The 143,712-nt window shown below is 33.0% G+C and overlaps 5 protein-coding genes and 1 long non-coding RNA gene across 10 annotated transcripts; 5 read left to right on the plus strand and 1 right to left on the minus strand.

Annotated features, from left to right (window-relative positions):
• Positions 1 to 22,185: 22,185 nt before the first annotated feature.
• On the plus strand, positions 22,186 to 24,965 carry EIL3 (ETHYLENE-INSENSITIVE3-like 3). Of its 2 annotated transcripts, XM_086446221.1 has the most exons (3): positions 22,186 to 22,346; positions 22,934 to 24,650; positions 24,757 to 24,965. In XM_086446221.1, the coding sequence occupies exons 1-2, from the start codon at positions 22,315 to 22,317 to the stop codon at positions 24,645 to 24,647; spliced, it is 1,746 nt and encodes a 581-aa protein (XP_086302347.1). In that variant the 5' UTR covers positions 22,186 to 22,314; the 3' UTR covers positions 24,648 to 24,650; positions 24,757 to 24,965. The 2 variants fall into 2 exon arrangements, with proteins under 2 accessions (XP_086302347.1, XP_086302346.1); XM_086446220.1 differs by lacking the exon at positions 22,186 to 22,346 and having other exon boundaries at positions 22,393 to 24,650.
• A 30,401-nt stretch (positions 24,966 to 55,366) lies between these two features.
• On the plus strand, positions 55,367 to 60,752 carry LOC147400530 (uncharacterized). The gene is made up of 3 exons (XM_086446223.1): positions 55,367 to 55,893; positions 56,024 to 56,747; positions 59,441 to 60,752. Exons 1-3 carry the CDS (start codon positions 55,541 to 55,543, stop codon positions 60,542 to 60,544), a joined length of 2,181 nt encoding a protein of 726 aa, XP_086302349.1. The 5' UTR covers positions 55,367 to 55,540; the 3' UTR covers positions 60,545 to 60,752.
• Positions 60,753 to 70,652: 9,900 nt separating this feature from the next.
• LOC147400531 (non-structural maintenance of chromosomes element 4 homolog A-like) lies at positions 70,653 to 75,572 on the plus strand. Of its 3 annotated transcripts, none has more exons than XM_086444527.1 (9): positions 70,653 to 70,931; positions 71,787 to 71,883; positions 73,621 to 73,819; positions 73,913 to 73,990; positions 74,073 to 74,313; positions 74,395 to 74,485; positions 74,577 to 74,789; positions 74,884 to 74,975; positions 75,057 to 75,572. In XM_086444527.1, exons 3-9 carry the CDS (start codon positions 73,666 to 73,668, stop codon positions 75,058 to 75,060), a joined length of 873 nt encoding a protein of 290 aa, XP_086300653.1. In that variant the 5' UTR covers positions 70,653 to 70,931; positions 71,787 to 71,883; positions 73,621 to 73,665; the 3' UTR covers positions 75,061 to 75,572. The 3 variants fall into 3 exon arrangements, with proteins under 3 accessions (XP_086300653.1, XP_086300651.1, XP_086300652.1); XM_086444525.1 differs by having other exon boundaries at positions 70,656 to 70,931; positions 74,577 to 74,793; positions 75,057 to 75,564; XM_086444526.1 differs by having other exon boundaries at positions 70,656 to 70,931; positions 71,792 to 71,883; positions 74,577 to 74,793; positions 75,057 to 75,564.
• Positions 75,573 to 92,510: 16,938 nt separating this feature from the next.
• On the plus strand, positions 92,511 to 106,469 carry LOC147400532 (alpha/beta-Hydrolases superfamily protein). Its single transcript, XM_086446225.1, has 2 exons — positions 92,511 to 92,901; positions 105,953 to 106,469. The coding sequence occupies exons 1-2, from the start codon at positions 92,568 to 92,570 to the stop codon at positions 106,273 to 106,275; spliced, it is 657 nt and encodes a 218-aa protein (XP_086302351.1). The 5' UTR covers positions 92,511 to 92,567; the 3' UTR covers positions 106,276 to 106,469.
• Positions 106,470 to 106,632: 163 nt separating this feature from the next.
• Positions 106,633 to 116,155, minus strand: LOC147400533 (protein EMSY-LIKE 3-like). Of its 2 annotated transcripts, none has more exons than XM_086446224.1 (10): positions 115,772 to 116,154; positions 113,700 to 113,905; positions 113,489 to 113,598; positions 113,119 to 113,371; positions 112,336 to 112,563; positions 112,198 to 112,266; positions 108,021 to 108,266; positions 107,868 to 107,936; positions 107,722 to 107,785; positions 106,633 to 107,069 (listed from the first exon to the last, which is right to left on the minus strand). In XM_086446224.1, exons 1-10 carry the CDS (start codon positions 115,797 to 115,799, stop codon positions 106,870 to 106,872), a joined length of 1,473 nt encoding a protein of 490 aa, XP_086302350.1. In that variant the 5' UTR covers positions 115,800 to 116,154; the 3' UTR covers positions 106,633 to 106,869. The 2 variants fall into 2 exon arrangements, 1 of the variants encoding a protein (XP_086302350.1); XR_015179396.1 differs by having other exon boundaries at positions 106,992 to 107,069; positions 107,868 to 107,932; positions 115,772 to 116,155.
• Positions 116,156 to 124,913: 8,758 nt separating this feature from the next.
• On the plus strand, positions 124,914 to 126,857 carry LOC147400534 (uncharacterized). Its single transcript, XR_015179230.1, has 2 exons — positions 124,914 to 125,211; positions 126,584 to 126,857. It is a non-coding gene; the product is annotated as an uncharacterized LOC147400534 (long non-coding RNA).
• Positions 126,858 to 143,712: the final 16,855 nt, after the last annotated feature.

A 143,712-nucleotide genomic window follows, 5' to 3' on the forward strand; every position in this document is an offset into this window, starting at 1 on the left:
TAGAACTCTTATACATGAGTCTGGATCCATAGATTTATGGAAAGGAAACGTGCATGTGTTCGTTCTCAATCTCAACCATGTAACACAAGATCCAATGGATAGGATAACAAATGTATCCCGATAATACATCATATATCTCTAAAATTTATTCAAATCATTGGATTTCGTATTTACACATTTGAGATTGTGAGTAAACATTTGAGTTTATTTTCTATGAGTCTACAGATCCCAAGAGTCTATACATAGAGTTTGGTATAAATTTTATAGATAATTGATTAAATAACTTTATTTTATGTTGTTTTTAACCTAGGTGGTATTTGATTTCATGTAGTTTTAATTTTTTACAATTATTAATTTTATTTTTATATAGGGTGGTACTAGATTTGGTCCACTATTTTTGTTTTTATTTTTGTTTTTTTAATTTTTAATCAAAGATAAGAGACTGAATTTAATGTGAAGGCTTTGCATTATAGGAAGTCATGTGCACACTACATTAGTCACTACCTCATTTTTCTCTTATATCTAATTTTAAATGAAGGTGGCTTTTCCTTCGTTTGTTGGGCTTGGGCCTCTATTTCTTTATAGTGTAATTCCGTCAAGTACCGTCACCGTCTGACCATGATTTATAAGATGGGGCACTTTCTATGAGTAGCTCAAGTGAGCTAGGTTTGATCTTATCTTCAACCATTGAAATAAAAAATTGTTGTTCTCAAAATCAATAACTTCAACCTTCTCAACGTCCATTTATATTTTTTTTTTAATTTATTCAATTTATTTTTAATTTTAATCCAAATCTTATAAAAAATCTTAGATTTTTTTTACACAAAATTCCATCTTTATTATTTTTCTAGCAATCCTATCTTGTATTGAATGTTGTAGTAGATAGCATCTTAAGATTGAGGATAAATGATTTTGAAGGAGAAAAGTCAAGGATTGAAAAGAAAGAAAAAACAAAATTTGTTTCTACATATTGAAGAAGTGGGTATTCCAATCATGTTTTTTTATTATTTTTCTAGCAATCCTATCTTGTATTGAATGTTGTAGTAGATAGCATCTTAAGATTGAGGATAAATGATTTTGAAGGAGAAAAGTCAAGGATTGAAAAGAAAGAAAAAACAAAATTTGTTTCTACATATTGAAGAAGTGGGTATTCCAATCATGTTTTTTTAGAGTATCTCATGTATTCTCCAAAACATGGATGGATGGTATCAAAGGATTGTATGGCTCCCCAAACCTCGATGTATGAAACCTTCCTATCAAATTTGAGCTTTGAATTAAGTGTAAACAAAGAAAATTAAGTGCTTAGTCACATAACGTTTTTCGGCCAAGAAAAGGTACTACATGAAGCTATAGAAGATTCACTTCCTATATAGAAATACCTATCTACCATGTTTTGATAAATATTTAAGATATAATTAGGATTGTCAATGGATACCCTATGTAATCTAAATTGGAATCGTTAGGATGGTTATGGATCCCTTTTTAATGGAGCTAATTAGAGTCGGTACTCTCTGAACTGAATCAATTGAGAATCAAAACCAATAGGAACTAATGAGAATCGAAAATTGGAATTGTTTAAAGAGAAAATCTTTGACGGTTTCGATTTTAGTTCCATCAATCTTGAGTATTAGAACCATGACCAAGAGGAATTATAATCCAGGAAATTTTATGATTTTGATCCCTTTAGAAAAGTGAATCGAAATTGACCCATTGACACCATTAGATATAACTTGTAATCCATTATTTAAGATAAAATAAAAAAGGATACGACCTTAGTTGCTCCAACCCTCAAAGTTAAAAATCAACTCTCCTTTTGACATTTTCTCAGGTGTAATCAAATAGACACTGAATTTTTTTTTCAAAGAAAGTTATTTTTTATGAACATTCTTCTAAATAATATATTTTCTCTATAGTTAAAACAACCCTCAATGTATATTTAACCAACTACTTACTGAACCAAAATTGAAGGTATTCTTTTATTTCAAAATTAATACTTGTCATATTAAATTCTTCAATTTTCATATAAACTATAGCTTGTAACTTAAAATGAGCCATCTCTTCTAAAAATTTATTAATTTTAAAAAAGATAATTTTTTTTAATTAATAAATTTTTATTTTTGAAAAAAAAAATCATTAACTTATATTTTTAGTATAACAAATTTTAGCTAAGTTTATAATTTTATAAATGATATGTTATTTTTTTAAAGGGAAAAAATATATAATGATTTAAAATACTTTATTTCTCATTCGATTCTTGATAATTGAAATATATGGGTACCTGTGTTTTTTGGCAGTTCCGATTCCATTTATTTTGGAATCAAAACTAGAATCGACAAGAACCATAACTGCAAAAAAATATAAGGGTCATGATTTTAAGTGCCTTAAGAACCGAATCGGAACAAAACCATTGACACCCCTAATAATATCGTCCAACTTTTATTGGCTTTGCTCTTTTCCACATTTTTTTTATTGTCTTTGCTATGTTCCCCATTTTTTAATAGTGCTCCTCCAACTTTATATATTTCCATTTCTCCTCCTTAACCCCAAAAAGGATACCCATGCCACCATGCCAGTTGGCACGCACAAGCTCTAATAATCAAAAGGCACAATGAGAGTATTCTATTGTCAATTGGTGTATACATCTGCTCACCATATCCCTAATTCATAAAGTTCAATCTCTTAAAAAATTTGATCAAGTCAACTAATTTCAATAAGTTGTCATGTTTGATATGTGTAATTACTACAAAATAAAATTTTGTAATTAAAACATTTATTTAATACATTTTATAATTTGAAATGTGTATATGAGTACCGTTGACTGAGGAAAATGACTTTATATGATACATGATTCCCAATAAGTAAGTGCAAAACCCAATGATCATGACCTATTCTTGAGATAAATATCATCGATTGAGATTTATAGTATTTTTCTTGAGTCATTTTTCTTATAGTCAACAAAGTTTATCTAGGTTGGACTCAAGAAAGAATAACGTGTATGCGTGAAATCTTACTAATAGATATCACACTATTAGTTATTTAAAGGATAAGTTTTGATCGTTTGATTTCACACTTGCACAATTTGGATGATGTATTTTTTCTTAAATCAATTACTCATATATGTATGATTGAATTATATTGACTCAAAAAAAAAACACACACACACACACACGATTCCAATTATAAACATGCAAAATTCAACAATCAAGATTTTTACATATTACGATAATATATATCTCTTTAACATTTATCCTGAGAATAAGTTCCAATATTTGGAATTTGTTCTTTTAGAGGATCATGAATTTTTGTGTGAATTATTTTCGTATGACTTGGATTCGATTGACTCATAAAAAATGACTCGAGAAAAAACACATGATCACATACAATTTCGATTATTAGATTTTGAGTGTACATGATTCTGTTGGAAATCGAACATAGAACTTGATTTTGTTGTAAGAAACAAATAAAGAATAATAAATGTTATGAACATTGATCCATACACCTATGTCTATTAATTTGGGTTCACGATCTTAGGTTTAGAAATACAATGACCTTTAATTCATTTCTTCAAACTATACATCCTCTTTGAAAAAAATTTAAAAATTCATTTAATGATTTTATAAATCAAAATCAACAAAACTCCACTTGATTTTTTAAAAAAATAATGTTAGGATGGACATCTAAGAAAGTCATGAGCATAAATGAAAGTATCTTAAGGACTTAAACTTCCATATAGTGCAAACTAATCAAAGTCTATCTGAGAATGTAGTGTACATATACCTTGAACTATCAAATCCAAAAGGGCAAACCAGACTTTGTTGTTCATTCTTTTCAAATGTATTTATAAATAAAATTCTATATTTTTTAGTATGTGCTAAATCCCAATATATTGTGCGCTCTAGAGATTGTTTATATTCTTATAGGAAGTAATTAGTTTCCACACACAAAAATGTAAGCTATCAAAAATATCTTTTAAAAAATTTTGACTTGAATAAGTTTATGCACTTATTAAAAGAATTACTTAAATTATTAATATTAATAGAACACAAGAGATTATTTGTATGATAAACATCTATATGAAATCACACGACTACATCATAGGAATTGACTTATCTCATATCATTAATCAAATATAGTGTATACACAAAAGTTAAACCTTATTTTATTTTTCCCATTTAATTTAAGAAAATTTATCAAGTATGGTTTACCATTATGTTTAACGTCATCACAAGCTCTTCAGTCTTATTCTTCTCGATAAAATTGGACCTATTTGGTTTGGATTTGGATTCGACCCGTTTAACCTCTTTGTAACCCTAAGTATATAAAGGGTAAGCGATGAAACCCTAAAGGGTGTGAGAGAAATACGAGAGGCAGAGAGAAATTGTAACCCAATTCTTTTTTGATTAATATAGTGAAATTGTCGTTTTCGTCAGTGGACGTAGCTCGATGCTTTGACTGAATCACATATATCTTGTGTCTTGTGAGATTCTTGTGTTCTTATTGATTTATACTTCTAATCTTAGGGTTCTTTTAAACAAAAGTTCTTGTAAATTTTGCATGTATAACAAACTAGACACTTCTCTTAGTATTTAAATCTATAATTTGATATTAAATACCGATTACCATATATTTAATCATGTTACGATTTATATATCACAATCTATCAGGTCAAAGATCACAAGACTTCGAAATATAAATAAAAATATTAAGTTTGAACATATTTAACATAATATAATCCTAACCAACAAACATACCATTTTTTGCCTAAACAAACTTGTTTTACTCAAATATTAACATAAAATCATATTTATTTAAAACAACACCAGAGATAAGATTCTTCATATGTCATAGACATATAAGATTTTCTTGAAAGTTAATAACATCCTCGATATAAAACAAGAACTCAACAATGCTCTCACACATGATCTTGGATGAGAAGGAATTTTCCATAAATATACTTATCCCATCTTCCACTAGTTTCATAAGAGGTGAATGTATTTGTAACACAACAGACGTAACGAGTCATACCGGTATCAATATATTAGTCAACATCTCTTCCAATCATATTGATTTCAGAGATAACGACGATCAAATTGTCGTTTACGTCTTCTTCATTCTTATCTCTTTTATTTTTAGTACATTTTTCATCATACCCATAACGACAGAATTTGACTATGTGTCTAGGTTTCCACAAGTAAAGCGAACAGGTGATTGTCTGTCATTGCCTCGTCTTCAGTTCATTTTTTAATCTATTTTTTTTACTCTTTATTTCTTAATCTTATTCTCTTTTGTTCAAACGATTTTCTTCTTGGTCATTACTCCCATGATGTGAATTGTGACTATGGGTTAATCATATTTCTTATCTCTAAGACAAGCTTTTTCATCAATCCTCAGATTGCACATTCAATTTCTCAAATGATGATATTTCTTTATGTGAACCTGCTTTGTACAGTACTCCTTTCACGAGGGTAATAATTTCTAAACAATTGCCCCAATATAAATTTTTTATCAAGGGCCATCCCAACAGAAGTAATAGAGTCCGCGATCTTTTGAATTTATTGAATTTGAAAAAAAAATGAATTTTTATTCTTCCATCTTGAAGTCTATGTAATTTCCAACAAGGAAATTCTTGATTTTAGATTCTCCTGACATGTAAAACTTCTTCATAGTATCGTATAATTTCTTGATGTTCTTATTCTTCTTAAGAAATTGATTATATAATTGATTAAAGAGAGAATTCAAAATGTTGTAATGGCATATATAATCGCCATCTATCCATTTTTCAGTCTTAAAAGTAATAACAATCTTCTCTTCTTCCATTCATTTATGAGATATACTAAATATGGTTCAGACAAAACATAGACAATCTTAAGTTGTTTAAGGAAAAATTGTATTTGTTCTTTATAATGATTAAAATTTGTACCATTAAAACAATCATCAAAATTGTTGATATTAACAAGAACCAGATCGAGTAGAAATACAATTGAAAAAAAGAGTTAACCTATTTTTAAAGTGTTAGAAATCAAACATAGAATTTGGTTTCGTTGTAAGAAACAAATAAATAATAATAATTTTTTATCAAATTAACTTGGCTAAGAGGCACGTAAACACTTTTTAAAAATAGTTGAAACTTCCCATGTGTGCAAGGAAACACAACAATAACATCTACGGGATTCAACTTAGCCTAGACTTCATATGTGCCTCTACAAGTTTGCATTACTTGGCAAGATCTTATACATTTTCTCTTTAGGATGCCTATGAAAATTACTGAAGAAAATAAGTCACACAAGAATGAAAAGAAAATTAAAAGATTTAGAAAATGTGTGAGATTTTCTTATGAGATTTGTATGATGCCAAAGCCAATGAGATTATGAAATTTATATAGTAGTGAAGATGTATTTAGTGCAATGAAATACCATTAATTGATACATGTCCCACAAATTCTTTTGACTTAAGTGCATTATACATGTATTTAATATATATATATCTTAAAAGATTTTTCAACTTTAAGTTCATCTCTTCTAATTAAATTCATTCATTTAGAATTAATTAATGAACATCGATCTATAAATCAACATAAATGTCATGAACTTTAATCAATGCACTTATGTCTATTAATTTGGATTCATGAACTTAAGTTTGGACTAGATACAATGAATCTTTTTGGTTCATTTCTTCAAATCATATATACATCTCTTTTAGAAAAAATTTAAAAACTTATTTAATGATTTAATAAAAAAATTATGTAATTTTTTTTATTTAAATCAAAACCTATAGATTCATGGGAAAATTCTCTGATTTAAAAAAAAAAAATACTACTAAAATTCTCTGAATTAAGAGTTAACGAATAATGGAAAATTGGCGAATAAATCTATAATTTTCTCAATTAATCGTGTAACATATATGATAATAATTTTACCCTTCATATTCAAAATTTTATTTTTATTTTTTTTAATATTCAAATATCAAGAAGAATATAGAATTTTTAAAGAGGTTGACAATATTGAATTTAACATAGTCACAAAATTCTCTAAATTTTTTAAAAAATACTTAAAATTCTTCGAATTAGGAGTTAGTCAATTAATTTGATGAATTGATAAATTAATAGATGATCCCTCAAATAATCATGAAATATAATAATATTTTTATCCCTCATATCCAAGATTTTAGTTTTTTTCAACATTTAAACATCAAGAAAAATATAGGATTTAGAAAGAGGTTGAAGATGATAGGTTTTTATAAGAAATTCAATAAAATATTTTATATAATTGAAATCACATCGACCAAGCCGTCCACTAAATAACGAATAAGGGTCCGATTACACCAATCGATGATTTTTAAAAAATAGGGAGTCGCTACCTAGTTTAGGTCTAGGTACCATAGATAACTCTAAAATAGATCAGGTTGGTCCACGAATAACGGGTAAGGGATTAGATTACGAATTTTGAAAGGTGTTAGTCACTGAATCCTCCTGATTAAGATAATCAATTTCTAGTACGATCCATAAATATCTTACGATCAACATTTAAATACTAATGGTCAAACTAGGGTCAATCATTATCAATTTGTATCGAATTTACTAAAAAAATCTTACGGCTAAGATAATTATATGGATTCTCGAATTTCACATAGTGGATTATTTTTATGATAATTTTTGATCGGTAGGGCAAAATCTGTAACCAATTGAAATATTTTTGAAATATTCATCTTCTTCTTCTTGTCTTGTACCACCAACACCTTCAACAATGACCTTCGAATCAACTTTCATCATTAATTGAAAATTAAAAATTGAAATTGAGAAATAAATAAAGAGAATACGGAACTTGGACAAATAATTCGGGAAGTTGTTTTTTAGTACTAATCGACAAAGGATGAAGTAAAGTTGAATATGAGTTAGAGAAGGATTGAGTAACCTCAATGATAGTATAATCATACTCGAATTCATCAAGTCGGAGTAAGATTACAATTCTTGACTTCGTTTGACAATGCTTTCAACACTGTGCTGGCGTGATAGGTTTGAGAGAATCGTAGATTTTTTTCCTTAGTATCTCGAGGTAAACAAAGTTGAGTTTAAAAGGACTCAATAAGAGACGTGGTGGAACGACTCAATAAGAGTCCTGTTTATTATAAATTGATAATTCAGTCGAATTTAAAATAAGAGAAGTTCTATTGGCACATCAACTTTTATTAACGCCACACCAACTATATGTAATTCTTTGGTTATTTACATAGGAATTGGTGTGGCAATAACATATGCATAAGATAATTGGCTTTGCATTGGGCAAGAAATTCTATACTAATCTCTCGAGATTACATTATATATTATTTTTTTCTAATTTTTTTATTTATTAAAATGGATATTTTATATTTATGTCTGAATAATAAAAGAAAATGAGTAGATATAATATAATATGAATATGAAATAAGATTTTTAAAAAAAATTACCTGATAAATTTAAAAAAAAAAAACTACCTAGTATTTTTTATAATTGTATTCACTAATCTGTATCAATTAATGGATACCCTCTAATTTGGATAAAATGATGTCGATCAAACCATATGTTAATAATTCTTAACTAGATTACAACAGTAAAAACCTAAGCTAATACCTTCTACATTCACACCAATCTTTAATATATTATATTGTAAAACAGATAAATATTAAAATCTAAGACTAAGTCAGTGACAATTTGATCATAAAATGATGTCGATCAAACATGACTTAGTTTTAGATGTTGGGCCTCCAACATGGATTTAAAATCCTTTTTTTTTCCTTTTTTCAATTTGTGAATCCCACGATAATGAAAAAATTGTCACTAACTTGCTCTACGAAATCAATTTTCATCAAATAGCAACACAAGTAAAATACATCATCTTTCATAACAATTTTCAAAAATATCAAACCAAGTTGAACTAAAACGGTGTGACACCTTCCCAAACTTTCTTTGTGGGAAATTATGTTTACGAGGTTAACATAAGCCTTTTTGTAAGTACGTTTTTTAGATTTCATCTTGATCACATAAGAATTAAAAGATGTAGAAAATGAGTGAGATTTTCTTATGAGATTTGTATGATGCCAAAACCAATGAGATTATGAAATTTATATAGTAGTGAAGATGTACTTAGTGCAATAAAATACCATTAATTGATACATGTCCCACAAATTCTTTTGACTTAAGTACATTATACATGTATTTATTATATACATATCTTAAAATATTTTTCAACCTTAGGTTCATCTCTTCTGATTAAATTCATTCATCTAGAATTAATTAATGAACATCGATCTATAAATCAACATAAATATCATGAACTTTAATCAATGCACTAATGTCTATTAATTTGGATTCATGAACTTAAGTTTGGACTAGATACAATGAACCTCTTTGGTTCATTTCTTCAAATCATATATCATCTCTTTTAGAAAAAATTTAAAAACTTATTTAATGATTTAATATAAAAAATTATATAATTTTTTTATTTAAATCAAAACCTATAGATTCATGGGCAAATTCTCTAATTTTAAAAAAAAAAATACTACTAAAATTCTCTGAATTAGGATTTAATGGATAATGGAAAATTGGCGAATATGTAACACCCCGTGTTTCAACTCGTATCTCGAAGAAATCAGATAGTGTTAATTCAAGGAATATTCTGAAAAGATAACTTAGAGTAAACTACCCGGATTAGGCTATGTTCGTTTTTGTTGAAAACTGACTTCGTCATTAGTTTTAAAATGATCAAAATATACACTTTAACCTGTAAGCAAGTTTGAATTTAAGTTCGGGTGGAAAAGTTAACCAACCCTCGAATTTCGTGTTGAGCGGGACCCAAAATAGAGAATTTTCGTTAGAAGGAGAATCAGAAAGATTCAACCACACCATTAGGACTATAATGAAAAATTATTCGAAATGGTATATTCGTTTGTCATTTTTCGAGTCCGAATAGTTAAGTTACGGTTGAAACTAGAAATGATGGAAAAATTACAAGTATGCCATCAGCTTTCTTTTATTCTCATTTGTTTCCCTTTTTCTCTAAAGAACCCAAAACTCAGATTTTTCCAAACCTAGGTTCTCCTATCTTCTCCTCAAAATTCGTTGAAAACGAAGGACCGTTGAACCCCGACGAAGAAGACAAAGTTGTCGGTTACGACGATAGCTACAACGTCACCCTCTTTGTTAACCCATTCACATCCATTTCCTCACCGTCCACCAAAAATCAACAAATAAGTTAGGGTATCATCAAACTCAGAGCTTCACTATGTTAGTAGAGGCTCGTCTTCTAGGGTAGAAATGAAGGAGAGTGCCGTCGTCGAAGGAGTTGCAAACCCTCGCTTACTTTGCATCAAACTCAACTCAACATTGACTCTCTTGCCACCAACTTTGATCCTTGTACGAGTTCATCACCTTTGGCGTTCACAAACCAAGTAAGGGACTTTCAATTCCTATTGGTAACTTTAGATTTTAAAATATGCATTTATGTTATTTTTAACAAAACTTATTGTTTGTTTTAAATCATAGGAATCTTTGTTTAAATTGAAACTCATGCTAGAAATAAAGATTTGATGTGTTTTATCTATGTTTTAAGTATTGAATTCATGGGTGGGTTGAAGGGTTTGAAGAACGGAACAAAGATCCAAAGAAGGGATTGAAAAATCCAAAAATCGCGAGGAAGTTCAGTGCTGTGGCAGAACTGTCGGTCCCACCGACAGAATGAACCTTCTACCGCCAATAAATTCCTTCTGTCGGTAGGAACCGTCGGTTCCACCGACAGAACAAAGTTCTGCTACCGATAGCATTATTCTGAGTCAGAAACAGACTCTGACTCTTGGCTTGACTTCCCCATTGCCTATACTTGATTTTCCACCCTTCATTTCATTAAAAACAGTTAAGTAAATGTATTTTAAGTTCTTTAATGAAATTAAGATTTTACCCCAAATTTCGAAATAATGAGAATGGTTTCGAGATCCGAATCTCAAAGGATCAAAATTCAAATTTTGGTTTCAAGAACAAAACGTAGATTTCGACGTTTTCGACAAATTTTCAAAATGTAATAACTTTCGCATTACTTTGAATTAGATTTCAAAAATTATATAGTGTCGAATCTCATGATCGAGACTTTCATTTCGAAAAACCCGTTTTCAATTTTGAGAACTTTGAAAATTTGAGTTTCCGACACTTAGCCAAATTTTCACCAGTTTTCCTTGTTTTTAACAGCTTTGGTTTCGTGTATCGTCGAGACCTTGTTTTGAATATACTTTGATGGTTTTCGATGGAAAGACCAAGAATGACTTTGAAAGATTGAAAATGAATGATTTGATTTGAAAAGACGAAAAGTGAAAATGGAAAAGGGATGAATCGGTAAAATGTCAGAATCACACCCGAGGGGTGATGTCTGCATTTTACATTGTATGTTGTATGTAGGTGGTGAAAGGATATCCAAGTTATTAATGAAAGGGTTGCATATTTATTTACGATTATGTTAGCGCGTGCGCTGAGTACTGTTATTTATTTTAAGCGGAGTGGCCACAGTTGCATGGTAGGAACTGGATATCCATTCTCAACCCTATTCTGTTAATTTTCTCTTTTGATTTAAATGAAAAATCATATATATACGTAGCTATTTTGTGAGCTGTTAAAGGGTTTGTGAATGCCTGAAGGGATAGTGCGTCACATCATCCGGAGGGGTGCACTATCCTGGGATGTACGGTAGGGACCACCAAGCTCATACGTGGTATGGGACGCATATGAGAGTGGAGTCACAACTGGAATCCGGGTCTATTCATTTCTTATCTTTACTAGTGAACGTGTATTGTAAAGGTGGTCGTATACGAGTGGAGTGTTATTTTGGAAATCACATGCACGCCTGATAGGCATAGACGAAGATGATTGGTCAGTGATCACTAACAATCTAGTAGTAGTCGAACATTCTTACATATCGAAAAGAGATCCATTGCTTACGGTCACGTCAAACGGCCCGCCTGAACCGGATAAAGGGTCACCAGTGTGGTAAGCGCAGCGATTGACCACAAAATCAAGAATTAAAAGCCAGATTTATATTGTAACATCATGTCCCGACTGGGAGGGATCCAGTCATGAATCCCAACGCTCAAATTTCATTACTCCACCACTTGTACTATGTATTTGTGCTATATTTCGAATTATAAACTGAAAAGCATGTCTACTATTTCAGTGTTGTCAACTATATTTGCATAACTGAAAAATGTATAATGAGTATGGATGATTGATGCTATGTGTAATTTTTAAACTGTTTAGTTGCTCATCCCTGGCTATATGTATTAGTTAATTGTAGCTTCAATTGTAAAACTTGCATGTTTTGAAATGATGCAGTATGATTATTCGATCACGTTAAGTTAGGTTATTAGTGAGAATTGTTTGTGGACCTACTGGGTAACCATTGTTACTCACCCTTTCCTTCCATTTTTTTTTAGTTGCAGAACCTTTGCTTTGGGAGGCGAGTGTTGAGCCATCCGTCGAGGAGCATCTGATTAGTCAGATCGACGACCAGTGTCCATTACCCGGTGAGCATTGGGATTATTTCTCTTAGGAGTTAGTTCGTCCTAAGAGGTGTACATAATGTTTTGGGCCGAGTGACAGGGCTATGTTAGAGTGAGGATAAATTTTTGTAATCCTGTATATTTTATCATTTTGCGCCACTCTGATCTCACCTTATGCCATTCGTCACTCATTCTCTTCCATACCTTGTATGTTTTTGTCACATGTCATATGCATGATTTGTTTGGTTATTGTTTTATCAGGTTTGAGTTCCGTGTAACGCTAACATAAACAGAGGAAACCATACCGAAATTTTGAGGCGGCCTTGGGATTGGTGTTAGCGTTTGGCGGAACGCCACAGAATAAATCTATAATTTTCCCAATTAATCATGTAACATATATGATAATAATTTTACCCTTCATATTCAAAATTTTATTTTTATTTTTTTCAACATTCAAATATCAAGAAGAATATAGGATTTTTAAAGAGGTTGACAATAATGAATTTGACATAGTCACAAAATTCTCTAATTTTTTTTTAAATGCCTAAAATTCTTCGAATTAGGAGTTAGTCAATTAATTTGATGAATTGATAAATTAATAGATGATCCATCAAATAATCATGAAATATAATAATATTTTTATCCCTCATATCCAAGATTTTAGTTTTTTTCAACATTTAAACATCAAGAAAAAGATAGGATTTAGAAAGAGGTTGAAGATGATAGGTTTTTGTAAAAAATTCAATAAAATATTTTATATAATTGAAATCGCATCGACCAAGCCGTCCACTAAATAACGAATAAGGGTCCGATTACACCAATCAGGATTTTTAAAGAATAGGAAGTTGCTACCTAGTTTAGGTCTAGATACCATAGATAATTCTAAAATAGATCAGGTTGGTCCACGAATAACGAATAAAGGATTAGATTACGGGTTTCCGAAGGTGTTAGGCACTGAACCCGCCTGATTAAGATGATCAATCTCTAGTACGATCCAAAAATATTTTACGGTCAACATTTAAATACTAAAGGTCAATCATTATCAAATTGCATCGGATTTACTAAACAAATCTTGCGACTAAGATAATTACATAAATTTTTGAATTTCGCATAGTGGAATCTCACAATTGATAAGGCTTACGTGGCACCAAAATTTAATGAATCGATTCAATCACATTAGGAAGAATGTGAAATCAATTTTTAATGACACGTGTACAAAAATCAGTAAGTCGATTCACATGCCCATTTCATAGAAAATTTCTATTTTTAACTTTCAATGTACACAAAATCAATGAGTTGACTCACGTATCCATTTCATAGAAAATTTCTATTTTTAACTTCCAATGTACACAAAATCAATGACTTGACTCACGTATCCATTTCATAGAAAATTTCTATTTGAAATTTTCCACGTACACAAAATCAGTGAGTCGACTCAAGAATTTTAATCAATGAAACTTGATTTTTTTAAATCATCACGTGCATCAAAATCAGTAAATTAACCCATGCATTTTTTAATCAACGAAATTTGATTAATATCAACAATCAATGAGTTGATCACAAAGTGAGTGAGTCAATCCTATAATGTTAATAATCAATGGGTTGATCCATTAATATCACAAAATCAGTAAGTCAATCCGATTAAAAATCAATGAGTCAGCTCTCTAATTTTGTATAAAAATTAACTCGATCGATTTACCAACATTAAAATCAATGAATCGATCCACTAATATTTCGAAAACTCAAATATTGCTATTAACGTCACGTATACCCCAAAAATCAGTAAATCAATTTGAATGTAAAAAAAATTTAAGTAATCAAAAATAAATAAATAAAAATTACCTTCAACAAATAATTGCTTGGATTCCTTCAAAAAAGAATCTCGAAATAACGTGTGACGCCAAATAACGTAGAAAAAAGATTATGTTCGCTATGAAATGTCCAATAAATCAAAGAGAGAATATTTTTAACGAGTAGAGGACGTCAAAAAGAGATAGAGAAGTTGTTGTTATTCTTTATGGAAAGAAAGAGTGTTGGAGAGAAGACATGAGAGAGAAGAGAGGACATCAAAAATGGGGGTTGTGATGGACTGTAAAATGTGGGAAAGATGCCGTGATAAGGTCTATGTCTGAGAGAGGAATGAAATGGGGCTATTGAGAACATTAATGGTTAGAACTAGGGACTTTTTTTGGGGGGGGATGTTTAAATGGTTGAAAAAAGGATGTAATGAAGAAGAACAACAACAAAGAAAATGAATGAAAGAAGATGGTTGGGGGGGTATCTTCTATTCTTGATTTCTTTTTTTTTTTTGTTTAAAGAGGGCAAAAAAAATTTAATGGTTGAAGGTGAGTGAGATGCTAATTTTAATGATAAAGAAAAGTAGAGTTGCTGGGAGAGTTGAGGACGATGGAGAAGAAAATTTGGCTATTGAGAATGTGATGAGTGTGGTTGTTGGAGAAGAAGGTTAATGATTTTTAATAGTAAAAAAATGGGGACTTGGGAACGATGGAGAATGGTATGAGATTAGTATTTTTTTAATGGACAAGGTATGGATTGCTATGAGGTTGTTATAAATATTGATGAAGGTGAGGCTGCTGTTCTTTAATGGTGAAGAAAGTGAGACTTGAGGACAATGGAGAATGGTGTGAGGTTGTTGGTTTTATCGACAAAGTATGGGTTGTTCTATATACGTTAATGAAGATGGGTTGTTGTGGTGGTTCTATAAATGAAACGTGAGAGAGGGAAAGAAGGGAAAGATGGGAGAAATGGGAGCAGTTATGGATAGATGAGAGAGATGGGAGAGAAGACGTGGGTTATTATTATTATTATTATTTTTTTTTTTTTGAATTTTTCTTTTAAGAGAATGGGAGAGGGATCCCACGCTACTCACTTCATTAATGGGTCCTTGTCGATGAATTGTCATTGGTCGATAATTTGATTTTGATTCCAATTGGTTGATTTCGATTAATTAATTTTTTTATATTCAAGTCGACATTTTGATTTGAATTTGAATTTGATGTTTTAAATTTAATTTAAATTTATATTTTATTTTAAATTTTGAATTTCGATTGTTCAATTAAAATTTTATTATTGGTTGTTGGTCGATTTGATTTTATTTTGATTAGTTGACCGATTCGATTTTAATTCTATTTTTACATTTTAATTGGTTGAGTGATTTTTAATTTAATTTTGATTTTTAGCTTGACTTTGATTTTTAATTTGGATTTGATTTGTATTAGATTTTTAATTTGATTTTCGATTTGAATTTGATTTGAATTTTAAATTGGTTTTTTGGTTAAATTTTAGTTTGATTTTCGATTTGAAATTGATTTCAAATTTTGAATTTTAATTGGATCTTAATTTTTAATTGACTTTGATTTTTCTTAGATTTTTAATTATATTTTGATTTTATTTTATTTTTTATCATGTTTTTCTAAGAATCAAGTTTTTAAGTCAAAGTTAGACATTGAAGGGTATTTCGATCATTTTTATGATTTTTTCTAAATTTCTTTGTTTTTATCGATTTGGGTCTCGTTAGACTCGAAATCACATTTTAAGTGCAATGGAGGTACTTTCGAGATTTTTCGGTGGTCCAAAATTTATGAGGGGTATTTTCGTTATTTTGGTGATTTTTATAGATTTTTACGAATTTTAGCGTGAGGTTTCTTTCAACCCTTATGTGATTATTGCTAAGTCTCAAAGTCATATTTTCCTGTCGTAGCTAAGTCTCTCAATTATCAAATTGTGTATCAAAAATAAGCGTACATACTTGCTAAGTCGGACGTAAGATGTAGCAATCTTACGTGTGCATAAATTTCTATGTCGAGTCGTGATGACTAGGGGAGATTCAAAGACTAGAAAAAGAAGGAATTAAGAACAATACTCACAAGCCTTTGAGTTCTTTATGCTCATCATTAAGAATCCACAACAACCGGATGACGAATTGTCGAATTAGGCAGATGCAAAAATGGAGTGTATACAATAATCACTTAAATTTTCTCATTTTTTTACGAAATTTTCTAGATATGATCCAAATTAATCGAATTCAACCTTCACTAAATAATTACAAAATCCAAACTTAGATTTATCAAATGGATTATGTTATAATTTCTTATTTACAATTGAGTCACTTTAAATAATGCATATTCAGGTATTTGATTCCATGGTTCTACTTCTATTTGTGTTAAATAAATTATTTTTATATTTTCTTATAATTTTTCAAAAATAAAATCAGATAAAATATGTTTTGATAAAACTTTTGAAAAAAATTCGAGAGAAAATTTTGAAAAATGCAAGTTTCGCCCTTCAGATCGTTATTTTAATATTTGGAAATCGCTATAGTGGTCTGATCACTGCAATATCGATTTCAAAATCGTTATTTTCTCAATATCTCTATTTATTTGTGTCAAAATCATTATTTTTTTATGGCAGACATTTTTTTATGTCGAACACATTTTCAACACTATGTTAGACATCTAACATTTTCATTTACTTTGAGGTATTTAATAAAAATAAGAGAATATCTCCTATTTAGAAATAATGAAAATGGTTTAAAAATCAAAATTTCAAAGGATCAAAATCTAATTTTTGAATTCAAGAATAAAATGCGAACTTCAGTGTTTTTGTCAGATTTTCAAATTTCATTTTCTTTTATCACTTTTTGAATTATGTTATAAAATTATATGAAGTCAAATATCGTGATTAAGACTTTCATTTCTAAAAACTCATTTTTCATTTGAAGAATTTTGAAAAATCACATTTTAAATACTTAGTTAAATTTTTACAATTTTCTGCAATTATAATTATTTATTATCTTATCCCATTTTTAAGTCTTTTCTACTTAACTATGACCATCATATAAATTTTGTTGATATTATAGAATTTCAAATATTTTTAAAAAGGATGTACTTTGATAGATACTTAAAAAAAATGAATGATTGATTGATAGATAGATAGAGAAAATATATGTTATATACTATTTGAAGGCTAATAATCTAACATTCTCAATAGCTAGGTCATGTGAGATTGATAGATGAATGAAAATAATATCTAACATTTCAAGACCATATAAGATGCGACTGATTGAAGAATGGATGAATGGATGTACATAATTTAACATTAACTAGAAATCATTACCATTATTTGTAATTTGAAAGAAAAAAATTATATATATGCACTTAAATAAAATTATTTTATTTATCAAAAAATGCTCATAAAAAATCTAGAGAAAGAGTGATGCGTTGCTATATTTCTGAAAGTGGTAGGTCAATCTAGGATAACACTTGTGATTCTATATTCCTTAGTAGTATGAGATACTTTGGATAGTAATACGATTTATGAAATCTAAGAGTTTCTCTTCTTTTTTTCTAATGAACTTTTATATGTAAAGACGATTTTTGTATAATGTAGAGATAGTCAAGGTTTACATGTATTATTTCTTGATAGACTTAGACTAGTTAAAGATCACTAAAAATTTATAGTCGTCAAATGGTCGACTTCACAATTAGTTGAACTTAATATTGGGTTCTTGTTCAACAGTCAATCTTAATTGGATAAATAGTCACCCAACTATGATATGTTAAACTAGCCACAAAATCAGATAAAAACGATGTCATTTCACACCAAATATTAAGTATTGGAATATTGTTTTACCATAGTCAAGGTAATTATATCAACGCATTCCTTAACTCTCTTATTGACTACACTGTTGTGTTTGTATTGTGTATGTTTATTTATTTTGTGATGTTATGTTGATAGATATTTTTCTTTAAAAATTTTGAAGCATGATAGAATATTTTGATGATAAAATTGATAGATTGATGACTATTACAAATGTTTCTTCTTTGCATTTAGTTTATATTTAAATGTTATGTTATAATAAAACTTATATTTATTTAAATGTTCAACATGATTTTAAATTGGATGTTGTAACTAGATGTTAGGACAATATATTTTCTACTTAAAAACTCCTAGCTACTGATCCTTCCATTTACCATTTTAGATTACTTGACCGTGGAAGAGTTGTTTTATAAGAAAGTCTCTAAGAATGAGCATATTGATGAGTACCAACCACTTTCAGCCTGTGAAATATTAGAGTACATGATATTATTTTTATCGTTCAAGAAACTTATGTTAAGGCACTATGTGTCATTATATTCAATACTAGAAATTGTTATATCCTTATGTAGTTTGGAATGTTTAAGTCTTTTGAGATTTATTTTATAGATCTGGATTATGATTGATATTAATTTCTGCAACTTTAATTGTTGGTTATTAGTTTTATTTTCGTTGCGATATAACTGTTGAATAAATTATTGTCTATTATTATATATTATCATGATTTATGATTGATAATCATACCTTGAAATTTAGTAGAAGAATCTTTAGGATTCGTGTTGGATTTAGACGTGTAACACTTCCCACAAGTAAATCATACATGTGGTCATTTATCCTTGCCTTGTCTTCAGTACTTTTTAGCCTTCTTCTTTACTCTTTATTTCTTGATCTTATTCTCAAAATTTAAAGAATTTTGGGATTATGCTAACATTCATCATTTTCAACATCTCTAAAAATCCTATCTTCTTCTTGATATTTAAATGTAGAAAAAATAAAAAATAAAATTTTGGAGGTAAAGTGTAAGATTGTTATCATATATGTTATATGATCAGTTGAGGAATTGTAGATTAGTTCGTCAATTCACCTATTAATTATTAACTCTTAATTTTAAAAATTTTACTATTTTTTTTTTAAAATTCAGAGAATTTTATGACTATGCCCCTGAATTTATTTTTTATTTTTGTTTTGACAAATCGCACGTATTAACCACAATACATATGTAGGTAGTTAAATATAGTCACTTTTATGTGAAAAGACATATAAAAAAATTTATATAAAAGATTTTATTAAATTATTAAATGAATTTTTAAATTTCTTCCAAAGATGATATATATAGGATTTGAAGAAATGAATTAAAGAGGTTCATTGTATCTAGTCTAAATTTAAGCTCATGAATCCAAATTAATAGACTTAAGTGCATTGATCAGGGTTCATGGCATTTATATGGTTCATAGATCAATGTTCATTCATTAATTCTACATAAATGAATTTAGTTAGAAGAGATAAACCTAAGGTTGGAAAACTTTTTTAGACATATATATATATATATGCACTTAAATCGAAAGAATTTGTGGGACATATATCAATTAATGGTGTTTCATTGCATTAGGTACACCTTCACTACTATATAAACCCCCTTAATCCCATTGGTTTTGGCATCATACAAATCTCATAAAAAAATCTCACACATCTCCTACATCTTTTAATTTTCTCTTCATTCTTTTGTGAGACTTATTTTCTTCATAATTTTCATAGGCATACTAAAGAAACAATGTACATGATCCTACCAAGTAGTGCAAACTTATAGAGGAATGGATCAAGTCCAGGCTAGGTTGAATCCTGTAGATATTGTTGTCATGTTCCTTTGCACAAACAGGGAGTTCCAACTATCTTCAAAAAACGTTTATGCGCCTCTGAGCCAAGTTGATTTAATAAAAAGATTATCATTATTTATTTATTTCTTACAACAAAACTAAGTTCTGTGTTCAATTTCCAATCATTTAAAGATAAGTCAACTCTTCTGTCAATTATATCTCCACTCTATCTAATTCCTGTTAATACCAATAATTTGATGGTCATTTTAATGATACAAATTTTAATCGTTATGAAGAACAAATATATTTTTTCCTTTAACAACTTGAGATTGTCTCTTTTTTCTTTGAACCATACCCTAGTATAACTCCTGAAGGAATTGATAAAGATAATACTATTGTTACTTCTAAAGCCCAAAAATGGATAGATGATGACTATATATGTCGTTGCAATACTGTGAATCTCTCATTGATCAACTCTACAATCATTTTTCTAATAAGAATAAGAGCGTCAAGGAACCATAGGATACTTTGAAGACTGTTTACATGGCAAGAGAATTTAATATCAACAATTTCTTTGTTGAAAATTATGTGGACTTCAAGATCGAACATTGAAAATCTATTGTTTCTCAAATTCAAGAAATCCAAAAGACACTCTATTGTTTCTACTAGAATGGCCCTTGATAAAAAAAAATTATGTTGAGACAATTGTCTAGAAATTGCCATCCCGTGGAAGGAATACCGCACCAAGCATATTCACATAAAAAAGATCAATCATTTAAAAAACTAGATGTATCATTTGAGGATTGATGGAAAAGCTCACTTTAAAGATAAGAAGCATAATAAACCATAATCACAACTCACATCATGGAGGCAATGACTAAGAAAAGATCATTTGAACACCAAAATTCTTTGAATTAGGAGTTAGTCGATTAATTTGACAAATTGACAAATTAATGGATGATCCCTCAATTAATCATGAAATATGATGACATTTTTACCCTTCACATCCAAAATTTTAGTTTTTTTCAACATTCAAACATCAAGAAAAAGAAAGGATTTATAAAGAGGTTGAATATGATAGGTTTTGGTAAGAAATCTAATAAAATATTTTATATAATCTCTGAAAATTTCTTAATTTTTTTCATGAAACTTTCTGAATCCAAATTCAACCTTCATTGAATAATTACAGAATATGAACTTTGTTCCTACGGATTTTGGTAAGAAACCGAAAAACATATTTTGTATAATTTTCAAAATTTTGCGAATTTAATTTATCAGAATTAATAAAATTGAACGCCCTCTGAATAATTATCAAATATGAACTTTGTTACTATGTTCATGGGATAAACTACTGTGTTAATTGATGTTGAATCGGTTAGAGGGGATTTTGGACCAATCGGTTTTAACTGGATATGTGTTTACTCCAAATTTTTTATTCGGGTCCAAATCCGAATCTGAATCAGATCCTACTAGTTCAAACCATATCCGATTTTTTTTTTAACTCAGATCCTACTAGCTCAAACCATATCCGAATTTTTTTTTTAACTCAGATCCTACTAGCTCAAATCATATCCGAATTTTTTTTACTTTCATTAAACCCATATTCAGATCCGATCCGATTCGATTCAATCCGTCTGAATTAATTGATTTGGGTTGGTCGATCGAATAATTTCAAATCATTTCAAAATAATTTATTAAAAATTGTGATTTGAACTTAAGACCACTCCTCTTTTGAAGAGAAGCATTGACCACTTTACCTAATACTCATTTGTTAATGAATGATAAACTAAAATATAGCATACAATATACAAATAATTTATCATTTGGATATAGGGATGGATTTGTATTTGACCCATATCCGACTTGGGTCAAGGGACATCAACTCATATACGACTCATATTTTAATTCGGATATACTAGAAAGAACCAAACCCGCTAAAAATCATATTCGATTCCCTTGGATTTCAAATAAAATTCGACTCATTTTAAGCCCTAGGATAAAAGTATACAGTTGTTATTACCTCATATTTAGCTATCTAGTGACCATTCTAATAGGAAAAAGTAGCTTTAAATATTTAAAGAAAGTTGTTCTTGCCACACCATTTTTTTACTAATGCCTCATCAATTGTGTGCAGGAATTGGTTTGCATTAGTAATATTTGGTGTGGCAATAGTATCTATATATTTAAATGGTGTGAGAAGCCATTTAATTTGCCTGGTCATATTAAAAGTGACCTCCACTTATCGTTTGTTTTCTTCTTCTTAAAAAGCTATCTTTGGCTTTGGCGAGGAAGTAGAGGTAGAGAAAAAAAAAAAGTCCCGTTTGTTTAGGGTTAGAAGGTTGCGTCTGAGAATCAAACGCTTCATCATCTCATGGAGTTCGAAGAAATTGGAGCTGAAATTTGGTATACAATTTTTTATCTTTTTTTTCAATTCCCCAAAAAATATTCATCTGATTTGTCTCTGTAGATTTCCATTTTTGTTTAATCTGTTGTTGAGGTGATTAGATCATCGTTCTGGGATTTGGTTTTTATAATTTCTTTGATCGTAGAATGCTTATGCAATTTTCGTTAAATTGGGTTTGTCTCTGAAAAACACAAAAAGGGTTCTTTGTATATGTGAACCATTGTTGTGTTTGTATGGTAATTTTGATAACCTTCTGAGGAATCCTATAGAAGAGATTTTTTTTTTCTTTTTTTTTTGGGATATTTTGGAAGATGGGTTTTGTTTAAAATAAAGAAAGGGAAATTGGGTCTTATGGAGAAGTCAAAGAAATATGTTCTGAACTGCTCAGATACCTGAGAAACCCAAAACAGGGATTTTTTTTTGTTTTCCTCAATCTTAGAAAGAAGGGTTTTCTTTAAAAAAGAAATGTGTAAATAGTTGGGGACTTTGCTTTTTTGTTGTTGTTTTTTTTTCCCATTTTAAATAAATTATCATTTTTTAATCGAATGGAACATCTTCTGATGATTGCGAATGTGATGGGAGACAGTTCGGATCTTGAAGGGGATGGCATTAGGTGTGAGAATTTAGCAGAGAAAGATGTTAGTGATGAAGAGATTGAGCCTGAAGAATTGGAGAGACGAATGTGGAGGGACCGTATTAAACTCAATAGGATCAAGGAAAGGCAGAAACTAGCAGCTCTACAAGCCATAGAGAAGCCAAAGCCCAAGCAGACCATTGACCAGGCACGGAGGAAGAAAATGTCCAGAGCACAAGACGGGATCCTTAAGTACATGTTAAAGTTGATGGAAGTTTGCAAAGTACGCGGATTTGTCTATGGGATCATACCTGAGAAGGGGAAGCCCGTGAGTGGTGCCTCTGATAATATTCGGGCTTGGTGGAAGGAGAAAGTGAAGTTCGATAAGAATGGACCTGCGGCCATAATGAAGTATGAAGCAGAATGTTTTGCGATCGGGGAGGCGGAGAACAAGCATGATGGGAACCCCCAGAGTAACCTTCAAGACCTTCAAGATGCCACTTTGGGGTCTCTTTTGTCAGCGTTGATGCAACACTGTGAGCCTCCTCAACGGAAATACCCATTAGAGAAGGCGATCCCACCACCTTGGTGGCCTTCGGGGAATGAAGATTGGTGGATAAAAATGGGATTACCAAAAGGCCAAGTTCCTCCTTACAAGAAACCCCATGATTTGAAGAAGATGTGGAAGGTTGGAGTGTTGACGGCTGTGATCAAACACATGTCACCTGACATTGCAAAGATAAAACGACACGTGCGGCAATCTAAGTGTTTACAAGACAAGATGACTGCTAAGGAGAGCTTAATTTGGTTGGGAGTGTTGAGCCGAGAGGAATCCCTCATCATGCAGCCTAGCAGCGATAATGGAGCTTCAGGCATAACCGAGATGCCTCCAAGGGGTAGTGGAAGAAGGAAGGAATCTACGTGTAGTAGTGATAGTGATTATGATGTCGATGGTGTGGGTTCGGTTTCATCGAAAGATGACACCAATCGACGTGCCCACGATAAAGAGCAAGTTGAAGAGCAACCTAGGAAAAGACTGCGCGGAAGGTCGACCCATGTTAACCAGCCAGAAGCATTACATCTGCATGAAGAACCAAGAAATAATCTTCCAGATATGAACCTTTCGGATTTGCCGTTGGTTGGAGACCAAATGCACATCGCCCAAGTTGAAAATAGTCCAAATCCAGCTTTGATGCCTTTAGAAAAAGATTTAGGGGGCCCAACCGAGTTGCAAGAACCCGGTTTTCTCAATTTTTCTGCTCTTCCTCCCATACATGTAGAAACCACACAAAGCATGTATGTTGGTGGAAGGCCGTTATTGTATCCCGTCGGGAGAAACGCAGAATTGGATCATGGAACTACATACGATTTCCATAACCCATCAGCAGGATATGGGCTTCTTCAAGATAAACAACAACCACAGATGAGAATCGGTGATCCCCAGATCAGATCAGAGGAAAATGGAGTTCATGCGCAAGTGTTGCAAGGAAACACAAATGAGATTACTGCAGAAGAAATGCAACATTATTTTAAGGATACACTTGATAGCGTGCGAGATAAACCCCACCTAGAAACTCAATTTGTGTCTCCGCTTGATGGCCTTTCGTTAGATTTCGGAGGATTTGATAGTCCGTTTCATTTTGGAATCGATGGTACTAGTTCATTAGATGCTGCTGACTTGGACTTTTCGCTGGATGAGGATTTGATCCAATACTTTGGAGCATAATATGTGAGTAGATATTTTCTTCAAGAACCAACTATTTGATCTCTTTGTTACAGTTAATTGTTATCACATGAAGCTTATATTGATAATTTTTCCCTTTTATGGATTGCAGAAGCTGATCTCAAGTTATGATTTTACTGATCTCAAGGTTGTAAGTAGATAGCTCCTCATATAATTTGAATGTAAATCGATTTATGTTTCCAACCCAAACATTTGGAATAAGGCATGTGTGATGTTGATGAAGTTTGTAAGTAAATACAAGAGGTCATTTTTTCTTGTAACTTTGTCTTCTTCAAGGTATTCAATTTCGATTTCAATATCTATTTCAGTCATCTTGGAAATATTTCGACCAATGTGGAAATCAATAGAATTTTCAAGGAAATGATGGGAATAGTATGAAATGATAGAAATGTTAGGGAAATTTTCATTAAAAGTGTAGGAAATAATAAAACATAAATGAAAACACACCCAGAAGTCATCAAACTATAATAAACTGTGTATAAAAAATAAATATAGTAAACAACAATGTGAATTTTAGAAATGAAGATTAGTAAAATTTCGCTACACGTTGGCGTGAGCATCTAAGATCCTGATACCTAAAACTATATGCTTATTGGAAATAAGAATAATAATATCACATAATTACAAATACTTTAATATGTGTCACTTTCTTAAACATATTATTATAATCAATAAAAAAAAATACATTTTAACTTTATCATACCTATTTTTTATTTTTTAAATATGTACGAATAAGTTAATAATATGTCTAACTAATTAGAAGATAAATGATTGATTGCATGTGTGTACTACAATATTTCAATCGAAGTTTACTATAAGTCGAAATGTTTCCACCAAAATCTTGCATTTTTATACCTAATATTTGATTATTAATTATTTCGATCGAAATTCACTATTCACCAAAATATTTCGCAAAATGAATAGTGATTTCCATCGAAATACATACATAAAGAAACTGTCTGTTAAATTTTGTATTGGACCTTGGGGAAATGGAAATATTTCAAAATTTAATACTATGATCTTCTTGATTAGAGGAATGGAAGCATAACATTTTTATGTATCACTTCAATCCCACCTTTCCCAACAATGATGAAAACCAAGAAGTCCATGTAGTTGGTGAATTAAACTGTCTAAAACTCATGAATTTTTGTTTTTTAAACATTTTCCTTGGATTTTGTATATGTATTGATTAGACTGTGGATTGAGGTAGTGGGAATAGATATAAGCATACTAGGATTACCAAAAGTCATGGCTTTAGAAAGTATTGAATGGACAAACAAGATTTGTTCAGATGGCCCCCAAGGTTTTGGATTAAGGCTTTGATGATGATATTGATTGATTGGATTATATTACTTATCAAAAAGAAAAAAATGATAGTTTATATATACTTGTCCATCTATTTGCTTGTATATCTAAATTAAGTCTATAGGTTGTAAAGAATCGATGCTAATACATCTTGTGTATGCATCTTGTTAGTTGGTCATCGATTAAGCATTCGTTGAACTTTCTCCGACTCAAGCAAAGTCTAGATAACTCTCATGATACATGGATGATTTCCGTTTTTTTTTTTTTTTTGGGGAGTTATTTAGAATTGTAAGTTTCGGGTTGTATAATTCAAGTTTTCTAGTGATTATGTCGAAACTTGATGCATTTTGGTTTCTCAAACCTGTTTAGTTAATCTAAATAACTCAGATGACCACTCAAGAACAAGTCAATCCTTCATGGTAGGTAGCTAGTTTGTTTGTTTGTTTCTGCATCAATGTCTTGCCTCCTGTGTGTGTTTCAATGGGTTAAAGGATTGGTTCCTTTAATCCCTGAGGCCAACAAATGCATGGCAAGCATTCCATGTGTTTTTTTATTTTTTTATCTGTTTAATGGTCTGGAATTTTGGACTTTTGAGTGACTTCCAAGAATCTTATCTGTCAATCTATAATATTCTGTTTAAATATTGGCATCAAAATTGCAGGTATTCAAATCAACATCATCTACACAAGCTGTTGATTTGCAAATTTACAATGAAAATACTCATCTTCCTATGAAGATTTCCTTTTACAGCTGTTCACTCTAAGAGAACCGGCTCAATCTCGTTCATGAACACAATCTTGAGATGACTCGTCCAAGTTATCTTGTCTTGGAGGAGATGACTTAACTTTTTTTTTTCTTCCAGATCTTTGAACCAGAAAGAACTGTAGAAGTAGAGGAAAACTGGGTATATCAGTCTATTGGTCTTGTCTTGTTCACGAACGATACTGAGATGACTTGGGGTTAGTTATCTTGGTCTTGGATTATTTTTAAAACCATCACCACCCTTCAGCAAACCTTTGTGGTGGCCGAATTTGGTGCACTCTAGTAGTAAGTCACCTTCTCACTCAAGCTCAAGATGTGACGTAGCTTTGATATCGTTTACTGCGAATACATAGAAGTGCTTAGGTGATAATGGTGAGAAAAGTTAAGCCCTTATCTCTTGAGAGTGTCACAAAGTCATAACATCCTCGAGGTTAAAGTTATGTTACGTGCCTAAATGGTTAAGGCATTCAAACAAGTTTAGGCCTTTTGGAGCATTTGTTTATGTTCTACATTTGTTATCAGAGTCAATCTCACATCTTGAGTTTTGAGACATAGAAAAGACTATCTAGGAGGATTACTAGCGACGGGAAAAAATATCGAGAAGTGCATAGGGCTATGGGAAAAGCCCCAAGAAAAGTCCCAAGAAGTGCCACGCCCAAATTGAAAACCTCAGTGGATGTCGGTTGCTGCGGAGTGTGGTGTTTTGTTAATGTGCCTAAGTGGTTAAAGGCTTAAATTTGACGCATTAAAACGAGTCTATACCTTTTGGAGTATTGGTTTAGCTTTTTAAAAAGTTATTGAGGTCAATAACTTTGAAGGTATTATTGTATTGATTTGTGATATTTTCATAATTTGAAGATAACATCTTGACAAGTTGTATTTTGATTATCATATTTAAAAATTAATCACCATAAAATTCTTTAAAATAGATAATCATGTCATTTAAAAAAAAGAAGAAATCATTACTTTATTTTGTTGATATGACATTTTAAAGAGGGAATAGTAATTCTTTAAATTTAAAGAATTTTAAGTCAAACTCATCTTGACTAACTGTTGGAGAGTCTTCTCACTTCGTATACAACAATATGAAGAGGCATTGGAGATGCTCTAACTGAACCAGAAATTTATTTCCAACCATTATTGTTGTGGTTCCTTGAATAGAAAACATGATCGAAAGGCTTAGAATCATATACAATTAATTTTGCAACAGTTGACTAAAGGATGCTTAAAGAGAGAATATTATGGAAGAAGCTTGAAATATGACTATGATCCCATAGTTTCTGGTTGGACTAAATGTGTCTTGAGTAAAAAAACTCGGACGGGAAAAACTTTGTCCAAGAAAATATGTTTTTATTATAGTGTTATTTATTCGGGAAAATATGGGGGTGAGGGTGATCTTGGAGAATAACATTTAGAGTGGAAAATCATTTTGCTGGAGTTCTCAGCTTCAACAAAAAATCTCTTTAAGAGATGATGAATTCTAGGGAAAATGTATAAAAATTGCATTTTTAATGGTACGTTTTTTCTTGTAAGTTAGATTAGTAAATATTCAATCATAGTTATTTTATATATAGAGAATAAATATTTAAATTATTAAAAATTAATTATTTATAAAAATAAACCTAAATCAATCCACTCAAAACCCGGTTACGCATGAGATGACTCGTCCATGAATCATTGATCTTAGACGAGATTTAAAAACCCAAGCCCAACCACTTTTCTAATGGGCTTTAATGTCCAATAATTAACCTAGGCTCATGGTACATGGCCTATGAGCCTTTCAAGAAAGAGGGGTTCATTAACATTTCCAAAGCATGTAGCACAGTATCATCAGCTCTTACTTTCCAATTCTTGAGAGATTACCAATCTTAGGTGTGAATGGGTACCATGTAACCGAAATCAAACCGGAATCGAAACTGAATATTCTGATTTCAGATTCCAGATCCCTTTTTATTGAGCCGATTAGAGTTGGGTCTAAAATGAAGTCGAACTGGTCGGATCGGAACCGTTAGGTTCTATGCAATGGGTACCCCCGGAACCAATTTATTTTGTCATTTCTTTCTATCAAAAATAAATGCATGTTGTATAAAATTCTTCAATTTTTCATATAAATTATCGATTCAAACTTAAAATGAGTTACTCTTCTAAAAATATATTACTTTTAACAAAAAATTAATTAATTTGTATTTTAAGTATAATAAATTATAACTAATCTAACAATGTTGTTGATAATATGTTTAAGTTTTTTAAAGGATTTTTTTTACATAATGATTTGAAATGTTTTTTTTTTTTTTTTTTGTCATTCGATTCTTGAGAATCGGAATCGATGGGTACCTGTGATTTTTGGTGGTTTCAGTTCTGGTATCATTTATTTTGAAACTGGAACCGGAACCGACAAGAAACTAATCAAACTTATATAATGGCTATGGTTCTAAATTCCTTAGGAATTGACCCATTGACACCCCTATACCAATCTACTAATCGAATCTTTAGTACTAATAAATCACATTTAATTTCAGTCTGAGGTGGTATTAACAGTGTACACCTGGACGAGACTGAAATCTCGGGATCATAACATTCAATGGTCAAGATTTTTCAAGATCATATTTTCTTGTGATGAATGCACACGATCTTGGTACGTGGCTGACATGGCAAGGGAATAGAACTGCACATCTTTTTCTTTTGTATCCCAATAAAAACATTCTACGGTTCTGCCTCGTTGCCACGTCAGCCGTGTACCAAGACCGCGTGCATTCATCACGACTCTTTTAAGGTTTATTCTAGATAGTTACTATTGCCACACCAATTTTTACTAACACCTCACCAACTGTATACAATTATTTGGTGATTTACATAGGAATTGGTGTGGCATTAGTAAAAGTTGGTGTGGCAATAGCAACTCTCTTGTTCTATCTTGTTGATTATTAGGGATCATTAAGAAACAGGTACATTTCTAATGTAGAACTTACCTTTTTTTTTTAGATAAATAAAAAGCTCCTTAAATAAATAATTTTAGGGTTAGATTGGTTGTCACACAGGATCAAATCATGTTGATGCAGAATATATAGCATAGAGTTTACATTTATCTTTGTTCAAAACAATGCCCATTTTGTAGATAATGACCAAACTGTTTGATTCAGGTCTGATTTAGTGAATCATTAGGCTTTGTTTTTTTGCCTTTTCTACTCCTATTTTACAATTATTAGATCCCTTTAATTTTATAAGAACCCATGTTATAAAAATGTAGTATAAAAGGATATTTTGAGAAATCTAATAATCCAATTTTGAAAGCAATAAATTATTCGGATCCAAGGTATTGATTTATCAAACTCGATTAGAGTTGGCTCAAGTGACGTAAAACCATATTTGACTCATTTTTTATTATTTGAATCTACTCCAAGGATCCAAACCCATTAAATTTGATTTTTAGATCACTTGGATTTTGCATCAAGTTCGACCCATTTTGTTTCCTAGGAATTGATATTATGTTAATGAGATGCCATTGTGTTAGTCAAGATCTTCGTGACCAGAATGTGGAGCGGGAGCAGGTACGACAGTAGGATTGGGAAAGTGGGAGCGTCAAGTTAAAAAATATCTTAGGGTATAGAGCACCTCTAGAGCATGTATTGTGGCTCAAAAGATTTGATCCCACTTTCTTGAGTTGTTTGGAGTCTAGAGGTAATATCCTTTTAAGAATAAGGGCATACTTGTCCATACTAAAAAAAACGAAGGGCATACTTGTCAGTGTCGAAAAAAGTGAAGTGCTTACCGCTTCAGCACCTTTTTTCAGCATCAAAATAGTGCTGAATTTTTTTCACTTATTTCCAACAATAAACGCTGAAAATATAAAGTAAACAAAGACGCTATTTTAACAAAAAGTGCTGAATTTAATGTTTTTTAGCAATAAGCGCTGAAAAATAGTGCAAACAAACACTGCCTTATTCTATGACCACTTATTCTTTGTTGAAAAATATAAAAAACCTCTTTTACAATTTAGAGTTGACAATGTAAAATAATAAACATATTTTATTGAAAACTACAACAATAAGTTCACTATTGTCTATATCTATTAGTTAGTTACAACAACAAGATATTGATCAACACTAATCCAGTAGTAATTCAATACTCACTTCACCAAAAATCGCCATTAAGAACTGTTATTAAACAATTTTCACGTATCGATGGAAAAGCTCGAATCATTGTGCTAAAATCAATTTAATTTTTTTTTTAAATATAGATTTAAAACTAAAATGATATATATTTTTTTCTTTCTTGTAAGTTAGATTAATATATATTCAATCATAATTTTTTATATCGACAATAAATATATAAATTGTTAAAACAAATATTTATTTTGTAAAATAAACCAAAATCAATCAACTCAAAACTCAGCTACCGACTTGTATATGTATTATCAATCTAGATGAGATTTATACCCAAGCCCAAGTTCCCAACTACCTTTTCAAATGGGCTTTTAAAGCCCATGAATTCTCGGGAAAACGAATTATCATGCATTTTCAAATTACATTTTTCATGAGAACTCATATTTCCTCTCTTTTTTCATGCCTAACCATACAAACGCTTAGGGAGGGAATAAAGAGAAAACACAAGGAAGCAACTACTTGCAGTTCACAAGATGCCCCTTGCACTCCAATCTTAGATAAAATCTATTATTTAGATTTTTTTTAAATTCCAACCAGTTGAATCTTAGTCTCTCTTTCTCTCTCTTTTTGTTGAATATCTCTTTTTTTTTCCTTGTTGAAGGGAAAGAGTGTAATTTTTTTTTCTTTTTCTTTGAGAGTACAATCATACCAATAGAGTACAATAGAGATTTTTAAGTATTAGGGTGCAATCACTTCTAGGTGGTGTGCAAGTAGTCACTCCAAAATATAATTATAGGATAATTCGTAAATTATAAAACTATTATAAATAATAGCATAAATGTATAATTATGAGTTAAAACTTCATTTATGGTGTATTTTCTTTGTCTTAGCCGACATCTTTAACCCATTGTCCAATCATGACCCGATCCATCTTTTAGGTCGGATATTTTACTCCATTTCCCAAATATTTTAAGCCCTATTATTTGTGAATGTTAGTAGGCCCACTACCCCATATGAGCCCACCCACCAAAAAAAAATCCTAACTAGTTATTTCTACCCATTATATTGCTCTTGCCTCCCATGGGTTTGGAATCTTTTGGGATCAGATGATCCAACTACTTTGATCAATCATCCATCTTCTTTGTACACCAGATGGAACACATTTTCGGGCCCACGAATAGTTGTTTTAGTGAAATATAAAAAATAGCTTAATAAGTAATTTCAAACTCTTTGATGAAAGCTTTTTTTTTTTCTTTTTTCATGGGCTCGGACCCACCAATGGGTATGTCCTTGAAGCGCATAATGGCAAAAGTTAAAAAAGTCAACGTCTGACAATCGGTATGTAAGTACCAATAATGGTGGATTGAAGTTTCATCCGTCACTGGGTTCAAAAAAATTGCCACGTGGAGGACTCATTATAGAAAAATGGTGAGTTGGACATACCCCTTCACGTTTTGATGAATATTTGAGATACCTCCTAGGTTTTGAAACTTGTAGCATGGCCCTTGACCTCAACCTTCTCTAATGGATTAATAAATGACTCAAATGCCCTCAGATTTTAACTTATAGCCAAAAACTCTTGAACTCTCTTTCTAAAACTAGTCATCTTCAACTTCTTGGGTAAATGTTTTTACTCTCATCTTTAACTTTAAGATTCTATTCACTTCAAGCATCAAGGCAAGATAGGTGGTACGGGGATATGGCTATGTGCAATCTCTTCCCCCATCTCTTCAATCTTTCCTCAAAGAAAAATCAATCTTGTGTAGACTTTCTAAATCTTGAAGGAAACAAGCTTGTGTGAGATTTGGGATTCAAGAGAGGTTTTAATGATTGAGAAATCTAAGACCACCTTGATTTAATAATCAATCTTGACGAAGTCCACTAAAATTTCACAAAAGAAGATAGGATGTTATGGACTTGCATCAAAAGAGCAAACTTATCTATAAATTCATTCGCAAAGGAACTCATGGAGCTTAACAATGTTCCTAATCAATTCCCTTTGGCTACTATTTGGGGTTCTAAAGTTCCATCGAAGGTTCATTTTTTTCATTTGGTTAGCTACTGTGTATAGATTATCCACACTTGACCATCTTATCTTTTGGGATTTTGTGATACCCAATTATTGTGCTCTTTGTCTAGCTGGTGGTGAATCCGTTGATCACATCTTGTGAGGTGTCCTCCACCCTTTTGGAGACACTTCTTTGGCCTTCTAGGATTTCTTGGGTTCTTCTGAATACTACTTTCTATTTTTCTTTTTAGACTTGGTTTTTTTTTTTTTTTTTGTGGAGGTTTCTTCCTTTTTGTCATTTGTTGGGAAATTTGGTTGGAAAGTAACGGAAGAATTTTTAGAGGGGTAACCTCTAATTTCCATGAGATTACCCTCAACATTTTGGGAATTATATTTTATTGGTGTAAATTATACCATGGCTTCAAGGAGGTCTTCTATGAAGACTTTGCCTTTAGATGGGAAGCTTTGTTTGAGTGTTTGAAGTTTTTGGGTTGGTCACCTCGACCGCCTTGTATGTCTTTTTTGTAATTTTTGGTCTGCGTGGATGAATTTATACTTATAAAATTAAAATTAAAAAAAAAAGATAGGATTTTTTTTGGAAAGTAGAAAATGATGGAATTTTTTATAGAAAGATCTAGGATTTTCAGGGGATTGAAGATAATTTTGAATAAATTAAAAATAATTCATCCAATAGGTCGAAAAGCTTGTAATTGACCCATTTTTGGAAGAAAAATCTAAGTTTTTTTTGGCTGGAGGTTGAAGTTAGGACATTAAAGTCATTTTTCATTAACCTATAATGGAAGACTGTAGTCAAGGGGGATCCCATGTTCACAAAAATCCCCACGTGGCATACTTTGGTCCCTCGAGGTCTATGAGTCTTGAAGCCTACACCCCAAAAAAGGCCTGGTTCGTGATTCTTAGGTGTTCAAGCAATTTGTATCATGGGCTTGGAAGCACTCATGGGTTTGTTCATGAAGCCCAATTGGATGGATTCAATGGCTAGTAATCAGCAATTTTACTGATTTGTGTGTGTGTAAGCTCATAAGATTGTATTATGGGGAAAATTTTTTGTTGATAGACCTACACACCAAAATCAGTCTAATTAGCGATTTATAACCATTGGATTTGATTTTTGTAATCGTGGGCCCAAAGATGAAGGTAGTGATTTAGAAAGAAGGCTTTGTATCATTCATTATTTGAGCTTGGTTTTATAATGGTCCCTCCCCCTTATAAATAAAGTTGGGAAGGTGACATAATGGTAAGGATGGAACAAAATGAATGTTGTGGTTGTACAACTCTTTAGAATACTCAACCAAACCTCACAATTTCATAACTTTCAAAGGACCTTTCAAGAATATTCTTATTTAACATCTCTTATATATATATATATATATATATATATATATATATATTATATATATATATATCGAGGAATGCTAATGTTCAAGACCTCATGATGACGTTAGCATTCTCCAACACTTTATTTTTTCAATAATACTTCTATTTATTTTGTCTTTTAATGAAAATAAATAAGGATATGTTGATCTTTTACACAATAAATACTTATTTGTATTGATTGTCAAATCATTTGTTATAACAATACATTTAATTCTAAAAATTAAATATCTTAATATTTATTATGAAATAAACAAGTATTAATTAAATAAATAAGTATTTATTATGTGAAAAAGACTAATATACCCTTATCTTTTTCATTATATGATAAAATGGATAAGGGTATTATTAAAAAAAAGTGTTATATATATATATAATCTTGTTTAACACATTGCAAATTTAGAGATACTTGTTTAACGCAATTATGAAGAAAATAAGGATCAAAGATTTACGTGTTCACAATGATACCTATGTCTATTGGTAGATTTATTCTTCTTTTACTAGGAAAATCAAGAAAAATAATATAGAAAAACTCAAGGTTTTAGTCCCAACCCCAAGTCCTGAAACCCTTGCACGCCCCTCTCCTTGTCTCTCTCAAAATATAAAGGAAGAAAATTCTAATTGGTGTAAAATTATCCCAACATTTCTACCTATATGATCATAAAAGAGTAAGTTATCCTAAGCGTTAGATTCCATCTAACGGTTGAAGGAATTATTTAGATTTATCTACAGTGAACTTGCATATTTAGAGCTTTTCTAGCCATTTAAGATCTCTCTTAACTTTCTCAAGAACTAGTCATGAAGGAGAGAAACCTCACATTGAATATCTTGACAGTGATGACTCTATATGCCTAATCGTGTCAGCCTCGTTATCATGTGTCAACATTCACCTATCCATGGAATTGCTTCTTGAGGTATCCCATCCCTTGCACCACTTCATGTGTTTATTTTGCATCAAGGGGAGGCTGAGCCAGGATTTTCTTGTAGGAAGGCAAGGTTGAAGAGTTTGAATTAAGATCACTAGAGTGATCTACGAATCAACCATGAACGATACCAAATCCCACATAGGCACAAGAAATGATCCATTATTGTTCAATTATGAACCATACCAAGTCCCTCATATCCATAAAACATGGGCACAAAAAGGGATCAATTATTGTTCCATTATGAATTATACCAAGTACCTCATCAATAAACTTTTCTACTGTCGATCGTGTACGTTCATGGCCGCTATAGGGGTATATATCGGTACTCAACTCCTGATTCTCCAACATAATCCACTAAATATGGAAGAGAGATTAGCTACTTAGGGGATCGGTCGCTTTTCTTTTATTATTAATTGTTTTTTTCCGAAAGGGGAAGCTGATTCTATTTTTTCCCACATGTCATTGTCTCACCCATTCATCGTATTGTCCTATGATCTGATATAATCAAATCATGTTGTAAATTTTATTTTCGCGCCAATAATCTTTAGGTTGGATATCTTTCCATATAAAATCTTACAGGGATTGTCCCATGGCCTTCCCAATAGTATTGGTCATGTAGATACTTAAATTAACCTTCGTGGGTGTACTAGAATCCACTCCAAAAGATCAAGATTAGTAAGTCATCATCCACAAATCAATAATCACCTTCTTAATCAATAAAATGTGAAACCCGAGGAGAAGAAAGCTTCACATCACTATTTTCATTGTATTTGACTGTTAATCAGATGATACCACTCTATTGAATAAAATGTATTGAGATTTGTATCATTTTCATCAAAAATCAATTTGTGATCTTATTTCACGTATCTTAAGGTAGATTGTGAAATTTATTGTTGATAATAATATCAATCATTATCTAAGTTTTCTCATGGTGGACCATTCTAAGTTTTCATGTAGCTTGGGATGTCAATAGGTGACCATTTAATCGAACTAAATCAGAATTGAATTGAAATCTAAAACCCTGATTCTGATTCCCATTTTTATTAAAATCGGTTCGGTTAGGTATAAAATGAAATTGAGCCAATAGGAATCATATGTTAAGTTTTATCCAATATGTACCCATGAGCATCAAGGGGTACCCCAAACCGATTTAATATATCGTTTTATTATATTATAGATGATTTAAAGTGTTCTTATATTTTAAAATATATTATATAAATTTTTCATGAAAACTATATATTGGAGATTAAAATGGGCCATATGTTCTAAAAATTTATAACTTGTAAAGAAGAAAAAAATTATCTTTAATATAACTTATTGTGATATTTTTGTTGATAATATATTATTTTCTAAATAAAAAAACTTTACAACGATCGAAACATTTTTTTCCTTATTCATTTCTTGAGATTTGGAATCAACTAGTACCCACTTTTCTTAGTGTTTCGATTTCAATGCAACTTACTTTTAAATCGGAACCAAAATAAAAAATTATAATGTTTTTTTTTCTCTAATAAAGTTAGGAACCCATCCATGGACACCCTAAATGTAGCAAATCAAGCCCATTAAATGATCCTAATCATGGATCAATCATATTTTTTTGATGGGCATATAATAATAAATTAGGTGACTAGAATTATCTGATCTAACTAATTTTTCGGTTAAAAAGACCTCTCACGTGGTCATTGATCCAAAAATCCAAGTCAAGAGACTCAAGAGAACCCTGTCATATTTCAAGCAAGTTACCCCCTCATTAATGGTATTGTATAAAATTTAATACACCTTCCCTTAGCTATTTGATAGGGTTTAAAAAGGTATAGATTTTTATCCGAAATTCAAGTGTTTCGAATCCGAATTCAAATTTAGCGGATTTGATTTCATCAAATATATCTGAATTAAAATCTGATTCGGATATGAGTTGATGTACCTTGACTTGCATCGGATCCAGGTCAGATACAGTTCCATCCTTATTTCCGTCAAGATCTGTGTGATATATTCTTTTGTAAGTAGTATTGTTATATTTTTTAAGTCATCTTTCATCAACAAACAACATTTGGGTGTTGTCTTGAGTTTAAACCATGATTTAGTCATATTTTAATAATTTTATTTGAAATCATCTTAAATTATTTGACATTATTCAACCTAACTGACTTGAATCAATTAATTCGATCAGATCGAATTCGTATGAATATGGACATACTCATATCCAACCCAACCCCAACCCGTTTTAAGTCCTACTATTTGATGCAAAAGAATATCAAATTTGAAGTTAGTCTTCGCCTCTAAGGTGTGAGGCATCATGTCATTTTGAAAGTATAGAATTACCCTCTTTACTCAAATGATTATTTTAATTTATAGGGTATTTTAGAAACATCCCCATGTTAAATGGGTGATATTTGGTTTACCTCCTTGCAAAATGCAAGATTAGGTTTACTCCCTTCATCGTATACCAAGATTGTATTTTCTTGATGATTTAATGGTGAAATTTTGATGTTTTTCAAGTCTCTTTAAATACTTAAATTATTAAATCAAAATTTCATTATTAAATCATTAAGAAAAAATAATGTTGACTTACGGTCAAGGGGGTAAACCTCATCTTGTATTTTGCAAGAGGATAAACCTAATATCACGCATTTAACAGGGGTGTTTCTACAATATCCTATTTTATGTTTGGGTAATTTACTAATATCCTTGCTAATTGGCGATTAGGTTATTCCTTTGACATTGATTTAAGGGTGAGTTATTAAAGGGTTTTCAAATCAAATCCTGCAAAATTTTACTGTTAGATCAATTTTAAAAAAAGTTGACTTTTGTTCGGAGGTTGATTTAAAGGGTGAAATTTTGACTTAGTAATTTGAGTTTTTGAAGGGTTTTTCAATAAAATTTTGCTATTAAATCATAAATAAATAAATAACATTGACTTTTGGTCAAAGGTAGGTCAATTAAAGTATTAAATTTGACTTAGTAATTTGAGATTGTGAAGGCTTTTTAAATCAAATCCTGCAAAAATTTACTGTTAAATCATAAGAAAAAAAAAAGGTTGACTTTAAATCAAAGAGTGGTTGATTTAAGGGTGAAATTTTGACTTAGTAATTTGAGTTTTTGTAATCTTTTACAAAATGTTAATGTTAAATCATAAAATAAAATAAAAACGTTGACTTTTTGTCTAGGGAGATTGATATATAAAGGTGAAGTTTTGACTTCATAATTTGAGTTTTTGAAGGGTATTTAAATAAAATTGTGAAATTTTTATTGTTAAATCATTTTTAAAAAAAAAAAAAGTTGACTTTTGGTGAAAGGGATTTTGCAGGAAATAAACCTAATATCATCAATTTTGTAAGGAAATATTACTAAATTACCCTTTTATCTTTTTTTAGCAGTTTAATTTGAAAATATGATATTGTGGGCCCAAAATAATTCACCAAATCACATTTTCAATGTTTATAGGATTATTTTTCTTATGGGGTCCACTAGATTTTGACAATTGGACTCTGTTTCAAGCATACTCTTATAATTCATGTAATCAACTTGAAATTTGGTCAAGTCAACTTGACTCGATTGGACTTTGAGTTGACTCAATCCCAAGTTAACTTTGCAAATCAGCTGAAAATTTACCAACTAGTTGGGTTACAAAATCTACTGAATTATGTGATTATATTTAATATTTGGTGGAGACAAAAATTAAATATTATTATTATTTTTTTTTTATTTTTTTTTTATATAACGAAGGGTATTCGAGTCAGCTTGCGCGCACCAGACTAGTCCCTACGCCCCGCACTCAGGCTATACCCCACTACGTGGAGCGGTGCGTGGCCACCAAGACTTTTATTTTGAAATACTAAAATTATATTTTTAAATATTTTAATTAGCTTTTATTTGACTCATATATGGGGGCACTGATCCATGAATTTAGGCCCACCTATCATACCTATAGAGTACAATAGTCAGTCTGCTTGTTGATTTATGGTCACTTTCTAACATTTTTCAATATGGGTTATAAGAGCATTTACACGAGTGGCTCCTTAGCTAAGGATGAGAAGTTTATCAACCCCCCTTTGTTTTGGGTGATTTAGTAAAACCTTCATGTGAAATTAGTGATATTTAGTTCACCCCTACAAAATGTAAGGTTAGGTGTATCCTTATCAAAAGTCAAGGGCTTAATTTTGAATTATTTTTTTCAAAATTTAAATAAAATAAATTTTTTACCATTAATTCATCAAGAAAAACTGAAGAGTTGTTGACTTTGGGGGAAGGAACCTAATCTTACATTTTCGAGGGGTAAACCTAATATCACCAATTCTGTAGGGGATTTTGCTAAATTATACCTTTTTTAGCCTACTAAAGATTGAAGAAGTATGTCTGTATGTTAGCTGAGTGGGCCCAAAGAAAAATTGCCACATATCACTAAATTGGATGGTTGAGTTGGGTAGCTTGCAAACTACCTATAGTACAATATCTTAATTATTTTTATATATTTGATAGTGTCCGCCTATCCTTATTAAAGTTTGTAAGGTTTCGCCCTTATTAAGAGCCTTGGGCCCACCTTGTAACATCCAATAACAACATGATCCGATGCTTTTGGGTTGCTGAGGAAAAAATTCAAAAAAAAAGGTTAATTTTTTCACCGTTGTATTTTAATTTTAAATTTAGGAGTTACGTGGAAGTTCGGTCTGCATCCATTTCTAAAACGTTGGATTGAGATCAAAAGAAATTGTTTTTCAAAAAAAAAGAAAGTATTGAATGTGAGTTTTTTTATGAAATCTACCGGGAGGTCTATGATGTTGGATTGCTAATGGGGTAATCTATAATAGCAAAATGACCTTCACTAAGTCTTAAAATCTTTACTAAATTAGTAAGGAAATTGTTTTCTACTTGATAAGGTACGGACATTTTGGCACTATGAATTACAGGCAGATCTTTCTCTACAAAAAGAAAAATATTGTGTCACCCCAGCACGACTCTTTTTGAGTTGTGCTGGGGTGACACAATATTTACTGTGATTCTCACAATTCTGACGTGGACATGCATACATAACTGTAGATTAGTAAGGAAATGACAAAAAATATTTACTGCTATTCTCACAAGTCTAATGTGGGATGTGCACATAACCATAGATGTGTTCCCCGTGATACGTGTAAAAACCATCTATGATTATGTATGCATGTCCACGTCAGAATTGTGAGAATCACAATAAATAATGTGTCACCCTAGCACGACTCCTACAAAAATAGGGTCCAACAGACTCTTTAATGTTAGATGTTAAAATAAAGAACGCGGTCATTGAGACAAATACTCACTACATCTAGTCAAGCTGTTTTGACTCATTATTATTATATATATATATATAGATAAAAACATTAAAAAAAAATACTTTTCTTACTAATATAGTAAGATTTGAAATCTTACTAAGAATAGTTGAGCCCACATATATTATCATATTGACAATCGATCACAATATCCTTTTAAATTTTATGAAAAAACTCAAATTCACAACAACAAAAAAAAAAATTAATTTGTTATCTTGATCCAAGGTATTGAAATGGATGGCTACTGGACTCCCAAAACTTAAAATTATAAGTTGATGGTGAAAAATGATGTTTTTTTTTTTTAAACACTTAGAATTTTGTTATTTAGAAGCATATGTCATCGGATCGTATTTTTTGGATTCCAAAAGATGAGGTCACGACTCTTATTAAGATTTGAGTCAATTTTCAACATATGAAAGATTTATTAAGTCTGTTAGAGCAACCAACAAATTTTAGACTAGCTAAAATAACATTTGTTAGATTTTGACTAAATATGCTCATTGGAGATGCTCTTAGGGTATGGTTGATTGCACATGGAAAATATGATGGAAAATCAATTTCCATGAAAAATGACATTTTTCAAATGTTTGATTGCACATGGAAATGGAAATTCATTTTCCACCCCATTCAAAAAGTCCACTAAATCATGGATTTCACTTTCCCACCCATATGGATGGGAAAATGAAATCCACTCATATTTTCCATCATCAACTCTTCCCTACCACCACCACTACCACCACAACCACCACCATTACACTAACCTCGCCCTCGCCGTCGTCGTCACCATCGCCGTCGTCGTCGACTCCGTCTCCGACCACCTTCTCTCTCTCTTCTTCTCCATCCCTCACCTCCTTCGCCACCACCACCACAACGTTCTCCCCCCATCTTCCTCACTTACCTTCGTCGTCGCCATCATCGTCGTCATATCTGCCGCCACAGTCGCCCTCGTCACCGCCGCCACCTTCATCGCTACATCCTCCCCCATCCCTCTTCCTCGTCATCTTCTTCTTCCTCTCCCCTTCCTCTCATCTTCTTCCTCCTTCTCCTCTTCTTCTTTTTTCTCATATTTTTCCATGATTTTATCCAAGTGAAATCAAACAATGGAATTTGATTTTCCAACCCTACCTATTTTCCACAACTAATTTTCCATGGATTTCAAATTCCATGGAAAGTGACTTTCCATGCAATCAAACATACCCTTAGTAAAATTTGAAATCTTTCTAAGGGTCGTTGGGTTCACATGGATTATCAAATTGGCAATCCAACATAACAACATTTTAGATTGCATGAAAAAAATCATATTAAAAATAACCAAATTTAAAATAAAATCGTTTTTGAGTTTGATCAAAGATGTTGAAAAATGATGGTTACTGAACTTCAAAATTTAAAATTAAAATTTAACGATGAAATATAACCTTGTGGCATCAGATCATGTTTTTGTATGCCACAAAGTATGCAATTAGGATCTATTCCGAGATATGTTAAGTAACAAATTAAATGCATCAATTTGAATTTTATAACGTGGATCCAACTGCAATGTTTGCTGGGTAACAAAATTGATAAAGCAAGGGTTGGTGGATAACAAACTTCATAAAGTAAGGTTTCCTTGGAGTTCTCAAAACTCCAAGGGAGTCTATGTAATAAATAGGGACAATAATTGAAGGGCTTGTGTTTTTAAAAATATGTATCAAAAAATCTTTTCTTAAAGAATATGATCCATATAAGACTCACTTTATAAAATATTAGTCTAAGAAAGATTTTTTTGAAGCAATTATTAAGAAACATACCAGATGTACCTTTTCAACAAATTGCAACCATGATTTGTTTTAGAGACCCACATTTTGGTGAATATTTGAGATACCTCTATGTTTTAAAATTGATAAAGGAAAAAAAGTTTAGATGACCAAAAAATCCTTATTTTTTCTTCCAAAAGCTAATTATCTCAAACCCTCTTAGAGACGAAGATGAAGATGATGATGTTGATGGGGATGGGGATGATCATAATCATCATCAATTAATTTTTTAGTGTGTAGGTAGACCAGAGGTAATGTTTGAATTTCAAGTACTAAAATAGGTAAAAATAAGTTTAAATATTCAAAGTATAGTTTTAACATTCCAATCTCATTTGAATTAACTTGGAAACTCGTGAGGCAGCTCAAATAAAATTAGAGGGTTGTTATTGCCACACTAACTTTAACTAATGCCACACCAATTGTGTGCAATTCTTTGGTGATTTATATACAAATTGGTGGGGCATTAGTAAATGTTGGTGTAGCAATAGTAACTCTCTAAAATTATATTAATTTTATGATGGGGACGATCAAGGATGATCATGATTATGATCATTGTCAATTGATTTTTGGTGTATAGATAGACCAATGTATGTTCTGGGTTGAACCCGACCTTGGATCATGTCTGGGCATAGTTAACTTGGGTTCGACTTCGGTTTTGGGCAACAAAAAAAAAAAGACCGACTCAAATTAGGTTGGGTGCAGGCATAGGTATTGGCTAGTCTGATTTGTTTGAACCTGAACTTAATATGACTATAATTTAAAATATTTCTTATCTTAATTTCTTTCACACTCATAATTCATATTTCAATACGTATACCTTTATTTATCTATATATCAAAACTAATGTATGATTATTTTCATTAGAGAAATAATCAATCTTTGTTATTAATGCTTTGTTTTAGGTGTAATTTTATAATGTCATACAATGATTATATTACAACCTTAAATATTTTTCTTTTCTTGAAAATTACGATTATTAATAATAATAAAATGATTATTTTAGTTAATCTTATTATTTTTCTTCTCTCTTTAAATTTGCTTATAATTTTATATATATAAAATTTTGAAATACAATTTTTGAAAAAATAATTGTAGATTTTAAGTTCTTTTACATACCACTCATTTTTATATAAACCCTTTACTAATTCTGAATTAGAATTAATGAGGAATATATTAACCAAACCAACTTGACTTTGCTAGGGTTCAGGTTAAGCATTTTATGCCCGAGGTCGGGTTGGGCAAGGTGGTGGATTGGTGTTTGTCAAGTTTGGGTTGGCACGTGTTGATCCATAATCCGCCCAAGTTGCAGCCCTACTTTGACTTTGTTGCCCCCTTCCCCCGAATATTTTGGGTACAGCCCTCAAATCAAATTAGTAAATATTTAAGATATACCTATGCTTTTTAAGTGATGACATTTCCACTTTGTCTTCGTTTTTTTTAGCTGCTATTGGCACCCCAACCTTTGCTTATTACATGCCAATTAAAAATAAAGAAAATAAGTGAATGATGATAATAAGTAAAAGTTGGGGTGTCAATAAAAGCTCTCTTGTTTTATTTGCTAGATTTATATATTTTTGGGTTTAGGATAGTATATGAGCCTAACCATACTTGTAAACAACCACTGAAATTATTTGAAAAACTGTTATAATTTTTTTTAATGTTGAGATTATAACTTGAGCCAAACCTTTGTATTGTTTTGAAGAGTGTTTTAATCTTTAGAAATTAGAGTATAATAAGTAAATGTTGGGGTGGCAATAGCAGCTCTCGTGTTTTTCTTTACTAGAAAAGAAAATATGAAAATAATACCCTCCTTTTCAACTTGTAACAAAAAGAAATTCTTTATTGCTTTTCCTAAAAGTAATCATCTTCAAGCTCTCAACCTCTATAGTAAAATTAATTTTAATTTCAATACATCATTCTGAATCTCACCTTGATCCCTTGTCAAAAATCAATTTTTCTATTAAAAAAATCTTAGTCTTTCAATTCCAAGATCCTATCTTTGTTCCTTAGATTTGAAGGTTAAAATAGATTAATCTTACAATTGCAAATTACAGTAATTTTTTTTTATTTGAGAGATTGAAGATGTTTTGTTTTGGGAAGACAAATCAAAGTTTTTGATTTCAAGATGAAGACAAGGGTAATTAAATCATTTTGAATTGGTATATTGGAGAAGATACAATCACGGTGTTATGTTGGCATTTTGGTGAATAATTGAGATATCTTATGTCTTTAAAGTGAAGACACTACTACCCCTTTGATTTGAGTCTTCTCTTATAGACTAATTAGAAATGACCTAAATGCCCTTTCAACCTCTGACCAAAAAGTGTTATTCTCCCCAAAACAAGTCATTTTCAAGCTTTTTGACTTCACCATTAACTATAGTGTGCCCCCTCCCCCTACCAAAAAATCCTAGCTCCATCCATGAATGAAATCATTTTGCATTAGTCTATTGGAGAAGATCCAGTGAAGGGGCATGTAGGTATTTTGGTGAATAATTGAAATATTTTATGTTTTTAAAATGATGACATTACCCCTTTACTTGGGCCTTCTCTCATAGACTAATGAGAAATGATCTATATGCCCTTTCAACCTCTAACCAAAAATTGTTATTCTCCCTAAAATTAGTCATTTTCAAACTCTTCGACTTCACCTGAATTATAGTCCCCTCCCCCCTCCCGAAAAAAAAAAAAAATTCTTGGCTCCACCCTTGCTTCTTAGATTAAAGTTTTATAAAGTGAGTCTTAGATGATTCACATACCTTAAGAGTAAACTTTTCGATAAATCTCTAGAACAAATATTCACAATAATGTTTACCTATGACACCCCAAAAAACATATGGACACACCTATATATAAGACCCAATATCATCTTTTTTTTTTTCTCATGAATATAGAAGACATAAGGTTTACTTATGGCACCCTGAAAAAGATATGGACACACTTATATATATAGAAGGTTCAATATCTTTTTTTATTTATTTATGAACATAGAAGACTTAATATTATAGAGACCCTCTTCTATTTATTTATTCTATTAATTTTAGAGAGTTGTTATTGCCACACCAACTTTTGCTAAAGTCACCCCAAGATGTATGCAATTCTTTGGTGATGAATTTATGTTTGAATTGGAGTGGCAATAGAAATTTTTGGTGTGGCAATGGAATCTTTCTAATTTTATATTCCTTTAATGTATATATATATATGGGTCGGGTTCCATAGACCCCCATTACGACTTACATTGCGACACACTGTTTTGTCTTATATGGGCAAAAATGTTTGGAATGGGCTGATTTTTTGTGAGGATGATCTCTGTGGTGAGGAGATCATCCTTGCCAAAAATCAGCTCATTATGAAACTTCTAACCCCATGTTTACAAGTTGAAAAATTTTAGACCGTCCAATTTTTGTAAATCAATTTTGATGGGGTTAGAAGTTTTGGAATGGATGATTTTTTGCCAGGATGATCCCCTTATCACAGAGATCATCCTCACAAAAAATCAGCCAATTCCAAACATTTTTGCCCATATAAGACAAACAGTGTGTCGCAATGTGAGTCGTAATGGGGGTCGTAGGAACCCCACCCTATATATATATATATTGGGAGCCAAAGTTTTGTCATATATTGTTAGAAGTTTTGGAATGGGTTGATTTTTTGTGAGGATGGCAACTTGTAAACTGGGATTAAAAGTTTTAGAATGGGTTGATTTTTTGTCATGATGATCTCTTCACCATAAAGATCATCTTTATAAAAAAAATTAGTTAATGCCGAAATTTTTAGTCCATAAAGGATAAAACACTTTGACTATATTATTGGTTATACATATATATGGGGAATGCTAACGCTCAAGACCTCATGGGAATGTTAATATTGTCCAACAATTTTTTTCCAAGAATACCCCTCCTCATTTTGTCTTCTTGTGAAAGAGACAAAACTGTATTGGTCTTTTACACAATAAATGCTTGTTTATATAATAAATACTATGAGTATTTAAGTATTTTGAATTAAATGTCTTTTTTTGTAGTAAATACTTTGACAATAAATGCCAACATAATAAATGTATTTATTAATGACATAATAAATATATTTATTGGATAAAAGACTAACATGCCCTTGTTTTTTTACTAAAAGATAAAACAAGGAAGGGTACTGTTGGGAAAAAAAAGTGTTGGACAATACTAGGGATAAAGTTTGAGTTAGGGTTAAGGTTTTTTTTTTGTCTGTGATGAAAATAGAAACTCGAAATTAAGGTTTGGATCGTATTAGGTGGATAGAGGGAGGTAATTGTAAAACATGTGAAATGTTGAGCAAGGGCATTATAAAAAGCGTATCAATAATTAAGTTGCAACTGAATTTAAATTAGATTGTGGTCAATAAGGCGCTTGTTGGCTTTCTAACCTTGGCTGCCGAACGTGACCCTACATATATACATAGGGTAGCATTCGACAACCAACGTTAGGGAGTCAAAATTTGTTCTATGTGGGTTAAAGTTTTGGATTAGGTTGATTTTTTTTCGTGAGGGTGATTTTTATGGTGAGGAGATCATCCCCACAAAAAATCTGCCCAATCTGAAATTTCTAACCCCTTCAAAAGTAGTTTACAAATTAACAGGAAAAAATTGACGATCCACAATTTTAAATCACTTTTTATGGGATTAAAAGTATCAGCTTCGGCTGATATTTTTTGTGAGGATGATCTCCTCACCATAGAGGTCATCTTCACAAAAATCAATCCAACACTTTTAACCCACACAGTACAAAATCATTGACTGCCTAACGAAGATGATCATCCTCACACTTAGAGAAGAAGCCAAGGAATTAGATGTGGAAATGGTAAGAAAAAAACAAAACAAAAGAATGTTTATTTGTTACCAACGCCCCATTTTAATCTTACTGGCTGATTGGGATGTTTGAAATAAAAGTAGATGTTGCAATGGAAATTCTCTTTATCTAAAAGTACAAACAGAAGCAAACACATCTCTTTTTGAATTTTAGATCAAGATTTCTAAACCATTGCTTCTCAAAATTATATTAACTTGACTTATGCACTGTTTTTTTCTCCTATCATTAGCCCAAATAACTGAAACTTGTTATGGTGACTCATTACGACCTTGTTATCTCTTAACATGAGTTTTAGTTTTACGGGATTATTCCAATAATTAATACAAAGTTTTAGGGTAAAGCTGTGCCGACGATGATAAATTGTTTTTAAAGAAAGGGTAACCATGTCGAGCAGGACAAGACCAAATAAAAGTACTATTGTGGATCAATGGTAAATGGATATTTACGAAAAAGTGATCAACTTTTGACAAATTTACAATTCTGGCTCACTGTTCATTTTAATTATCAAAACATGAACGATAATGAATTCAGAGGTTTTTAATGTGACTATTTCGCAGGACTAATTGGAAATAGTCACTTTAAAACCACTGAATTCGTTACCAATTTGATTTTTTTTTTTAAACAAGAAAATGATCATTCACATCTTGGTAATTAAAATGAACAGTAAGTCGGAATTGTAAATATGTCATTTTCAGCTCAGGAAATGGTAATTAACCCATTTCCTTACTTAGTAAAAATTTTAAACCTTACTAAGGGTCTTTTTTCTCAAATGGATTAGCACATCAACAATCCAACATTACAGTCTAAGTTTCAATTAAAAACTTACATCCGAAAAAATAATAATAATAATAATAATAAATAATCAAAACCCAATTTATTTTGAGTTCAATCCAAGGTTTTGAAAATGAACGGCTACTCAACTCCTACATAACTCCCAAACTTCAAACTTAAATTCCACGGTAAAAAATAACTTATTTTGGAATTCTTTTTTTTTTCAAATTTCATAGAACTTTGTCCCCTACAACATTTAAGAATCGGATCATGTTTTTGAATGCCAAAAGGTGCGCCCAAGGACCCTTAGTAAGGGTGAATCCTTACTACCTTAGTAACGCTAGCTGGACTCTACCAATACCTTGGATCAAACACATTATTTTAAATATAATAAAACTTGGCCTCTCTTCAAGCAACAGTTGGTTGCCAAGAACTTGATTGTAATTCCTTTTCGAATGATCTTCAGTCTATCATTGATTAGGATAGTAGAGGTATGGTGTACTTGACATTGTAACTGGTTTGGGTCTGTCTTAGATTGAGAAGATTAAGAATTGGAAGGTTGTGGTCACCGAGCCATTCGTGCACGAAAATAAATTAGCCAAGTCTAATAGTTGTTCTACTATCAGTATGAAATGGTCAACACCCGTTTCCAATTTGAAACGGCTACAAACCGTTTTATGCAGCCGTTTCTATTTGCATAGTGCTTGATATAACTTGTTGCTTTATGTGGTGAGTTGTTTTTTCCTAGGACATCGTATTATCAGTGTTGAGAAAGTTATTATTCTCCATAGGTTTCTCACTCATTAATCCCCTAAAACCAACATTTGAGCTTGTCTTTTTCAATTCTTTCCTTGTTCCTTGACTTAGCGTAGTGGGCTCCAGGCCCTAATTAATAATGGAATTATCATCTATTATGGATTTTGTGGATGTAAAAATTCACAATCTAATAATCTTTCCTTGAGATTTGAGTTGGACCGGTCTTCTTCTTCACCTAGGTGTCCCTGCATCACAACCTCTGCAACATTCAAGTTGGAATAAGTACAAAAAAATCGATTTAAAAAAAATAAAAATAAAATAAGTACAAAAAGAGAAAAGGGTATAGTGGGGGATGATTGCACATTTTTCTGTGCGGAATGCCTTTATTTATAGAAAATAAGGAGAGATTTTGATTAGATATTTTCTCCAGATTTGATCTTATCAAATATAATTGTTTCCTAATTCCTTGGCTTATCTTCCTAATTGCTATCTGTAGTCTCGCAATTAATCTAAAAAAGTGTTATGTCTTTCTTGCTTTTAGGGATTGGTTTGATCTACTATACCATAATTATTCCGAGTGATCCGAGCAATAATAAATAATATCCAATTTTCGAGTGTGCCCCTTTTACAATAGTATCATTGGATACTCAGAACTAGTGATTTGGCCTGATCCCAATATGATATGTGGCTCTAGCTGAAGATTTCTATAACTCCACAATTGCCCCCTTTCGGAGATTTGAATGAATGTCCAAGTATTCGAGAATCATGTTTTCGTTTATTTTTGCCATGTGTCCTATCATTCTCGTTCATTAATGGGCCAACTGACAGTGCACACCTTTCATTGTGGTATGTTATGTCGATTGACTCTGCATCTTTCCGAATTTTGTGTTCTACTCAACGCAAGCCCCGTGGAGCACTCAGTGCTTTAATGTCTGAACGTGTCGTCATATTGCCTTCTTGTTTCTCATATAATAAGTAGGCTATCATTAGTTTTGAATGATATCTTCATCACCCCCTCCATCTGGCTAATTGCAACTAGAGGCTATGGCGAAGATACTATGCTAAGTCTATGAAACGAAGTAACAGTATGAGAATCTAGTACAAAGAGAAAATAATTGAATTTTTTTTGTTCGATTTAGATCTTGAGAAAAGTTATCAAATTAAGGATTTTTTGCATCTAGATATTCTTTTATACTTTCTAACTAATTACATTCCCTTTTATATATATATATATATATATAAGGAAATGCTAATACCTAAGACCTCATGAGAACGTTAGCATTGTCCATTGTCTAATACTTTTTTTTTCAAATAATATCCCTCTTCATTTTTTCTTTTAATGAAAAAATCAAGGATGTATTGGTTTTTTACACTATAAATGTTTATTTACAAAATAAATGTTACGAGTCTTTAAGTATTTTGAATTAAATAATTTTTTTTGTAGTAAATATTTTGACAATCAATGCCAACATAATCAATGCATTTATTAATGGCATAATGAATGTATTTATTATATAAAAGACTAACATGCCTTTGTTTTTTTTTACTAAAAGACAAAACTAAGAGGGGAATTATTGGAAAAAAAAATTATTGGATAATACTAACGTCCCCATGAGGTCGTGAATATTAACATTCCTTATATATATAAAAGGGTAAAAAGAGAAAGATAATAAATTTAGAGGGTCATTATTGAAAAATGAGGTAAAAAAAAAAAAGATAGTGAAATTGGAAGGATATATTGATAATGAGAGAAAGAGGAAAGACAATAAAGTAGGAAAGTGTGGACCTCACTCCTTTATGATTGGAATGGGACCCATCGTTTTGTAATATTATATATACTAGAGTTCGCCCATGCATATGGCACATGCATCCTCTTTGAGTTTAAGGGGTAAAAATAGAAAAATAATAAAATTGAAAGAGTATTATTAAAAATCTTTTAAGTTAAGAGGGTTAAAAAGAAAAAATAATAAAGTTGGAGATGTATTATTAAGAAATGACAGATGAGGAAAGACAATAATATACAATAAAGTGGTAAAAGAAGAAAGATAGGAAAGTTAGAAAGGTATTATTGAAAAGGGGTTAAAAAATGAGAAATAGTAAGATTGGAGGGATATTTTGAAAAAAAACAAAAGTGGCAAGTGATGAAAAATAATAAAATTGAAGGGGATGAAGAGGAAAGATAATAAAGTAGATGGTGTGAACCCCACAAAACTATAGTTGAATTGGATTTTTATCTCCCACTAACCTATAGCAAAGTAGGCCTTATAATTGTCAAGATCCTTTGATTTTGGGGGAAAAAAACAATGTTATTTGACATTTGATTTTAGCGACAAAGTATCATTATTTGTTCTCGCACAATTAATATAATAAAAAAACACAATGGTGGACTCCATTCTACTAAAGTTTTATGAGATAGATACAAAGGAGTATGTTCCATTCTCTTTCCTTTGACTTTAATGTTTCTCCACTCTTTCCCCACCCACACATCCATCCCTCCTTTTTAATAATATCCTTCTAACTTCATTTTTTTTTTTCTCTCTTTTACTCCTTTTAACTCCAAAGAGAAGGCATGTGCCTATACCAACAAACTCTAATTATTTAGTATTGTCTTTTATAGTTGATTATGCCAAATAAAATCAAAGGTTGAGGATGATGAAATTCTTAGGCAAGAAATAATAATAATAAATATTGTAAAATAAATGGAAGTTTTTATAATAAAGAGTTGAAGTTGCCTTCAGCATAAAATTTTAAAATGAGAGATTTTTTTGTTTTTTTTTGCTAACCGAGTGTCCGGGCCAACTTGCGCGCACCACGACTAATCTCGAGGAGGACTACCACAGCAACTCGCCGCCATGGTTTAAAATGAGAGATTTACCAGACATACCTATCTGTTGCAAATTATATTAAAAAAACTCCCTTACTTAATCAAGTTTCTTACTTAGCAAACCTTACTTTATGAATCAAGCTAGCATGACTAACTCCGTAAGGTTTAAAATCTTACTAAGGGTCATTGGGCCACATGGATTATCAACTTTGCAATCCAATACCATAACCTTTTACATTTCATGGCAAAACTCAGATTCAAACGAAAAAAAAAAAAAAGTCAAACAAAAATCATTTTTGAGCTTGATCAAAGGTGTTGAAAATTGAACTCTCAAATTTAAAATTACAATTCAACGATGAAAGTTAACATTTTTTTTTTCAAATTTTTTTCCAAAGTTGATAGAATTGTTTCCTTTATATATAACCTTTTGTTACCATATCATGTTTTTGGATAGAGTCGTGGTTTTCTAACACACACACCCCAAAACATGGCATGGGCTGGAATCATCAAAATTTCCTCGGGATACACAATAACTATCCTCATAAATATGTGTGATTGTGTGTCAAAAAAAAAATAATTTATGATTCTAGCACATGATACATCACGGGATGTGTGTTAGAGGGGAGAGGGGCGTCAGAAAATCATTAGTCTTTTGGATAATACAAATTGATGTTGTTAGGACCCACTCCAATATATGTTCAGTAACAAATTAACCCATCAATTTGAATTTTATGATGTGGATCCGTTTTCTAAGGTATGCTGGGTAACAAATTTCATAAAATAAGGTTTCAATTCCAAGGGTGTTTTGGTAATCAAAATGCAACACTAACAGTTAGGTCTGTTGAATAAATCTCACTTTTAAAATACTGGGGCATTTCAAATATTTACCTAAACCTCGAGGGTTACATCTAAACTACCCATACAAATAAAAAAAAAACATGCAGACTTTTGAACATTGATACAGAATTATATATCTATATGTAGGGGTAGTTTTGTCAATTTAAATACTTTTGCCAGATCATATTCACGATTACACTATCCAAACGATGGAGCGAGGCAAGCCAATATTTAATGTAACAAATAGGAGGCGTTTTATATTAGAACCATAAATCAGGGAGCTAAGTAAAAAATTCACAACGAAATAAAATTGAGGGCATTTGTTATCTTGTGATCGAGAAGAACTCTTTCGCAAGTCCAAACCGTACGATTACATTTAGGGAGAATCTCGGAGATCGTCCTATGGTACTAAATATAGGGAGGACGTTTTCTGCAGGTTCACAATATAATTTAAGAGCACCTGGTCTCGGGTTCGAATCACCGTAGAACATGCTTCGAGATGACTCGTTTGACTCATATGTAAAAGTACGAGATGACTCTTTTGAAAATATAGCCGAGTTAGTAAAATTGAGTCTATTCAACCACATATTTGTAATTTTGCTAAAATAACATATATTTATTGTCTTTACTATTATAAAGAAACAAATTAGAAAGTTACTTGAACCAAATTTTTGTCCCCATAAAGAAGAATGACACGTGTCCTCGTCAAAATTGTTGAATGTTCGCCTTACCTAACCTTGGCAAATGCCTGGATGACAAGAGTTTGATTTGCCAACCTTGATTTTTCGAGGAATCGTTAAGATAACAGAACTTGGTCTATTACTTGAACTGAGAATATTGTAATGCGAGACCAAGATGTATGTTGGAAGCTATGGAGTGAAACCCTAAAATGAGCGAAGAGTGTGATTTACAAGGCTCGAATGCCCCCATCACTTTCGCCAAAGAAAGTATCCAAGTAAGCGGTGAATAATAGGCTACTTATGTGCAATTGTTAGCTCATTCCACATTAGCGAGCTCGAAAATTCTCTCGTCCCCTATCAAAGTTGGGAGTTCGAACTTCACAGATACCATTAGTAGTTCAAATAATGCAAAATAATCTAGCAGTTCAATTCAATCTAATCTAGTCCAGCAAGATAATATCAATATTTAAAGTGATCTTTGACACTTCCCTAACCTAGATTTTTGTATTAATGGTGATGAGAGGACATTCTATGACAAATCTACTCCTGGTGAACTCTTGCTAACTGCACATTAATTATACTAAAACACTATTAATCAAACTCAAGTCCAATATTTACGAGACCTAGACACAATCCTCAAGAGAAAAGCCAGTAACCTCTATCCAACTCGATAACCAATTTATGATTTACCTGGACATATTATGCAACGACACCCGTCCCTAGAAAAACAATTATATAAACCCTTCTTGAAGTTTGAAAGGAGGGCAAAATCTTATTTATCATTTTCTTATTTATTCCCTTTTTTTGCACACTTACTAGATATGTACTTTTTCATGTATGAAAACTAATTTGATCATTAAAGCATCCTTAGCAAGCCCAACAACAATGTTCTAATACATCGAAGAAGAAGATTGAAATTAAATTATCTAGTTTGAAAAGAAGACTAGAGTCCAACAACCTAGCGAAGAGAGAAATTATGTACCCTATCAACATTTGACACATATCAATGACATTTACCATCAAACTTAATACACAAATCTTGAGTAGAAAGCCAAAAATGCCTCTTTTCCCCATTTTCTTACCAATCAAAAGAGAATATTAAAATTACAACACCAACAAGACCAGCTTGCCGAAGACTGGAGTTGGTTGAAGCCACTTCCACCGTCAGATTAGATCCTAAGCACCAATATATCTTCAACATGAAGCTTGAGGAGTGGAATGCCTAAAAACCTCCATAAATACCCTTAACAATACGTTAACAATTACTAATTATTATAATTTTTAAATCAAATCTAGTAAAATTATAAACGTTTACTCCCATAATCACCTTAATTAATTTATTGAAATTACAAAATTCATGTCAAAATTACACAAATGCCTCTTCAATCCTCCATATTATAACAAGATAAGGGTTTGATGCAAGATTTATTTGATGAAATTACAAAGATATTTTTTTAATTACAAAAATACCTTATTTAATTATAAGGATCAAATGCAAATGCAAATTCACCTATTTAATATTTTCAATTACAAAAATACCCTATTAACTATGATGTAAAATTAAATTATTTATTTAATTTTTTTTAAATAATGTAATCTTGCATGAATGTTATTTTATTTGCACATGCCATGTATTAGTTAAATTAAAAATATGATCTAATGAAATACAATGTTTTAAAATCATGTCATATAAATCATGGTTTTCCAGATTGATATGATTTAGATGAGTCATCGAAATATGGGACAAATCAAAATCTTGATATCATGTTTGAGACAATTTTTTGTGGATTTTGAACATTTTGAAACAATTTTACAACATCTCGTAAAGTTATTCTTTAAATTCGTAAATCATAATCTCTTCTCCATCCAACCTTCTCTAATGAGGAGGCCATGGATTCACGAGACTTCTTTCCCTAAAATGGTTATTTTTGCCAAATCAATTTTTTTAATCTAATAATGTTTCATTTAAAAAGAAAGTGTCATGGGTTAGCTTGTAAATCTGTAAATCTCGAACGAAATCGAGATGACTTGATCGAGATTTTCAAAATATCATGGGATATGATTCGAATCTCGGACGAGTCACATTGGATATATATATATGTCGAGATGACTCACCCGAATCTTCTCGGTTTCTTCCGAGATTTAAAACCTTGACAGAAACACGCCACGAAGATTAGGTTTTGGAGCTCAAACCGTGGTGTACCTACCAAAAGAACAAAACATATTCCATAAAGGGTACTTGAAAGCGGGTAACAAAATACTATAAAATTTGGATAATTGAAGTAATTTTCAAAAACTCTTAAGGATATTTATGTAATTTGGATAAAAAGAGAAATCGCTTATTAAGCAGGTTGCGTGCTCTAGATCCAACCCATATATACAAGGCCAGACCAAGAAAGAGAGATCGACACTGAGAGAGAGAGCAGTATAAAAAGTAGCAAAAATTATCAAAAACTTAAAATCAAATAGAAACAAAAAAAAATAAGTAAATTAAAAAAAAAAAAAAAAACCCTAGTGTTGAAAAAGTGATGAAAGATTTACAGACAGCTTGAAGGAGAGAGATGAGAAATCAATCATGGCGAAACTCGAAGATTCAGAGAAGGAAATTTCATGGGGAACTTGGGAGGAACTTTTGCTAGCGTGCGCCGTTAATCGTTACGGAACAAAAAACTGGGAATCAGTCGCCATGGAAATACAGAACCGAAGTTCATCTTCGTTTCGTTTTCTCTTAAATCCTGAGAGTTGTAAACAGAAATATCAAGACCTTCATCGTAGATTCATGGCGAAAGATGATAAAATCGAAGTAGTAGAAAACAAATCCGAAACAGAGAATAAGAAAAACGATAAGATTCCTTGGCTCGAAGAGTTGAGAAAACTTCGAGTTGCAGAGCTTAGATGCGAGGTTCAACGTTACGATGTTTCCATCGTGTAAATATCTGTTATTTTTATCTTAATTTATGTTTCATCGTAGTAGATCTTGATTTTAAATTAGGTTTTTTTTGTTTGAGATCTGAAGTTTTTGTTGATTTGTTCTGTGTTTTTTTTTTTTTTTTTACAGGTCTTTGCAATCGAAAGTTAACAGATTGAAAGAAGAGCGCGAACAAAGCTTCAGAGATGAACAAAACAGCGATCTGAATCCAGATCTGGAGAGGAAGAGTTCCGACGCTGAGAAAAAAGAGGGAGAAAGTCAACCGGAAAATCGGCTTTCTCCGGTCGATGTTGCCGAAAAATCTGTCTCCGGCGAAGAAAATCAGTCTTTCAACGAGTCAAATTCGACGGATCCGAAGAGTGAGGATCAGAAACCAGATGGAAATGAAGAAGAGGAGGAGGAGAAGAAACCGGAACCGGTCGAACCAGTGAGTGTTAAACCGGATCCGGTCGAACCGGATTCTAAACCGGTAGGAGAGAGATCTTACAATGGTAGCTCGGATACGATAGCGAAAGACTCAGTGGTTCCTGCGGTGGATAAATCATCCGAGGCGATTCCAACGAGGGAACCTGGTGACTCGCCCGAGTTATGGGAATCGGTTGCTGAGTCAAAAGGAGGAGGAGATGAGGGGACCAAAGAGAGCAGTGATGTTCAAAGTTCGGCGAGTTTATCGAAGAAGAATCGTAGAACAAAGGAAGTTTCAGGCAGTAGCAGCGGTGAAGAACCGGAAACAGATGAGGTATCTCCCGCCATTAATCGTATCTCTGTTAAATCTCAACCGTTGACTGGATTCCTCGAGAAGATTCGATCGCACAAATTCGGCTCCATTTTCGAGCGGCGGCTTGAAAGCCAGGTATTCTACCAAAAGTTTTTTAAAAAATATATATATTTTTAAAATTCATAAATTTTTTTCCAAAAAAATTGGGAAGAAATGATAATATGATATAGCGCGCGAAAATATTATTTCTCATCCGATCTAACTGTTGGGTTAGGTCATATATCAGCGGTTGAAAATGCTCCAATTCATTTCATTGTGATGGGCCCACAAAAAGAATGTGGAAATATAATATATAATATAAAAATAAAAGGAGTTTTCAAAGTTGGGAGGAGCGAGAGGTGGAGTCGTATGGATAATAATTATGGACTTTTGGGTTGAGGCTCTCCATCAAACTGACGGTTGTGATATATATTATATGAAAAATATAGATTTCCTAGAGATTCGTACTGAAAGATTCCCTAGCATCTCAACCGTTGTCTTGATGGAGAGAAAGCAATTTTTTTTTTATTTCAACCGTTGAAATCGAACTAAATTATCCAGATATTATTGGAATACGTATCACGTTTCTTTCCATGAGTCAAAAGTTTTCCTGAGGTAAACTAGTGCAACCTAAGGCGTTTGTACCCCTTAAGCTTAGACTGTTGGATGATTCTTCGAGATTCGTTTGATGAAAATGCGACGGACACTTATTGTGTGGACCATAAGGACGAAAGGCTAAGGATGACACTATTGTTAGTGGTACTTTTTGTTTTGTTTTTTTTTTTTTTTTTAAGGTAAAAGTTGGTGTGGCAGTAGAAGTTTGTGGTACTTTATCTTTTTATCTAGATAGATATAGGTAATATCAAGTTTCAAACTTTTTTTTAAATATTTTACTATTTTTTGTAAATTACACTTTTACCCCTCTATTTTGGTAGATTTCTTTATTGATCCTAACGTTCCAACAACCTCTCCGAATTAACATTGGATGTTATTTTATTCTTTCATTTTATATATTTTTTATTATGCAAAAATAATTAAATTTTAAAAAGACAAATATACCTGATATGTGGATTCTCACCCCCAACATTTAATGAAAAAAAGTAGTCTTGAGCCTGTAATTTTCATAATATTAGGGGTTGACATAGAATTATATCAAATAAGAGGGGGTCAAAGTATAATTTATCCTATTATTTTTGAAGTAGGTGATCGGTAGAACTCGTGATTTGCAACCACTTAATACTGCAAACGTGGAGTACATGCAGTTTGGTGGGACCTATCTTACGGGGAAGCCATCACCATCACCATCTCGATCCGAATATCCGGTCAATCGTGACCCATATGGATCTGGATTGGGCCCGGTCCGATCCAGTTTGAGCTGTGTTTGGCTTGACCTGGTCCGGCCGAATAATGTCTTTCGCTGCACGCGATCTCATTGGAAAAGTGGGGACCTTCTACGTAAAAAGTCAAAATTACCCCCAAAGTTGATAACTGATACCCACTAACCCACGAATGTGACCCCACTCTCTTTTGCGTACCCGATGCCGCTTCTTTGCGAAAAGAATAATGATGAATGCTGGTCGTCTTGGTACGCTGTTGGTACGCGGCTGACGTGGCCAAGGCATAGAACGGTACATCTTTTTCTTGTGTATCTCGATGAAAACGATCTATGGTTCTTTTCCCTTACCACGTCAGCCGCGTACCAAGACCGCGTTCTATCACGACTTGTGCGAAAATAGTATGGTGACCGCGTTACGTCGTGCATGTACAAAAGCAGTGTTTTAAAAAACTAAAAAAATCTGACTCAACATGGATTTCCGAGTTGACTCGAGTTACTAATATGAGAGAGCTGCTATTGCCACACCAACTTTTGTTAATGCCACACCGATTCCTATTTAAATCACCAAAGCTGTCTAAAAATAAATATGTATATTATTTTTTTGTTATTATTATTTTCCTAAAATTAAGAATTCTTATTTGTTCTTTGCTTTCGGCATAACTAAATATGTATATTATTTCAACTAACTGTCGAATTTTACCAAGTGAATTTGAAATTCAATCATGGTTTCAAACCTTGGTTTGACGTCTCGTCTCGCATGAGATAAATGATGTTACTCGGTTTATAATTATTTATTAATATATGTTTATATGGAAATTTATATAAATAAGGTAGATTAGAAGATGTTTAGAATTATATTTTATTTAGATAATAAGTATTTAAATTGAAATAAAATTAATTATTTTAATTAAAATATATAAAATCCTGTTTTGGACAAGTTTTATTGACTTGGCTGATATTTTCAAAATATCATCTGAGTCGTCTCGCTAGATTTTGCACATGTGAGACTGCCTATTTGTCTCGTTCTTTGAGATGACTCGGTCTTGGATAAGATTTTAAGCCATGAATTCAATCTTTTAGCCAAATTGAGTAGAACTGGTCAAGTTGGGTCAACTAGCCAAGTTTTAAATTATAGGCTGTAAGTAGGATTGTCAATGGATTGGATCCCGGTTGATTTAGAACTCATCTTAGATACTATTTGAATCCAATTTTGAGGTCTGGATTGGTTCAAATCTTATTTGACATACACTATATATAATTTTACATGCTTATCTCATTTTATCGATTGGGCCCATCAGAATGGTACGTTGTTGATCTAGAATCGATCCCCGATAGGTTTCAAATCCAATCATTATCGGAACCCAAATAAATGGATTTCGTGGCTGATCCAATCCATTGCATGAAACAGTCTGGAAAACTATTTAACATATTTTTTTTATAAATAATCTTGCAGGAGAGTGAGGAGTACAACAGCTTAATCCGTCAACACTTAGACCTTGAAACAGTACAAACCAGGCTCAAAGAAGGGAGGTATTCGAGCTGCAGCCGAAAATTCTTCCGTGATCTACTGATTTTAATCAACAATGCCATTGTGTTCTTCTCAAAGAACTCAGTCGAATACATTGCTGCCATCGAACTTCGAGAATTAGTTTCGAAGGAGATGGCCAAGAGGATTCGAAAATCAAGGGAACAACCCGAAGAACCAAATCCACCAACAACTGTACCAGTGCTTTTGGATCCCAAACAGAAGCTTGAACTTTCTGATTCTCTTCTTGTGAAACCCAAGTCTTCGGGTCCAATAATTGCATGTCGAAAACGTAGCTCAATCTCAACAAAAGCATCGACCATAACAGTAGTAGAAAAGAAAGAAGAGAAGAAAGTAGAATTGGTTGAGGAGAAACCTGAGAGTCCTTCTCCAAACATTGTTCAAGAAAAGAAGAGGAAAAGAGAGAGGTCAGTTTCGGGTGCGAGAAGCTCAAGAACAAACAGTAAGAGTCGAAGCAACAACACCACCAACAAGAATTCGAATTCCAACCAAAACCCAAGTCCCAGCTCAAACCCGAGTTCTTTAATCAAAGGAGGAGCTGTTGATGATAATAATAATTCGGAGATGAAGACGGATAAAGATAAGGATAAGGATAAGGAGAAGAAGAATAATAATGTGGCAAATGTAGCGAAGAAGAGAAGCGTTGCGAACTTCTTGAATAGGATGAAACGAAATTCTTCTTCTTCTAATGGAACCTTATTAGAGACATTGAAGAATTCTGGAAATAATTCTAATTCAAATAATGAAAAAGGAGGAGGAAGAGCAGTGGAACAAAAGAAAAGTGGAGGGAAGAATGATGGACGAAAAGAACAGGTTTCGCGAGCAAGTTCATCTAGAAAACAAGTGCAGCAAGAACAGATCAGTCCAGCAAAGCGGAGCGTCGGACGACCACCAAAGAGAACAAACACACCAGCACCATTGCCACCACCAGCATCATCAAAGAGGAGAAGAGAAACGGTTGAAACAGACGTGGGATCTTCAAGGCAGCCAAGGAAACGAACGAGGAGGTGATGGGACAATTTCTGTAGTTGTTCTTGTAACAATTTATCCTTTTTTTTTTAAATTTTTATAGTTATATTTGTGGGTGTCGAATCTCATCCAACTTCGATCTCTCTCTGATTTTCACTTGATATCGAGATTTGGTTGATAATCTTCAGCTTCATGGATCTTGTGATTGTATTTAACAATCAAGTCAGTAGAAATTTTAACAGAATATCAATGATCTTCGGTATGAAATTTTATTTAATTTTTAAATCATTGATTGTATTGCATGTTGTCTCTATAACATATTGAGAAACATTGCACATGTTTGTTTTAAACCTTCGTCTAAAGTCCATCTTTCACAGTCGCGTGTCAATGTCGGTTCAATGTTACAATCAATTATTCATCATGTTACTTGCTTAATTGGGAAGTGAGTTCATATTTGTTTTGCACCTTAGATTCCGAATCATTAATTGTTGAGATAATCCAATTGATCATTCTGTCGATTAACTTTTGTCGGATTTGCTTTCCTGACTTTGTGGATAAGGGGTTGTAGTTTTCTCAAAAGTAAACAAGTTGGTTAATGGACTCTCATTGGGATTTATTTCTTTAATCGTGATAATCTGACATACCCACCTGACATACTCAATAAACACCCCTGATGTGTCAGGCTTGGGAATCGTAGATCTGTTCTCATCGGGATATGGAATTATAGTTCATAATGAGAAGAGCAGATCTACTATTTTCGAACCTATCACATCAGGAATGTCGATTGAGATTGAGTATGCCAGATGGGTAAATCAGATTTTCACGACTCTTATTTCTTTTCATGCTCCCACATTATTGTTTTTGGAGTCGTGCTGGAGTAACATTGAAATTGACATCGTCTCACACCATGGAATAAGTTTGTTTGGGCTCTAATCATTCATACTTAATTACAAGTGATTTAGAAGAAAATCCATATCATGCAATTTTGGATGGAAGGAAAATTATAGGTTTCCTTTTGGATCCACTTTTTGGAATCTTTGGGGCATATCCTCCCATCTCAAATGGTTGAAAAACACAGCTTTCCATCCTTTTGGAGGTTAGTATTTATTTATTTTTAGTAGAAATGCATCTCCAACTGGTCCCTATATGTTCAAATAGGGAGACTTTTGTAAAATCTAACTCCATCGACATCAAGCCTTCAAATTGTAAAGCCCCTCTCTATATATATCTATTCGGAGTCAAACATAGAGAGTAGAGAACTTACAAAGGCCCTCTATTTATCACTATTCCCTTTCTCTAATTTCCATTTTTATTCATTTTCTTTCTATTCAACTTTTTTTAAAATATTATTTTTGTCCTTCCAAACAATCCCGCAACTTTATTTTAAAATTTTTAAGTCCTTTTGATAAAGGTAATTTTTTTATATAAATAAATCCATCTCCACCATGTGTTTTTTTTTTTTTTTTTTCAAATTTGAAGAAAATCCTTTTTTTTTTTAAAGGAATTGGTACATTTTGAAAAGAACTTTTCTAATCTCAAACCCTCTTAATTAAACGAATGGCTGAGTTGAAAGGCAAAAACCCACAAGGTATAATAGATAACTTATTTTCTTAGATAACCATTTTAGAGCATCTCCCATCTCAGCCGATGGTTTGTTGGATAGATTCAAACGTGGTTGGAAAATACTATTTTCATTTTTAAAATTTAAAATGAAGAGAGCAAATTTTAGAAACGAACCTCAAACATGTTTTGAGACCAGTTGACAAGTCAGTTTGATTCAAAATGGGATTTCTACAACTGAAGTGGTACTCTCATGGAAGCTCCAATACACTTCAACTAGAACAACAACCAAATTGATGTTCTAACTGAGTGGCTTTTACTTTCTTCTTCTTATTGTATTGTGGTTTGTTGAGGGAAGGGGGTTTCCATATAAATTAGTATAAACTTTGTCATTATCCACCTTCTTTATTAACAAAATCTACATTTTTAAAATGAACCTCCTTCTTAGGACTTAACTTATTTACGATCGTTTATGATTGCCACCACCTCGTCATCAAAGAGGAGGAGAGATATGGTTGAAATAGATGTAGGGTCTTCAAGGAAACGAACGAGGATGTGACGGACATTTTTTTTTTTTTTTTTTTGTTCTTAGGTTATATTTGTGGACATCGAATCTCATCCAATTTCAATTCCTTTGATTTTTCACTTGGTTTAAAGATCTATTTGATGAACTTCAACTTCGTGGATCTTGTGATTGCATTATGTCGATCAATTAACCTATTGTTTTCGTTTTGCTTTTAGATCATTGGTTGTATTGCATGCCGTCCCTACAATGCTTTTAAAAACATTGACACATGTTTATTTCAAAGTTTCGTGTAAACTCTATCTTTCCTAGGGTCACGTGTCAATGTCGACTCAATGTTACAATCAATTTGTGACATTGGGTTCAACACTGAGATGACTTGGTAGTGCATAGAGAACCATTGATTTTCTAACTTGTATCTTGTGGAAATAAATATATGGTTATTTATTTTTCTTCTTGAGCTGTTTTGCACTAACTTCCTAGGACATTGTGTTCAACACTGCGCTGATATGGCAGTGTGCACATAACCCTAGATTTTGGGACAATGACCGTGAAGGGCTCTTTATTGAGAATATGTCTTGAATACTTCCCTAGTAAAGAATATGTAGCATTTAAGTCACACTTAATAAAATATTAACCTATTAAGGATCTTTTGAAAATTCTTTTAAGAAAAATACCTAAAATACCCTTTTAACAATTTTATAAACTGATTTGATCTAAAAATATACAGAGTCAAATAAAAAACTTGATCAATTTATTTGATTATTGATATTTCTATGAAAAATAAAAGATAAATATTTTTATTTATTAAAAATTATTCATAAGTTCAATATAATTTTAGTTGACTCATTTAAGTCGACTTGCTAGTTTTTGAGTTTAATCAATTCGATGAACATTCAAGTTGAGTTTTAAAATTATGTTTTAATTATTGAAAATTATTTATATCTTTCAAAAAATCTAATCTATATAGATCAAATCCATTTGATGATGACCATACTCATTTTCATTGTAAGGGGCGATTTTATGATAAATCAACTTCGATCACAATTCTATTATTAAACTCACAAAATAATAGGAAAAACATGGAAAATAAAAGAACACAAAGGTTTTTATGTGATTTGACAAACGTTCAGACGTCTACGGGTTCGGGGAGCCATTCCACTATAAATCTCACAATTACATAGCATTCCCTCATCGGTCTCCCCCCTTCCTTCTCTCCTCCCCATTCCTTTACAATGACCTTCAAGCCTTTAAATAAAAAAATCTTAACCATAATTAAATTATAATTACCTATTAAGGATGAATCCTCATAAATTGAGATTTTTTCCCAATTACATAGAATTTTACACAAATCTTACCACGTGTATGTCTCGAGATGTGTGTTGATGATGTGAATGAATAGTCCAGATGGGAAAGAATTTTATCCTTCTACATAACCCCCTTTCGAAGGTGAAGATTGATGTATCGAGATTCGCCTTCGAGAACTTTACAACTTTTGACAATTATTTTGAATGAGCGTCATCTATGATTTCTGAAGTAGTATGATTTTATCTTCTTCTATATTTAGCATAATTCTAATCTTCCACTTAGTCAAGCTCCGATGCTTTAATAATAGAATCAACTATCTTGCAAATTGGGTTTGACTTCCTGAATGAGCCAAGACTTTGACAAATGATAGGTGAACCGATCGAAATCTCAGATCAAGCTTAGATCCCAAAAATGATCTAAGACTTTAATAAATAGAACAACTAACCAACCTGTAAGTTAGACTTAGATCTCAGAATGATCTAAGACTTTTCGTCAAATAAACTGACTAACCTGGAGGTCAGGCATAATTTCTTAAGAGGAGCCAAATCTTTTTTATGTGCTGACCAACCAACAAAGAGGTCGAATTCCATTTTAGGTACAATCGACCAACTAACAATGAGGTCGAATTCCCTTGATAAATCAAACCTAAACTTTATTGAACCTATTCAACCTCAAAAGTAGGGTTCAATTTCCTCCTTGAATTGAACTGCCTTACTTATATCCATTCTAGCTTTGTTATTTAATCAGAACATGACTATGTTCCTTCACTGACTTAAACCTCCTTACTTAACTATTGTAACCATATCCAACCAACAGAGTAAGGTTTGATTCTCTCAATGAGCTGAATTAAAGATTTAAACATTTTTTAACCTACTCAACCTCAAGAGTAAGACTCGGTTCCCTCAATGAATCGAGACTTAACCTTATTGAACCTACCCAACCTCATTAGTAGGGCTCGATTCCCTCAAATAACCGAAGTCTAACCTTCTTGAATCTATTAAACCTTAAGAGTAGGGTTCAATTCCCTCAATGAACCGAGACTTAATCTTATTGAACCTACCCAACCTCAAGAGTAATGCTTGGTTTCCTCAATAAATTGAGACTTAACCTTATTAAACTCACCTAACCTCATAAGTAGTGCTTAGTTCCCTCAAGTAATCAAAGCCTAACCTTCTTGAACCTACTCAATCTCATGAGTAAGGTTCGATTCCCTCAATGAATTGAGACTTTAACCTTCTTGAACCTATTCAACCTAATGAGTAGGACTGGGTTCCCTCAATGAATCGAGTATTTATTTTCTTGAACCTATGGCTCGATTTCCTTAATGAACTAAGTCTTAACCTTTTTTAGCCTATTCAACCTTAAGAGTAAGGCTCGATTCTCTTAATAAATAGAGACTTTAATCTTCTTGAACCTACTCAACCTCATGAGTAAGGCTCGATTCCCTCAACAAATTGAGTTTTTACCTTCTTGAACCTACAATTCATTTCCCTCAATGAATTAAGTCTTAACCCTCTTGAGCCTGCTCAACCTCAAGAGAAGGCCTCGATTTCCTCAATGAATCGAAACTTTAACCTTCTTAAATCTACTCAACTTCATGAGTAGGGCTTAATTCTTTCAATGAGTCGAATCTTAACCTTCTTGAACCTATTTAACCTCATGAGTAAGGCTCGGTTCCCTTAATGAATCAAGATTTTACCTTATTAAACCTACCCAATCTCATAAATAAGGCTTAGTTCCCTCAACTATTCGAGGCCTGACCTTCTTGAATCTATTCAACTTCAAGAGTAGGGCTCGGTTCCTTGATAAACTAAGATTTAACGTTACTGAACCTACCCAACCTCATAAGTAAGGTCGGTTCCTTCAATAAATTGAATCTCAACCTCCTTAAATTTACTCAACCTCATAGATAGGGTTCGGTTCCCTCAATGAATTGAGTCTTAACATTCTTGAACCTACTCAACTCATAAGTAAGGCTTGATTCCCTTAATGAATCAAAATTTTAATCTTCTTCAACCTACAGTTCAGTTCCCTTTCCCTCAATGAACTGAACTTAAAACCTTAACCTTATTTTCAACATGTCTAATCAATTGGAACATGTCTCGATTCCCTTAATAAATCGAGTTACCTTTGCAATTTTAATCATGTTAGATCCAAAATAATAGAGATCGATTCCCTCAATGAATCAAACTACCTTTTGATATTACGAAATAAATCAAAAGATAATCATCTTATCTTTATTGTTAACATAAACCCAATTAAGAACATTTAAATCATTATTCCTCATGAAATCTGATGACATAACGTAGATCTCCTACTAGCAATTTAAATAAATCCCTTTATTTTTTAATATCCTACTTATACTACCTTCTTAAGTAATACCTGAGTCCAATCTCTTAACTAATTATACTCAGATCAAGCTCCCATGTGTAAATTAACCGTTTTACTTTACTTAAGCCCCCAAATGTACCATGATGGATAAAAAATTGAGTAATGAGTTCAACCTCTTAACTCAACGAAGTCCTTAGACTTAGTCGAGTTGGGAATGAGATTAGCCTCAAATCTTATTTGTAAAGTCGACCAAACTAAAAAAAAAATTGGCCCACCATGATTAAAAGTCCTTAGGCAATTTAATCATTTGAAATAATATATTGGTTGACTCAATTAAGTCAATAATTAAGTAACTCAAAGCACCGAGTGGATTTGCATTAAGCCCCCAATTAATACCGTTTTACCCGGTCAAATTCCTAAAAAATAAATTTAACTCACTTGCACTTGACCCCCATGTCACTTTTATGCCGAGTTAACTCACATAATAAACTGGGTCACGTGTCACCTTATTATGAGTGTGACCTAAGTCTCCAAGCAATGTAATCGCTCGATACCATAATTGGTCTCCTAACCTTATCTATAAAACCGACTCAGCTAACAAATTAGATCGGCATGACTAACCCCCTGAGTGACTTACCTTGCTCGACAAAGTTTGTTGAGTCGATTTTTAATTGACTTTACCTTTCTCTATTTAATTCGATGCATTGGGCTTGGTTAAGCCCCACACCAACTTTTTCTTTTTCTAGACCAACCCAATAAAACAAAATAAATTGGATCACACGTGGTTTTGAACCCATCGAGCAATAAATTAGACTCAATTCCTTTTGAACAATGAATTAGATCATGTGGGACCCTTGTTATGGGCATGAGTAAAATCCCCGAGCAATTAATTGGCTCGGCGTGACTTGGGTGATCCTTCCTTGAACCAAATTAAGCCCATTTCATTTTTACCTTTTGTTTCCTTTTACAACATCATAGGTTTCAATATATATTGTATACTGATGTGTATGCCCCACCCTCCAATGCAACTTTTTTCTTTTATGCATTTTAATCTTTGGTTCGAGTTGTTGTTCTTTCTTCAAATATAAAGAATGGTTTCCCATGCGTAAAAAATGATGTGCATGCCACGCACCTAAACTGTTTTGTTTTTTTTCTTTAGTTATACGGCTTGAATTCACCATTTTTCTAAAACCTCAATACACATCATTCTTGATGTGCAAATAAGATACCCAAATATCTTTCTATTATAACTACTTTCAAAGAAAACTATTAATTTTATTTATTTCTATTTGACATTTTTGTCCCTTAGCTTGTTATCAAGATGATCTTCTCCATCTAGTCTCAAATTAGATTGAAGCCGCCAATCGTCAACATGTGTAACCCTCTTTTACACATGCGTATATTGTCAGATCATTCCTCTGCAAGCCATGGTGTACCCAATCGAATCCCTCCACTAGTGTAACTTTCATCTCCATTATTACATTGTACTAAATTCTCATCTAATTTTTCCTCATCTAAAGAAACCCTAGGCTCCACCATTATTTACGATTGCGAAACGATGGAGTCCAATTTGGTTTCCGAATTTGAAACAACAACAACAACAACAACATTGATTTCTAAAGAAAAATTAGATTCAGTTTCATTTGCTGAAAAAAATTTGCAGTTTTTTTTCAGATTTTTATGACCGAGTAGGTCTATTTGAGTTACGATTTAAGTGGATCCCACAATTTATTTGAAGCGGGACCATTTGGAAACTTATTCTTCTCATTGAAGAGAATAGTTTCATGTATTTAGTTGTCAAAAATCCATTTTAAGTGAATGACAAATCGACTCCAAACAACCCCTACTAGCCATGGTTTATTGTATGTAGTTTGTAGAACTATTGAGTCTATTAGTGAAACTCTTTAGTCCCACATCAAATAGAAATAAGAAAATTGTCTAGTTCTTATATAGAACTTCTCATATCACTTAAGTGAATATGAGAGAGAAACTTGAATAAACCCACTCACGCGCACAAAGGGCCCATGGGCTCAAGAAGGATTTGATCCATTCGTCTAAAAAATCCTTAATGCGTGTGCAGGAGCGGTGTAAATTTCGACAATTTGACTCCACGTGGGTGCGCGCGACAGGGCCTTTTGCTAATTTTCGTGTTGGGCTTAGGCTTAAATCTAATTTTTCTTTTTAAGAGGCACACCCCTTAATTCCTATCACTGTCCAGTTAGGACACCTCTTGATCCATGGGTCCTTGATCGTCCAATAAAGACACCTCCTTTGATTTTTTGGATAGTCTCTTAAGAGACACACCTTTCCTTTTCTAAGAGACATTATGTCTTTTAGAACCTTCTTTTTTCAATAGACACCTTGTCTCTTAATTTTTTATAAATAGGTCATTTCAACCTTAGTTTTCTCATTCAAAAATTTCTCTTCTTCTTTGCTGTTTTAACATGCTTGCATTATGTTTTCTCATCTGCATTTTTTGAGAGTACAACCTTAACCTTCGGTTCGCTAGACGTGTAGATTGTAATGCTATCTTTGCACATGTGATCATTGTATCCTGGGAGACAATTGTTCATTGATCCGTGGGCACCAAGTTGCGGGAACAAAATTGTTTTAAGGACATTGTGTTTAACACAAGCCTCGGTCAAACTTTATTTTGTTTATTCTTGGGTATCTATCGGATAACAATCTTAAGACAATTTTGTCGGATTAATTTTCATTATGTTTTCACAGATTTAAAAAATGAATCAACAAGAAAAACTTAAGAAATTTAATGGCTCGGATTTCAAGCGTTGGCAACAGAAAATGTTGTTTTATTTGACAACATTAAATTTAGTCAAATTCATTCAAGAAAATGCGTCTGTTCTGAAAGAAAATGAATTAGATAGCACAATTGTTGTTGCTATTGAAGCGTGAAAACATTTTGATTTTTTATGCAGGAATTATATCATCAACGAATTGGATAATACATTGTATAACGTATACAGTCCAATCGTCACTACAAAAGAACTGTGGGAATCTTTAGACAAGAAATATAACATAGAAGATGACGAACAGAAGAAATTTGTAGTTGGCAGATTCTTATATTATAAAATGTTGGATTCCAAAATAGTTATAAATCAAGTTCAAGAACTTCAAATTATCCTGCATGAAATTCATGTAGAAGGCATGTCTATTAGTGAATCCTTTCAAGTGACATCAGTAATTGAAAAATTATCTTCATCTTGGAGAGACTTCAAAAACTATTTGAAGCACAAACGCAAGGAGATGAAGCTCGAAGAATTATTGGTCTCTAATTTGAAACACCATTGTTTGGTAGTTCGATAAAATCAAAATTTGGAAAAATACCAAAAATTGGAAGTCTCCATTCAAAAAAAAATTACTAAATCAAAATTTGTTGATGGAGAGGTTGTAGAGCAATGTGGGCATCAACCCATTTTTTACTCAATGGGCAAAAGCAACTGGAATGGATGGGTGAAGGAGGTGAGGGCTATGGGTGTTGGTGACTGAAAGAGGTGAAGGTGAGTATGATGATGAGGGGGATGGTTGTTGGTGAATAAAGGAGGTGAGGGCTATGGCAGTTAGTGAGTGAAGGAGGTAAGGACGATGGTGAAGGTGACGTCGAACTAACCATTAAAACATCAAATGGCATGCTGTGATGTTGTTTTCCAGATGCCATTCGATTAAACTGGAGTGTTGGAGATCCATCAACGATATTGGCAAGGCGTCCAAGGCCAAAATCAGAGATGTGGGGTTGAGAGATGGCTTGGTCAATGAGGGAGGTTGAGAAAGGTTTGTGTTTGAGCAAGTAAAACAAAAATCGAAATAAAAGAATACCCCGTTGAGCATTTCTTTTCACAGATGTCGTGATGCCTTAAAATCGTCGACATTTTCTCCTCACATCAGCTATTGAGTCGAGCTTCTGTTAGCGATTTTTTTTAAGGTTAAGTTTGGTTGGAAAATTTATTAAAGATGAAGGGTATTTTTATAATTTCATTTGAGTTTTTTTTTTTTTTTACATTCTTTAACTTTGCGCAAAAGTCATTTCACGAAGCACATCTTGGACAACTTCACGTAGGAGTTGTTTTGGACTTCATTTCAAATCTACAAAAGCAATAAAATCCTGAACGATAAACAATCCAATAGCTTTTTGGGTTTAAAAGTGAAAAAAGTAGAAAAAGCTACCTACAAAAGTCCAAACGAACATGTCCTAAGTCTTTTGAGATTACCATCAATCAATAGAGAAAAAGGAATGCCAAACACCTCCCCTCTCTCTAACGGGACCATTTACCTAGATCTTAGGTAGTCCAGTACATTATCCGTACGAGAGTCACTGTGATGTGAAAACGACACTTCACATCCTTTTATAAAAAAGAATGATGACGACTTCAAATCCTCTTAGAGATGAACCATGTATCTGTAGGTTTGATCTTGATGGCTTTGATAAAAGTTGAGCCTATCAAAACATGGCAGACCATTCACATTGTCTAAGCGATTGATATCTGATTGGTGTCATAGCTACAGGTAAATCGGCTTATAAGTCTTTTAAATTGAAGCGGACCGGTCGAGCCATTACCGCGAAATTCAAACATTCAACGACTGTTGTGGCGGTTATAAGAACTGTGCTCTTTCAACAGCTAGGGTTTTCTTTGAAAATCATATTTTCTTCTCTTTAATCGAAGTTTCATTTTGAAGATTTGCGTTAAAAAGGTAAGATCCTGGATTCCGAAATCAGAATTCCATCTCTCAAGACATTTAAAAAAAAAAAACTGGATTTAATGGATTTTTCTGGTTGTTTTCGGACCAAAATCAGCCTTTTGAAACTTCTTGATCGAGTGTTAGATGATAGGGGGAGCAGATCAGAAATTGGATTCTGTAATTGACGCATTTGGAGGAAAATTAAGCTGAGCATTCATTCTATTGTGTTTTTTTGTACACTGGATTTGATGGATGAATCTGTCTTTTATTTTTTCACGATCAAGATGAGCTTTTTGAAATTTCTTGTTGGAGTGTTAGATGATAGGTAGATTAGGTCAGAAATTGAATTCTGTAATTGACGCATTTGGAGGAAAATTAAACTGAAAATTCATTCTACTGTGTTGTGTTGTGTGTGTGTTTTTTACATTGGATTTCATGGATGAATCTCTCTTATTTTTTTCACGATCGAAATCATCTTTTTGAAACTTCTTGTTGGAGCGTTAGATGATATGTAGATCAGATCAGAAATTGGATTCTGTAATTGACGCATTTGGAGGAAAATTAAACTGAAAATTCATTCTACTGTGTAGTGTTTTTTTATTGGATTTCATTGATGAATCTCTCTTCTTTTTTTTTACGATCAAGATCAGCTTTTTGAAACTTCTTGTTGGAGTGTTAGATGGTATGTAGATCAGATCAGAAATTGGATGCTGTAATTGATGCATTTGGAGGAAAATTTAGCAGAAAATTCATTCTATCGTTTTGTTTTCTAATTGGATTTCATGGAAGAATCTCTCTTGGTTTTTTTCATGATCAAGATCAGCTTTTTGAAATTTTGATTCTGAATATATTTAACTGCTTTTGTAGATCAGATCTGAAATCGGATACTGGAATTGAAGCGCTTAGTAGTGGAAAATGGATCTGAAGATCCATCCTTTTATGTTACTTATGCTGTGTGTTTGAGGTGATTCTCATCTTTGCTTTTCGGTCTCTGACTAGGAATCTTATACTGTGTGTGTGTGTGTGTGTGTGTGGAACAGGTTTAATGAAGAAAGCAATATTATTTTTATAAATTTGTTGTGTAAATTATCTATTAATTAATTTCAAATTGAGTGTTTATGATTGATATATGTTCATCACTGGTCCAATTGTTGTGGTTTGTGGAGCCTGACAGTACTGGTCATAAGGAGGTACTGTAATCAAGCCACGCCTTTACGTTGGTCGTAAAACCCTAGTTAGGTTTCCAGGGGGTATTTATATATTTCTCGTTTTGGTGAAAGGGTGTAATCTTTAACTGCGAGTTTTTTCTTCATAGTGGAATCGGTGTGATCCACGGACGTACCTCAATCTAGAGGGAACCATGTAAAATCTGTGTTTTCTTTGTGTGATTGCATTTTGTATTTTGTTTTTTCAATCTGTTTTCTTGTTTCGATTGCACCTGTTTTCTTAACACCAGTTACCTTCATTTGTAAATTATGAGGAACATTTGGATTACTTAGAATGCATAGGAATCATTATTTAGTCAATATCACCATGCCTGCAGCTGGGATGTTTTATCTTCAAACAGATTTTTTTTTTTTTGTTGCTCCAATTGCTAGTTCTCGGCCACGGCTTTCTTACATATCTTCAGGGGGTGTTTGATTTTGTCAGTGAGTCCATGATCTTAATTTTCTGTATTGTAAGTGAATTTTGAAAATATTTCACAAAATTAGCTTCTAAATGGTGTCTCACAGTTCATTATCTAAACCCTCTTCAAATCTAAAACCAGTTCTTCTTTATTAAATATAAAATCTTTCGTTTTTTTTTTTTTTTTCTGATCATTCTTTTCTACTGAAGACATGGCTCTTTACATAGTTGAATGGAGGAACAAGACTTGTTCAGCCGACCCCAAATCTTTGGGATAAAGCTTCGATGATTATGACAATGATAATTCATTAGTACTCACTTTTTATTTAATAGGTCTCTAATTGATCCTTCTCTTATCCACTTCATTGCTCAATATATTATGTAGTAGAAATGAGTATATTTGAGATCTCTTTCTCTGTGTTATTATCTTAATCGGCCGCATCATTCACAATCGAGAGACCGAAGGAACTAACTGACACAGATTGTCTCTATTATCTTGGAATTTCTTAAATCCTAGGTCCTTGAAGCAGAGGAGTTTGGATATTTGTGATCTTGAGATTATGACCGATGTTCTTTAACTTGTAATGGCGAGGTCATTACCAAACCCGCAACATGAATAGGTTTTTTTTCGTTTTTTTTGTTTTTTTGTTTGACGGACACAACATGAATAGTTTGCTTCACATGAAGTTTGAAAAACAAGTTCACTAAACTGACACTTGCATAAATAATCAACGAAGAAAAAAAAGCACTAAACTGCCATTTAGATGGAAATTGAGTTTCTATCTTTTGCATTTGACAATACCAATACCTTGACAGGAGATATAGCTCTAGATAGAGTTGAATCGTGAAAATCAGATTCTGGTTGTCAACACTCATATGTGGATAGGAAATAATTAAATCAGAAAGAAGCATTTTATTACTCGTAATTGAGCTAAAGGAGTACTTTGGCTGTTTTGAGTAGCTGAGATTCCTTTAGGAAATAAGTTAAGATCATGGATGTGTTGATATACATTTCCAAATTTAGCTCATTTTGAAATTCTGAAAAATCCTTTCTGGTGGTTTTCTGCATCGCAAGACCTGCTGCTATCTGAGGACTAATGACAAAACATTCATCAAGAGAATGACTCTAAATATGGAGATAGTGACCCCACAAAATTCAGAATTTCTTTCTCAGGATCAAGAAGGCCTTGAACAATCCACCATTAGAGATCAGCCTATAACAGACATCCGTAGTCTTAGGTTGAACTATCTTGCTTTCAAGGATTCAATAATAGGTATACATTTTCATCATTTAAGATTCTTTTATTGAAGAGAATCCTTTCTTGTTCCCAAAACTATAATACAACGGCTGAGATCATTTGTCACAGGAGGGGATGAAATTGTAAAAGAAGAGTTCAACGAGTTCTCCAAAATAATTACCAAAGTAGAAAGACTCCATCAACAAGGTAATATAATGCTCTTAGTTTTCTCTGTAAAAAATTCAGTATCGACTAGCTATGCTATTTGGAAATTTTTTTTTTTTTACAGTTCAGAAGCCTCGAGAACAAGTGGCTGATGCAGAGGCCCTTCTCAACATCACACAGACTTTATTTTCATATCTCAAATCGTATCAGAATCCCGAGGATATTCTCCTATCAGCTTTTATTTCAGCTTCGCTAGAGAAGTATGAAGAGAATGTCATCTCAGAGGGTTGCAGATCTATTTCATGGAAGAAGATGGGCTTTGATGCATCTCATTTCCTTCGGAAGGCACCGGGAGTGTCAACTATGTAAACATTTTTACAACTTTTTTGTTTATATAAGATTTGATCTTCTCTGATCTTGACCTCCTTAACTCTTACTTTGTTCAGGTTTGGACCGATGGATAGTAAACCAACCAAAAGAAAGTCAGTAATGCAAAGGAAACGCCAAAGACCCGTAAAGATCTTTTGTCCCTACGAGGTGAATTACTATGTAGATTGCTTTCTTTGCACGTTAAATATCAGTGAAGAATTGGTTTGATCTGCGATTTCTGTTTCTAATGTTCATGTAGATGGAAGATAATCCTTGCAAAAACAAAACTGATACAGAGAAGAATATGTCAACGATGTTAGACATTTTGAAGAAATGTAAGTGCATACAGATGGAGAAGTTGGTGCTTAACAAATCATCATTTTCTCAGACGATCGAGAACATTTTTGCCCTCTCATTCCTAGTCAAAGATGGAAGAGCTGAAATTACTGTCAATGATCGTGGGATCCATCTCGTCAGTAAGATCTTATTGAAATTATACCTTTCTCACCCCTTATTTTATATTACTATATAAATTGAAATTGTTGAATTCTTTGGGGGTGTATCAGCCCCACGGAATGCTCCAACAACAAGGAAAGTTGCAAGTGGAGAAGTCTCTTATCATCACTTTGTTTTCAGATTTGACTATAAAGATTGGCAGGTAAAAACTCTGTATGCTGATGTGGAATCTGTTTCATCAACATTTGCTTCCTTAAAATACTTTTCTCTTTGCATTGTTTAGTTAATGTTGGATAGTGTTGAGACGGGAGAGGAGGTAATGCCTCACAGGACTACAGTTGATGTTGGTGCATCCCCTTCAAGAAGATCTTGACGAAACAAAGCCCATTGATACATGAAAATAACGTGGGAGAGCGATCTGAATATGGTGATCTCACTAATACAAATCATAATGGGTATGGACTAAAACTTCTCTAGATGGTCTTGAAGATCTCAATTTTACTGATTTGATTCCAAGATATGTTTTTAGAGAACGCTGTCTATATTTTCAAACGTTTTGATAGATATATACTTTCTACAAATGCATGTATCATGCTTGCACCTTTGTTGTATATCATTTGCTGTCATTTACATTGCTTCCTTTAGATTATGTCTAGGATAAATTGTAGAGTCTATGACTGACCATTTCTAATGGGGATTTTGGAGCAAGATGTCTAAGTAAGGATTTAGGTGTTCACCATCCTCTTCTTTTCATACCCAATGTTGCGTTTTGTTTCAAATTCATCATAAATCTAGTGGTTGGGATAAGTTGTGGCATAGTTGATTGGCTATTCAACAGTTTATCCCAGAAAGATTCTTGGAATCTAAGATGGGTTCAGTTCTCCTAATTTCTTCGGGATTGGGTTTGAATTTTCCTCTATATATAGTGATGGGGACGAGTCACAAGGCAACCTACAAGCATCTAATGGTATTTTTGGAGGGGTGGAGTTGGGGAAATAATGTTGTACTCCAATATTAAATAAGGCTTCAATTTGAAATCTATTGTAGCTTATGTGTTGATTGAAGGGATTTAGAGGGTCTGGAAAATTGATCTCTCTTGTAATAAGCTTAATCTGTGCTTAGTAGAAGCTCTCTATCATCCATACCTATGGGTACATAGCCTTTAGCGACAACAACATAAGTTCTTGTGCCTCTATATTTCTTTTCTATTATTTAGGATTATGATGATTTATTGAGGTTCATTCAACCTACCCTTGATTATGTGTTAAGAGATTAGAATTAGAAGAGATAATTTGGAGGAATATCAAGGTGAATCAATAAAGTTTGGCTTAAAAAATGGTTGGTCTTTCGATGAAAAATAACTGAGGGGCCTTTCTCTTAAGCAAGATGGCAAGGTCAACTAGTTAAGGGACTCTCGGGAGTAGTCCAAGAACTAAGAGTAAATGCCGAAGAAAGCTTCGGACAATTCAAGTTAGGTCAAAGTTTGGTCTCAAGATTCGAAATGGAACTCGGTGCAACTATAGTACGCGGGGGCTTTGTGAAAGAAGCCAATGAGTTCCTTAGAAAAATAAGGCATAAGAACAACTCCAACCCATGTATCTATTTTTTTTGTCTCTATATTAGCATCTTTTCTGAATTTAGAGAAGATACTCTCCTCCGAACCAATTTGAATTCAACTGGTCACCCTTCTAAATCTCTAAATAAGAGACTGCATTTAAAATAAGTAAGGAGCAAAAATTATGTTTAAACTAGGATGGCGTTATTACGACTCATATTGCGACTCACCGTTTGTCTTATATGGGCAAAAATGTTTGGAATGGGCTGATTTTTTTGTGAGGATGATCTCTGTGATGAGGGGATTATCCTGACAAAAAATCATCCAATTCCAAAACTTCTAACCCCATTAAAATTGATTTACAAAAATTGGACGGTCTAAATTTTTTTAACGTGTAAACATGGGGCTAGAAGTTTCATAATGAGCTAATTTTTAGTAAGGATGATCTCCTCATCATAGAGATCATCCTCACAAAAAATCAGCCCATTCTAAACATTTTTATCCATATAAGACAAAACAGTGTGTCGCAATATGAGTCGTAATACGCGTCGTAAGAACCTGACTTTAAACTATGTTTTGTGAGATGGAAGTCAAAATGACATTCACGTTAAATAAAATAAAAAATGGAGATTTAACGTATTGAGTATAATGATTTTTTGCTCACAGCCCAACAACAATTTGACATGTGGGGAAAAATTTCTCTCTGAGCCCGCATTTCTCCCCCCCCCCCCCCCCCCCCCCCCCCCCCTCCCCACTTCACACATTTCAATTTTAAGATTTAAAATCTTCAAACAGGTCATGAGACCACATGGACTGTCACATTGTCAATTTAACACCATAGCCTTTTAGATTTTTATTTATTTATAAAAAAAACTAATATTCAAAAAAAAAAAAAATTTAATGTTTTTCAAGCTTATTCATGGAATTGAAAATAGACGGCTGATGAGTACCCAAACTTAAAATTAAAATTTAAAGGTGAAAAAAAAGGTTTTTCTTTCGTTTATTTTTTTTTTTAATTCGTAGAATTTCTTCCTTTATGACACCATCAAATCGGATCATGTTTTTAAGTGCCACAAGGTGATCAGATTAGGAAATTTCCATTTTCCACCGTGGGTAAGAGAGAAATTTCATTTCATATTGCTGATGTCATTTGCGCCACATATCACATGGTTGTTGGACTGTGAGCAAAAAAGCACTCTACTGAATAGTGATTTAGAGATGGTCTCCAAATTTTCCCAACATCTCTACATATAAAAACATGAATAATGATTTAGGGGAGTTGTCAGGGATTTAGAGATCAGTTGAAGTTAGGTTCATGTCTCTATATCTAAATGTAGAGATATAGAGACCGGTTGAGTTACTCTAAGCAAGTGTGACGACATTCAATGCTCGAACAAATAATGTTGAAAGTGAGGATTTTATTTTTCTATCTGAGGAACTCCAACCAAGGCTTCAAATTAGCATCTTATTCATTTTGAAGATTCGAATCACTTTTGAACTCTAACTAATCCTATCTTCAAATCACTATTCATTCTCTAAAAATTGTCCACTCTCTCACTTTCGAAAACAACACAAGTTTCCTATTCACCGCAACAACAAAATAGTGCGACCACGGAGAGCAAGAGCAAAATCTCTTAATTGAAGTGACATAAGACCCACTTTAGTTGGCCATTAATTGTTGAAAATAAGAGAAGCTTTCTTTATCTCTTGTGGGGTCCAACCATGGTTTATCATTACTTATGTTCTGATAAGATTTTTATCTACTTATTTAGGATAATGACATTTTGGTTTGAAAGTTCATTGAACCTATTTGGATTATTTATTAAGATATTAGGATTAGAAGAAATATGATTAAATTAGAGTTAGTTTCCTCTAATTTTTATAATATTGGTGTTTCCCACATAATGAACATGGAAAAGATCTATTGAGAGATTTTATTGAAATTAGAGGAAACTAATTTTATAGAACATTCAAATATATATATATCCATATATATATATATATGGGTCCCTATCCGTGGCCAACAGTTTGGCAACATTTTGGCAAACACTTTTTCAAAACATGGGTTAGAGGTCTTGGAATGGGCTGATTTTTGGTGAGGATGATCTCTACGGTAAGGAGATCATCCTCACCAAAAATCAGCTCATTCCAAAACTTCTAGCCCCATTTTACAAGTTGTGAAAATCGTGAACCGTCCATTTTTGTAAACCATTTTTGATGAGGTTAGAAGTTTTGGAATGAGCTGATTTTTTGGGAGGATGATCTCCTCACCGTAGAGATCATCCTCACCAAAATCAGCCCATTCCAAGACCTCTAACCCATGTTTTGAAAAATGTGTTTGCCAAATGTTTGCCAAACTGTGGGCCATGGATCGCTATATATATATATATATATCTATATATATATATATAATATAGGGTCCCGTTCAGCAAACAAACATTTTGGCAAAATATTTTCAAAACATGGGTTAGAGGTTTTGGAATGGGCTGGTTTTGGTGAGGGATGATCTCTACGGTGATGAGATCATCCTCACCAAAAATCAGCCCATTCCAAAACTTCTAGCACCAGTTTACAAGTCGAAAAATCGTGAACCGTGTATTTTTTGTAAACCATTTTTTATGGGGTTAGAAGTTTTGGATGGGCTGATTTTGGTGATGATGATCTCCTCACCGTAAAGATATCCTCACCAAAAATCAGCCCATTCCAAAACCACTAACCATGTTTTGAAAAATGTTTTGCCAAAATGTTTGTTGCTGAACATTTCCCATATATATATTTGTATTATTTGATAAAGTTCCATAAAAAAATTACCATAATTCCTCTCTCTCTCTCTCTCTCTCTCAAATGTATTGAACCTCTTCAATCCATCATCTTCAATTAATACCGATTTTTCTTCCTAAAAATTGATTTTACTCAAATTTTAATTAAATAATTTAAGATATTAGGATATTTTTGAGGAAAAAATCAAAATCAAAATTTTACTATTAAATCATCTTAACAAGAAAAGGGACATTGACTTCCAGTCAAGGGGGTAAACCTAATCTTGAGTTTTCCAAGGAAGGATAAGCCTAATATTGCCAATTTTGCAGGGATTTACTAAATTACACTTTTACATGAAAGAAATAACCGAGGAAAATGCTAAAGTAATAATGGAGATCGAGTTGCTGTTTCCAAGTCTTCTCAAGAACCGTTGCAAGGAATTGGCGGTCCGATGACTAGGGCAAGGACAAAGAAGATGGAAGAGGCATTGCAAGGCTTGATTGTGGAAGTCCAATACAAAGAGGCCATTCTAGAAGATTCTAAGGCTAATTTTGGAGATATCAAAGTTTCATCAAGGATGGTCAACTATCTTTTTATGCAAGAGATCAATTTGAAAAATCAATTTGAATGCCAGGGTTAATTGGGAATTGTTATGTTCTAATTGTCCTTAGTTTTGAATTCTTTATTTCCTAAGGACTAATTAGACTTTCTTTATTTTTCCAAGGACTAATTAGAATTAATCTTGATCTAATTTGTCTATAAAAGGGCACCTCATTTTGTAATTGAGACACAATTGATAATTTACATCTTATGAGATTTTGAAGTTTATTCATCGAAACTTTAGTTTTGTTTCATGCTTTCTTTATGGGTTCTTTATGAGTTTTCATTCGAGTTCTTGAAGAAAAGACATGACTCTTCGACTTATCAAGGAAGTGATCAATCCTTGTGGTGTCATTAGATTGAGGTTTCAAGGACTTAGTTTCCTTGGGGTTTTAGTCCGATCAACATTTTAATTTGCTTTAAAACAATCTAGAATGTTCGAAGCCTAGAAGAAATCATCAAGAGAAGGTCTTAATCCAAGAAGGTTCACATCATTTGGTATCAGAGCAACAAGATTGCTGGAAATTAGATCATTATTGAAGGAATCCTTCGAAGATTTGGTTCGGGCGACATTGGATTGGAGAACAAGACGGGTAGATCTTGCTCCCCAACCATAGATTCCCACCAATTCACAACCAAACATTGCTGGAAAAATCAGGTTTTCTTTTCTTTTTTTTGTTTTGTTTTAGATTTCAAAATTCTTGATACATTCTTGATTGAAAAGAAACATTCTTTGTTGTTGTGTTCATCACCAATGACGTTGCTATGTTTTCACCATTGTTGCTTGCTGTATTTTTTTTTATTTTTAATAACGAACATTATTTAAATCATCCTTTGCTGCCATTTTTTTGTTTTTTTGTTTTTTGTTTTTGTTTCTGTTTTGTTTGTTTGTGTTTATCGTTGGGTTTTCATTTGATCTAACTTTGCTGTATTGAGAACAACGTTGCTGTATTAGAATCGTTGTTCGTTCATGATCTTCAACATTGAACAAAACATCTATTGAATTGCTGATCACAACGATTATCTGCCAGGTTTTATCATATACATAGTCATTGTTCTTGCTGCAACCAATAGAATATACATAGTTGTTGTGTTTTCCACCATCTAGACGTTGTTCTTGCTGGAATTTTTAGAATAAAATGTTTATTTTATTGTTGATCTTTCATTGAAAATAGACGAAACCTTCTTCGTCACAACGTTTTCAAAATTCAGCCATTATAAAGAAGAACGTCTTCTTTACATTCCATGGTTTCCTTGTTAGATTTTCAATTGGCATCAATTGTTTCATCTCAATTGGTATCTTGTAATTGCAATCTACAGTTTCTTTAAAACCATTTTCTTTTCTTGCTGAAGATTCAGACCAACGTGTGACATACATTTTTGTTTTTTAATTCTTCTGTTTTACGATTGTGTTTGCTGAGTATATACATATATGTTTGCTTTTGCTGTTCTTCACGTCCTCTTTGAATAGAAAAAAAAATAATAAATAAACTTAAGAGAGGGAGAATATACGCAGCCATATTAACAATTTCAGCAACGTTCTATTGAATTGCTGGTTTTTTTCTTGTTGAATGCATACTCAACACCCAACATTTTATTGCTAATTTTATTTTTATTTTTTGTCTTTTTTTTTTTTTTGGCTGGAAACTTAGACTCAACACCCAACGTTTTATTGCTGATTTTATTTTATTTTATTTTTTTATTTTATTTTATTTTATTTTTTTGCTGGAAACTCAGAATCACGTTTCTGTTGTTGGAGTTGCTGTATCTAGTTCATATAGAACAATTTGTTGTTAGTTACATTAAATCAGATCAGATCAAGAACGATTTCAAAAAAAAAAAAAGTAAAGATAAATAAATAAATAAATAACAACAGTGTGTTCAATGTGCTCTTGCTGGAATGTAGCTTGCTGAAATTTTCAGCAAGTATGTCATGGTGATTCCGCCATTAACGTAGAATATAATCCAATTGCTGACTTTTTTTTATTTTTTATTTTTGCTGGTAATACATATACATATATATATACATCCTCTCTTAACATTCTTGCTGTTGTTGGATGATAGAAACCAAGTTGGTCCACAAACGCCTTGTTGGTGACCACCAACGATTTGTTGCTGAGTTCTCCAAATTATTTTGTTTCTTTTTTCTTATTTTCTGAATGTATGTTTTCTTTTGTTGAGATCTGAACAACCACAATTCAATTCTTGTTTAAAAAAAAAAAAAAAAAGGATGGCTATTCGCTGTTTGTAGTTGCAGAAACTTGATAAATTGAAGCTGTTAACTTCAAACGGCCATAACTTTTGATCCGGATATCGGAACGACTATTAGTGCATATCAAATCGAAGCTCTTTTCGAGATCTACAAGTTGAACCAGGCATAGCCTCGTTCCACACCGTTTCGACCTTCAATTATATCATTTTCATCACTTTCCGGGACTTACAAGATTGTTGCATATTTTTTTTTTTTTTTCGTTTATTTGAACTTACAGGGTTTCAACCATGAGTAAGGAAGGGGGAGAACCACATGAGACCGACTTAAAATTATTCATCAAGGCCGTTCATGATCAATTTAAATTGTTGAATTCAAGGTTGGACAATATGGAATCCTTTAATGAATCTAAACCATATCGAAGACATGAGTTCGACGGAGAAGACGATATTCATTCCGAAGCAGAGAGAGTACATTATCGACGGGATAAGAAAGTAGATTTCAAAGAAGATAACAATTTGGGTAGCATAAAGATGACGATTCCGACCTTTCACGGAAAGAATGATCCTGAATTATATTTGGAGTGGGAAAGGAAAGTTGAACACGTTTTTTATTGTCATAATTATTCCGAGGATAAAAAAATAAAGCTAGCCGCAGTGGAATTTACAAACTATGCCAGTATATGGTGGGATCAATTGGTGATCAATAGGCGTAAAATGGTGAGAGACCTATTCGATCATGGGATGAGATGAAGTCAGTGATGCGTAAAAGATTTATTCCTAGCCATTACTATCGAGATTTGTATATTAAATTGCAAGGGTTGGTTCAAGGTTCCTATGAGTGTAGAGGATTATTATAAAGAAATGGAGATTGCCATGATTAGAGCAAGCATAGAGGAAGATAGAGAAGCAACCATGGCTAGATTCATTGCCGGATTGAACAAAGAGATTGCTGATGTGGTTGAGTTGCACCATTATGTGGAGATGGAAGAGTTACTGCACAAAGCCATTAAAGTGGAAAAGCAAATCAAGTCTAGAAGGTTCAGATCTGGATCATCTTCTAATAATCCGTGGAGACCAAATTGGAAGGACAACAAAATTCCTTTCAAGCCAAAAGAAGACGCAAAGTCAAAGCCTTTGGTTTCTATTCCTAAAGATAGACCTGAAACAAAGCCTCTTATTAAGTCACGTCAGATTAAGTGTTTTAGGTGCCAAGGGTTTGGACATATTGCTTCTGAATGCCCAAACAAAAGGGTTATGGTTGTATTGGCAAACGGAGACATTGAAAGTGCTAGTTCAAGTGACAACGAGATGCCTCCATTAGAGGATTGTTTTGATGTTGAAGTAGAAGAGCCTGTGCATGGTGATTTACTTGTCACCAGGAGAGCTTTGAGTATACAGCCTAAGGATGAAGGAGATGAGGAGCAACGTGAGCATATTTTTCACACAAGATGCCACGTGAAGGATAAAGTCTGTACATTGATTATTGATAGTGGGAGTTGTACCAACGTTGCTAGTACCTTGTTGGTAAAGAAATTAAATTTGAAATGGCAGAAACATCCTAAACCGTATAAGCTTCAATGGTTGAATGATTGTGGAGAAGTGAAGGTAAACAAGCAAGTTCGGGTTCCTTTCTCAATAGGCAAGTATGTGGATGAGGTTATTTGTGATGTGGCACCGATGCATGCCGGTCATATATTGCTCGGTCGACCGTGGCAATTTGATAGGAGAGTGTCGCATGATGGGTATAAAAATCGTTATTCTTTTGTAATGAACAATCGAAAAATTGTATTGGCCCCTCTCAAACCTTTGCAAGCTTATGAAGACCAGGTTAGGATAGCAAGTGAGTGCAAAAAGAGAGAGAAACAAAAGTGTGAGCAAAAAGGAGAGCAAAATGAGCAACCTGGAGATAAGAATAAAGTACTGGAGTGTACTTACTGACAAACATGATGTTAAAAGTGTAATGATAGTAAGACCACAAGTTCTAGTTCTTATGTACAAAGATGTTTATTTTTCCACTACGATCTTAACTTATCTTTGCCTAGTGTTGTTGTGTCTTTATTGCAGGATTTTGAGGATCTTTTTCCCGAGGAGATTCCACAGTTTACCTCCTTTAAGAGGAATTGAGCACCAAATAGACTTCATACCTGGTTCTGCTATACCAAATAGACCTGCTTATAGAGCTAATCCCGAGGAAACAAAGGAGATACAGAGGCAAGTGGATGAACTATTGCAGAAGGGATTTGTGAGGGAAAGTCTCACCCCATGTTCGGTTCCTGTTTCTTAGTACCAAAGAAAGATGGAACATGGCGCATGTGTGTGGATTGTCGAGCTATTAATAAGATAACGGTAAAATATAGGCATCCTATCCCTAGGTTAGATGATATGTTTGACGAATTGCATGGCTCTCGTTTGTTTTCTAAAATTGATCTAAAGAATGGGTATTATCAAATTCGCATGAAAGAGGGAGATGAATGGAAAACTGCATTTAAAACTAGATATGGGTTGTATGAATGGTTAGTAATGCCCTTCGGTTTAACTAACGCCCCTAGTACATTCATGAGATTAATGAACCATGTCTTGCGTGCTTTCATGGGAAAATTTGTGGTAGTTTACTTTGATGATATTTTAGTCTATAGCAAAAATGTTGATGATCATGTGAAGCATTTGCATGCTGTGTTTAGTGTGTTAAGAGAACATCAATTATATGTTAATCTTAAGAAATGCACATTTTGTATGGAATCTGTTGTGTTTCTTGGATTTGTTGTTAGTTCGCAGGGAATTAGCGTTGATGAGGAAAAGGTAAGGGCAATAAAGGATTGGCCTACACCTAAGAATGCGAACGAGGTAAGAAGTTTTCATGGTTTAGCAAGTTTTTATCGAAGGTTTGTTAAAGATTTTAGTTCTATTGCTGCACCTTTGAATGAACTTGTTAAAAAGAATGTTGTTTTTAACTGGGTTAATGTGCATGATCAGGCTTTCCAAACTTTGAAAGATAAGTTAACTAATGCACCTTTGTTGTGTTTGCCTAACTTTGATAAAGCTTTTGAAATAGAGTGTGATGCATCCGGGATTGGAGTAGGAGCTGTTTTGATGCAGGATTCTAAGCCAATAGCTTATTTTAGTGAAAAGCTAAGTGGGGCAGCATTGAATTATCCCACTTATGACAAAGAACATTATGCACTAGTGAGAACTCTTCGAACATGGCAACATTATTTATGGCCAAGGGAATTTATCATTCATTCTGATCATGAGAGCTTGAAATTCCTGAAGACCCAAGGTAAGCTTAATAAAAGACATGCTAAATGGTTGGAGTTTATAGAAACATTTCCTTATGTAATTAAATATAAACGTGGGAAGGAAAATGTTGTGGCCGATGCATTATCAAGAAGGTACGTATTACTTACTTCATTGCAAACTAAACTACTTGGTTTTGAATTAATTAAAGATTTGTATGCCAATGATTCTGATTTCAGCCAAGTATGGAATGCATGTGCTAAGTGTGCATTTGGTGACTTTTATAGGCATGAAGGATTTCTTTTCAAGAAAGATAAATTGTGCGTGCCAAATTGTTCTGTTCGTGAATTACTTGTAAGGGAAAGTCATGGGGGAGGTTTAATGGGTCACTTTGGTGTCCTAAAAACTTTAGATATCTTACGTGAGCATTTTTATTGGCCCCATATAAAGCATGATGTTCAATCTGTTTGTGACAAGTGCATTACATGTAGGCAAGCAAAGTCTAAAATTCGACCGCATGGCTTGTATACCCCTTTGCCTGTACCTAATCAGCCTTGGACTGATATTTCTATGGATTTTGTTTTAGGATTGCCAAGGACTCAAAATGGTAAAGATAGTATATTTGTTGTTGTTGATAGGTTTAGTAAGATGGCCCATTTTATTGCATGTACTAAAACCAATGACGCAACACATATTGCTGAATTATTTTTCAAGGAGGTAGTTCGATTGCATGGGCTACCTAAATCAATTGTTAGTGACAGAGATGTTAAGTTCCTTAGTTATTTTTGGCGTACTTTATGGAGTAAATTAGGAACTAAACTTCTATTTTCTACTGTTGCACATCCTCAAACGGATGGCCAAACTGAAGTAGTTAATAGGACACTTACTACCTTGTTGCGTGCTATCATTCAAAAAATTTTAAAACAATGGGAAAAGTGTTTACCACATATTGAGTTCGCATATAATAGGACTATTCATTCAACTACTTCATTTTCTCCATTTGAGATTGTTTATGGTTTTAATCCTTTAACGCTTGTGGATATTTTACCTTTGCCTACTAATGAACATGCTAATCTTGATGGTAAGAAAAAGGCAGATTTTGTGAAAGATTTACATGCCAAAGTTCGAGCTAACATTGACAGGAAGAATGAGCAATATGCTAAGCAAGCCAATAAGGGTCGTTTGAAAGTTATCTTCCACCCTGAAGATTGGTTTTGGGTGCACTTGCGTAAGGAGCGGTTTCCTACCCAAAGGAAATCAAAATTGCAACCTCGAGGAGATGGTCCATTTCAAGTCTTGGAACGGATCAATGATAACGCCTACAAAGTTGATTTGCCAAGTGATTATGGTAATGTTAGTGCAACTTTTAATGTTGCTGATTTATCCTTGTTTAATGTAGGTGATTCGAGGACGAATCTTTTCGAAGAGGGGGAGAATAATGGAGATCGAGTTGTTGTTTCCAAGTCTTCTCAAGAACCGTTGCAAGGAATTGGCGGTCCGATGACTAGGGCAAGGACAAAGAAGATGGAAGAGGCATTGCAAGGCTTGATTGTGGAAGTCCAATACAAAGAGGCCATTCTAGAAGATTCTAAGGCTAATTTTGGAGATATCAAAGTTTCATCAAGGATGGTCAACTATCTTTTTATGCAAGAGATCAATTTGGAAAAATCAATTTGAATGCCAGGGTTAATTGGGAATTGTTATGTTCTAATTGTCCTTAGTTTTGAATTCTTTATTTCCTAAGGACTAATTAGACTTTCTTTATTTTTCCAAGGACTAATTAGAATTAATCTTGATCTAATTTGTCTATAAAAGGGCACCTCATTTTGTAATTGAGACACAATTGATAATTTACATCTTATGAGATTTTGAAGTTTATTCATCGAAACTTTAGTTTTGTTTCATGCTTTCTTTATGGGTTCTTTATGAGTTTTCATTCGAGTTCTTGAAGAAAAGACATGACTCTTCGACTTATCAAGGAAGTGATCAATCCTTGTGGTGTCATTAGATTGAGGTTTCAAGGACTTAGTTTCCTTGGGGTTTTAGTCCGATCAACATTTTAATTTGCTTTAAAACAATCTAGAACGTTCGAAGCCTAGAAGAAATCATCAAGAGAAGGTCTTAATCCAAGAAGGTTCACATCAGTAACATTAAAATTGACATCGATTCTCACATTGCTGATGTGGCTATTTGTACGGAATCATAGATGATTTTCATCGAGATACAAGTGAAAAGCAACTATGGCTATATGTGCACCTCCACATCAGCAATATGAGAATCAATGTAAATTTTAATGTTATTGTAGCACGACTCTAATAATAATCATAATGACAAATTCTATTTTCGTGAAAATTAAAGTTACAATCTCTCAATCTCACTTCCTCTTAGTAAAAAACTGTGATGCATTTATACGGACAAAGGCGAAATTTCCCTAAACAAAAGAAGAATTTTTTTTTTGAAATTGAGTAAAAAATTCACCCAAAAGTTGCTCCTTAATTAACAATCCATTTTGCTGATAAAATAATACCAACAAATAACAGCACAAAAACATAAGAAATTCAATATCTGATTAATTCAAGATAGACCCTTGTACCTAATTTAATAAATGGACCAATCTTATGAACTCTATAGTTTATTATGTCAAGCAACTTTGATCAGACCATATCGAAAGGTATTGAATTGGATTTGGAATTCCTACCCATGATTTTAAAACTCAGTCGAATGTAAATCAACTCGAATGAGTTAGAACGACCTTAGATAGCTTCGAGCATGTTTGCCAACGTGAATTGGATCATCTTTGACACCAACACAATCCATTTTGAATCGATCTATTTTTCCAAATTCAGACAAATGTTTGTTAAGTAAGATTTTGTTAGGGATATACTATTGCCACACCAACTTTTACTAATGCCACACCAATTCCTATGAAAATCACACATTTGGTATGGCATTAGCAAAAGTTAGTGTGGTAATAGTGCATCTCTTTTATCATTTCAGGTTTTAATTTATAAAAGAAAATATTGAAAGCGCCCTCGATCTGCGGGGTGGGCGGATCCGCTTTTGACCATTGAGGTTTGGGAGTCGCCACCTAGTTATTAAGGTCTAGGAACCAAACTGACTCTAAAGAAATGCAAACTAATCTTACGAAAGAAAAAAAAAAGGTCTGGGGATCACGTTACGGGGTTGGAAGGTGTTAAGCACCAACCCCGCCCGGCCAAAGTCGGTTTCTACTAACTTCCCAAATAAATTACATTGCTAAAAACCTAGATAAAAATAAAAAAAAGTTATACCTTTCCGATAGCAAGGACTTTGTTCCCTTAGATCCGACAAAAATAGCTCTTTGTATCGTATTCCCTTGCTTCGTTCTGTCTCCAGATTTGATTTCGGATCTCCGAGGTAAGGTATCTCCTTATTTTTTTATCTGGACTTTTCGAGTTTATTATGGATTTTGAAGCGTTTTTGGAGGGCTTTTAGGTGTTCTTTAGGCTAAAATCGAAGGGGGGATGTTAGGTAAGGAGTTGGGGCTTCAAAACTAGGGTTTATGGGAGGCTAAGGGGGCTTTTAGACCTACTTCTCTTAGGGTTTATGATTTGATACGAAAATAGGGTGTGGGCACCCCTATTTATAGATTTTTTTAGAGGTTGATTTTGATAGAGTTAGTGTTTAATTAGAGTTATTTTAATTAGAGTTGTGTTTTAGTTAGACTTGTTTTAGGTAGAATTGTGTTTTAATTAGAATTATTTTTTAGTTAGAACTCTATTAGATAGAGTTATTTTTTAATTAGAACTCTATTATGATTTTGACTTTTGGTCTTATTTGATTGACGTTTAATATTTTGACTTTAGTCTTAATTGATTGACTTTTAATATTTTGACTTCAGTCTTGCTTAATTGAATTTAATTTTGACTTTAGTCTCACTTGATTGACTTTAATACCTTGACCTTAGTCTTGCTTAATTGACTTTAAATTTTTGGAGACCTTCCTCCATTATTTCTTTAATTCTTTGGACCCCCAAATGGAGGGGTCCTTAAAGAAATATCTTACGAACCCTCAACAATTTTACTTAAAAGTCCGATTGATCGATTTTTTAATTTAAAATTTTAAATTAATTTCATTAATGTTTCACTTTAATTATTTAATGTTTTATTTATTAATTTCAAAATTTTTAATTATGAAAATTGTGAAATTACCGTTTTGCCCCCGGGAGGACTTTTCACGTTTTAAGTTGGTTTTTAATGTTCTAGGATGTTTTAGAATCAATTTTTCGTAAGGAATTCAATGGAAATATTAGTTTTTGTTATTTATGAAATTTTTTTGTGTGAAATGGTTGTGAACTTTATGAGGGGCATTTTCGTAATTTTATTAAATTCTGTGAAAATTGGCGAAATGATTTATTTGGTTTCGATTTGTTATTTTATGAGTTTTCCTAATCGTAACGTAGGCTCTAGGGTTGTTTTGATGTTAGGGGTATTTTGGTAATTTGGTCAATTTTTTAGTGATTTTTATCGTAAAGCTTCTTTTTGTCTGCAAGATGATGATTTCTATGTTTCTGGAGTCGTATTTTCCTAGCGTAGGGTGGTTTCTAATGTTTTGTCAGTTCGAGATATCTCATCCGGATTTCTGAAACACATCTGATAACAAAATAAAGCAATGGAATACACATCCATCATTGGGAATCATTGCGATCAAGTTGACGAGTTGATTAATCAGGCGAGTGCAAAAATGGGGTGTCTACAAGGATTAATTATTCTTGAAAGCTAAATCCTACTTGAGAGAGTATCTATTGAGGTCTTGGTACCGATTCCAACAATCTGATTCTTGAAAGAATAATGATTTTCTAACTAGAAAGTTTTCACTCGGTCAATACTCGGATGATGTGTTATGAACACGGAATCATAGATCTGATTCCTTAGATACACATATGCTAATCCCCATAAAAAAATGTGCATGATTTAAAATCTTGTCAAAGGAAGACTTGCGCAAGATAGTCCATATGAATCATCCATCACAGTGACTCGTTTGAGTGCGAAATGACTTGTGGAAATGATAAAAACTCAAGAGATGATCACATTTCCTATTTTTAATTTCGAGTAATTGACATTTTAAGTGATTAAATATTTGTTATTTATACAAAAATAAGATTTATTGATCATCTATTTATCAATTTTACAATAAAAGAAAATATAATTATTTAAATATAAATATAAATATAAATTATATTAATGAAAAATTCTAAACCGATGTAAATGGTTTTATTCGTCCTATTTGTGAAGTAGGTTTCATGGGGTGCGCTATTTACACCTATCTTTTTGCTCATTTCACATACCTAACTACTTTTACCGACTAACGCAAACCGAATATGATTTTGTCTTCTTCTTCTTTGTCTTCTTTCTTTTTGTCCTTCGCTTCTCTGTCATTATTCTTCTTCTTTTTATCTACAAAAGTTTCAATTAGGATTTTGTGATAGAAAAAATAATACCTTTAGAACTTGCAAAGTAGGTTAGAAATGATTGTGGAAATCATGGTTTAAAATTTCATTTCGTTTTCGAAATGTTTCGTATGAAATATTTCAGAATTTCAACATTCCAATACGAAAGGAGTATAAAATCAAAACATTACAAGTTTCGTTGGATTTTTCTTGAAAGAGTGGGATCCAGATCATCTTTACATAGAGAAAGAGAGAGAGAAAGGAGAGAGAGAGGGGGGGGGGGGGGAGCCAACATAGAACCTTGTGAGGATGATCTTCACAGTGAGGAGATCATCCTCACCAAAAATCAGTCGAATCTGAAATTTCTAAGTCCATCAAAAATGATTTACAACTTTTCAATAAAAAATTGACGGTTCACAATTCTAAGCCACTTTTGGTGGACTTAAAAGTTTTAGATTCAACTGAGTTATGGTGAGGATGATCTCCTCACCATATAGATCATCTTCACAAAAAATAGCTCAATTCAAAACTTTTAAACTACATAGGACAAACGTGTTGGCTCTTTAACAGTGGCTGTCGAATCTGATCCTATATATATATATATATATATATATAGAGAGAGAGAGAGAGAGAGAGAGAGAGAGAGAAAGAGAGAGAGAGAGAGAATTAAAGAAAGGAAAAAAAAGTACCTGGATCGTCGGCATCGCATAAGAATCTGCCATGAGTTTAGGTCAGTCAAGTCAAATCTTTCTTCTTCTTCTTCTTCTTCACTCTCTCTCTTTCTCAAAATTGAAGTTGACGAAATAGAACAGATTCTCTTGTTTGATATTTTGGGAAAACCAGCTCTAATTTCTTAGTTTGAGAACCATCGGGCTTGTAAAAGGGATAACATGACCTTGACCTTAGTCTTCTCTTAAGGACTTGATGATTTATCTACTTTCTTCTTCATATATATTTTTTTAATATTTGAGATACCCATGTTGTTTTTCAGAATGAAATGCCCATTGACTTAGGTCTTTTCTAAAAGACTTCTTTATATATTAATATTAATGTTTCAGAATGTCTCGCTTGTCTTGAAATTTCTTAGTAAAATTTGGGCAAGGTTTCGGTATCGTTTAAATTTTTGAAAAAATAGAAATATAGGAATAAAACAAGATTTTTAACCAAGATGGAAACCTCAACTCCTAATCTATGGGTTGTTTGAAAATCTCGACAACGCAAAAAAAATCAAATAAAACTCCAATCAATAGGTCAGTACTGAATTCACCAACATAAATTCAATAGGAACCTACTAAAGAAGGATTCGATAGGTTACTACAATATCCCAATTAGTAGGGTCCTATTGAGTCACAATGAAAAATTTTCAGTAGCTTCCTATCGAATAAAAAGTTAAGTCTTTCTTTTGGTTCCTATATTGTCCCAATCAGTGAGTTTCTAGTGAGTCTTTTCAAGTGGATTCGATAGGTACCTATCGAATCTGTTTGGTAATAGTCAGTAGGTACCTACTAAATTTTCTAAAATAAGTTTTGTCTAAACCTACTGAACAAATCTATCAAAAATCTTTGAATTCTTCGATCCCAAATAATCGTTTTAGAAGATTTATTAGTAAAATTTTCATCTTCTTTCATGATTAAATACAAAAAAGTAGAAATTTTTTAAAAAAATAAGATAATTTGAAAAAGAATTCCTAAACCTAATCTCCAACAATTTCTCACAAAATTCAAAAAGGAGATAAATAAATTAAAAATAAAAATATAAAAAAGAGAAGAAGAAGAAGAAGAAATCGGTGTTTGGTACGGTAGGGTATGTGCATTGAGAATTTTAGAAAAAAGTAAAAATGTTAAAAAAAAAAAAAATTAAAAAAATTACATTTAATAGTGAGGTGGGTACCTAGAGTATTTTTGGTGTGTGCAAATATTCTCTCCCTTCTTAAAACCGTGTGCCCACAACCAACAGACATTAAGACCCCTCTCCCTCTCTCTCTCGCTTTCTCTCTCTCGGAGACGATGAGCGAATCCTACACAGTTGAGACCAGCGATGGCGTTAAACTTCACACAAGAGTCTTCAAACCAAGAGAAGAAGCAAAGGACAATTTGGTAATTGTACTTGTTCACCCATACTCTGTCTTGGGTGGTTGTCAAGGCCTTTTGAGGGGCATTGCAGTTGGGTTAGCAGAGAATGGTTACAGAGCTGTTACTTTCGACATGAGAGGTGCTGGTAGATCTAATGGAAAACCTTCTCTCACTGGTTCTTCAGAAATCCTTGATGTTGTTTCAGTCTGTAAATGGGTCTGTGAAAACATGTCCACAGATAGGATTTTATTGGTGGGTTCTTCAGCAGGTATGGGTCTTTCTTCTTCTAGGTTTTTTAATTTAATTTTAATTTTTGGTTGTTTTATTGGGTTTGATTGATGGGTTTTGATTTTCATTGAATGGGTATTTGTTTTTAATAGCTTTGATATTGCGTTTCTCCTTATAGAATGTTTTGCTGGTTTTGTAAGAATGGGTTTTCATGTTTACTTCTTCTTTAATATAATGAATGTTTGGCCAAGACTGAGATTTTTAGTGTTTTGAGTTTGGTGAAATAGGTGTCTCTTTATGTGTTTTAACCTTGTTAAAATTATATATATTATTTTGGAACTATCATTGGGCTTTTTTATTTTAATTCCAAGTCATGTATTTTACTGGAATTTCTTAGATCTAGATGTATAGAATGCCAGGATGAAACTTTGAATCACTATTTCATTTTTAGGAGTAGAATGAAATCCAAGACTAGAATCAAGGCAATTTTTGACAAAGCTAATCTACACCTAAAATTCTTATATGCGTAACTTGATCGAGGAGGACATGAAGAGATTTGTATCTAATTGACATTAGATGGTTCATGACATTTTCTTAGGTTGATAGGTATTGAAATTCCAAGATGAAATTTTGAATTACTATTTCATTGTTAGTAGTAGAATGAATTCCAAATTTCAGATCTTTGTTTCAATTGGCTCAAATCAGACTGGATCGATGTTCTGATTTAAATCTTGTTAGGATTTGTTATCGAAGGATAGAAGAAATAATTAGGGAACAAAGGCAATTTTGTCAAACCTAAATCTAGACTTAAAATTTGTATAATCTTACCTTGATTGAAGACCAGAAGAGGTTGGTCTCTAATCTATTAGATGTGTCATAATCGGCATGCCAATTTTTTTAAAGGGGAAAATGAAGTTTATAGTGCTAGAAATTTGGCTGGAAATATGATTAAGAGCTCAAGTTGCAAATCTAAAGCTCAAGGGGTCTAGATCATTGGCGATGGAACAAATCCCGAATCTAGAATTTCAGAGAAAGAATTGTGATGGACTCCTAGTATAGTTCCTAGTTTTTGTTGGTAAGGAAGAAGGTACTTAGGACATTGTTGTCTCCTTGAAAGGGCTTTTGTACAAGTTATCATCTAATCAAGGTTGTGAGATCATTTTTAAGGGTTTCTGCTTTGGAGATGGATCTTCTTTCGACTTATAGAAGAAATCATGACATCCATCAAGCATTTCTCCCTCCCCAACCCTTCCCATAGATATTCTCTAAAAGTCCCACTGATGGTCAAAAATCTCACTGGTGAAAGAAAAACGTTGATATTGCCCTTCGATTCCCTCATTGGGTTTTAGAATTGACATTATATTGTTGGCATCTCTTCCTCTACCAAAAAAACTCATTTGGGGTTTCTTGTTGTACGATACTTTATTTGTCAAGTAACCTTATTTGCTTCGAAACCCATTGCTACCTCATCATACTCAGACCCAACTTGGAGAAACATTGGATTTTTGAGTATAAGTCTCTGATGGATTGGGCTCCATCAAGGATAGTTCCTACTGTTCGATTGATTGGTTTAATACCTTAATGAGTATAGTGTAAAATAGTCAAAAAAAATTATTCTCGGATAAACTGCTTAGTCAAACGGTTTATTGATTGTAATTAAAAAAAATATTAATATATATTAATAAAATTAATACAAAATAAGTTTGTAATAAAAAGATAGATATCATTATAAACTATACCATAACGCACCGCCTGACCTGACTCGAGTTAATTCAGCTCGGTGTGCGTGTATGTATGTTTTACCAAATCAATTCACTGGAGGATAGTTCCCCCCCTTGGGGAGAAAACTTGGGTGCCCCTTGGGGTCCAATCCAATGTTCAAAACTTGTCTTTAAAAGAATAAAAGTGCTTTCATCTATCACTAATGTAAGATTACAATTTTTGACAAATATCTCAACTCCAAGAAGACAACACAGTAATTTTTTTTAAATCTCATTAAGTACACATCGAAATTCACAAAAGATTAAAATTTGAAACAGATTAGAAAAGAATAAACTCAAAAGAATTAAATAATTTTTTGTTATTAAAATGTACAACAATCTCTGACTTATTTCAATAAGATAAAAGAAAATAAAATTCCGGACAAGGAAATAGTATCATGCTTAAATGAAGGAGTCTACGACTTGAACCTTTAACGAGTAATAATGTGTTTAGAATATAAGAATTAAAGTGACTACGTATTGAACTTAGATTCTTGATAATACAATAAATGCATTTTATACACAATACTGTTAGGTGTGAATTTCATTATCCAACACATTAGGACATCGTGCTTTAGCTCAATAATAATGAGTGTTTTACATAATTAGTCTTATTCTCAGAAAGTGACCCTACTTCCACACTCATATAAATGAGTCTATCAGTAATGTTCTTACAATTTTAAACCTCACTCAAAATTAAGTTATAAAACTTATTAAGATTTAAAAAAAGAATCATCTTTAACTACGTTGTTATAAGATGCCATCGATGAAACTATCAAAAATATTCTTATAGTTAAAATCCCTACTAAATAATGAGTTATAGTTATCATTAAGAGTTGAATAAATCGACCTTATCATTGCTACAAGATATCATGCACTCGACATCATCGAGACGAACAAAGAGTTGAATTATAAAATGGTGCATGATTTCTTCTAAGAACACAAATTGTTTTCATCTTCTGTTTGCAACAATTTTTTTTTGGGTAAAGAAACCTTTGTGTGGATTGATCGATACTTATCTAGGTGCAGTAGACAAAAGATTTCTAGTTCACATTTGAATTGATGTATCTTGGGGTCATCGTGCGAACACTTTGCCTACCCTTTTTGGATTTTTGTAGAGGCACAAAACACTATAAAGAGAACTTTGAACTATGGTATTCTTTATCAAAGGTTTCTCGTTATTCTCGAGGGATATAACGATGCTGATTGGAATACTCTTTCAGATGACTCAAAGTTTACAAGTGGTATGTGTTCAATATTGGAGGTGGAGCAGTTTCTTAGAAGTCTAAGAAACAAATTATCAATTCAATGGAATCAGAATTGATAGCATTATCCACGACAGGTGAAGAAACAAGTTGGCTTCAAGGACTTATTTTAGATATTCCTATTTGGGGAAGGCATGTTTCGATTATTTCTATTCATTGTGATAGTACCGCTACCATCGGTAGAGTACATAGTCGTCATTACAATGATAAATCGTGATGAATTCATTATAAACACAATATTGTGACAAAATTTATAACAGATGGTACCATAAAAATAGATTTTGTGAGATCTGAAGATAATTTCACAAACCCTTTCACTAAAAGTCTAGCAAGGAAAAAAGTGTGAAATATATAAAAAAGGATGGAACTAAAGCCCATTGATATCCTACATGATGATTAAAATCCTACATGGTGATTGAAGATCCTAAGAATTAGGTTCAAAGAGAAAAATAAGTCACCGAGTAATAGGTAATACATTATGCATGATTTTGAGTTCAACTTTTAGTCTGTCCCAATGATGTTGAATGCATGATATCTTGTAGCGATAATAAAATTAGTATATTCAATTCTTAATGATGATTATAGCTCCCTATTAAGTAGGGTGGTTAGCTGCAAGAACACTCTTTATAATCTGAGCGATGGTATCCTATAGAGTAGTTAAGGATGAGTTTTTTTTAACTTTTAATGAGTTCTATAGCTCAATTTTTAGTGGGGTATAAAGCAACAAGAACATTACTGATAGACTCACTTATATGAGTGTGGAAGTAGTATTGCTTTTTATGATAATGAGGTTAATTCTTTAGAATACTCATTATTCTTGGGATAACGTAGAAAGTCATATTGGACGGAATTGCAATGAATTAAGTCCATAGGAGCCATGAAGTACTAGATTTTCAATTCAAAATGAATCACTTAAGTTAGGACTCAGATTTCTAGGTTGTTCGACCGTATAATTCCCTTGTTTCAGTATTTTCGAGATATGAATGCGTGACTTGTTATAATCGATCCTATTGATAGTACAGAGAATGGGGCTCTCATCTTGATAGAGATGGTTCTGTGTCATCGGATATTCATAGGGGTGCAACTTAATTCGGTTCAAACCGAGAACTGAACCAATCCATGAATTTTGGATTGGGTTGGTTCGGTTTTAAGTAAATGCGGTTCGGTTTCGGGTTAAAGAAAATAAGAACCGATGAGTTCGGTTCGGTTTTCGGTTCGTGGTTGATAAATAATCGAACCAAACCGAAATCGATTATATTTAAAAAAAAATAAAATGTTATTTTTTTTTTTCAAACGAAACCCTCGTTTCTCTCTTCGTCTCTCTTTTTCTCTCGTCTCTGCAACCACCGATTGCAACCCTCATCGTCTCTCACTTCGTCTCTCTCTCTCTCTCTCTCGTCTATGCGGCTGCCACCGACTGCAACCTGCGGCTGCCTGGCTGCCTCTCTCTCTCTCGTTGTCTCTGCGGCTGCAACGGTTTGACCTGCAACCTACGGCTGCCACCGACTCCCTCTTTCTCTCTGCAGCCAGCGACATACGACCTGCGATTTTTATTCGAAATGTGGTCGAACAGATGATGCTCGTCAAGTGTTTGATAGAATGCTTGGAAGAAATGTCGTGTGTTGGACTTCTATAATTGCTGGTTACACGCAGTCAGGTTAGTATTTCTAACCCATGGAACTAAACCTAACCAAACTGAATTGAAGTCGGTTTGGGTTGGTTCGGTTTTAGACTAATTTGGTTCGATTCTGGTTCATATATAATGGAACCGACCAAGGTTGGTTCGGTTCTGATTTTACTCTAAACCGAACCAACCCGAACCAAGTTGCACCCCTAGATATTCATTCTAGTATCAGGAGCACATAATATATGGAATAATGTGTTGGTTAATGAAATTCACACTTAGCAGTATTGTGTGTAAGGTGTGTTTATTGTATTATCAAGAATCTGAGTTCAAGACATAGTTACTTCAATTCTATATTCTGAACAAATTATTACTCAGTAAAGATTTAAGTCATAAGACATCTTCATTTAAACATGATAATGTTTCCTTTGTCCGGAGTGTTATTTTCTTTTATCTTATTAAAATAAGTGGGGGATTGTTGTATATGTTAATAATAAAATAATTATTTTATTATTTTTTAATCTCTTCAATTTTAATCTTTTGTGAGTTACAATGTGTACTTGATGAGATTTAAAAAAAAAAAGACTATAATGTTTTGTCTTCCTATAATTGAGATGTATATATATATAGGGAGGCGTTCGGCGCCTTACTGTTTAACAAACGTTTTGTCGGTCATTGGATATGAAGATATCAGACGGACGAGATTCAATCTCGCACGATTTAACGTTTAACTTATAACATATTAGTTTATTACAGCGCCATCCCTCTAATTAATAATAATTAGTGCCACCTCATTCTTTTCTTTAAACAGAAATGAAAATAGAGAACAGAGGGTTCTCTGTCAATATAACTCTCTCACCCTTTTCTCTATTGTTCAAACCCTCTCTTTGAAACCCTCGCTCTCGCTTAAGAAAATATAGATCCCCAAATTGATAAAGAAATTAATGTATATCAAATGCATTAGCAAACGACATGAATCACTGATAGAACATATGCATCAAATAAACCCCAAATAGCAATCAAAACCCTAATCTTTCAATAATAAGTGATTCATACCGGTACAAGTATGGATTCGTAGAATTAGTTTACCAAAGTAAAGATCAAAATCAAACCTTAGTAATCAGATCGATTAAAAAGATTAGCGATTTTGATATTTGTTTCAGTGAAAAAATAGCAGAGATAGTACTTGTCTGCGAGGGAGATGGAGTTGCAGTTAGAGCAAGAGAATGAAAGAGTGCAGCCGTTCGTGCGAGGGTTTCAACAAGGTAGTTGCGAGAGCGAGAATGAGAGAGCGAGAGCGAGAGGGTTTCAACGAGAGAGGATGAGAGAATGAGAGAGTGAGAGAGAGGGTTTCAACTGTAAGAGGATGAGAGTTCTGTCAAGAGAATGAGAGAGTGAGAACTCTTTGTTCTCTATTTTCATTTTTGTTTAAAGAGAAGAAGGAAGTGGCACTAATTATTAGTAATTAGAGGGATGGTGCTGTAATAAATTGATAAGTTATAAGTTAAACGTTAAATCGTGCGAGATTGAATCTCGTCCGTCCGATCTCATCATATCCAACGATCGAAAAACGTTTGTTAAACAGTGAAGCACCGAACGCCTCCCATATATATATAAATTTAGTCCCACATTGGTTAAAGATGGTAGTACTCTTGTACTTTTAAAAACAAGTTTTGGACATTCAAGTTTTCATCCCAAGGAGGGAACCATGCTCTAGTGAGTTGACTCAATAAAACACACGCGCATGTTGAGTCGAATCGGGTGGGGTGTGGTATGGTCTATCATGATATCTTTTTTTTTATTACAAATTTATTTTGTATTAATTTTGTTAATATTTTTAATTACAATCAATTGACTATTTTGACTAAACAGTTTATTCGAGAATAAAATTTTCTTTTCATTTTACTTGTCTTTATTAAATTCAATTGAAAGAGAGTTTGTATGGGTTCTCCTCTGGCTTAAATTATCCACTTCAAGTATCCTGATGGGGACTCTGCTGGTTTTGCACTATTGACTTTCAGTATAACTATCACATGCCTTGGTTAAGAGTAGACTTAGACTCCCCCTCCCCTTTCTCAATGACTGTTAATATTTTCCCAGCCTGAAGCCTTCCATTGCAAAAGGTGCAAGTGCCATCCCACCACCATAAGGTATGTTGTGCATGTGACATCCATTCACAAATGCCCTATCAAACATCATTAGGTCCACACTCCCATTAGCTATACTATTTCCAGACTGTCATTTGAATTAAAGAATTGACTCCATGCCCACCCCCTCCTCCCCTTTATCATCAATAACTTGTTTTTGTGTTTATTAATCATTATCAATATGCATCATGTTCTAAGCCCCTCACCCACCCAAAGAGAAACAATGACCGTTTCTATCCTTAAAGTAGAGTCTTTAATGGCATGTATGCTAGTGTCTGAAAATCCTCATCGCCCCCCTCCCTCCCCTTGTCATTGCACCATACTAGATATCTTCGATAGATAAACCACTCAATAACACCTATTAATGTCATAGCATCATCACGTGCCTAAAAACGTAGAACTTTCTTAGTAGAAATGAACTCTCACTACAAACTTCCATGTGGGTTGTTTCACTCTTCTTGAGTCTAAGCCTACATCCACATGACCATTGATTTTACCATCAGAACCATCGCCCTTGTATACAATACCATCAATCTTACCAACTCCACTTGCATTCTAATCCACCAATGGCCCTCACTACTTGAAGTTAACCAAGCCTTTATAGGAAGACTTTATTGCGCGATGCTTTTTTTTAATAATAAAAATATGATCTTCCCCTCCGACTAACTACTCTTTTTTTATGGTTTTGCAAATAATACTTCAACCTCTATTAAGTTTTGATAACCAATTTTCGTTGGATTGAAACTCTTTACTTTCTTCTGTCAAGAACGCTTATTTACCATGTCGATCGTGACCATCACTTGAAGATGATTCTACAAAACTTGCCACCTCTATGATTCATAACTAGGGTTGGCAATGGATCAGTTCAATATGGATTAGTATTGAACAACTACCTACCCGAAAACTTTACCCCATGATCCAAATCTGATCTGATTGGATTAGTAAATGTATGAACCGAATCCGATCCAACTTGATCTAGGTTTTACAAAATCCAAAACCGATCCAATCCGGGTTTTGGGAGAAGTCTATGGAAAAACCCGAGAAACCCCAAAATCTTCTAGGTTTGGGGAGAAATCAGAGAGACCCCAAACCATGAAAGGAATCGATCTATGTCTACCAAGGTTCAAGGAGAGGGTTTTATAGCCCAACCAAGCAAACATTCATACACTTGCACACACCCCCATCCACACACACACCCAGAGTGCAATTGGAGAGATCCCTGAGTTAACTTGTCTTTAGGGTTTGAGGAGGGTTTGCTTTGTTTGGATTCACTGGAAGTGCTTGATTTATGATCGAACTGAGGATTGTTGCCAGATTCACATCTGGTTTTCCAGTGAGATGAGGATGGAACAAATTTGTGTGAGGAGGAGCCCTTGGGGTTACTTCCAGCCATCTTCTGGGCTTCGAGGTTAAAGGTAGATTTTTAAGAGAGAGAGAGTTGAAACGAAGCATGGTTTCTCACCTTTTAAAGAAAGCGAAAATATTATGTATTTTTTATTAAGAAAAATATTCAGATCAGGTTTTTGTTGGATTGGATTGGGGTTGATCCGAATCCGATCCGAAAATTTATTGGATCTCTATTTTTCAATCTGAAAATCCAAAATCTTGATTCATACCCTATTTTTCGGATCAGATCGGATTCCAGATAAATGTTGGATCATTGCCAGCCCTACTCATGACTATCCCATATCATTTGGTCTACCACTATATTAAAATACCCAAGGGTACTACTGTCCACCTTCTAACATCACAAAATTTGGTTTTTGTATCATGTAATTCTCCTTAAACTCATCTATGCAACCATCTAATACACCATTAGTATTAGTGGTGGATAAACGTCTAGAATGAGGAACATGGAAGTTTCTTTTGAACTTGAACTGGAAAGCTCCAAAGTTTCAACATGCATCCATACATAGTGATCAACCATTTTTTTGTAGTAAGTGTAAGCACCTTCTTGACTTTCTTTTACCAAATTCTCTCCAACATGGCAATCCCTAGCATTCCTGTATTATTTCATACAATCACATCCCATGGATTGCATCCTTGATTAAACTTTAGTGAGAGACCTCATCTTTACTATTATTATGAGAGAAGGCAGAGTAGAAGTGGTTCAACACCAAAATTTAAGTGGCCATAAATGCCCCTAGTTCTTGGGATTTCACCCTAGAACCAGATTTTTAAAATAAACTCTAGGTTTATGTGTTCTACCCTACATCAGGCCCACTAACTTGAACCTTCAAATCAGGTTCACCCTACACTACCTTTCTCAGCTGCGCTAAACCCAATAGCAAGGCATAATTTACTCAAAAACTCTCCTATTGCAACTTTGATCAATGATCGGCCAATTTTATTAGATACATTCCTCGAGATTCATAATGATTTTTTTTGGGTGATATAAACCATAACCTTGTTAAGAGTCGATGTTGACTCCTGACAGTATTATCATTAACATCTTCCTGTTACATCAACAATAGCTCACAAAAACATTCCTCGTAATTGCATATTACCTTGAGGAGACTTTTTTTTTTTGTTGCTAAGTAAAGATATTTTGTTGCTAGCTAAAAGAGGGGGGGAGATCAAGATGACCACCCCAAAGGATACAAAGAAGAAGAAAACAAAGAAGGGCCAACCACACCCAAGGAAACTTGACACAAAACTACCTTGCTTCCATATTACACACCCTAACCATCTCACAAGGAAAACTTCAAAAAAGATGTCCTGAAATTCCTCGAGAGGTTACACCAAATAAGCAATAAAGACAACAAGGAAACAATAATATCTTGTAAAGTCAATTCCTTCCCTTAAAAAACACGGCCATTCCTTTCAGTCCAAAGACACATCTTGTCCTACTCATTGCAAAACGGTTTAGTTTAATAAGTCAACATCAAAGACATTCGTACCTAGCAAAAAAAACTATCAAACACATTCGAGTTTCCTATGCTCCCTGCTATTTTCTCCACAAAGGATGGATTATTCTTACCAGGGGGGTTAATTGGTCTTAATCCCTTAATTTCGATTGTGCTTAGTGAAATAGTAGAATTTTTTTATAAACAAACAAACAAAGAAAAGAAATAGTGGCTGAGAAAACCACCAATAGAAAGATACATGCGAAATGAAATTAAAAAGAACAAAAAAGCCCACAATCAGAACAAAGCCATCCCTCTAAACCGAATCCCACCTAAAGACGAGATCCTCAAAAAATATGCCTTTGAACTCCTCAAATAATTTACTCTAATACAAAATTCCAAAATTTACATGACATTTTCTGACTGAATGTGACTTCCCCTAAAACGTCCAGTTGTTCCTTTCCTTCCATATACCCCAACAAAGAGCAAAAGGAGTAAAGGTAGCAAAAGATCCTTCTCAGAGAGTTAAGGGCATTTTCCCTCCCCACCAAGAAAGGGGTGAAATCAAAGCACTTGGAAAGTTCCATGACACATGAACAAGAGTAAGGAAATATACCCAAATCTTCCCGTACTAGCAGAAATAATTAAGCAAACAAAAAAGGAGAATACAAAATTTATGGGATAAAACCCTAAACTCTGGGAAATATCCATAGAGCCAATCAAGCTCAGAACAGTCTATTAAACTCTAAAGCAATACAATGATCTCGAGTCACCAAAACTCAACTAATAACACTTTTACAACTTGCAAACTTACAAGGAGTTGCTAACACACACACACACACACTCACAGACACGCATGCAATGAGATTGAGAACTGGAGATAAACAAAAGAAGAGAGAGAGAGAGAGAGAGAGAGACCAAGGAATCAAATTCGGCTATGATAAAACACACTCAAACACTTCAAGCTTTCCAAAAAGAAACCCATACAATAGTGGGATGCAAGTGTTGGGAGATCCTCTTGATTGTTGGAGAGGCTTTCTTTCCTTTACTGCTTGATTCTAATAAGGAAGCTTTCTTTGAAGAGGATTCTTAGCTTAGGCATCTTCTAAATTCAGTATGACAACACTCACACCTTCTGAATAAAGTCAATTGACTTGCCTGACACAAATATGCACGATTGTGGCCTTTCCTATAGAGATTACATTCCAAAAAGACTAGACTTATAAGCATAGGAATTTCAAAGCTTCACGAGAAGGCCCAAAATTTTGGTAGAGGCTCACAAACAAGCCCAAAACTAGTTAGGTAAATACGTATGAATTCCTGGTCCGGACCCCCTCCCCCTCTCAAACTCTAACTATCCAATTGATGAATTCATAACTCAATAGGCATCCCTATAGTGAATAATGGATTTGAATTAGTATTGAAGGAGAAACACTCAACCAGCCTAGTCAAGTAGGGGTGGGAGGTATTTCTTGAAGCCATAGCAGACAGTGGAGATTTATTGTTGCTTATACCATGTACTTGGGACTTGTTCTAGTATCTAAGCAGAGACTATTACAGTAAGGGAAGGATTGAAATGAACTAAAAAGTTAAGCATCCATTCCCTTTGGCGTGAAAGTGACCTCTTCAATCTTATCAAGCTTCTCCACAATGCAACTAGGGTGCACCCATGTGATATAGTTACTGTTCTCCATATCCATTATCGTGTGCAATCTTTATCTTGAATATGAATCATTCGTACCTGTAGGGAAGGGAAGGGGGCAATTTGTTTTCACTGTGCTCAGGATCTCATCCCATCTTTTTGGAGGGAGTCCCTTCTTTCCTTTTTGCAAGTCTAAGATCAGACAGTTTGGGTGTACGTCAATCCTCCTTTATGGTACATATTATCTCGTTACATAACTAACAGAGGGAAAAAAATGTGGGAGCCTCCTTTCACTTCCGTCATTATTTCTTTAGCATGCAAACTTGGCAGCTCTTGCCATCAGCACATTTTTAATTAATACAGTTGATTAGTTTACTTTATAGTACAAGACATCCAATTTCCATCATTTTATAAAATTTTGTAAAATAATTCCCTTTCCCCAAATAGTGAACCTATAGTTCTGCCGTGCAAAGTTTTGTAAATAACTATTCATTTTGTGATTTTTTCAATTATATTATATTCCATCGAAATTCTAAAATTAGAAGTGCATAAAATGCATATTTCCTTGATAGCAATTCTAAGTTTGAAAATTTAATGAAGTCAAACTTCTTAGTGCTGTTGAGTCCATCCTTCCTATTGTTTATTCAGAAATTGATTCCGGCATTCACTTAGAGCCACAAAAAAAAAAGAATAATTTTTTATATTCTAATTATTTGAAAGTATTTGTATTTTATTGGTAACAATAAAAAAATAAAAAAGTAGATAAAGAAGATGCCCACTTATTAAGTTGTTTAGTGTTGATATTACAACTTGGGTTCAATACCCGGATCCAACCACTAATTACTAACCTCTAATCTGCTTTGCTTATAAAAAAAATTAGAAATGAAGAAGGATAGAGGATGCATGCATTCAATAGTTAATAGTTTGTACAGTACCCACAATGTCTAATATGAGTGAGATTACAAATTTGCAATATGAGCGGGTTTAGAAAGGAGGTTGTAGTTTTATATCGGAGGTGGTTCATCAAGTCCGAGGGTCATATAAGGGAAAAGTAGGTCTATTTATTTTCATGCTATCCACATTTAACCTTTATTTATTTAAAATAACATGTTATAATTATTTTTATGTATAATTATAGTTAGTTTTTACTGTTAAGCTCTTACATGCATGAGCTAGCATGTAACAGGGCCTTGTGGACATTCATTTCCTTACAATAGACAACTGCATATTATAGTTTGATTAGTGTTTTAATTTCAATTGGGGTGGAACAAGTCAAAGTTGAGGAGCAAATAGAAAATTTTTTTTTTTGTGCAACCGGGGGCCGGGGGGGGGGGGGGGGGGGGGTAGCGGGTATATTTAGGATTTTAAGTTGTTTGAATGTGTTATAATGCTTTGTAATGTTGAGGTAATAACTTGATGAAAACTTTTGTAATGTTCCAATGGTGTGTTTTAATCTTTAATTTGGGTGATAAATAATTTAAGAAATTGGGGTGTAATAAGTAAAAGTTGGAGTGCCAATAACAGCTCTCTTTTTTATTTTCTTGTTTTATCATTTCCATCTTTTTTCATTGAAATAAACGGAATTTTCATACTATATTGAAAATTTTCCATAAAGTTTGAAATGTACCTCGACGTCAGAATTAAAGCTCTTGTTTTATGCTATTATGATGCATTTTATAACCTATCCATCACCCCATAAAATGAAAACATATTGGGATTTCTGCAAATCTTGAAATTCCACCGAGATATCAGGATTTCATTATCAGTTAAAAGGCCTTTTTCTAATCCTCTTTGTTTTATGGCAAAGGCGCACCAATTTCAGGTTCTGCAGTTGACAAGATAGAACAGGTGGTGGGCTATGTGAGTTTGGGGTACCCTTTTGGTTGGACTGCATCAATCCTTTTCGGGCGACACCATAAAGCCATCCTAACATCCCCAAAACCGAAACTCTTTGTCATGGGAACTAGGGATGGGTTTACAAGCGTAAAGCAGTTGGAAAACAAGTTGAAATCTGCAGCAGGTCGTGTTGAAACCCATCTAATCGAAGGGGTGGGGCATTTCCAAATGGAGGGACCCACTTACGATGCTCAGATGGTTGATCTGATACTACAATTCATAAAAACATTATGACTGTCAGCCCACGATCGCAAAAGTAGTTGTATGGGTTGGAGGAGCTGTTTGTAACTTAAAATTCCATAGGTGAGATCTGCAGGTGCCCTTCTTACTGGTTTCTTTGTAAATTAATTTCATGATTGTAACTTGCTTCAAGACTCTAAAAAAAACTGAATTCTGAAGTAAATGTTGATTTTATATTTTTTTAATTATTCCCACAGGTGGCCAGGTATTTGATAATTCTTGGATGAACAGAAGGCCATTTCTTGAAATAGTGTCAGCCAAGTTGAAATCTCCAATTATAAAAATACAAACATTAGACCAAGAATACCTAAATCTAAAATAAATTTGAAAAAAAAAAGAAAGAGACAAAACTGGTGCAGCCTGCAACACCAAAAAAGCCATTTTGAAGATTATTTTACATGGTGTCACAGGCTATTTTTACTGAATAATTTTTACATAAGCATCTGAGCACCCCAGCCTACCTAAACTCTCCACTACTCAAGAGACCAAAGGACTTGTTATATTACGTGAGTGGGCATAAAATTAGACATGGGCATCATACAGTGGAGGTTGGATTTCAAAGACAAGTTTCAGGTGGAAACCACAAAATCAGATGTCATCACCATATTGTTGGTCATCGGATGCATGTCTACCCTCTCCAGCTATTTGATCACCATCTGAACCTTCTCCCCTTCCTCCACCCACCTCTTCAAACTCTACTGCGTGCTGGTTCCCACCATAAGGCCGATTTCTCCACCCTTGTTCTTGGCCCATGGATTGCCCATGTGAGAATTGATGCTCATTGCCGTCTGCACCAAGGCAAATAGACCACACATTCATTAAGATAGCAAGAAAAATTAAAATAGTGATGTCTTCCATGTTATAATTAGTACATGAAGGATATACAAAAATTTAACGAAACCTGCTGCCCCATGCAGCTAATTAGGTTTGGAAAAATGAATCTTATTTCACCATTTATCTCTATTGGGCAATATAATCTGTCAAGGCATGACTTCTTTTCATATTATCTTAGGCCACATCTTTTACATACTTGAAAACTACAATAACTCTACATAAATTAGATGTGTCTGACACATGAAGTGATTTCCAGCAATTAGACAACTGACTTCGCACTTCAAATAATATACATAAGAGCATGTATTAGGCTTTATAACTCCAGCGTTAACAGTTGAACAATTTCTTTAGTAAAGACTGTACTAAGACAGAATGTTGGACGATTTGAGAAAGTAAACTGACGAATCTGTTTCCAGATGTCTGATTTAACTTGAAGCAATGTCAAGTACAAGACATATCTTTTCTTTCCTTTTTTTCCTTTTCTTTGGTCTCGAGATTAATTGATACAACACAATTCATAAAAAGACAATATGGATTTTAACCTTGGAGATAACAGAAGATGCAAAGGACAACATAAAGCAGAAGGGTCTTATATGTATTTATTACCGCTTTCACCATCAGACACATCTGCAAGCCTTGCAATCGTATCAATCAACGCTTGTTCATGCTCCTGCCATTACAATCAATCAAGTTTGCTTTACAAATAAAGTATGCAAGATTCATTATATTGTAAAATGTATTGTGGTTCTTACTTTCAGTGCTTTCTTTGCCTTCTCAATCTCAAGAGGATCAGGATGACTTGCACCAAAGACTCTCTCTACCTGCTCAAAATCAACAAAAAGAAAATAAGAAAACCACTCAAAATGTTTGCAGTTCATAAATGGGCTCAAGTTGCTCAAATATACCTCCTTGATTAGAGTATCCGTGTGAAGTAATTCGATATCATCCGAAACCTTCTTCCCAATGCCATTCTGTGATGATGGGAATTCTTTCTTGGACTGACCCTTTGTAGCCCCCCTTCCTCTTCCTGTACCCGGAGCAGCACCTCCACGGCTAACAGACTTCTTAATCCCACGACCTTGTCCACCACGGCCCCCTCGATGAGAGATTCCTGGATCAACACCTTCCCATCGAATGTCTTCAGGAGAAATCTACCATAAATTTGTAAAATCAGTCACAAGTGGAAGTACCACAATTTGAAAATATAAGTAGCAATCCCCCAAACAAATGTCTAGTGAGTGATATACTAGAAGCCAGGAAATGATCAGCCCCAGCATATCTCTATGCATGAAATAGAGCAAGACATTCCAGGTTATAGTCTACAAAGGCTGCTGTTATATTTTAACAAAGTCCGTAGTTTCCCATCAAAGATCCTACAAATATTAAGATATCCGATAACAATGATTCACTGTCAACCCTACATGTTATCAGTGAAAAATGACCCAAGCTCCATTGACCGTCATAAATTGACACTTTTCACCTTCATTTGTATTTGAGGGTATTCCATTTTTGTATAATTTTTAGAGTCTTTAGGGAGTTTTCTGTATTCACATTTCCCCCCAAGTTGGTTTAGGAAAAAACATTAAAAGACAATTCTGGGAATTCCGGATGCAAGAACATTTATAGGAGGATACTTAAATGATCATATAGAGAGTGGATGAGAGTAATGGACTTGGGTTTGGGGAAAGAAATGAAATGGGAACTGCAATACTTAAATTCGCAATACCGTATGACCTTGTGCTAGCAAATACATACTTTCCAAAGTGTGGAGAACAGTTAGATACTTTTAATAGCAGAACCAACAGGAGTCATATAGACCTTTCCTCTTAAGGAGAAATGAACACTTAATATGCAAGGACTGTAAGTTATTCCAGAAGATGAGACTATCTACACAACAATGTTAGTGGTTTTAGATATTTGCATTAAAAGATGGGACAGATAAGGTGAAAGCAAGGGGATCTGGAAGAATAAGGTGGTGGAACGTAAAAGGAGAAAAGCCATTGGTTTTGCAAACAAATTAATGAAGAGAAGAAAAAAAGGTGGACCAGAGTTAGATACCACTGGGATGAAGTAGCTAAAGCTGTTAAAAGAGTAGTGAAAGAATTCCTTGGGGAGTCTTCGAGAAAAAATACACTAAGAAACTTGTTGGTGGAATGTTGATGTTCCAAGAGATCATTAGAGGGTAAGAAAAAACAAAATCCATTACAATTCGTGGAAGAAAACTAGTTCTGAAGAGAATTTAGAAAAATATAAAAAATGAAAAAAGAAAAAGAAGAAGAAAAAAAGAAGCAAAGAGAGCGGTGAGTGCTAAATACTAAGGGCCTGTTCATTTGGGCTTCTTCGGCTTTTAGTGCTTTTAAGCGAAAAAAGCAGAAAGCCTGATGTTCATTTGGGCTTTATTGGCTTATGGAGATTCAAATTAAAGCCTGAAATAGCTCTTCTTTAAAGTTGACTTTGAGGTGCTCCACGAAGGAGCTTTTGCTCAAAGCTAAAGACCGAAAACGGCTCTGATTGAAATGACAAAACCACCCTTCATCCTTAAACAATATGTCACCAAGTTAAGGTGAATAAAGAAAAGCCAAAAACTTTTTTGTTCTTTGCTGTAGCTTGACTCCACTCTCTTCTAAACAGAAACTTTCGAGGGTTAGGGCATCACGACATTGGAACTCTTCACAGCAGCTCAAGTGGAACCGATCTTCATCAATCTTCATCACAGTTGTTCGGTTCTCATTTGATTAAGGTTAGGGCTTGCTTCTCTCTATTTCTCCATAAACCCACCAAATTAAAAGTATGGTTGATTTTTTTTAAACCTCTTTGTGGGTTAAACATCTCAAGATCTTGTATTTTTAAACCTCTTTGAGGGTTAGGGCATCACAACTTTGATCTCTAGCTGAGGAGATGAGCGAGCTTGATTGGTGAGTTTTAACCATTATTAAATTTCAGATATATACCTAGTTGACGAGATGAGTAAGCTTGACCCTATATGTACCTTCCAAATTTCTGATCTTTGTGGCCTGTTTAAACCTATTTGTGGGTTATTTTTTCTTTATTTTTTATTTTTTTATTTATTACAAAAATATGTTTGATTCATCACGATTTTGATTTATGTTGATTTTGATGTAGTACACAAAAATTCATTAGTGTGTCGGCTACTATTTGTTTTCAGAAACAAGATGGTGCATTTTTATGGGCATATGAACCAGATGAGCATGACTTAGACAATGCAGTGATTAAAAAACTTATGCAAGACTTGGAGAAGGAGAAGAATATTAGATATGCATTAATAGGATGCAATATCTTACTTTTAATATTTATTTTAGTTTTTATTATAATGTTTGCAATAGCATTTCTCCTTCAACGATGATGGAGAACTGTATGAATTATGCGTTTGTTTGAATGTTAATATGATATTTAGAGGTTCATCTAAATTTTTTTATTAATAATTTTTTTAATTAATTAATATTATTTGAATATTGTGATCCACATATGTCAAAATATGTCATTTGAAGTTTTTGTATATATGTAAGAGCAATTTAGTCAATTTATCAGAATCCAACAATTAGAAACTGTTAAACAAACATCAATTTCAGGATTTTGTACAAACCCCAATACTTCTTCAACCTCTATAATGAACAAGCTTCTGTTGGAAGTAGCTTCCGAGGCTTTGAGCCTCTGCTTCTCGCCTAGAAGACAAAGCCTAAAGCTAGAGCTGGAAGTTGTAAAGAACAGACCCTAACTGTCTACCCCTTTGGAGGGAGGCAATAACATGTCATCAAAACATCATTTTTGGTGGAAGAAGATGTAACCCACAGAACTTTTGATTTGACACCATGGCAGCCTCGTGGACTAGTAAATAAAGGATTTCTCTCCTCTTTAATTTTACTATTACTATCAATGCAGCACCCACAACACATCCACCTCACCATTTGATCATGATGATAGTGCACATCTTGAGGCACCAAGAGTAGACAAATTTGTGTCACTCCTAGTGATTGATTAGATTGTGAATGAAAGATATGGAAGTGATGGAAATCCTCGTGCTTTGGTGGTAAAAAGAGGATTTTGTGGAGCCTGGCGCCTTACGTTGTTTGTTGTTGGTGCTTATGGAAGGAAACAAATAGTCATGTGTTTCAAGGGAAGGAGAGCTCTATTTCTGACATTATATATCCTTTTTAGAGCTTATTTTCTTTCAATTCAAGTCATTTACAGAGTTTGAAGAGGTTTTTCTTCAATTCAGTCTTGTGTTGTTTTTTCATTTTGCTTTATGTCTTCCGTAGGTCAGTCTTCTCGACCACCTTTAAATCAGCCTTTTCTTCATCAATAAAATTTTTACATATCGAAGGGAAAAAAAAAGGAGGTGCCAGCTTCTAAACCTATTAGATTTCCTTTTTCCTGGACCATGTGTACATGTAAAGGGGAGTTGGTAGGTGAATCCTCAGCAAGCAAGTGTCCCTCTAAAGCAAAAGGGAACCAGGAGAGATCAAAGACAACATGCATTGAGCAGGAAACTGAGCTGGAAGAGTCACTTCCCCTGAAGATGTTGAATATGAGAAAGAAGTGGAATTGCAATGAAAAGTAAGCCAAGTGGTCAAAGTGAAAGTAAGGGGGTATATGCGTGCAAAAGGTCAAGGTGGCTGAAAACATACGTTGAAAGGAGATAAGAAGCTCATAATATGCATGCCAAATCAATTTTGAAAGGAAGTTGAGGTCAGACAAGCAGGAAGAAGGGGACAGTGGAAAGCTCAAGTACAAAATGAAGAAACTGCATCTTAGGATTGTCACTTAGAATTTAAAGATAATGGAATTAGATAAAGGTGTATTTGCATTCACAAATACAAAAACATATGTTTCCTCTAATAAAAAAGTATTGCCGAACACACATACATGGCATTAGCATTCACAAAAAAGGCAGGAATTGTATAGTGTATTTGCATATCTAGACAAACATAAGCTAACATATGGACTTGGAGATTTCTTATAACCCACAAATATAAAATTGAAAGATAATAGCTAACTACTACTTATGGAAAAGATACATGATAGAAAATATTCTAGCCCATGACCAAAAACTGTAAGCTTTACCTCTTTTAGATTAACCCATTCCCATGTTTCATCTGCCGTATTCATATCGTAAACCAAAGCATGTAGGCCCTGAAAATTTTTCAAAAATGGTAAGCAAGGATAAAAGGTCCTGCCGAAGACTGTAAACACTGTAAATACCTCAACAGGATTGTAGTTGGTTATAACAGCCTCATAGAAGTTGTTATCTTCAGGCCACCTTGTCAACACTTTCCGCCCAACTAATGAATCATGAGAAGCTGTTTTAGCAGGTTCATATGCAACAAGAGCATCAGAAGAACCCCTGTTAGCACCTAGGCCTCTTCCAGTTGGACCCGTAGATGGGTACTGTATGGACTTCATAGTGTTTACACCAGAAAATGTCTGACTCTGTAAAAGGAAAAGGGAAATGCGTATTAATTTCCAATAAGGGACCGGCTAGTTGCACAAACTTAGTAGCTGGTTGCACACCAACCTTAAAAATTATCTTTTTTTTTCATAACCTCTATTTTAACTCACTAATTACACCTCATTATCGGTAACGTTAAGATTTAGGGTTATTCACCTTCTAGTGACTTCATCTTCCCTGCTTGTATAAATTGTAAACGTGCTTGTTATACGACCAAGTATTTCTTACAAAAAGTATTGAACCAACAATAATTTATGTGAGCATGGTTGAGGAAGAATGAAAAACAAAAACCAAAGGAATACAATACTTTAATTTTAAGTACAATCATCCATATAGAGTGCAAAGTGAAATTTTTAAGTAATGTGGTGAAATTGGTAGTGGGTGGTGTGCAACTAGTCGGTCCATAAAATAATTATAAAACACCCCATCCTCGTCATTCTCCTTATCCTCATCATCGCCATCAAAGCCTTATCCCAAAAATTTGGGGTCTGCTTAAGGAATCAAAAAAGACATTTATTTTAAATATGTGAACTTACTGATTTGGGCTTCTTGCCCCTAGCTCCTGCCGCAGCTCCCCGTTTAGCAGCAGAAGATGATGGCTGCAATGTTGCAGCTACTGTTTGTGGGTGCAAAGTAGGGGATGGCGCATTCAAGGATAGCGAAGGCACTGATTGGGATGTCTTCTGTTTCTTGCGAGATGCTGAGACAGAAGGACTGGGCACTGGATCATGAACAGGTTGAGCAGTATTAAGCAAGACGGGTGGGAGACCACCTGTCTGTCTCCATTCCCTAATGGAATCACCAAACATAGCTTGCAATTAAAAAAACAGAACTAGACAACTTGTGGAAAATCTGATAAATGGATCTCAGGAGTACAAAAAAGTTTGTTTCATAAAATTTCCTGACCTTATCCTACGAATGATGTCATCTGCGTTAACCTTCCCTAGAAGCTCTCTGTGTTCCTCATCTGATAATCTCAGCTCTTTTCTAAGTTCTGTTATTAAACTTTCCTTTTCCTGAAGAAATTACATTTCATAAGGCAACAATTCAAATCCTGATCAAATATATCATACAGAAAGTGCATTAAAGCGACATGCAAATCATTTGATTGTAATACCCAAGTAATGGCGTCAGATTGAGCCTTAAAAGCCCGCAATACTGAACTGTATGCCTCTTGCTCAAGAAGGTGGATTTGGGTCTCCATATCATTATGCATCCTTGGGTATGGGGCAGAACCTGCAACAGCAGATCTTCCATTCCCAGCCACACGGCCTCCTCTTGGAACTCTATTCTGATGTGATGGAGGAAGATCATCATCAGTGCCTGCAATCATTTAAAAAGAGGCATAACATGAATAAAATGTATGGGATACTAGTAGCAACCATAGTCACCAAGTTGGAATACAAATTTAAAACGGTAAGGGAAAACTTCTGAAAAAGGGGAAGAAACGAGAAAAAAGATCAAGAAATTGATAAAATAAAATAAAATAAAATAAAAAAACAAAAAAAACAAAGAAATACATATGAAATTTATGAAAAATATTTTTTATATATAATAGATTATGATTTATCCTTTTTCCAAGAAAATATTTTATGCATGCCTCATTGAAAATTGAATATCGGTTATTACATAATAATATGTGCAGAGGGTAAAATCATTATTAGACACGTGGCGCAAAAAAGGCAAACATTGGTCACATGGAAGATTTAATATGTATCTCGAGGCATTGATTGGTATATCTTGAATTAGATTTATTTGGTTACGATTGTAATCTTATCCAGAAATAGAAAGTCTCTTAATTGACTAGAGAGTATCTATTTCTAGAAAAGGGAAGATTTGTAAAGAATACTTAATTGTTTTACTTTCCGTTTAAGGTTTGATTTTCAATCTATACAAGGAGAGTTATTAGGTAGAAGAAGGGGAGCTCTTGGGAGGAGGAAAACAGGTAGAGGAGGCTAGGTGTAGATCTTGTAATGGCTTGAAGAATAGTGAAATGACACTTCGAAGCCCAGGGTCGTAGTCCGATTTTAGGACGAATCCCGTAAAAAAAACTTGTTTTTCTTCTTTCTCTTTCCCTTCTCTTTGATTATTTTTTTGAGTGATTTTTGATCATTTATGGGCATTAAAAACAATGAAGATTGATTGTTAGAGATAAATCTCGAGAAATCGACGACATCCGAGATTTTACCTTAACAATATGTATCCTCCTACACATTTATCATCACTATATATACATAAATCACTCTTATTTACAATGTTGCAATTACAAAAATGTAATGCTTTGCTTCTTGATTGTGAGATGTTAACTGCCTCTTGGTGTGTACTCATCCAATTTCACCTAAATTTCTAACAATCTAGGTTCTTCTTCTTCTTCCTTTTCTTTTATTTATTTTTTTTTTTTTGCTGCGCTAGTGTGCTACATAAACAGAAGTTGCTGATCATTACAAAAGCATAAATTCCCCACTTTGTTTTCTTTCCCGGTTGTTGTTGGTGCCTACATAAAGATATTGAAGTGTTGAATACTTCAACTTGTTTATAAAATATATATGTATACATATAATTGTAAAATATCTAGAACTTATTTTTCACTATTTAAATGTATATATATTACTGTAAATTTTTTTTTTTCTTCTGGAGTACTAAATTTCAACCAAGAGGACTACAGGTCAGGTCTCTGAATGGCTTGATTGCAACGTAAACCTAGTCCATGAAACAGAGAGAGAGAGAGAGGAAAAAAAAAAACATGATTTATATGGTTTTCAACCTTGAGAATTCAGATTATTCGAAAAACTTCAAAGCATCGCTGCCATTACAATCCCATTGACTACCTCAAACTCCTAGCCCTATCTCTATGCTTAGAACAAAATTCAATTCAGTTCGGTGGTAAAAGCAATTGTGGAAGACTACCTCAACCTAAAGACACAAAATTTCCAGGAAACAAATTACTCTCATTAAAAACCCTAACTGTTGGTTATCAACGGATCAAATTCTCAACCCTAATTCTTTTCCTGACGTTCCAACACCAGCTAACAAACCTCCTTCACCAGCTCCACTAAAGAATCCATGTAAAAAAAAAACAATAATGTCGATCAAATTCTCAAAACCCTAATCTTAATCCATGAAATTAAGCACCAAATAATAGAAACAAATCACAAAACGCGTTAAAGAATGGATCTTTAAGTAACTCACCGCTGCTATCAGAGAGTTCGTAATCCATAGCCAAGTTATCTAAATCAGATCCTCGAACAAAGAAAAAACCCTAGAATCCACTTCAGCTTTCACAGAAAAAGGATGAAGATCGAGCTAATCTTCAGAAACTGAGGCTTCGATCAACTATGAACGAGAGATTAACTAAATCTCTACGCATTCCCCTCCAAATCATCGCAAAAAAACGATTTCAGTGTCTCGAAAACGAGGATTCGAGCGTAAATTCGAGGCGCGAAAGACAAATTTTTCTCTTTGAATCGCGAAAATTATTTAAAAGAGGGAATGAGAGCGAGCAAGACCAACACCAACCGAAGTCGAGGAAAGAGAAAGATGGAACGGCAAGAAAAAATACGGACTTGAAAGATTTTATGTGGCGGTCGTTTTTTAATTTATAGTTGTTTTTGAGTTCCGCCACACGCACGATTGTCGCTTTATAAACTAAAATTCCTTGCCAGCTACCCTTCTCATTCCACGTGGCAATCCACTGATCACTGAGTTTAATAAGAAATTATTGGGGTGCAACTTGGTCCGGTTCAAATCGAGAACCGAATCGAATCGAGAGCTTTGGATTGGTTCGATTTGGTTCCATGTTAACAAAGTACAGAATCGATCAATTTCGTTCGGTTCTTGGTTCATGTCTTATGTAGAACCAAATTAAATCAAGAACCAAATCTTTATATTAATAAAATTATAAATAAATATTATTAATCTATTTAATAAATTATATATATTTTTATGAATAACTTTATTGTTTTTTTTTTATGGATAGATTAATAACATTGTTTTGGATGGATGGATTAATGAGTTTTTTTAATTGATGGAAAAACTCTTTTTTAATAGATACATTAATGATTTTTTTTTATTATTCATGCATAGATTAATGACTCGTTATATGAGATCTCGTATTCATATTTATTTATTTTTATTATAAATATGTTGATTTTATTAGATTTTTAAGATATTGACAATTCTTAGAACCGAATCAAACCAAACCAACCTTAGCTCAGTTTGGGTTGGTTTGGTTCTATGGCAATTTGGTTTGGTTCCAGTTCCCATTTAATGGAATTGACCTAGGTCGGTTCGACGTCGATTTGGCCTCAAACCAAACCAAGTTGCATCCTTAAAAAATCATATAGTTAGATTATCAATTTCTAATAGTGCCTTTGGAAAAGTCGTGTGAAGGTTAAATTCACATCGAACACATTCCTTTTTTGGAACTTCAATGTTTGGTATCGTTAATAATTCTTTTTAGTTGCCGATTTGTTCGAAAAAATCAGTCGAATCTCTCAACTACCAACATTTCAACGAGCCTCCTCAAAATCACAGGTTCTTCCACAAGCCTCTGCAAAAATAGAGTAGCAAAGTTGGTGCCATCTCTCTCTAATCTTATAAAGGAAGCTCAAGAAACATTTTTTTTCCATCTTCATCTCTGCAACTCTATTAGGTAAGCAACTATCATTCTCTTTAATTTTTTTATATATTTTTATATTTTTGGTTACGAATTTCCGTATCAAGGAATATATTGATTGGTTCATCAATTGTTAATTTGATTGGAGAAATTTTGATTTAATTTTACCGATTCCATTGCTTGATTAAGTGTATGTCGGCAATTTCAGTTCCAATGTTTTATTTTTAATTTATAATTTCTTATTTGAGTTTCTGATATTATTACCGGCTTACACGAATTTCAATTTGACTTCTTTTGATGATTTTAGAGTTCTTGGATTCCTAATTCGGTGTTTTTCGTTGAGAGATTCGAATCAGGCATTGCCAATCAATTTGTTAGTTTCTTCAAAAGATTAAGGCATTGAAGTCTTCTAGTAATTTATACACATAAATAGCTTTAGATTCTTTATATCTACTTTTGCTTGTAGTTTTAAGCTACAGTTGGTTAATTTTTTTACATTTATTAACTTATTTCCATCCTTGCAGATCTTAATTGCATGGTTTCAATACTGAATGCTAAGTAAATAATCTATAAAGATCAATATATTAGTTTCAATGTGAAAACGTATATCTAGTGGGAATTTGATCATATTTGGCATTGGCAATTTTCTTGTGTAGTAGCACTTATGAAAATTAGTTTTGGTTGATTTATTTTGAAAGAATTTTTGGTTGACTACGATCATGTATTTGTGGGGCTTTGGTTGCTCATTTACAATCTACTTAAGGCCTTTTTTGCCTATCTATTTCTTAGATCATTTTTTACCAGTAAATTGTTTTTTTCACTTAAAACATGTTAATAATATACACCATTTCGGTTAACTCTCCATCATATTTCTTTGGTTAAGTGGCATGTATTTCCTTGGTACCCATTTTTCCAAGTATGAAGCATGGTTATGGGATTCTACTCACAATGGACCAGAGTACCTAGGTAGCTTGCCAAATAGTGGGCCTGAAGATATTGAATGGTGATGAGGAGGAGAGGGGGTCCAAGGAATACAAATAACCTTTTTTTTTTCTCCAGATTTGGTGAGCATCTAGAATAACTAGTGAATTGCAACTCTATTTATTACGGGAAAAAAGGAGTATGCACACCCTTGTGCTAGGCAAAGTCTTGGTAATTGACGAACTATTACACAAATACATTTAGACTGCAAATATACGCCAACTTATTCTCATATTATATGTGAAAGCATATACAAGTGGAAAAGTTCATCGTATTAGTCAATTGAAATTTGTGGTTGTAGTAATTATTATGACTCTAATTTTGATTGATTTATTTAGTGGCCTCTTTAAAATACCAAGGACACATGTTTTGTTGGTTTTATATTATCATAAATAAGCATGACCAAGGGAATCTAGAAATAGCTCCAATAGGGAATAAAATAAAATTTGTTGTGATGGTTTGGAGATATACAACAAAGATAAATTATAGCATCGGTTAGAAGTATTGCTTTGATACAGGTTGAAGTCTCTGGAAGAGGAAGTGGAAGGTGGACAAGACTTGAATGAATGTAGTAAGAACTAAGAATAGAGCTAAAACACATGGCTTGATGGAAGAAGTGGTTCTAGTTAGAGTTGAACGTTTGGTAATTTTTTTTCCTTCAAGAATCACACTCTTGACAAATTTTTACACTTGTAGATAATGTATGGCTAGTCTAGGAAGAAAAAAAATTAAGACTATGGATAGATTTGCATGATGTACTACTTATATTTAATGTACAATGACCTCAATGTTAAGCTCTTAAACTACCTTTGTAGTCATTAAAGTATATGAAATGGCCCCTGATTTGATATGTGGTGGTCTTCATGACCCTTATGTTCTAGAAAGGCCTTGAAATGCACGTATGTTCAAACAATACTGCAACCCCCATTCAAAGATGGTACTAAATGTTGGCTTCAGTGCGGAGAGGGAAAATTTTGGTGAGTTTCGTAGGTTTAGTAAATGAAGTAGTAGACTACTCTTCATGTGATGGGCTCTAGCCAGCAATCTGATTTGTTTCCTAGTCTCCCTCCATTTATGAAATTAAGATTACTAAAGTTTCAATTGTTGCATGATCAGTTTATTGTTAATTTGAAGGTGCCAGCTTGTGAAGTTGGCGAGGTTTGTGAGAGTTGATACCACAGCTTTGATTCAAAAACCACCTTCAGTCCTTCACTAACTAATTATTGGTCACATAAAAGTGAAGTACCCTTGTTATGCTTGTTGGAATCTGACTTTCCAAAGGAATCAACATCAAATGTTTCAATGCCAGACAATTACATTATCTAAATTATATAGAAAAAATTTCTAATTTCATTTCCATGTCATGTCAAAAAAAAAGAATCTGATATACTTCTTGCACAAATTCTAGATATTGCCATTCATGGGAAATTGAAGGACCATCATCCCAAGTACTTCAGAATATGAAAGCTTATGATTCATGGAGACAATGGGGTTTAATGAGGGTTTAAGGTAGTGTAGACACCTCATTTTTGCACTCGCCTGATTAATCAACTCGTCAACCCGATTACAACGGTTTCCAATGATGGATGATTATTCCAATGCTTTATTTTGTTACCAGATATGTTTCAGAAATCCGGATGAGGTATCTCAAATTAACAAAACTGTAGAAACCATGCTCCGCTAGGAAAATATAACTCTAAAAGCTTAGAAATCATCATTTTTCAAACAAAAAGAAGCTTCATGATAAAAATCACTAAAAAATGATCAAATTACCAAAATACCCTTAATCTTAAAATATCCCTAGAGCCTACGTTACGCTTATTCAAACACATAAAACAACTAATCGAAACCAAATAAATTATTTCGTCAATTTTCATAGAATTCGATATATTACGAAAATACCCCGCATAAAGTTCACGACCATTCCACACAAAAATTTCATAAATGACACAAACTAATATTTTCATTGAAATCCTTACGAAAAATTGATTCTAAAACATCTTAGAACATCAAAAATCGACTTGAAACACAAAAAGTCCTCTCCGAGGGTAAAACGGTAATTTTAGAATTTTTATAATTAAAATTTTGAAATTAATAAATAAAACAGTAAATAATTAAAGTGAAATATTAATAAAATTAATTTAAAATTTTGAACAAAAAAGATCGATCAATCAGGCTCTCAAACAAAATTATTGAGGGTTGCCAAGATATTTATTCAAGACCCCTCTATTTGGGGGTCCAAAGAATTAAAGATATAATAGAGGGGGGTTCTCCAAAAAATTAAAGTAAATCAAGTAAGACTAAAGTCAAGATATTAAATTCAATCAACTAAGATTAAAGTCAAAATTAAAGTCACTGAAGTAAGACTAAAGTCAAGATATTAAAGTCAATCAAGTAAAATTAAAGTCAAAATCTTAAAGTCAATCAAATAAGACCAAAAGTCAAAATCCTAATAGAGTTCTAATTAAATAATAATTATATTTAACAATCCTAATTAAATAATAACTCTATTTAATAGAATTCTAACTAAAATATAACTCTACCTAAAATAATTCTAATTAAAATATAACTCTAACTAAAAGAATTATAATTAAACACTAATTCTATCTAAACAAACACTTAAATAATCTATAAATAGGAGTCTCCACACTCTATTTTCGTATCAAATAATAAATCCTAAGAGAAGTAGGTCAAAAAGCTTCCCTAGCCTCCAATAAATCCTAATTTTGAAGTCCCAATTCCTTACCTAACACCCATACTTCGATTTTAACTCGAAAAACACCTAGAAGCCCTTTAAAAACACCCAGAAATCCATAAAAAATCCGAAAAATCCAGATCTAAGAAAGATATACTTCGCCTCGGAGATTAGAAATCAGATCCGGAGACAGAACGAAGCGAGGAGTACTGTACAAGGAGTTACTCTGTCAGATCTGAGGGAACGAGAATGTTGTTCTCGGAAAGGTATAAATTTTTTAATTTTTCTTTATTACTTAGGTCTTTTACTAATGTAGTTTATTTGGAAATTGGTAGAGATCGACATTTGCCGGGCGGGGTTGGAGCCTAACACCTTCCAACCCCGTAACTTGATCCCCAGACTCAGTATTTTTTAGTATATTAGTCGTTTTTATCTGTTTTGAGTCTATATTCGATTCCTAGACCGTAATAACTAGGTGGTGACTCCCAAATCTTAAAAGTCAAAAGCGGATCCGTGCACCCCGCGGATTGAGGGCGCTTTCAGGTAGTAGCAAAGCAAATGATGAATTTTCATAATTCAAGATGTATTTAACCGAATATGTTGAATAACACTTAGAGATGAATACACATACCTTCCAATTGAATAATTAGCAAGATTATCTACATTGGTGGATCAACTAACTTGAGTTTGATAGGCAATATACATTCTTCTGCTGCTAAATCTTAAGTCACCATTGTAGAATTTGAATAGTTGAAGGCAATAAGAACAACTCTGTTTTGAAAAACATTTCTATTTCTAGTGTCTACAATGACAATGCTGAAACGTTATATTTGAGTGAGCCAAGGTCTTAGCTTCCTCTCCAACTCTACTAATTGAGAGTCGTACTATCCCTTGTGGTTTATATCATTCCAAATGTGAATTGAGACAACGGAACAAAACAAATAAAAAGTAGTTTTAGATTTACATATTTATATACTTAAAAATGGAATAACTATAATTGTACGAGGGTTTGGAGTCTACATGGCTAACTAAGTTGCCATCGAGCTCATAGAGACATGTTGAACTCAATCTTACACCTACGCATAGTTTTAGATGTTCAAAACTAGTAGTCCCAATTTGAGTCTCGATTTAAGAATATGATAGACATAATGTCTTTTCATGATGACTAAGTAGTTTAAGGACCTAAAAACGACTCAAAAGTTCATATCATCTCATTCCTTGCAGAGTGAATCAGTTTAAGCTTTCCATAAACAGAAAACTTAGAAACAAAAGTCTTGATTTCAAGAACTATATATGTCAGAAGAAATCTACAAAAAATTAGTAAACTAAACCATCGAACAGAACACATATCTAAGCTGCTTACCCAGACCTATATGATATTCACATAAATTTAAAATTCGAACTCTCAATGAGATGCATTGATGTTCCGAAGAATTGTAAACAAACTTAACCTTAACTTTTCAATGATTATAATGACGACACTCTGATGAATTAATGACAGATATATCAAGATTGGTGATTAAACCTAAAATCTTTTCTAAGATTTTGAAAAAGTTAAGTCAACTATTGATTTTTTTTTTTTAAATATCTCATTTTACTGACCAATCACCGACAACAACGTCACTATTTTTCTCAAAATTTTGTTACAAAGAAGCAATCTTTTCGTTGCTTGATTGTTTTCAAGCGATGAATTCATTACTTAATTATTTCAAAGTAATGAATCACCTCATGGATTGATTGTTTAAAAATGGCACTAATTTATTAGTTTGTTTATTTTCAAAGTGGCGAATTCTCTTCTTATTTGTTGTAATGGTAGGGGACAATTGGTTGAAAAAAGTTCAGTTATTGGATTATTAAATTATCACCAAATTAGGTGGCATTTAATGAAAAAATTCGAATCAAGCATTGCCAATCAATTTGTTGGTTTCTTCAAAAAATTAAGGCATTGAAGTCTTTTGCTAATTTATACATATAAATAGCTTTATATTCTTAATATCTACTTTTGCTTGTAGTTTTGGGATTGTAGACACTCAAATTTGACAGAACCCTCGATGCAAAATTCATAAAAATTCGGAATGTGTCCTAAAACCCAAACCTTCAAAAATCCTTCTTTTTCTTTCAATAAAAGGTCTAAGCCCTACCACGTGGCCCATGGACCTACCCCACCACTCTACACTTCTCAACATACCTTAACCGATCATCCATTACTATCTAATCCACTACCCAACTATCCTACCCAAACCCATTCAACTTACCACCTAAGCCCACTAATTCTCAACCCAACCCAAGCCCATCCTACCACCTAAGCCCAATTTAGTTCAACCCAAGCCCAACATTACAACCAATCACCCAAGATCATCAAGGTGGGATATCTGTTACCACCTCAACTCACCTCCCTCATCCAATAATCTACCCCCATCACATTTTCTCTAAAAAATCACATCAATTCATCACCCTCCCCTAACATACTCTCATCATTCCCTATAAATCTCTATTATCTCAAATCAAACACTTACAACCTACACCTCCCTCTAACATATCTTCATCATTCCCTATAAACCTCCATTCTCTCAAATTAAATACTTACAATCTACACCTCCCCCTAACCTACCTTCATCAAATCCACACCCTTCCTCTCAAATCAAACACTCATTCTCTCTCATCAACTCATCCAAACCTCTAATCTCCAAGATTTCGACACATGTCACCATCTCTTTCACCCTCTCAAAAACCTAATTAATTACCTTCTTACACAACTCATTCTTTTAATTAAAACCTCATCCCCTCAATTCACCAAACACTCAACCACCATCTTACACCCATTTTTTTCAATCACACATCATTAATTTCATTCCACCTAACACTCAATCCAAATGGGTTAAAAAATCCAACCCATTTGGATTACAAATAACCCATTTAACCCATCTTCCCTAAATCTTCTTCAAATTACACACACCCTTCTCTTAAACCCCACAATATTTTACCATTTCTTATGATTTCACCTAATTTTACCCCTAAAAATAACTCTCAAACTCTATAAAACCCCCGCATTCTCAACTCTCACCACCTAATGAAAAATTAAGAAAAATCCTTTCTCAATTCTCTTCTACTTTACTGTAACACCCCGAATTTTAATTCGTATCTCGAGGAAAAAATAAATAGTGGAATATTAAGAAAATCTTGAAAGTGGGATTTAGGGGTAAAACTTTAGGATGTTTTTGATCATTGTTAATGGAATCTGACCTCACCATTATATTCAAAATGATCGAAAAACATAGTTTAGCCTATAAGCACACTCAAATGCGAGTCCGAATATAAAAGTTGCAAAATCCTCGATTATCGGGTCGGACTAGGCTAAAACAGTGACTTTTTGTTAGAGTAATAATTTTTAAAATTTGACTATACCATTGGGTTTATAACGAAAAATTATTCAACATGGACTATTTATTTATCATTTTTGGAGATCAGGAAGTCGAATTATCGTCAAAAACGAAAACGACATCAAGTTTAGGGGTCACGTCAGGCCAAAAACGTAAATTTTTGATAGAGACATAATCTATAGAAATTGACTACATCATTAGATCCGGAATGAAAAATTAAACGAAATAGAGTATTCATTTGTCAGTTTTGGAGTCCGGATGATCAAGTTATCATCGATCGAAACAATTGACAAAATACCGAATTCGTCCCACATTTTATTTGAATAATATTTTTTAATTTTTTTTCTCTCATCTTCCCCAACTCGTCATATAGCCGAGACATATACGAAACGAAAAAAAAATTTATTTTTCTTTCAAACTTTCACCTCAGATCTAGTGCAAATGGCTTGCCGTCGACGACCGACGCATAAGGGAGAAATGTCCGCAGCTACGTTCTCTACAAAACCCACCCAACCTTTTTTCCATTTCACTTTCTTTTTCATCCAATATCGTCAAAAATCAGTCGTATTTGGATACGGAAATTTTGAAACTTTGACCTCAGATTTCGTCTGTTTTTGGGTCAAACCGTCTTCCAACGCAGAAGAGAGAAATGTTCGTAGCCTCATTCTTTACACAACCCAATCAAATTCCTTCCGTTTTCTCGTCTTTTTCACCCCGTATAGTCAAAAATCAGCCGTATTTTTATACGGAGATTTTCGTAACTTCGACCTCGGTTTTCATCAATTTCGGGGTCAAACCGTCTTTCGCCGTAGAATGGAGAAGAGACGAGCACATCGAGATCTTCAAAACCACTGGGCCAGTTTCGAAAATCAACCGCTTCGAAGTTCGGTCCGTCTCGATTTCCACACCGTTCGCCTCGATTTTCGCGCACGTGCTTCAATTCCGTCGCCTAGTGATTGTAAGGAACTCTCAATTTCTATTAGTAATCGTAGATTGTGAAAATTGCATTTAGGATTTTATTAAAAATTTGTGGTGAGTTTCCAAAATATATAATTCTTATGTTATTTAAAAATTCACGCCAGAAATTGCATGTTTGATATGTTTAATTGTATTTTTAACAAATTATACGTGGGTAGGATATTTTAACGGGTTATTTCCATCAATTGGGTCTTGTGCACTGCTCGGACCCCGTTTTGATATAAAATTTGTATTCTTTTTCAACATTATTGATAAAAAAAATAAATTATATTGTTGGAAAATGTGATTTAATATTCAATGAACTCATATTGAGTTGATGAATATCAGAAAATGAATGTTTTATTGAAGAGATTGAAAATTGTAAAAATCGAAAAAAAAAAGAAAAAGGGTATGAAACGGTAAAATGTCAGAGTCACACCCGAGGGGTGATGTCTGCATTTTACGTTGTTGTGTTGTGTGTAGGTTGGTGAACAGATATCCAGGGATAATATTATTGGTTGCATGTATATATATATGTACCTATTTTGTGAGCTGTTAAAGAGTTTGTGAATGCCTGAAGGGATAGTGCGTCATATCATCCGGAGTGGTGTACTATCCTGGGATGTACGGTATGGACCACCAAGCTCATACGTGGTATGGGACGCGTATGAGAGTGGAGTCACAACTAGAATCCGGGTTTATTCCTCTCTATCTTTACCAGTGAACTTGTAATGTAAAGGTGGTCATATACGAATAGTTTGGATATTTGGGAATCACATGCACGCCTGATAGGCATAGACGAAGATGATTGGTCAGTGATCACTAACAATCTATAGTAGTCGAACGTTCTGACACATCGAAAAGAGACCCATTGCTTATGGTCACGTCAAACGGCCAGCCTGAGCCGGATAAATGGTCAACCAAACGTGGTAAGTGCAGCGACCGGCCACAAAATCAGAAACTAAAAGCCAGAGAGAAATTGTAACATCATGTCCCGACTGGGAGCGATCCAGTCGTGAATCCCAACATTCTAATTCCAATACTCCACCATTATGTATTATGTATCTGTTGCTTTACTTTGATATATAATATGAAATGCATGTTTAATGTTTCCATTTGATCAATTAGATTTGTACATAAAGAAAATGGTATAGTGAGTACTCTTGATTGATGTAATGTCAGTTTTAAAATGTTTAGTTGCTCATCCCTGGCTATATGTACCAGTTAATCGTAGTTTCTTCTGTAAAATTTTATATATTTTAAAATGATTCATTATGCTTATTCGTTCATGCTAGGAGGGGTTCTTAGCAGAAATTGTTTGTTTCCCTACTGGGTAACCATTGTTACTCACCCTTTCCTTCTCTATTTTTTAGTTTCAGATTCAGAGTTTGGCGAGGCAAGTATAGAGTACGAATGAGGATCATCTGGTTGATTAGATAGACAACCAGAGTTCGTCAACTGGTAAGTACTAGGGCTATACCCCTTAGTGGTGTCAATTCCCCAGGTAGTTTTATGGATTCTGTCTTGAGTGTTAGGATTTCTGTTAGAGTGAGAAATTTTTTATAATCCTGTATTCTGGTTATTCTTCCGCACTCTGATCTTTCGTACGTTATTAGACGTATATAAGCTTCCGCTAGTACTATATTTTGTATATGTATGCAGGATTGTATGTCGTTTATCAGGTGCAGGTTGAACGCCTTGGAATGCTAACATAAACAGAGGAAACCATGCCGAAATTTCGAGGTGCTACATAATACCTCGAGATCTGACATGGGGTTTTGTGTTAGTGTTCGGCGGGGCGCCACATTTACTCTCAATCTTTTCACATTACTCTAAAAATACATAGTCATATTTTACTAAAGACTTAACTTAAAAAGACACAGAAGAAGAAGAAGAAGGAAGGAAGGAAAGAAAAGAAAAGAAAACCTTAAGGCTTCGAGGTAAAGTCAAAGGATAGACCCCCATCTTTCTCTCTACCCTCTCCATCCCTATTCTACTATCCCCTTTCTCTCTTTAATTTTTATTTTAGATAGCCTCTAAGATGTAATGGTTCCTCTCCCCTATCTCCGGTAGATCGGACTTCGGTTCGATTGAAAGTATAGGGGTTGTAACTATTTTCAAAATAAAATCAGATTTTTGAATTCTTAAATCGTTTTAAGGCAATTGGTATTTGGATCCTTCTCAATCCATGAGAATGGACCCGTGACCTTAGCCAACACTTTTCAAATATAGGTTATGTCCAAGGCAAAATGATTTATAAATATCATCTCCTTTCATGGGATGATCTTATAATCGAGTCAAAAATAAATTCCTACTTAGGGTACAAGTTATCAACACGTGACACTTTAATTTATTTTACATTTTTAATTAAAATGACCAAGTTGAGTTAAGATTACCACTACTTGGTGGGGAGAAAAGGGTATCTAACACCTTCCATTTTCTCCAATTGAGTTGCTTATCCCGATCTCAAGTTGATTAGCACCTTATCCGAACGAGAGTCACTAAACGTCAAAAAATGACATTTTTTTCTAAAAAATGACATTTTTTTCTAAAAAATGTACATCAGATGACCATTCACACCCTTTTACAAATATAAATGGTAGCGACTCTAAACCTTCATAGAAGTGGACTCGTAATCGAGAATCACATATCTACAAAGATATTTTTGGTTAATTTTTTTACATTTATTGACTTATGTCTACAAGTAAGTTGAACAAGAACTTAGTTAGATTGATGTATAGATCAATTTGTGTGTGAATTAATTTTACTTTCTTTTTCTTAATTTTTTTAAATTTAAATTTTATTTTTATAATTTTTATCAAGATAATGTCTAATCAACCATCAATAAAGGCATATTGAGATTCAACGATATATAAAATTTGGGTGGAATGTTATGTTGAAGTAGTTTAAAAATATGATAAAAGATGAGAGATCTAACCTCAAAAGGACATAGTTATTGTATAACTATATTTGAAGAAAAGTAAAAAAAATCTTACACCAAAATTCAATACAAACTTCACTAGGATTACGTGAAGGATAGATGGAAAGTATGAAAGAATCTTATGATAAATCTAGATTAGGATGAGATGTAAATACATGATCTTCTAAAGCAACTGATGAACAATGAAAGTCATATGTTTTAGTATTTTTTTTAATTTTCATATGATAATTGAAGTTAAATGAGTTAATCATTTTTTTCTGATTATGTTTTATATCCTTTATCAGTTAAATAAACATTCCAATTAATTTCGATATAAGGCACTGGAGTACGAAGATGAACTAGACCAAATATTTGGTGGGACCGTTGCAACTAAAAAATATTATATGACCCCAAATGAGACGTCTTTTTCAATCATGCAAGGTAATCGTGTTTATCTGAATGATTTAGATGCATATATTGATGATATGAATGAAGGTTCAACACAAAATACTTCAATTGTTTCAGTTGAAAAATCTATTGAAGAGATACTTAGAAGACGTCATAAGAAATCGAGTGAGTCTGACCCCTCTTCTACCACAAGTGTGAATATGAAACGAAATGCAAAAAACTGACGATGTTGAAGTTTATAGAATATTTTGTGTGATGGCTGACAGTATAACGATGGATTTGAAAAAATAAGATGACGCAGAACACAAAGAAAAACACTTATATTATCTCGTGCATCAACCTGTTGAGTACTTTCTATGGCATGGATCGGTGTGGACCAGTATGAATGTTTTTAATTGACAAATTGGTCAAAGAGTCTTCTAACAGGAAGATTTTTATTGGATTGATAGATATTGACCGTATGTCTGCATCAGAGTGTATTAAAATGAAGTTTGAAGAGGTTCATGGGATCTCGCGATGAACAATTTTTTCAAGATAAAGTAAATTTATGATTATAAATTCTATTAAATGCTATAATAAAATAGTGATGGTATATATTATTTTTTAATAAACATGATTGTTACAAGACAGTATTTTAGTTTATTAAATTTTTACATGCATTTTTTACTTAATAGTTTTGTGTTATGATTGGTAAAAATGTTTGTGTTTAACTTTTTTTATTTTTCATTTAAACTCTATATGATTGGATGATTATGAATTGTTATATATTTATAATCATGTGATTTGCATATATGCAATAACAGATTGATGATAGCACAAAGAAGAAAATTTTCTTTTTTATTTTACTGTGGCATTACTACCGTACAAGAAATCAACGCATGAAGCAACTATGTCGAACTTCACTACTTTCTGGTGATTCATATGTCAGAGAAATATTTGATTCAGACAACCCAGTACCTTGCTACGACAATTTTCGTATGATAAGTATGTCTTCAATATATTATGTTATTTTGTGAGAAATAGATGATTACTTCAAGATAGTAGAGCGGTGAAAGTTGAAGAACAAAGTACAATTTTTTTTATATATACAGTTGGGCATAATGTTATGAATAAAAATAATCAAGATAGATTCCAACATTTTGTTGAAAAGATAAGCCGATATTTTCATCACGTGTTGCAAGCATTATATAGTTTTACCTGTGACTTAATAAAAACATTTAACTTAAGCGTCACACCACCAAAAATATTAGTAGATCAACGATATTTTTCATGGTTTAAGGTAATTAATTATTTAATATTTGAATTGAAAAAATAAATAATATAATAATTGTTTAATGTTTACTTTTAAATAAAATAGAATTGCATGGGTGTAATTGACGGGGACTCATATACCTGTAGTTATATCATTTGCAAATAAATATAATTTCAATTAGGAAGAAAAATCGAATGTACACAGAATGTCTTGGCTATTTGTTCATTCGACATGTAGTTCATTTTTATTTTAGCTGGATGGGAAGGTTTGTCACATGATTGTCGAGTCTTTCAATCTGTGTTTGGCGATCCGAATTTGAATTTCTCACATCCTCCTACTAGTAATGAAACATTATTTTATTTTCTTATTTTTGATATTTTTTTATATCCATTAAAATAATTTAAATTTACTAAAAAAATATCTTAATTATCTTAGGAAAATATTACATGATTAATGTGGGTTACCAAAATATGCGAGGATATCTTGCATCATATCGTAATACATGGTATCATATTCATGATTTTCGTAGATGAAATGGGTCAAGAATGAAGGAGGAGTGGTTCAGTTATATTACTCTTCGTATAGAAACGTTATTGAGCGTTGTTTCGATATATTGAATAAACGATTCCCAATTTTAAAATGGATGGCTTCATACTTTTTTGTGACTCAGATACGTATTGTATGTGTGTGCATGGCCATATATAATTTCATCAGACAACAATCAGTTACTAATAGTTGATTTACACAATATGAGGATGAAAATATTGACATTGATAGATGAAACGCATCTAATACGACACCAAATGAAGTTGATGATGAATTGGTTGCTGGTATGAATATTATACGAGATGAGATTGTTTAACAAATTTATAATGTCATATATACATGATGTAAAATTTTATTTAATTATTTATTATTTATTTTATAAACATTAAGTATGTTAGTACAAAAAAAAATATTTATTTTTATTTTTAATATTAAATCTTATGTTTATACTTATTGTTAACATATTAGTACTTATATCAGATAAATAATCTCTTTTGTTAATATTATTTTTAATTTCATCCAACAATTTCTAGACAGTAGGTTACCAAACAGTTCAACATTTTAATAGCACAATTAGACAGCATGTTACCAAACAATATACTCAATTTAACAAGTTGCTTCAGCAACAGCAATAACAACTTTTTCTCAGCTTCAACAACTTAATTTAACATTAGCAACTTTACAAATATCTTTTCCAAACAGAGCATAAAAGGTGTCAATGGATCGGTTCTGATTTGGTTTTTAAGATAATTAGAACCATAACTATTTTATTTTTACCCCATTCCAATTTCAGTTATAAAATAAGTGGAATCGGAACGGTCAAAAATCATTTGTAACTATTGATTTTGGTTTTCAAGAATCAAATGAGATTTTTTTTCAAATCATGCTAAAATTAATTTTTCTTTAAAAAAAAATTATATATTATCGAAAAATTATCAAATTAATTATATTTTTTCATTAAAGATATAGATTCATATTTTTTTATAGATTAAAATTCATTTTATTTACAAGTAATAAACTTTTAGAAGAAAAGACCTAATTTAAGCCCCGTGGATAATTTATATGAAAATTTTAAAAGATTTCTATAATATTTATTAATTTGAAAATATAAGAAAATATTATAATGTATAATGTATTATGTAAAAAATAAATGACAAAATAATTCAACTCCAATCACACATAGGTGCCATTGGATAGAACCTAACAGTTCTAATTCCAGTCAATTCGGTTCCGTATAAGACCCAATTCTAATCTAGTCCAATAAAAATGGACTCGGAACTGGGGTTTTCGATTCTGGTTCACTTTCAATTAAATGGGTACCCATTGACACCCCTAGAGTAAATGGCCTCAAATCAAGGATGGTCCACAAAGACGAAACTCATAATCGCTTAGAAGACAAGTTTCCAATCCCCATTACTATCCAATGGTTGCATTTTTTTTTTGTTGAAAATTATCGCTTAGTCAAGTTACAAGCCTTAAATATACCCTTTGTCCCTTGACCTAAGTCTTCTATGAGAGACGAATACAAATGACTTAAATATCCTCACTTTCAAGCTCTAACACAACATTAGATAAATGTTTTTTACCCACTATTTTCTCCCTTAAATTCTCTCTCCTTTAGGATATGAACACATGTTGAATACATTAAAAATAATTTACTGTAAAGATTAACAACCTGAAAATGATAGATTTTTAGGGTAGAGTCTTTTACTCTTATCTTCAATCTTAAGATTCAATCGACTTTAACCTTCAAACCTCAATAACAATATAGGATTTCTGGATAAATATAATGGACTTTTTAGTAAAAAAATCACGATTTTATACAAGACATCAATGACAACAGATTTTCTGAGAAAAAATATAGGGGATTTCAAATAAAGGTTGACCATGAAGGCAATTAGATCATTTATATTAGTTTATAAATATGAGAAAGGGCCCCAATTGTGGCCTAATAACGAAGTTAAGGCTAGCAATGATTCGAAATATACCCGATGCCCAAATCGATCCGATCCGAAAAAAACATGAAAGATTAGATTTTCGAATCGAACTCATATTCGAATTGAATTCTTAGATCTGAAATAATTTCAGGTCGGATTTGAATGTACCCCAATCTGATCTGAACATATTCAGTAATTTTTTTTTATTCTTAATTTCATATAAATACATATAGATAAAACGTTTTAGCCTTTTTTATTTATTTCCCTTTATATTTTTTGTAGGAAAGTAGATTTTTTTAAATTTTATATGATTTTATATATATATTTTTAAATTTTTAAACATTGATAATTTGAAAATAAGACATGTGTTTGGATCGGTTTCAGATTAAGGATGAAATGAAACGGATTGGATTTGATTCACATATTCATTTATTAATTAGAATTTAATATATCTTTAAAAAAATTAAATTAAATCAGTGTTGGAGTAGCATTGGTCCAGTACTTAACCAATATGTTGCCACCCCTAAACGAAGGTATCTTGATGATCTTGGATTAGGTCCCCTTGAACCTAGAAAGTTGAGGAATTTGACCTCTATTTGCGTGTTTTACCCTTGAGAGAGACATTCAATTTGGGAAATGTTTCTTAAGATTTTGAGGTGCTCTGAATTCATTTTTCACAAATAATTTATTAAATAGGCTTATTTAAAGTGTTTTGGAGTTTTTCAATGTGGAAAGTAAGTGTAGGTTGCCATGGAAATTTTGGTCATTTTTAGTAAGTTTTGATTTTGTTGAGAAAATATTTGTTTTGTCTGGGATTGTTGTTTTTTATGCTTGGAATCATTGTTTTACATGCATAATGTGGTTTCTAAGTGTATTTTGTGGTTAGGGCCTTTTTGTCATATTTCAATTTAAGACAAAAGTTAGTGTGGACTTAAAAGGACTTTATTCCAAAGGTCTAATAGGTGTGGAATGTTATCCAAAAGTCCAGAAAATATTTAGAATGTCAAACAATGCATCTAGAACATTGCTTATAATTGAAAATCTGAGGCAACGGGGGGACGAATTGATAAATCAAGTGGGAAAAAGTTTAAAGTGGCCTTCCCACTTCAAAATTTTGATAAAACCCTCTCCTTTAATGCATAAGCTTTTTTATTATTATTTCTATTTGAAGGGTCCTATCGAAGAAAGAACAATGGGAATGCCAAAATAAAGGATCAAGGATCTCTAATTTCAATCTACCATTTCTGAATCAAATAAAGTGATCTCTACGAATTAGGTTTTTTCTATTCTATCCGGAGGAGGTATCCCAACTATTAATAAAAAGTAGGGGCTAAAATAAATAAAAAGGCCACATGTCTTGTAACCATAGTGACAAAAATCGTCGATTTTTTGAAAAAATTGTAATTTAATTGAAAATTCTCATCCACTGATTAAATCACATTTTTTTCTTTTTGAAAAATCGATAATGTTTTGAAGAAAATGATGATTTTTTTATTAAAAACATGAATAATCACGAATAAATGAAAGGATCGTGGGTTTTTCAAGTTTGCGCCTCATGATTTCAGTTTTCACGTAACTTCGTAGAGGAGGGATCTTTTTAAAAATAAATTATTTTATTAGAAAAACACTTTTCTTATTAACTTAGTAAGATTTCAAATCCTACTACTACAAACCTCTAGATTTTGTGGAAAAAATTTAGGTAAAAAAATAAATAAATAAAACAATTTATTTTGGACTTGATACAATGTTTTGAACATGGACGGCTACCTAATTTCTAAACTTAAAATGAAAATTCAACAATGAAAAAAAAATGTTTTTTCTTATTTTTTTTTCAAAGTTCATAAAATTGTGTCCACTAGTTCTTTTATTTGGATTTTGTCCTCTCAAACTGGAGGAGGCTATGAATTGCTTTTCAATTAATTATTTATCTACTTGTATAATTATTGTAAAATTTTAATATTATTTTATTATTAATATATGAAATACATATTTCTATATTTTCTAGAATATGTAATTTTATTTTTTCCTTGTTTTTATTTTTATTTTTATATTTAGATGAAAAAAATTTGACTTTACCGATTTTTTTGAAGTTTTTCTTTGCCGAATTATTCCCGAATTGCGACTTTGTCACTATGCGTGTAACGAGGAGGGTTCCTCCAAAATTTTGAAGCGGCTTGATAGTTTCAAAGTTGGATTCGATCAAGTGGATGCAAAAATGGGTTGTCTACACCTTTACAAATTCAAAATATCTTTAAAATCAAAAAATTTCTCTAGGGACCTTACTCATTCAATAAACTCATCCGGACTAAGATGCCCATGAAAATTCGGTGTATTTTCATTAATTCCATGGCCTCTACCATGTCCAACTTACAACATTCAAGCTTCAAATCCCTTCTCGTGCGACTCATCATACGGAGCACAATTTTAGAAAAGGTTTTCGTCAACTTCAGAAGCACCATTATCCTAATGTTGCTCAAGAAGATCACAACGATTCAATAGGCAAGTTAATCGATTTGCTTTCTCAATGCCTCGTTTTCTTCATCTCTTTTTGGATTTCTTTCCTAAACATCTTTACTTGCTTGTCCTCGTCTTATTGCCATGAGAACCCACTAAAATCATTGATTCAAATATGGCTATGAGTCGAGAATATAAAGATCAAAGAAGAACGCACAAATAAAATGAAGGAGAAAATATGTAGGATTAAATAGAAAACTCTAGGTAGAAGGATATATAAGTATCTCTAGCAAGAAGTGTTCTTACAAAACTAAATAATCAAAAGTCCCTTTGATTCTCTACAATTCACCATTTTATAGAGACTTAACTGAAGAAGGTAAAATTACTAGATTACCCTTAAGCACCCACACTACAAGAAAGTTAAAAATACTCACAAAATAAGTCATGGCCACTACGTGTATCACTCTTTAAGAGTAACATAAATGGTCAAAATTCCCTTATCTTCAATCTCTAGCTAAAATCCCACCTCCCCCTCCAAAAAAATTGTCATCTTCGAAATCATTATCTTTTTTATTGGCATTTGAAGGTTGAAGAAGATAAAATCTTAAGGTTGAAGATTGATGGTAAAAAAAACTTTCTGGTAATGCTAGTTTATAATCTCTAATATATTGGAATGTTGATCGACAAAATAATTGCTCTCTAGTATATCATGTGAAGAATTATAAACTCACACCTCAAGCTTTATGAGGTAGAATGAGCTCAATGCTTACAAAGGTAGGTTGGGAAGCTCAAACTCTACCACAAATCTTAGAAAATTAGAAGCAATGCTCACTCATTCATTTTGGTAGGCTTCACTTCAAATATTTTTAAAAGGGAAAATTACTTAAAGGACCCAATGGTAGGGTTTTTGATGTAGGGGAAGCATACGAATTAATAGATTCGATATGAAAGATATTGTGTTCAATGGAACACACAAAATCTGTTTAAATCAATAGATTCAAGTTTGAAAAGGAAAGAAAAACTATAAAATTAAATTAAAATAAGAGAAATAACTAAATTTGAAATTTATTGAATGAATAAGAATTTAAAATCCGTATGTGAAGATACTTATATAAATAATTTCATCATAAAAACTTAAAATCCTTCTAAAATACTTAAAATTACCATTCCTAACATATCTATGACATAATAGTTATTTTTTAAACCTATTATAACATTATTTAGATACTGCTAAGCACTTTTAATTGTAGTCTAACTAATAAAATGAATTTAAAATAAAATAGAAACTAATAAGGAATATTACTCTTAAAGCAACTAGAAAATAGAAATCCTACAAGAACTAAAAAATATAAATTCTACTAAAATTAGAAAACAAAAATAAATCCTACTAGAATTAGAAAACTACTTAAGATTCTAATTAGATTTATAGATGTCCTATATCAGTTTCTTTCTATATAGTCCCAAAGTTTTGGGCAGTGTCTTAATAGTCCATTTAGTTAAAAAAAATTCTTAATAGTCCCCGAGCCTCATTTCACGATATAATATTTTTGAAATATCCAAACTACCATTTTCTCATCTTCTTTCCATACTTGGGGTTTCCAATGGGATTGAGATCAATTTTGATTTTTTTAATCATGAATGACGAATGGAGAATGAATGCTTCTAATTTGAACATTTAAATTATTTTTTCAATTTATTTCAACTATTTATAACAAAAAATGAAGAACAAGATTAAGATTCTAGATTTTTTGAAGATTTCATCGTAACTTTTGATTTGAGGGTCCATTTCACAACTATACATTCATTTTAGGTAAGATATGGTGCTCTAAGAGGCCAGTTGCCTCGCCCCTACTAATAAGGCTTACGAGTCTGGAACTCCTGTCGTATATGTACATATATGCATTTTAGGCATTTCAAGAAGATCTATCTAGTATCATAGTCGGAAAAAAAAATTGGATCACATTTATAATGTCGAGCTCACCATTTTTATTGTCAAATTCAAGATTTTTAATGTCGAGCTCACCACTTAGTGTCGAGTTCACCACTTTTTATTGTCGATTGCAACATTTTAATTTGTTATCGAGTTCACCACTTTTTATTGTTGATTGCAACATTTTAATTTGTTGTCGAGTTCACCACTTAGTGTCGAGTTCGTTACTTTTTATTGTTAAGTTCAACATGTTAATTTATTGTCGAGCTCACTACTAAGTACCGAGTTCACCACATTTTATAAATTAAAATGTTGAACTCAACAATAAAAAAGTAGTGAACTCGACAATAAATTAAATATTAAACTCAACAATAAAAAAGTGGTGAACTTTGTCCCAGGTCAGGTAACTCAATTGAGCCCACGTAAGGGTTCAGGGGCAACGCCTCTGAGGCAATTTTTTTTAGTATATATTATATATTGTATTTTCTAGTAGGATTTTATCATTTTTTTTTTTTTGATTTGTGAGGTTCCTTGCGGTTGTGGACAAAGAGTCTATAATCTTTATTGTTGATAATGGATTTTTTTTCTCCCTCTCCTCCATGGACATAAGCAATTTGTCAAACCATGTAAATCTAGTGCGTTCATTTTAATTTTTTATCTTTACTCTTACGCTTCCTCACAACACAAAAATATTAGAACATGAAATGAGTCCCAAGACTATTAAGAAAAGAAAAGTTTATTAAATGGACTGTTAAGACATCGCCAAAAACTTAGGGAATATTTAGAAACCCCCCCCCCCCACCAGGGTCCTTTAAGTTTCTTTTTTTAAAAGAGTCGTATTGGAGTGACCTCAAGATTGGACCTCATATCGCACATCTTGATGTGAAAGTGGATAGGAACCGTAAATGTTTTTTCACTTGTATCTCGAGGAAATATCTATGGTTCCCATACACTTTCACGTCAGGGTGTATGATGTGAGGTCCAATCTTGAGATCACATCAGCAATATTCTTTTTAAAATGAGGCATAGAGCTATAGGCATCAATCCCAACCTCACATCCTTTAATATAATATTTCCCATAAGAAAATTCTCAAGGTATTCTATTCAACTAAAAGCTCCCTACTTCTTACAAAATGAAGATTTCTATATAAAACTCTTAAGTGTTAAGAGTATTAGATGTAAAACATTGTAATAATGTGTACAATAATATACCAAATCATATCTATGGAGATTTAGAGAGATTTGGATAGGGTACATTAGTTAAATATTTGAATTGATTGTGGTTATCTTATCTGTTAGAGATTTGGTATTAGTTTCTATATAAACCCTATTAGGATCATATAATCATCATCAAGAATAAAAATGAAATCTCATTATTTCACATGGTATCATAGCTCAAGCTCTACTGAGCACACCGATCCTGCTACGCCGTTCTTTCGCTAACAGTGTGATTACTCTGGTGGCAGAATCCCATTCATCCATTTCATACAATTGCATCTTTTTTTGATATTTCATCAAACATCTTATCATCTTAACCCCATACAAATGAACACCACAATTAGATTTCCTCCAAAGTGCTTCCTTCCATTGTAAAAAAAAACAATCATTCAACAACCCCAACATATCTTCACCCCTTTGATCATTCCCATTATGCATTGTAGTCAAAGATCAAATAAAATCTTCATCATGAAACATTGAAAAAATGGAATTTTGGAACTTTGTCTCTCCTACATTGCTTTCAATTAATTTATTGGTTGGTTTCTCATTTTAAAGCCCTTGCTTCTGTAGGTCTAAGAATGTTAATGATCTCCATCATTGCAATCATGGAAGAGGAGACCATCTCAAGAAAATAATTGTAACCATTGCACATTAAAACAAAAGGAACAAGAAGAGAAATCTTTATCCTAACTTACCCAAGCATGAAATCCAAGCAAGGCTCCTGAGTTTTGTTGAAGGACATGAAGACTGATTTTTATTTATTTATTTCCCTTTTCCAATTAAGGTTTACATTGGAACTCTTTGCCACATTTTTTTTTTTTTTGTCCTTATTCATTTCACCCATTATTTAATGGTCAAACTCTCTAGACCTTGTCAAGCCCATTAGTCCATATGATTGAGCCCAGTCCATTATCATTTTATTTAAAATAAAAAATAAAAAATAAAAAAATGCTTAGCCCAAAGCATAGCCTCTGAATCCGTGGTGATCAGACAATTTTTTTCTTTCAAAAGCCTATTGATCTGTAGTGATTAATGTCTCTTTTGAACCTCGAAATCCTATGATCAAGTTCATCTTGACCCATAGAGGCCCAATTTGGATTTAAATCCTCCCGATCCATTGATCAATCTCTTTTTAGAACTTCTAAATCTTCCTTGATTAAGTTTTTTATATTATATTTTGAGCTTACAAATCTTCTTTGATCAAGCTCATTATGGTCCATAGAGACCCATTTTCAATTTCAAGGCCCAATAGAGTCATTGCCAATGATAGAGCTCATGGAGTTGACATTGAACACATTTTTATGGTTCGTTAGAGGCCACATTTTGGATTAAAATCCTATAAGTTTTGAAATTTCCTAAACCATTCATGGCCCAATGGACGCCCATTTGAGTTGAGTCATTTACTCATTCTTTACAATACATTTGGATACATCATTATTCTTAGGTAGACACACCACATTTGGAAAATTAAAGTCAATTTCAATGGGTAACTTTTTTCATCAACAAGCATTTGTCAAATTAAAGTGGTTTTGAATGGTTAGCTTCTTCATCAACAAGCACTTGTTTGTAGGCAACTCTTCATCGAGAATTGCATTTTTGGAGGCGATAGATTTTTAACAAACTCACAGTGATCTTCGATCACCATGAGTTTGAGGGGGGATGTTAGAATATTATATGTGAAGCATTGTAATAAGGTGTACAATGATACACCGAATACTATATGTGGAGATTAAGAGAGATTTGGATATGGTAGATTAGTTAGATATTTGAATTGATTGTGATTATCTTATATGTTAGAATTTGTTATTAGTTTCTATATAAATTCTATTAGGGACATATAATCATCATCAAGCATAAATCAAATCTCATTATTTCACACTATAATATAGTATAAATTCTCCTTAAAAGATCTTAACCTTCTATCCTACAGAAATTTCAAACATTACGGACATGCCTCTAACCAACATTAATTTTGTGTAAAATACTAAAATTGTCTATTTCATTAACTAAAATGCATTTTCAAATTGCATCATTCTTCCCAAGTTGAAAACTCGATTCTACAAATTTTTGCTTATATGCTTGATTTTGATCAAATTATTTAATACTTCAATTGTACTTTGTAGATTACTCAATACCATTGGATCAATTATAAAATGGATTATGAATTTTTTTTTATTCCAATGGTGATTATATATATGTTACAATTCTTAGACAATTTAAGCCTATTGGTTCTTTCATTTCCTTGACCTAGGATGTTGAGAACTATGCTATCATACATAAAAGAAGAAGAAGAAGAAAAAAGATAATATATATATATGGGAAATGTTCAGCAAGAAACATTTTGGCAAAACATTTTTCAAAACATGGGTTAGAGGTTTTGGAATGAGCTGATTTTTGGTGAGGATGATCTCTACGGTGAGGAGATCATCATCACCAAAAATCAACCCATCCCAAAACTTCTAACCCCATAAAAAATGGTTGACAAAAAATGGACGGTCCACGATTTTTCAACTTGTAAATAGGGGCTAGAAGTTTTGGAATGGGCTGATTTTTGGTGAAGATGATCTCCTCACCGTAGAGATCATCCTCACAAAAAATCAGCCCATTCCAAAACCTCTAACCCATGTTTTGAAAAATGTTTTGCCAAAATGTTTGTTGCTGAACGGGACCCTATATATATATATATATATATATATATATATATACGCTGAACGGGACCCTATATATATAGGGTCCCGTTCAGCACCCTAAGCTTTACCACACACTTTAACAAACGTGTTTTGTCCTACATGGGTTAGAAGTTTTGGAATTGGCTGATTTTTGGTGAGGATGATCTCTATGGTGAGGAGATCATCGTCACCAAAAATCAGCTCATTCCAAAACTTCTAACCCCCTAAAAAATGGTTTACAAAAAATGGACGGTCCACGATTTTTCAACTTCAAAACATGGGGCTAAACATTTCGGAATGGGCTGATTTTTGGGAAGGATGATCTTCTAATCATAGAGATCATTCTCACCAAAAATCAGCCCATTCCAAAACTTCTAACCCATGTAGGACAAAACACGTTTGTTAAAGTGTGTGTAAAGCTTAGGGTGCTGAACATTTCCCATATATATATATATATATGGGTCCCGTTCGCCACCCTAAGCTTTACCACACACTTTAACAAACGTGTTTTGTCCTACATGGGTTAGAAGTTTTGGAATGGGCTGATTTTTGGTGAAGATGATCTCTATGGTGAGGAGATCATCCTCACAAAAAATCAGCCAATTCCAAAACTTCTAACCCCATAAAAAATGATTTACAAAAAATGGACGATCCATGATTTTTCAACTTGTAAACATGAGGCTAAAATTTTTGGAATGGGCTGATTTTTGGTGAGGATGATCTTCTAATCATAGAGATCATCCTCACCAAAAAGTAGCCCATTCCAAAAATTCTAACCCATGTAAGACAAAACACGTTTGTTAAAGTGTAGGGTAAAACTTAGGGTGTTGAACATTTCCCTATATATATATGGGTCCCATTCAATGGCTACCTTGTAGAGATCATCCTCACCAAAAATCAGCCCATTCCAAAACTTCTAACTCATGTGTTTGAAAAATGTTTTGCCAAAAAGTTAACCATTGAACGCTACCCTATATATATATGGGGACGGTTCAGCAGCCCTAAAGTTTGTCAAGTTTGGTGCCAAACATTTTTCAAAATATGGGTTGGAAGCTTTGGAATGAGCTGATTTTTTGTGAGGATGATCTCTGTGATGAGGAGATCATCCTCACCAAAAATCAGGCTATTCCAAACCTTCTAACCCCATCAAAAGTGATTTATAAAAATTGAACGGTCCACAATTCTTCAACTTGTAAACTAGAGTTAGAAGTTTTAAAATGAGCTGATTTTTTGTGAGGATGATCTCTTCACCGTAGAGATCATCCTCATAAAAAATTAGCCTATTCCAAAACTTCTAACCTCATCAAAAGTGATTTACAAAAAATGTTTGGCACCAAACTTGGCAAACTTTAGGGCTGTCGAACCGCTCCCTATATATATATATATATATATATATATATATATTGAAAATTAAAAAAAAAAGAAAATAAATTATATTGCATGTTTGGTAGGTGTGGAGGATAGTTTTTGAGAAAAGTAACACGTGGCAATCTCGAGGAAATTTTGTTGAACATCCGAAATAACAAAAAAACGAGAAGAAAGGTCGGTAATGCCTTTAACCGAGTTCCGAGGGTGTGTAATTGAAGTTCGGTAGTCACAAATCTTATAAAATAAGGAGTATAATTGCATTCGTGGAAATCAAGGCACATCCTTAAAAGGATGTAATCATTCAAATGGAAATCATGGAGAAAATCTGGAAAGATCTAAAGGAGGAAACCCCGATAAATACATAGGTATAAGACACTAAAAGGTATGCAATTTTCTCTGAAAATATCCTATACTATTTCTTATACTAAAAATCCTAACTTGGGCGTTAGAGTGGTATTGTTGCAGACACACCTAAGAGTACAAGAAGACTAGAATTCTTTTATTAGTGATAATCACAAGGTAGTGCAAGTTTATACATCTACAATAGGTTTGAGGACTAGTGTGAACAAATGGTATGGGATTTAAAAGGTGGGTTAGATGAATAATCTTAATTTACAAAGATGGGATGATAAAGATCCATAATTGAACAAGGAAATGGATGGTTGGATCCTCGAGTGGGTAGAGCCAAAGTGATAATGGTGACAATTGAGATACAATTTTTTTTCCCATAGTGAGGTAGATGTGGCAAACCTGCCCTATTAACGAGGAAGGTAAGCCTAAACACCCTTTCTCTTCTCTTCTTTTGCTTTAAGGTAGGTTTAGTTGGATTTAGAGAAAAATAAAATAAAAGGTGGGGTTAAGGTGGGATAGGAATGTCAAAGTGGGAATAGGTAACACCTTTTTAATTTCTTTTATCTTTACTAGTGTAAAATATATTTGAAGACATTTTCAATTCTTATTTATTTAAAAAAAAATTCATTCGAAATGCCAAAAATAAAAATAAAAATTAGGCAATGGATGTCCCCATTAATTTAATTTTTTTCTCCATCTACTATCGAGCATGCCTACATATATTTTCACTATAGACAATACTGAAGTAACATTAAAATGTATATCGTGGGAGACATTTCTGATGTGGTTGTCTGTTAAAATCATAAATGCTTTCATTGAGATCTCACACCTTTTCTCTTCTCTTCTTTTGCTTTAAGGTAGGTTTAGTTGGATTTAGAGAAAAAAAAAGGTGGGGTTAAGGTGGGATAGGAATGTCAAAGTGGGAATAGGTAGCACCTTTTTAATTTCTTTTATCTTTACTTGTGTAAAATTTGGTTGAAGATATTTTCAGTTTTCAATTTTTATTTACTTTTTTAAAAAATTCATTTGAAATGCCAAAATTAGGCAATGGACGTCCCCATTAATTTAATTTTTTCTCCGTCTACTATCGAGCATGCCTACATATATTTTTACTATGGATAATGCTGAAGTAACATTAAAATGTATATCGTGGGAGACATTTCTGACGTGTTTGTGTGTTAAAACCATAGATACTTTCATCGAGATCTCACACCCTTTCTCTTCTCTTCTTTTGTTTTAAGGTAGGTTTAGTTGGATTTAGAGAAAAATAAAATAAAAGGTGGGGTAAAGGTAGGATGGTAATGTCAAAGTGGGAATAGGTAGCACCTTTTAATTTCTTTTATCTTTACTTGTGTAAAATATAGTTGAAGACATTTTCAATTTTCAATTTTTATTTATTTAAAAAAAAAAATTCATTCAAGATGACAAAAAAATAAAAATAAATAAAGC

This window comes from Akebia trifoliata, chromosome 6, assembly GCF_017979445.1.
Source record: "Akebia trifoliata isolate Shusen 1 chromosome 6, ASM1797944v1, whole genome shotgun sequence".
NCBI lineage: Eukaryota > Viridiplantae > Streptophyta > Magnoliopsida > Ranunculales > Lardizabalaceae > Akebia > Akebia trifoliata.

Bases quoted from the DNA above. Each gene is read 5' to 3' on its own strand.
- EIL3 (XM_086446220.1), top strand. From the start codon at position 22,893: ATGGAACATCTTCTGATGATTGCGAATGTGATGGGAGACAGTTCGGAT.
- LOC147400530 (XM_086446223.1), top strand. From the start codon at position 55,541: ATGGCGAAACTCGAAGATTCAGAGAAGGAAATTTCATGGGGAACTTGG. The intron at 55,894-56,023 runs GTAAATATCTGT...TTTTTTTTACAG, and splicing joins CGTTACGATGTTTCCATCGT to GTCTTTGCAATCGAAAGTTA. The intron at 56,748-59,440 runs GTATTCTACCAA...ATAATCTTGCAG, and splicing joins AGCGGCGGCTTGAAAGCCAG to GAGAGTGAGGAGTACAACAG.
- LOC147400531 (XM_086444525.1), top strand. From the start codon at position 73,666: ATGACTCTAAATATGGAGATAGTGACCCCACAAAATTCAGAATTTCTT. The intron at 74,486-74,576 runs GTGAATTACTAT...ATGTTCATGTAG, and splicing joins AGATCTTTTGTCCCTACGAG to ATGGAAGATAATCCTTGCAA. The intron at 74,976-75,056 runs GTAAAAACTCTG...TGCATTGTTTAG, and splicing joins TTGACTATAAAGATTGGCAG to TTAATGTTGGATAGTGTTGA.
- LOC147400532 (XM_086446225.1), top strand. From the start codon at position 92,568: ATGAGCGAATCCTACACAGTTGAGACCAGCGATGGCGTTAAACTTCAC. The intron at 92,902-105,952 runs GTATGGGTCTTT...TTTATGGCAAAG, and splicing joins ATTGGTGGGTTCTTCAGCAG to GCGCACCAATTTCAGGTTCT.
- LOC147400533 (XM_086446224.1), bottom strand. From the start codon at position 115,799: ATGGATTACGAACTCTCTGATAGCAGCG. The intron at 108,267-112,197 runs GTAAAGCTTACA...AATTTATGGTAG, and splicing joins AATGGGTTAATCTAAAAGAG to ATTTCTCCTGAAGACATTCG. The intron at 107,937-108,020 runs GTATATTTGAGC...GATTTTGAGCAG, and splicing joins CGGATACTCTAATCAAGGAG to GTAGAGAGAGTCTTTGGTGC.